Source organism: Uloborus diversus, chromosome 4 (assembly GCF_026930045.1).
Source record: "Uloborus diversus isolate 005 chromosome 4, Udiv.v.3.1, whole genome shotgun sequence".
NCBI classification, from domain to species: domain Eukaryota; kingdom Metazoa; phylum Arthropoda; class Arachnida; order Araneae; family Uloboridae; genus Uloborus; species Uloborus diversus.
Window position 1 is genome coordinate 125,709,682 of NC_072734.1, and position 144,179 is coordinate 125,853,860.

At 34.7% G+C, this 144,179-nt stretch overlaps 2 protein-coding genes across 2 annotated transcripts in view; one reads left to right on the forward strand and one right to left on the reverse strand.

Annotated features, from left to right (window-relative positions):
• Positions 1-200: 200 nt before the first annotated feature.
• LOC129219726 (putative sodium-dependent multivitamin transporter) lies at positions 201-68,774 on the reverse strand. The gene is made up of 15 exons (XM_054854014.1): positions 68,554-68,774; positions 62,948-62,972; positions 53,231-53,331; positions 51,674-52,060; positions 48,420-48,485; positions 47,931-48,050; positions 37,000-37,154; positions 36,760-36,900; positions 17,103-17,238; positions 15,410-15,617; positions 15,188-15,342; positions 14,246-14,475; positions 12,148-12,245; positions 7,714-7,826; positions 201-2,225 (listed from the first exon to the last, which is right to left on the reverse strand). The coding sequence occupies exons 4-15, from the start codon at positions 52,007-52,009 to the stop codon at positions 2,178-2,180; spliced, it is 1,806 nt and encodes a 601-aa protein (XP_054709989.1). The 5' UTR covers positions 52,010-52,060; positions 53,231-53,331; positions 62,948-62,972; positions 68,554-68,774; the 3' UTR covers positions 201-2,177.
• Positions 68,775-128,063: 59,289 nt separating this feature from the next.
• Positions 128,064-144,179, forward strand: part of LOC129220823 (GDP-mannose 4,6 dehydratase-like) — a 19,255-nt gene continuing 3,139 nt past the window's right edge. Inside the window, 9 exon segments of the mRNA XM_054855253.1 lie at positions 128,064-128,260; positions 135,103-135,235; positions 137,065-137,174; positions 140,708-140,803; positions 140,805-140,901; positions 141,837-141,898; positions 142,171-142,270; positions 142,352-142,479; positions 143,646-143,764. Of these exon segments, the coding sequence (XP_054711228.1) occupies positions 128,198-128,260; positions 135,103-135,235; positions 137,065-137,174; positions 140,708-140,803; positions 140,805-140,901; positions 141,837-141,898; positions 142,171-142,270; positions 142,352-142,479; positions 143,646-143,764 (908 nt within the window). The 5' untranslated portion in view covers positions 128,064-128,197.

The following is a 144,179-nucleotide window of genomic DNA, read 5'->3' on the forward strand; positions in this document are numbered from 1 at the left end:
GCATAAAATACTTTTTCATAACTTTTTAGATTTTGCTGAAATTTAAATCTATTTCAAGATTGTCACGGAGTGTTAAGTAAAAACATCATGCTATTTTAAATTATTAAAAAAAATTAAGAAATGTTTCTACCGCTTGCAAAAACAAGGTCTTTACGCATTTGTGTTCGAATCAATAATAAAAACTCTTTTTTAAACTTTGCTAAAAATATTTTATTTTTTTAACGAAATGAGTACAATTAAAAAAATACACTTATATAATATGATAATGCATGTCTTAGCGAATCATATATGATAATAAGATGGAAGAATAGAAATTATACAATTCGCATGACAACTTAGGTACTGTTCATGTACGCAAGGCTCATGTAAGGTGTCAATAACAAATCTATGTGCAACAAGCGTTGTACACTTGCTCCAAAAAATGTACGTACAAGCACAGGGAAATATTCAAGAATTGAAACTATCATGATACTTATGATGCTTTTTTTCCCCCCAACTTCTGAAACATTTTATTTACTTTTAAGAACTAATCCAGAAATTTAATACATTTTGTTTAAAAAAATTGGGAGAAATTCAAAATGATGTAAATAAACTACAAAAATAGCAGGCACAGACATTAGAACAAACTTCAGTTGAAACTTCGTGTTGCTTGCAAACTCATGTTTGGATTTGTTTAGAAAAATTAAAATGATAAAGAACAAAGTATTTAGCACATTTATTGCGGATTTTTCTTTTTAAAATTTTTCACAAGCGAAGTTTATTCAGTAATTAAAGAGATAAAATGACCTGGAGAAAAAAACATTACTTTTTTCTACACGATAAGACTTTTCCTGCTTTTCAATATAAACCTTATCAACGTTTATGCACTTATCTCAACTGGTTACTAGTTTTTTTTTTTTAGCGGCTGCAAAGAGAACTCTTTGTCTTGATGTAGAAGCCAAGTTCCCTCAAAAATTTTTGATTTCCCCGTTATCCTGGAACTTTTTCCCATTAATGCCTCCTTCAATGAAGAAAAAAAAAAGAGATCAGAGGGTGCTTAATCGGTCCATTTTAACAATGGTTCCACGGGTTAATTGAGCAAAGTAAGGACCTGCACTATCTTGCTGGAGCGTCACCCTTCTCTTCTGAGTATAAACTGCACCCAACACTAACTTTTTCTGCAATCATTTCCACTGTGACACGGCGGGCGGTCTACACGAATGGAATCATCAATATCATCAATTAGAGTTTCACGTGAGGAAGTTGAAATTTCAATAGGCCAGCCGGAACAGTGTTCGTCAGATACTGATTCTCGACTATTTTTGAACTGTTTAACCTCTTGAGAAACTTAACACAGTTCATACAACTTTTACCATGCGCTTTAATCATTCTAGGGTATATATTAGTTGGGTTTCACTTTCAGCGATTAAGAAAAAAGAATCACAGAACGTTTTTTCAACTAATGTGGAGTTTTTAAGAAGTTCCGACATCGTTTGACTTAATTTTGAGGTTATAAACGGATCAATGTTGATCATTCCGCAAATTCGAACTCATTGCAGTGAGACCAATTTAAGATTCCCAAATGTATCAAACTTGTACTACCAACAGTCTTTTCTCCACATCAATTATTCTCTTTAATTATTAAATGGCCCTCGTATTTTCAAATCAAGTTTGTGATTCTGTGACTAAAATATTTTCTTTTGTCATTACGAACAATCTACATAAAAAACAGGCATATTGCGTTGCTCAAGCACTCAAGTCACACTGATCAGCAAAGAAAGAAAGCTCCTACAGTGAAATGTGGTGAAATTTGACGTGATCTCAGAGCCACGGTGAGCAGTAGAGGGTTGGCGTGGATACTGAAGACAAGCGGACGTTATCGAGAACATTCATGTCTCTCCCTTTAATTTTTTGTGACTGAATTTAAGTTCTCCCAATATACAATGGGCTCTTATTCGCATTTTTTACTTTTAACAACACCAATTGTTCTATTGCATAAGTAGTCCATTAACATTTCCTTGGCCACATGACAGAACACCGTGAAGTTTTGGTTCTTACTTTTGGAGCCTTTTCGTCATATTCTAACCTCCATTTTTCTCTCCCAATGAAGAAGCACCGTAATGAACAGTTTAAAAAAGTTTTTTTTCTCTTCTAACGGTCGGGTTACTCGTAGTTTTTTTTTTTTTTTTTTTTTTTTTTCAACTTTTGAAAACTGTCACACAGTCATTCTGCATTTTCATTTCGACCTGAAAGATAAAGAATGTGTAAGTTTAAACTAAAATCAAACAGTTAAGAAGTACCGGTATAATAAATTAAGTTAACGTTATTAAGCAATCAAAGTTCACTTTGCCAGATTTATGTGTTTCATGTTTGATCGATAGCGAGTCTTGTGATCCATTGGACTAGGAAAACTAAATTATTGAAGAGAAAAAAATGCGTCTTTGAAAACAAATATTATCGCCTGCTTTTTTGACGGGTAAAAATACATTTTTTTTTTGGTACATTTCTTTCCTATCTTTCTTCTTCTACTTCTTTTTTTAAAAATAATTTTTAATAGATCCCTTCGACTATTTGTTTATCACGACTGTATATGTTTGGAGAAACACAAAATACAAATTATAAATAGTTATTCTTTGAACTCTATCAAACTTAAGAACTTGTTATACCTAAGGTTTTTAACGGATTCGTTCATATTTTAGAATACGTATTTCATTTTCCTTTTTATATGCCTCAAAATAAAAATATTTTTTTTAATAGTATATATTTGAAATAATATATTTTATTTAATAATACAAATGCGCTTATTTTTCAAAACAAAATTAATTTAGTTTTCGTTGGTTTTTCTGTATTATGGTATGGCTTTTTAAATTATATGATTTATTACTGTTTTTTTCTTACGATAATCATTGTGAATGAAACACCTGAAAAGATATCACATATGAAATATAAGATATCACATATCATATCACACTCCAGGATTCCCCGTACCGACCGGTTGGCATCGAACCTGGGACCCTTCGGCTAACTGCGATGGTATAACTGAATAGTCTAAATTAGACTTCTTACTGCTTCTCCATTCACCTCCAGTGGCGTCGAGAGAAAACCTTTTCGGGATAAGACATGAGTTTGGTCATTTTCTATGGTCAAAAAAGAGAAATAGATGAATGGAAGGGGGGGGGGGTAACCCTCCCCAAAAAAACTCTCCGATACGGGGGGGTAACCCTCCCCAAAAAAACTCTCCGATACGCCTCTCACCTTGTCTTTGAGATCTAGTTCTAGTTAAAGCCGTTGAGTATGACTTCAGTAGCGACACGTCCGCCATCTTAGGGGCTAAATGCCGCTTTCTTCCGATGTCTGCCATAATGAAGTAGCGCTTTTCTCTTCTTGATTTTGGATTAAGATGGAGTTAATAAGAAACCACAATTAAGCAGAAAAACAAGCTATTTCACCGTAGCATACATAAGAAGAAAACTTCGTTAACCCCAAAATAGCTGAACTGTCACTACTGAAGTTATGATTCACATAGGCGGATTTATGGGGGGGCGGAGGGGGGCAATGCCCTCCCAGTCTTGGGAGGACTTTATACATAGTAACAATACACCTTCCAAAATCTTAAAAGAAAAAATTATGATTTTTTTCTTTTTTGAATAGTTCAGAAGCAAAAATGAAGAAAAATAGCGGCTGTCCATTTCTAAATGGTGGGGGGGGGGGGGGAGAAACCATACAATGTATTACAAGTAGTAAATTGGTCACAGGGATGCTGAAATGTAATAAAAACAACTACTTCGAACTGAAAACCATTAGGGCAAGTATATAAGGGTCATTCTCCAGAAAAGGTAACTTTTTAATTCAAATATTTTTCAATTTCAAAGCCTTTTCTTTTCTTACTTTTTATTCTTACATGAAAGTGTTACCTACTAGAAGTAACGACAAACAATGGCCTAGCAAGGTTCCAATAATTTTACTCATAAATAAAAAAAATTAAAAAATGCTTTGTTCACGGAAAAAAAAGAAGAAAAAACTTTTTATGTTTAAAAATTGTGGCTAATTTAGTATCAAAGTAGTAATTTTGTTAATTGTGCAAACAATGAGCTACTTTAATGATTAGTGGGACTCTAATGTTAAGCTCTCTTAATTAAAGTACAGCTTAATTAGTAGGTTTCCTTTTAATTAAAATGTGTGTTAAAAAGTAGCATTTAGTAAATTTGAGAATATACTGGCAATTTAAAATTTTGGTAGAATACCTAAGATTGATGTATTTCCCCTCCATCATTTATTTTCACCTCAGAAATAATGACATTGATAAGGCCTGTCATAGAGGTGAGGAATTTTCCATTATTATTGGCCTAAATTGGATACATTTTTCAGGGAAATTTTTTTTTCTTCGTTGCTGCAATCTGTACGTGTAAAGCATATGAAAACATGTTCACTTATTTTTTTACATTAATTTACATCCCTGAAATTCAAGTTCACGGAGGTGAGAAGTCGCAGTAACCATACTTAGTTTTTAAAGCAAAATCTGTCTTCTTGTTTTTCGACAAAAATCTCACAACTTCTTTATGGCTGAAAGTAAACAAGGGGGCCCCCTTGTATCATGGAAAATAAAATTTGATGTCAAGACTGCCACATGTTAATGAGGAAAGGCATTTTGTGCAACGGAGGTGAGAATTTATTGTGTGACACAACTCCTTATCCTACTAAAACGAACTAAAACACAATATTAAAAATTAAATATACTTAAACAATTGGTATTTAAGTCACTTGTGAAAGGAATAATAAATAAATAAGTATATACTTTTAATTAAACAAGTTATAAAGCAACATAAACAGTCACACAAGGTGTGTAACATGCCACGGAGGTGAGAATTCACATGTTGTGAACCAAAAAAAAACAAAAAATACTAAAATAAAAATTATTATTAAGAAATTGTTGGCAGGTTTAAATAGATATATTTTTGATGAAATTAAAAAGCATTGTTATTGTTAGATGAATTGTTCCTTAAAATTTTTACTGTGAAAGGCGTGCGACTCAAAAGTTACACTTTTTAAAAAATGATCCATAAGTGAAAATATCGACTGAACGACCTATGTATTCAGCAGCAATACATGAAATAATCAACGACTATTTCAACAAATTAGAATCTCAAATAAAGATTAAAAAAAAGAAAAGAAAGTACTTGAAAAAATACATTTCATTTTAAAGTGCTTGAAAACTTTGGAAAAGTGTGGATACAAACCATAAATTTAAACATTTATAACAAATGGTAGGGGTTAGAGGGATAGATGCCGAAGTATGTTAAATTTTGTTCCTAGCCTCATTCTGCATCAAAAATGCAAAAATCATGGTTCTCACGTTTCTGTAACATATTAATTGAGATAAATTGTTGTGACTCAAATGTTTCATATCTTGCTGTTTATTTAATCCCAAATGCAATGCATTATTTTGGAAATTCTAATATACAAAAAAACACTCGTTTTCTGCACTGCTTGTAATTGAAGAAAAAAGTTGTTGAAATGAAAAATCAATATATTTTTTTTTCTTTTAAACTTAAAGTAATTGTATCTTACGAAGTTGGAACAATACTGTAAAATCTAGTACTAAATTTCAGAGACTGAAAAGGGCAAATGAAGCCCAGAATAGTTTTAATTGTTCTGGAGTCCTTGAAATGGATTAGACGAGTTTTTGAAATTCCGAAGCAAAGAGTGCTTCAAATTTATTTCTTATCAAGTGTATAAATTATGAATTATTCAAATGAGCAGCATGTTCCTCTCTTGTTACCTATTTTCCAAATCTGTACACCGTTTCTTTTAAAGCACTTTTTACTATTGATCATTTTGTATTTCATTCATTGTTGTATTTGCGGGTGGATTGAAGACGTGATCAAAAACTAATTGAATTGAACCGACAGCCGATGTTAGCAAATAACAATGAATAACCTTCTATTCTACCTTGCTTTTTCTCTCTGAGGACTGCTGTCACTCATTTGCCAACACGAAAACAATTTTTACTTTGTATTATCATAATTCGCATAAGATTATTTTGCTATTTTTTTCTGAGATTTTTGTGGTTCCAATTACCCCTTATAAGGCTTAAAAATGCATAATTTCATATCTATTTTACAAAAATTTCTCCGGGAGGGAAACCCCCTGACCCTTTAAATTGGGGATATTCTATACACTACTTAAAAGGGACACTATTTCCCAGCATATACCAAATGTATAATGCATAATGGGGGGGGGGGGGTTCCGGGCTTTAAAATATAGCCTTTTTTGCCACCGACAGAAAAGCTGTTTGGTCTTCAAAATAGACTCAAAACCTGAAATAGCTTAGGGTCACATGAAGTCTAAATCTAGCCTTGATTACAACTAATATTGCTCAGAAAAAAAAAAAAAAATCCTGCCCCCCCCAGGAACTCAGTCCTAAATCCGCCTATGATGATTCAGGGTTTTAACTTCAGTCACTGTCACGGGTTCGCAACTATTAAATGGTTGTTCCAGGAACTACTACTTTCGAGTCTCGACTTACGTGAGGGATGCGTTCCAAGACCCCTCGTATAAGTCGAAATTTCGCGTTGTGGAAAATTGTATGCATACGAACTTTTTGTAAACATACCTGGTTATTTAAGGCATTTGTAAAACTCTCTCAAACTGTTATACAAGTTTACCATTTCTAAGCTATGTATTACCATTTCTTAAATAAAGAAGTGAAGTTTTACTGTATTTTAAAAGAAACATTGTATTATTCAACATTAAATGTTGTTACGATGCACAAACCCAATGATCAGTGGGAGGAAAAGACAAGAAATAAAACTGTACGGCACGTCAAGTACGTAGTAATAATAAATGCAGCACTATACGTTACTGTAGATACAGTAATTAAATTTATAACTTAAAATATGAAGATGATGAGGATTTATGCTGCGCAATCAGATTGTTATCAGTCTCCCCCTGACACTGCGTGCACTTACGGAAACTCGTCAGAAAAAGAGAAAGAACAAGAAAAAGTGATGAATTAATCTTCTGCTTTCTGCCGAAATTATTTAGCCAAAAACTTTAGCTTTGGAGGGCGAGGTATTCACGTCAGCTCTAAAATTCGTTATTCCTGAAAAACTCGCGTTATAGCCATTTCGCGTAAGTCGGATCGCGTTGTAGCGGGAGTCGACTGTATGTCTTATAAAACCGTCATATGTGTAAAATGCACAGAAATGAGAGGAAAGCACTGGAATAAACAGGCCCGTCATTTCGCATCTTTCAAAGGGGGGGGGGGGGCGTTTTCGAGTTATGCGCTTATTTCTACAATCTAATTTTTTTGAAAGAAAAAAATTCCGCAGTTTAATCAATCACTTCAGATAAGGCGCAAGTCCAATGAGTTTCCGCTGAACTTACGCCCTTTCTGAAATAATCGATTCAGTAAGCCCTGAGACGCTTTGATGTTGTTGAGCTGCATTGAATATATGTAAGAAAGAAAATAAATTAAAAATGTTTCCCACAAGTGAATTGTGGTTTAAAAAAAAAGCAATCAAAGAAAAACGCGCTACTTCATTATGGCAGTCATTGGAAGAAAGCGGCATTTAGCCCCTAAGATCAAAATAACCGAATGGTTATATTTGAGCCAATTTTTTAGGCATCGTCGAATTATCTCATGAGGAAAAAGTTCGAACCATAATTTAAACTCACATGACAAAAATACTCGAATATTGCAATGTTTGAAAAATTCGAAATGAATAAACTTACATCAGGATAAAGTTTAACGTCATTTGCTGTCGCTTTTGCTGATTTAAAATACCATTTTCTGACAAGCGGACTGAAGTTCGCAGGATCAAGATTCTTGTTTTCAATCCAAAAACCTGGAAAGAAAGCATAAATTTTAATCAACTTTTCACTTTATCGGTTATGTTATTCAGAAAATTATTTTAAAACCTTCTTCTTGAGAGTATTGTCCCATTGCTGAGATTGAATTGATGCGCTAAAATAGAAAACTGCTTTTATTGCACATTTTGTTGCCCTAAAGTTTTTACTTCCTTTTACAAACTAGTATGTTGTGGCTATCACGAAACTTTCTTCTATATTTTTCTTTTTTTTTTCTGATCCCTCCCCATGCTTGACGAGGAAGCAATATTCCCAACAAAAAGAAAATTACACATGCAAAAACTTGACGACCATCCCAATGTCTGAATTATCACAAAAGCAAAGTAAAGAGCGAAAATTGAAAGTTATTTTAAAAGCCTTGCTTGAATTAATTACAAATATTTTATTTGTTAACAAACATAAGATGGCAACAGTTAAAAATTTTAAATCATTGAGATAATATTTCCGATCATTTCCATCCAATTAAAATCACGAGAAATACGCAGACGACAATCTATTACGATTTATCTTTCTTATTGTTGCATTGATAAAGCTATTTTTTTTCGCAAAAAAAAAAAAGAAAAAGAAAAAAAATCAACACCTTTTGGAGTGATTGGCGTCAAAATTGAACCAAAGCCCTTTTACATATGGATTCACATACATCCCAAATTTCAACCAGAACGTAGCATTACTTCTTGAGTTAGGGTACTCACAATGAAAAAAAAAGAACGGGAGATTGCGCTACCCTCTTTTTAGCTGCTGACACCAAAATAAAATCAGCTCTTATACCCACTAAGGGCTACTTGCCGATAAATTTTTCTTTCATTCTGTACATTATTTCTTGAGATACAGCAGTCACAATTGACGACAAAAAACGTTCTATAGCTCAACCCCCGTTTGAGTTATTGACACCAAAACTGAATCAGCACCTGTTCCTGTTAATGGCAACTTATGGACCAAATTTTGTTTGATTCCGCCAGTTACTTCCTGAGGAATAGCAAGCACGCGTAACTCAAAAAACGTCCCATTGCTCCACCCCCTTTGGAGGAATTCGCGCCAAAAAACCAATGCGCACTTGCTCACATAGGGGCACATACGTGTACAAAATTTCGTTCGATTTCATGCGGTAGTTTTTGCTGTAGAGCGGCCACAAAAAACTGGTCACACACACAGACGTGACACACACACGGACACACACACATACACACACACATACACACACACACACACAGACATTTTCCAAAACTAGTCGAAATGGACACAGCATACCTCAAAACGTTCGAATCCGTCAAAATTCGAAAATTTGCACGAATCCAATACTTTCTTCTATATATTAGATATAGAAGAAAGTAAAAAGGAAGTATTGTATTCGCGAAAAAATTTTCACTCGAAATTCGGCCTTAATTTCCATTTTGCTCACCCCCGAATTAATGTTGAGTTTTTTTTTTTTTTTTCAACCCGACCACACGTGGATTAAGTGTCTAAGAATGAATAGACACCCGAAATATCCATCTTGACATTCCTCGAGTTAACTACAACGACTTTTCTCGTGACGTCCGTATGTACGTATGTATGTGCGTATGTATGTCGCATAACTTAAGAACGGTATGTCCTAGAAAGTTGAAATTTAGTACGTAGACTCCTAGTGGGGTCTAGTTGTGCACCTCCCTTTTTGGTTGCATTCGTTTGCTCCAAAGGAGTTGTTTCACGCCTTTTTGGGGGGAAATCTTTATTAATTTCGATGCAAACTCAAGTGGTGCTATAATTGGCGGACACTTGGCGATATATGGCAAGTCTTTTGGTCGCCAAGTTTTGTCGCAAACTTGGCGATTTTTTTTATCTGGTTTCAAATTGGCCACTATTGGTGATATTTAGAAAGTTAACTATTGATTCACATTAAATTTTCCAATAATGGGGAAATAACATTAAATTGGTGTAAAAGAAAGTCATTTGATGCACACATCAGCTGGTTTTATGCACATTTAAAGGCATCAAAATCTCTCGGTGTGTATACATATTTTTTAAATATTTCTCGTATAGAGTACACTGCATCAAAACCTGCTACGCCAGCAGGATCGTCATCATATCGTATTGGTGAAAACAATATGTATCACAATATGTACATATGTGTACACCTCAGAGCCAGACTAATGTAAGTCACATAATCGTTACTTTGTAGGAGAGAGGGAAAACGTTTGTATGACGCATACAAAGGACGCGCGGAGAATCGGACGCGCACTGTTTTAACAGTGGTAAATAATTACAAAAGATTTTATTCTTTAGAATTACGTTCACATATCTCAATGCAGAATAGGATTCTGCATACAGTGCACAAATAAACGGAAAATCGCAATTTTTGGACTTACATCAGCCTGGATCTGAGATGTTAAAAATAGCTAAAAGAATAATTATTTCAAACAAAAATTTAATGGATAATGTAGAGTGTTTTATAACGCCTAACAACACAAATAATATGATCTGACGTCATTAAATCAGAGCACCAGCACAAAACCTTTTCTGACCTGAACTGCTGAGAATTTGTTACTGTATAGATTAATGTAGACTAGATCCAAGGATGCCATACATCAGCGTTTCTCAAATTGGGTTCCCCGAAACCCTTGGGTTCTACGGAGCTCTTTAAGTGATCCCTTGAGATTTGCATGTTTTCTTTTCACACTTTTGAAATTTTTCACTTAAAAAATCCGTAAATATAACGCCTTTTCAAAATTAAAAACCAATTTACTTTTACACATATTTCGGTACTTCCGTATACTAATCTGAGCATTATTACTTGTTAAGGTTAGCCACTATGGGAATAATTTTATTCGCCGCCTGAAGTAATGAAATTTTCAGGCTACCAAAGATATACTGAAGTTTCAGGCAATTTTTCTGGATAATATTGCGTTTAAGATTTCATTTTTAAAAATTTTCGGAGATAAATCTACGAGGGCAAATCAAAATCATTGCGCTTATTTTTTTTTCAGCCAAAATACGGCTGTAAATAAAAAGAGAACATATACATTCTCAGGAGTGACCGTTCCTTGAACCATACCAGTCATACCTGCCCTTTGCTCCGATGAGTGGAGCTGCTATCAGTCATTTAAGATGACAGCTGTTCTTTAGACGTCCACAGCTTATGAGCAGCGAAGTGTTATTCGTTTTGTATGGAGCAAGGGACAAAAACCCATAGCAATTATTCATGCAAAAATTTTAAGGTTATTTATCCATTTTAAGAATACTCAAATTCAGCTTGAGCGACGTTTTGTAGCCGTCACTTGACTTTCACAATAAGAGTCCCTCTCTCGTCACTGTGCTCTTCTGCCGTGCTACGCAAAAAAGTTGTATTTACAACTGAGCTCAAAATGAGATATTGCTTTTTGAAGTTTTACGACAGACAAGGTAAACACACCAGTAGTGGCCACTGCTTCAGTAATGGCCACTTCAAGGTTTATATTTGAAATAATAAGATTTCAGGTCTTCCAAAGGATTTAAAAATGCATCAAACGTTCAGAAGTTATTACCTCCTGCACGTTTGAAACCATTGGGAATCCAATTTTTTCAAATATAAACCTTGAAGTAGCCAGTTCTGAAGCACTATTAAGCACTGGCCACTACTGGTGTGTTTACCTTACTTGATTTACTTTCTACATTTCAGAATTTTTTCTTTTAATAATCTCATTCACTACCGTAAAACACTGTAAGGTAAAATATGTTACTCAATTTTAATTTAAAAAAAAAAGTGCTGACACTACTTCTGCTCGTAATACGGCAGTATTACGGTAAGCCTAAAGCCCTAAACCGTAGAATAAGTAGCTACACGGGCCGTGGTAGCCCGATCGGTAGAGTGTCGGATTCGGGGCCGGAGGGTCCTGAGTTCGAACCTCGATGGTCGAAGATCCATCGTCGTCATTAAAGGGGACTGTTCGACGTTAAATATGCTCGTGGTCTCAATGTCCTTCAAGTGAAATGATACCTCTGGGGGTGCTAGCACCAGGTAGCTATTAGCTCCTGGTCCAGTTCTAAATTTTCATTTACTGTAAGATCCGGTGATGGTGCTGCCATCTATCGGTATAAAAAATACTGAAGGCAAGGCACTTAGTATGCAGTCCTCGACATAAATACAGTTGTAGTCAGTTGTGACTCGGAATCGAAATCGAAATCGAAAAGTAGGAAGAAAACGGCATTTAGCCCCAAGACGGCAGACGTGTCGCTACTTAAATTACGATGTAGGGCTTTAGGTATGCCGACTTCTTTTTCGCTCACGAAAGTCAAGCGAAAAGTCTGACGTAACGAGTATGAGCTGAAGAAAATCACACTCACTTAGTATAAAGCTGGAGATGTAGCCAACCGCGATGACAGTCACGCTTCCGATGAGAGGAAACCACATGAAAGACATTTTGTATACGGGGAGGACGTACCTAAAAGAAAGGCAAGTATTTATCAGCAAAAAAATATTTTACCAACAAAGTCGATCATTTCATTTTTTTAATCCATCGTCTGATAGTCTGAAACATTTGTACATATTTGAAGATATAATTAATATTTTTCCCTCGACTCAAAAAGAGGATTTGTATATTTGACGTGTGTATCTCAGTGGGTGTATACCTGTGTGTCTGTCTGTGGCATAAGAATAAAGAATTACACATACATGCTAAACAGTAAACTCTCGATTATCCGCGGGGCAGATTCACCAAAAAAATAAAAATAAAAACAGTTTTTTTTTTTTTTGCGATGACTAACATAGTAATATACTCGTAGAAAAAGGCACATATTTTTCTTCTCATCTCCTTCTTAACATTTAAATAATTTTTAAAACAGTTCTTTAACATCAATTAAAGTTTTATTGCATGAATTTATAAATTAATTTATCATTGTTATTGTACTTTATAAAAAAGGAAGGAAAAAGCACTCAGTCGTTCGCTTTTCTTTTTTCAATGTGTCCTCGAGTCGAAAGCTGACTTTTTCTTTCTTGGAAAAAAAAGAAAACAAAAACCACTCGCTGCTTTATAAAAAAAAAACTACATGTTTTAAAAATTCGTGCAAGAGGGATTGTTTGGAAGAAAAAAAACATCACCGGTCCGCGAATTTATTTCAAAAGCTCCTGCCAGTCCGCGAGTCAAAAAAGGTTGAGAAACGCTGCTGCAGACTATCCGGTTCTAAATGTACTGATTTTCGCCAAGTTAAAAAGGAAACAAAACGCCAGGCGCCAATGCACATTTATTCTGCATTTTAATCATAGTCCATCGCACAGACGGAATCTGACAGTGTTATGCCACAACTTTTCTAATTAGCGACCAAAAGATGAATCCCTCATAAGGGGCTATGTATAAGTGATATCACTTTTTCGTCATATTTGGCCCTTTGTCCTAGCGCGTCACACTTCATCTTACCCCTCCCCTCTTCACACGTCACGTTAGAGTGCATAAACATATTGGAATAAAAAAGGAGCAATGTCATACTTCCTGTTAAGCCCCTCTCTCCCCTCGTCATGAACTGTCACACTCTCACGATCCCCTCTCCCCTCAAAGCGAGACATCATTTGTGGATGACCCCTAACCAGTTGCGTGCACAGAACTTTTGGGGCCCATCACAAATGACTTTTCTGCCCCCCTCCAATTTATTCACCTCTATATTTCAAGCCTAGTTTTAAAAATTTCGGGCCTCCCTCAGGCTTTGGTCAGGGCCAACAGGTGTCCCTTCTCCCCCATGTGCACGTCCCTGCCCCTAACTGAAGAACTTCAAATTACGACACATTATTATTTTTTAAATTTATTCAGAAACTACACAGCTTCACACACATAGAGGACTGCGTACTATGCACCTTGCCTCCGGACACACACAGGAAAGATTTACAGTACAAGTGAAGGAAAAAACACCCAGGGCACCGGCGAGAATCGAACTCACGACCTCCGGCTTTTGAAGACGAAACTTCCACCACACAGCCACGGAGGCCCCTTACGTCACATTAAGCTAAAAATGCACTTGGGCTGCGTTCGGAAACAGTGCACTGGTTACACCGCGGGGCTAGACAGATTGCGGTTATGACGTTAAGTATTTTTCTGCTTAGCTCGGTAGAACAGCTATGTTTTTGAACACTAGTGGTTACAGCGTGGTTAGTTCTAGTGCAGCAGCAAACTTCGCTCCAATCTAAGAGAAAAAAATTGAAGCACGGCCGGATGGGGCAAAAAGTACCACGTGGTCTCCCTAAGCATGTCAAGACTGTGATGAGAGATGGGTGAGAGCGGTTACAACCGGGTCGTCTGCCAAAGAGGGACCGCAAGACTTTCCGAACGCTGGTAGGTGACGTCAAAGTTTTCGTTACTAAACGCTTGCGTTACCATCAGTGCGTGCGACCGTTCCTTGTTTCCGAACGTATCCAAGCAGTACGAGTTGTTATTTTACTGACTCTTCTACTTACTCTTCTTCACTTTCATCTGTGAGGCTAAGCGCATCAATCACATTCTCCAGACCAGTGTCAAATAGAGTGGTCTCGTTGTTTTCCGCTGTGAGGAAATAAGTTGAGTTGTCTGAAAGATTGCAACCCAGAGTAGACTTCGCCAAAGTTGGGATTGGCACTTTGACTGCATAGGAACCGAAACCTAACCAGGCATTTATCACAAATCCAACTAGAAGACCAATCAGCGTACCCTGCGTAAATACCAAAAGAAAATTTTGTTTATGATCAAATATGAATAATTTGCACATAAAAACATTTATTGAGGGTTTTAAATATGTTGTAGTGAAACCAGAAGGAAAATATTAAGTGTCTCAACTTCAAGTCATTAGAATTTAAAATGGGACATCAGATCGTGCTGAAATGCATCAATATAAAGTAACGCTTATATAAATAGTGTGTTTTACATAAAAATAATTTTTGCAACTTAACATTGGAAAAACTGTTTCCCTTAAAAATTGTTTTTATTTCTTCCCAAAATTTTCCATGGTTGACATTTCCGTCACAGTTACAGCCATTTCGTAAATAAAAAACAATAATCACAGTGAATTTTGTAATATTTTAAAGAAATCAAAGAGCAGTATAATTTGTGTGCTCGGTTACCCACTTTGTGTCCTACAGTCAGCGAACAAGAAGTGAGTCCCCCCCCCCCCGATTGTTAATTTAAGTTATTTAATGTTCACTCTACCACATTTGTAACAATGATTTTTTTTTTAAATTTTCTCTTGAAATTGAAAAACTACATCAGTTTTAGAATTATTGTGAAAAAAAAATCAAAAAAGTCGAACATGATTGGTACTGTTTTCGTAGGAATAACCAGAATACTGTCTATATTCAATTTTCAAAGTGATTACTAATTAAAATTTTCGGACACTAAGTTAATCAGTACTTAGTAATTTTACTTACAGGTTCATTGGCAGTTGTAGAAAACATTCCGAGGGTATAAATGCCTAGCATTGGCCCTCCAATCATGCCAAACATAACGTTCGATGCTTCTAAAACGCCTCTGAAGTTAGCCACAATGAAAGTCAGAAGCAGACAGACTCCACCGTATCCAATAGCTAAAAAAAAGATAGTGAGAAAACAAACAAAAACTGAAATTGACAAGAAGCTACGTTTTTGTACTACCTATTATTTTGGCAAGAAAAGCAGCCCACGATTCAGTAAGCCTTTTGCAAAAGCAAAAGGGCCTGATGAAATCTTCCATGGTAACTGCAGTGAGTGAATTCACTGCAGATGAAACGGTGCTGAGAGAAGCGCTGAAGACGCCAGCGATGCATAAGCCAGGAAGGCCGGGAGTGTCACCAAACATCTTCAAGATGGAATAAGGCATCAACTAAAACAGTTAAAAATTAAATGTTTAACCATCATAGGTTAACTATAAGTTGACTAGTAACTAAACTAATTATAATAATTCAAATGAATATCGAAGATAATGAACCTCAAATCTTCAAATAAATACAGTCGGACCTCCATATATCGAAGTAGCAAATTGCCGGAAAAAAATTCGATATATAGAAATTTCGATATATAGAAACGATCTTATTTTGTCATAAAAATCTCCTAAAACATTAAAATTAAAGCTAATTTTCGTGCATGAAACCCAATTTCTAATTTATACGAGCATCGGATTAATAGCTGAAAAATTAACAGAAATTACATTTTTGTGCCTTCATACATCTTCATTCTTCGGCAGTTCAACTTGATTCGCAACAGGAGGGGATTTTCGTTTTGACAATGTAATCGAGAAACTAGTAAAAAATCAATGTACATAACTTGAATGATTTTTACTGAAGTTAAAAAGACTAGGAATGATAATCAACAGACAAAAAGGGTTACTTGAAAGTGATTTTACAGTGTTACTGGTTACAACTAAGATTTGAAATAAACTTGAGGGAATTTAAGAACTCCAGAACGGAACAACGACCTATCTACACACCCCTGAACCTCAGATTCTTTATGAGTTTTGTAGCAATTTTTAGTGAACATAATGTTCTCCCCTAACCTTCATTTTTCATCAGATAAACAGTCTAAAGCGGAAAAAATCTTCGAATATCTCGAAAAATAATTTCGATATATAGAGATTTTTTCGATATATAGAAACAGTTTTTCTATGTAATGAACATTGAAATTTGCTGGGATTTCGATATATAGAAAATTTCGATATGTGGAAGTTCGATATATGGAGGCTCGACTAGTTGTTGGTGAAGCTACTATAGTCTCATCGCCAAAACCTGTGGCACTCAGTTCACAGACATGATAACTATTTTCAACTTTTACAATATAGTCCCTCAAAATGAGTACAATATTAATGATGAAATCATGACACGCTTAACAAAAAAATGTGGAAATTGAAATAGTTTTAGAAAAATTGTGCGAAAGATTTCAAATATTGGATAAAAGAAGATTTAAAGTTTGGGATAATTATGCACAACATACATAGCAAACTAACGAATTTAGGGTCCCCCCCCCCCCCCCGCCCATGGGGATAAACCTTTTTGAGGTGGAGTTCATCAGAAAATCCGTGAAACGGAATGCTTACGTCTATTGATAACAATGATTGACCTTTTTGAATTTTAAAAAAATCCAAAAAGGTCGAAAGTTAAATTTAAAGTAATAAAATTGCTCTTTTCTACGTGTTGACAGAAAGTTTCACACCCTTTTTTTCTGTCATTTAAGTCCTGATTGTTAAACATGCGTTACATAACACAACTTCTATTTTTGAGTTAGAGGGTGCATCACCGGGTGACGCAGATAGTATTTTATAATTCTAAACCAGATACAAAAGCAGACTGAACAAAAGAATCTACGATTTGCTTACCTGATCGGCTGAATTCAAACTATGAGTGGGATGTTGGAGGGGATCACAGTCGTAGTTATTTGCGTAAATGACAACACCATCCCAGAAGCAAAAGATGTTAAAAATCAAGATCAGCGGCAGACTTAAAATAAGAGCGCTGCAATGAAAAACGTATCGTCGTCAAGTTTGAGATCATCTTATTGCATAAAAATTATAATCTGAAACATCTAGATTTGCTCAAATCGAAAACTTTCACAAACGAATTCTATAACTTATATTAAAAACACCCTACCACTGTGTTTAACCTTCTGACTGCTCTATTTTTTCAATGAAGTGGCTTCTAAAATTTAAAAAAATGAGAGTTACGTAACTTACGATAGAAATTGCGTATGGTACGATGAATCTCAAAACAAGGTTCAAATTCAAGACAAAATTCAATTTTGCATTCTTCGCACCAGGTTTAAGAGACATTGTATTTTTCCCCGTTTGCTTTTTTAAACCTCTGAAGGGCGAGTCTTTATATAAGGGGCTTTCTAATGAAAAGGTACCAAACGATACTTTGTGTCTAAATGAAGACACAAAGTAAGCAGCATAGACCTAAGCACCAAGATCCCAGTGATTAAACTAACCAAAGAATTCCTTGCTCCCCTAATTTCTGTGGCCGTGACGAGACCCTGTTCTTCACCGTGTCATCGAATTTGTCGTCCGAGTTGAAACGCTTTCCTTTCAAATGCTTTTTCAAAGGATCAAACACATATGGAAATCGCAGGACGACTTGTCTGGGGTGAAGGGCGGGTGGTCAAGCTACTGACACTTGAATTTGGCCAGTGCCGCCAGGATGATCCTGGAGACGTGTGGACGCGTGGCATCATGTAGCAGAACCACTCTTCGTCAGCAGCCCTGGTCTTTTGTTCCTAATGGACCTGCTTAGGCCTTGGAGTGTCTCACAGTACACATTGGAGTCAATGGTTCTCCTGTTCTCAAGGAATTCAACAATTAGCGTTGTCAACAAGGAAATTCGACAAGTGTCCTTTGACGCAGTGCCACCTCAATTGGACGGCGCTCTTTGTAAGAGCCTCTGATCTCTTCTGCGCATGCGAGCGACCGTGCGTGCTCCAATCTTCTCTGGATACTCCAATTCCATCCCTAGAGGTCTCGCTACGTTCTCCTATAATGACATACGCAAATATGTTAACGGTTACGTTTAGACCGGGACCCCTCGCCCTTTTTCGTTATTCATTACTAAAAAGCTAATTTTCCGTTATTAGCTTCATTTTGTCGAGACGCCCAACATTAGCCAGTACAAAAATTTTGTTAAGTGGTAGCTAACAGGAATAATAAGGACATAGTTTGTTGATTTGGCGGTTATCAAATATTTAAACCTAACTTTTTTTTAATATAATTCTCATAATAATTATCTAAATTAGCCGGAAAAAAATTGTCCTACAAATTGCACGATTTGATCAAAGATGTCCCACTTTTGCAACATATAATATTTACGAAGACATGAAATATAATTACGAACCAGCTGAATTATTTTTTGGTCAGTTAGTTAATATTTATATAATTTAAGACACACATTGTCCTACAAATTGAATTGCATGGTATTGTTACAAATCCTGTAAATAGTAATTATTGTAGTAACGTAACCTGTAAATAATTTCCCGTAATGAATATACAACCCCTTAACATATGGCTAAAGTATACAGCCCCCTATTCTTTTTTTCTTATTTCATTCACTGATTTTATCAATGAAAGTGTAGTTGTAGAACGTTGTAGCTTTTTCTGGAATATTTGAGATCTCTCTTTTCGATGTGTATATAAACGGTTACGCTGGAGAGGGGAGGGAGTTTCGATTCAGATTCCGAACTGAGAGTGTATTAGCTCTGTTTATAGCGAGGCATTTCGCTGTGTTGTTTTCGTATTTGGAAGTAAATACGTGTGTAAACGTTGAGTTTACGGTGTTGTGTGATAATTGCTTAATTGCTGATGAATAATTTAGCAGTTGTTGACGATTTTTCCTGTACATAGTGTAAATAAATTTCCTGTGTTTTTATCGAGAACTGTGTTTTCATTTCAAGAAAGTGGAAGTCGCACCGAATCCGTTACAATTTGGCGCCAAACGTGGGGCTTCTTCTGGACTTTCTTGGAGTAAGTGTGACTTTGGATATTTTTTTCATAAAGACTTTTTGAATTTGGACTTTATTTTTATGGTGTTTACTCGCGCAATGGATGAACAATTAAAACAACTTCTTGACGCAATCAACTCTGTAAAAAATGATATGACGACTAACCAAGAACAATTAAAAAATGAATTGGCGACTAACCAAGAACAGTTAAATAGTGATTTAACTGCTAAAATTACTACAAGTCAAAATGAAATAAAAAGTGACCTAACGTCGATGAAAACCATGATGGAGAATCAACTAACCGCCATGGGAGATAAAGTTGATGCTCTGGAAGAAAAATTTGATACTGTGGAAGAGCGTATCGCCAATGTGGAAAATAAGTTGGAAGAAGAAGACAAGAAATTGACTTCATTTAAGGAAGAAATAATTAAAGACATGGAACGGAGATTGGCGACCGCGGAAAGCAGTTCTGTACAGTTTGGCGCTCCCACATCTGTTGCTCGACCGTCCATTAAACTGGCCACATTTGATGGGAAAAGTTCGTGGCAGGTATACAAGACCCAATTCATGATAGTGGCGGAAGCGAACGGATGGGACTCTGCTACCAAGGCCTGCCATCTTGCAGCATCCCTGAGAGGTGACGCAGCGGACATTCTTCAGACCCTTCCGGACAGCCAGCGCCTGGATTTCGCCGCCCTCACATCCGCGTTGGAGCTTCGCTTCGGTGAGAAGTGCCAGAAAGATTTCAGCCGACTCCAGTTGAAGTCCCGTTTCCAGAAAACCGGGGAAACCCTGCAAGAGCTAGCGGCGGACGTCGAGAGACTGTCTCATCTTGCTTTTTGCGACTGTCCTGCGGATGTTCGAGACAACCTGGCACTCAACTACTACATCGACGGGGTTATCCGGGAATCCAGAAAGCTCTACGGATGGCGGATGTCAAAGACCTGAGTTCTGCTGTTGTGTATGCGATGAAGTTGGAGGCCGCCCAGCAAGCAACCCGCAAGGATCGCCATTCAATCCGCGGCGTGAAAACTGATGAGCCTGATCCGGTTTCGTCACGCTTTGCTGAACTGGAAAAGCAAATAAAAGAAATTGCAGGAATCCTCAAAAGGACTTCGGCTCCCAAGTACCAAAATAGACAATCACTTAAGTGCTGGAAATGTGGCGGCGAGGGTCACTTACGAAGAAACTGTGAAGCTCGCCAAGAAACCAGAGGGAAGAGCACCTCTCCCTCCCAGGTCCAGGAAAACTAAGCCATGGCAATCTCGCGGGGCGGAGGTCGCCAAATTGGAATGAGCCCCATCTTAAAGTTTTCCAGATTTCATCGACGAGTGGCGGCAGTAATGGACTGTTTGTTTACGCATACGTAAACGGGTTTCCCTGCGAACTGATTATTGACAATGGAGCCAATGTTACAATCATTAGAACAGATGTGGCTCGTCAATTTGGACTCAACATTCTATGGACGCCGCCCTGCGTTACCCTCCAAACTGTGACAGGTGATAAGATCGAGATTGAAGGTAAAGTAAACTTAGAAATTGTGTTTGGAAATGCCACTTACCATCATACGGCATTCGTTGCTGCTATCACAGACCCCTTCATTCTCGGATTGGACTTTTTAAAGAAGTATGACTTCAACCTCGACTTCAAGACAAATGAGCTGCACTCGATGAGAGAAGTCATAGCCGTTTTCCCCGCAGAAAGTGATGTAAAATCCGCTCATCAAATAATAGCCCAAACAGATTTATCGATTCCCTCAAGGTCAGAATCATTAATACCTGGCTCCATTGAAGAAAGCAATAGTTTTCGATTTGGACTCATTGAATACCCCAACTTAAGCAATAGCCCAAAAGGAGTGCTGGTAGCATCCACGCTGGTGGACCTTTCTAAAGACGTAATTCCTGTGCGAGTCGTCAACGTGAGTGAAAGGCCAAGGAATATCCGGAAAGGTGAAGTGCTGGCAACTTGTACTCCAGTAAACTGCATCATTAGAAGAATCAATTCCCACGAGACTGTGTCTTCTGAGTCCTTGACATCGAAGTTAATTGGGAGTGCACCCTTATCGAAAGATCAAAGAACTGCTGCGGAACAATTGGTGGATGACTTCAAGCATCTGGTTTCATCTACATCGGAGGATGTTGGCCGTACGAATTTAACGCAGCATAGGATCTACACTGGAGAACACTCCCCTATTAAACAGCATCCAAGACGACTACCGTTCGCCAAGAAGGAAGAGGTTGAGACCCTCCTGAAAGAGATGAAGGAGAATGATGTAATCGAAACTTCATCCAGTCCTTGGGCCTCTCCCATCGTCTTGGTCCGAAAGAAAGATGGCTCCACCAGATTTTGTGTCGATTACCGACGGCTGAATGAAATCACCAAGAAAGACAGCTACCCTCTTCCACGGATAGACGACACCTTGGACACTCTTTCCGGACACAAGTGGTTTTCGACCCTGGACTTGAAGAGCGGCTACTGGCAGGTTGAGATACACCCTGATGACCGAGAGAAGACAGCGTTTACAACTGGACAAGGCTTATGGCAGTTTAAAGTGATGCCCTTCGGCCTCTGCAATGCACCAGCTACGTTCGAGCGTCTTATGGAGACAGTGTTAAGAGGACTTTCCTACGAAACCTGTCTGGTCTATTTAGACGATATCATCATCGTGGGACGCAGTTTCGAAGAACATCTGGCAAATCTTAGGAAGGTGCTGCAAAAGCTTAAGGAAGCCAATCTGAAGTTAAGCCCGTCCAAATGTAATTTGTTCCGCCGGGAAGTGAACTACCTTGGTCACATCATCTCTTCTGAGGGTGTACAAACCGATCCGGAAAAGGTATCCACGGTCAAGAGTTGGAGTCGTCCCGAAAACATCCATCAGCTGCGAAGTTTCCTGGGGCTCTGCACGTACTACAGGAAGTTTGTGAAGGGTTTTTCCAACATTGCACGACCTTTGCATAAGCTGACGGAGAGCAAGCAAAAGTTTGAATGGTCCAAAGAATGCGAAGATGCATTTCTACGACTGAAGGAGGCTTTAACATCAACGCCTATCCTCGCCTATCCTCAGCCTGAAAAATCCTTCATCCTAGACACTGATGCGAGCCACGAGGGCATCGGAGCTGTTTTATCCCAAGAAATTGACGGAATTGAACATGTCATCGCTTACTGGAGCAAATGCTTATCAAAGTCGGAGCGAAATTACTGCGTCACCAGAAAGGAGTTACTGGCCATAGTGAAAGCTGTAGAACACTTCCATCATTACCTCTACGGCCGAAAATTTCTGCTTCGGACAGATCATGCCTCATTAACTTGGCTTTTGAACTTCAAAAATCCGGAAGGCCAGATAGCCAGATGGATACAGCGGCTCCAGGAATATGACATGGAGATCAAGCATCGAAAAGGGTTATCTCACGGTAATGCTGACGCTTTATCAAAAAGACCCTGTCCTGAGAACTGCCACTATTGTTCCCGAATCGAGAAACAGTATGGAACGACTAGCCCTACCGCCTATCAGGTGACAGTGACTCCAATATCATCAGAACCTGATCCATGGAGTGACGACCAAGTTCGAAAAGATCAACTTGAAGACCCCGACATAAAACCAATTTTGGAGTTCATGGAAAGCGACAGTCGGCGACCTAGCTGGCAGGACGTTTCCATCTTCAGTCCTGCAACAAAAAGATACTGGGCTTTATGGAACTCGCTCCATTTACGGAACGGCGTGCTACACCGGAAATGGGAATCTGACGACGGCAAAACATCTAGGTGGCAGTTACTACTTCCCCGATCAAGGATTTCAGATGTTCTGAAAGAAATACATAGTAGTGCGACTGGAGGACATTTTGGTGTCTTGAAAACCCTCAATAAAGTTCGGGAGCGCTTCTTCTGGAGTAAGGCGAAGGATGACGAGGAGAAGTGGTGCCATTCTTGTGACGCCTGTGCTGCTCGTAAAGGACCGAAGAAGAGAAGCAGAGGGAAGCTACATCTGTACAACGTTGGAGCTCTTTTCGAACGAATTGGGATTGACATCCTGGATCCTCTACCAAGAACTGCTGATGGGAACAAATCAGGGGCGCCGACTTGGAAAAATTATTGGGGGGGTCCGATGTCACCGGGGTCTAGGGAGTATGTTAACGAACGGAGCGCCCCCCCCCCCTAAAAAAATCAGATTTTTGTGCTTTGAAAATGCAACTTACATATTTTCTGGTGTGTATAATTTATACAAACAAACAATATGTGACATGGCGTTTTCAAAGTAAAACAATCTAAAAATTGGTACAAATTTTCTGCTTCAATTAGATCATGTCATTTGCCTTAAGTGAGGGACAATTTTACAGTTCCATTTTGTGGGGAGCCGTGAAGTGCCATAGCTAGGCTACGGCACATACAAGGTGTTGCACTTGACTTGCATGGAAAGGAAGTCCCAGTGGCACCGATTTATCACAACTATTGGGGGGAGGGGGCCTTGCCAGGGGAAATTTTCTAAATTTGAGATAAAAAATAGTGTGTTTGAAAGTTTTTTAAGCATTTTATAATCATATGATTAAAATTATAACCCCAAAAACTCGACTCTCGGTAAATCGACACTCTGAGAAACTCGACAAGCCGACACATTTTTTGACTTTGAAAAAAAAAAAAAAAACATTCATGGTTTTTTTGTAAAAAGCTAATTTAATTTACATTAATAATTATGCTTTTAGTCTATTACAGAGCAGTGAATATATAGCTCTGAAAAGAGTGAAATGATATTTAAATAAATCTAAACTATCATTAAAAGAATAAAGCATAAAAGATTGCTGTCGCACTTTGATTACTATAAGTGAAATAACTAATTTAAGCTTGCTTTGAATATGGCTCAGAGTTCATTTAAGGGTCATTCCATACAGATTTAACGGATGAGTACGCTCGACCATTTTCAATTTTTTTGAAACTCATATCCCAAAAAGATGCATATGAATGATGTTTAAAACCACTTTAATTTTTTCTCTAACCTTAACCCTTGATTTTTTAGAGGTCATCAAAAGTCATTATCGTAGTCAAAAATGGGACTTTTAGACCTTTGCATTTTGGTCAAAATCTATTTGAATTACATTTATGGCAGTTAATTTTACGCTTTGATGTTAAAGTGCATAAGATGATAGTCTTACATGCTGAGTTACGTGGCTGTAACTTAATAGTTAAAATAATGGCAACAGGTTAAAGTTCAAGGTCAAATGTAAAAATTTTACTCATTTCAAAGGGGAATAACTCGCGTAGGGGACGGAAACACAAAATGAAATACGGCAAAAACTAATAACTGGAACTATGCTAATAAGAATATGTAACTGTTTCTGTGTGATTTTTCACCCTTTACAGATTACAGCTTCTCAAAAATCGGAAAAATGACGTTTTTAGACCCCTGTAAACCAAAAGGGGATGGAATTAAAAATAAAATTTCTTGGTCAATTAAATATTCTATTCAAGTACTATACATGTTCTATGTATTGTTTTGTGTATTTGGTTTGTAAAAAAAGATACAGGTCTTTGAAATTGAGCACTTTAACTAGTTAATTCACACGCTAAAACAGAAATAAAAAGTGAAAACTTCATTGCACCTTCTTAAATTACGTAAATTGTGCTCTACAAAATGTATTATACTAAAAAAACATATTGTAAGTATTAAAAAAAATATTTAAATTTGATTAACATAGAAATATTTGAACATGAATGAGTAGTTCATACTTGATTTACAGCCTAAATAGTTAATTTATAGACTATACTGATAATCTACACACACACACACATTTTCAATGCATACAAACATACTCATTAACTTATGTAACTGTTCATTAACTTATGTAACTTGCCTAAACACATTCAAAAACATTATCTACATAGTGGAAAGGAAAAAATAGTGCATTTTTCATTTTTTGCATCAGTGCAGTTTCAAGAAAATGAACTCACACAGTAGTACTATAGTTCTGATGGTGACACAGTATGTGGCGTATACTTTACTCAAATATACAACAAAAATAGAAAGAACTTTGTTAATTTATGTAATCACGAAACGGATGTCAACTTGAGAGCTGAATGGCATTTCTATGCAATATCGCATGGTAATGGACAATGTAAGAGAATCAGAGGAACTGTAAAAAGAATTGATGCTACTAAGACTAGTTTGCAAGGAGAACTACTAGAAGTCACATTTTAATTCCTACAGAAATGTATATCCTCTACATTTTTGCTACTAAACATTGTATGTATTCTTGTGATCACTCCGTATATTAAACTAGCTGAAAAGATGCTGCAAGAAAGGTTTGACTATGCAAATAAACTTCCCTATACAACATCTAATCACTGCTTTATGCCACACTATTTAAATATTATCACAGTAATATTATTTTCCCCTAGCAATAGGTATGAAGAATAGTGTGTTACTAAAAAGGTTACTATAGGTCTACTAGATGAGTTCATTTTTTCAAAACTACACTCAAACAAAAAATAAAAAATGACTTTTTAAAATTTAAATTTTGCATATATAATGTTTTTGCATAGGTTTAAGGCAATTTGGACCTGCTTATGTACAGAGCATATGTTTGTGTGTATTGAAAATTTGTGTGTGTAAATAGTCTATAAATTAACTGCTTAAGCTGTCAATCAAGTATGAACTACTCATTCATGTCCAAATATTTCTAAGTTATCAAATTAAAATAATTATTTTTATACTTACAATATGTTTTTTCAATATAATATATTATATAGAGGACAATATATGTAATGTAAGAAGGTGCAATGAAGTTTTCACACTTTTTTTTTCTGTTTTAGTCTGCGAACTAACTAGTAAAAGTGCTCAATTTCAAAGACTTATATCTTTTTTACAAACCAAATACACAAAACAATATATAAATAAGATGTATAGTACTTGAATGGAATATTCAATTGGCCAAGGAATTTCATTTTTAATTCCATTCCCTTTTGGTTTTCAGGGGTCTAAAAATGTCCTTTTTCTTAATTTTCTGATCTTTGAGGGGCTGTAATTTGTAAAGGGTAAACAAACACACAATTACAGCTATATTTTCTCATTAGTGTGACTCCAGTGATTAGTTTTTGCCATTAAGTTACAGCTACATAACTCAGTGTGTGAGACTACCATCTTATGTACTTTGACATTAAAATAAAATGTTTGCCTTGATTGTTATTCAATTAGATTTGGGACAAAAGCAAGGTCTAAAAGTCCCATTTTTGACTACGAAAATGACTTTTGATGACCACTAAAAAATCAAGGGTTAAGGTTAGAGAAAAAATAAAAGTAGATTTAAAACATCATTCATATGCATCTTTTTGGGATATGAGTTTCAAAAAAATTAAAAATGGTCGAGCGCACTCATCCGTTGAATCTGTATGCAATAACCCTTAATAAAAATAATGTCTCAAAATTAATGGTATGACAGAGTTAAAAAAGATAATACAGAGATTACTTTATTAACTCTAATAATTGAAGAAAACTATCACGCCTTCCATTTAATGTACAAATCAAACATTAATATATTTTTTCCAGATCAGCAACACTTAGATGAGGGCGCCGCCGGCGACAGACTTACCCGGAGGTTCGCGCAGTGGGACAAATTCTATGAGTGCTCTCAGCACCATAACACTATCATTATTCACACCACTCGTTTTCAATTAACTTATTTACTACCGCAATAGTGTTTTGTTTTAATTCATTACTGAATGTATTTTACAATGTAACTATCTTCAAACAAGGAAAGTAAAAAATACCAATATAATTTTGTGATTTTAGAAACCATAATATGACAAATAATGTTCTTAAATTATTGAGGGGGCTCTGCCCCCTAAAACAAACTATTGAGGGGGCTCGGGCCCCCTCAAGCCCTATGGAGTCGGCGCCACTGGAACAAATACATTCTTGTTTCCATCGACTACTTCACCAAATGGCCGGAAGCATATCCCATTCCAGATCAAGAGGCTACCACCGTAGCAGAGACTCTAGTCCAACACTGGATCTCGAGATATGGAACACCTTTGCAGATTCATTCCGATCAAGGGAGGAATTTCATCTCTGCTGTGTTTAAGGGCCTATGTCAAATTCTTGGAATTGAGAAAACTAGGACAACACCACTACACCCACAATCGGACGGCATGGTGGAGAGATTTAACCGCACAATCCTGAATAATCTCTCACTTATGGTATCCAGAAATCAACAGGATTGGGACAAGAAGCTACCTTTGTTCCTGCTGGCCTACCGCAGTGCTGTCCACGAGGGTTTGGGGTCAAAATGTCGCCACCGAAATGTCGCGGGACAAAATGTCGCGGCCAAAATGTCGCCGTTCCAAAATGCCGCCGGGCCAAAATGTCGCCTGTCCAAAATGTCGCTGGTCCAAAATGTCGCCGGTCCAAAATGTCGCCGGTCCAAAATGTCGCCGGTCCAAAATGTCGCCGGTCCAAAATGTCGCCGGCCCAAAATGTCGCCGGCCCAAAATGTCGCCGGGCCGAAATGTCGCCGGTCCAAATTGTCGCCGGGACAAAATATTGCCGATCTAAAATGTCGCCGGTACAAAATGTCGCCTGTCCAAAATGTCGCCTGTCCAAAATGTCGCCGGTCCAAAATGTCGTCGGTCCAAAATGTCGTCGGCCCAAAATGTCGCCGGTCCAAAATGTCGCCGGGCTAAAACGTCGCCTGTCCAAAATGTCGTCGGGCCAAAATGTCGCCGGGCCAAAATGTCGCCTGTCCAAAATATCGTAGATCCAAAATTCGTTTATTCAGTTGGTAAGAAAAATTTAAATGTACAAAAATGATGTTTAACACCAAATTTGCAGAATAAATGGTTACTGCCTTGAATGAATGTCTTCGTTAAAAATGGGACTGGACTAACTGAGTTTCATGATAAATTCTAAAAAGATTATTCCGTTTTGATTCGCAACTCTCGGCTGTTTTTCAGCAAACAAATAGAATACAAGCGTTACGTTATCTTATTTCTTGTGACTCGCTATCTACCAACTGTAAAACGTTCTGACGGCGTTCAGTTCTGACGTTCGCTAAATTATTTTAAACTTTTCTTCAAGAATAGTGTGCGTTTGTATGTGACCGATTTTTTGGGGACATTCTACGTCAAAACCTGTAGTAAGAATTCGAACGATACCCGCAAGTACCCATATATGATTTAGGGCTGCGTGGTTTTTTGCGTCAATTCGTTCAAGATAGTGGAGTAACTGAACGTTTTCATCGATATGCGTGACTGTCATTGCTCAAAAAATGATGAATGGAATCAAATAAAATGTTAGGAAGCAGCACGGGGACAGATTTCGGGCTCAATAACACCAGAGGGTGGAGCAATCGAATGTTTTTCCTTTCTTTTTTATTATCTGTGATTGATATATCTCAAAAAGTAATACAGTAGACCCTCGTTTTCAGCGGGTTTATTTTACGCGGTTTCGATTATACGCGGTTGAAGATTTGACATCTTTTTTTTATTTACGCAGATGAGTTTCGGTTTTACGCAGATGCGGCAATGCAAACAGGTAACATTTTCCTCTCTTTCAAAACCCAAGCTCCTAAAGATTGCAGATTACACGTAACTAACTGCATTTTGGCGTGCTAATAATCGAACTTGGGTCCTTGGAGACATTTTATGCGATTGGTTCCAGAGCTTTTTCCATCAGAAGTAAAGTATTTAAACTCACACAGTTCAGAACTCACTGGAAGAAGAGCTTTTAGGAGTGACAAAGGAGGTCAAAACCAACGCGGATACCGACTCCGGTGACACACAACCAAAAACGCTCACATTGAAAATTTTCGAACCATCCGTAGACAATAGGAATGATCTTTCTGATTTGCTAGTGAAAGAAGATTCTATCATGGAAATGACGCAAGTGATCATGGATGAGTTAATGCTAAGCAAAGAATTGGAGGAAAAATTCTTAATGACTACCAAAAAACTATCATAGTCAGCTCTTCTTCATAAACAGAACACGAAATTAGTTTGTTTTCTTTATGCATATTGTGCATAAAAATTGATATAAGTACACATTAAACTTATTATACAATTAGTCATCACTAGAATGAAGTATTTTTTTTAATCTACGGAACCTAATTCCTATTTTGACACTAATATTAGGTCTCAATTTACGCGGTTTCGATTTACGCAGCATTTCCGTGGAACATAACCCCCGCGTAAAACGAGGGTCTACTGTACAAGGGTTAAGACAAAATTTGGTCTACAGGTATATCTTAAAGGGCGAGTTGCTCATTTATTTTTGGCATCAGTCATCCCAAAAGGATGGATCACAGAATAATTTTTATCGTTTTATGTGACTGCTATATCTCAAGAAGTAATGCGAGGATTCATACAAAAATGTAGTATACAAGTGAAATTAAACGAAAACAAGCCTTATTTTCGTTCTAAGTTGAGTTTCGTAATCGTTTACGTGAGTCAGTGTAATTAAATAAACAATGAAAAATATACTGAATTTATATATGAGAGGTTGAGCATGATATCAATAAAATCTAAATTAGCCGTGTATTCCTCTCATTTTTGTAGCACTTTAACTAGCGTGAGTGTTAAATAAAAACTGAGTTTGCATTCTTATATAATTTGCGTAGTAAAAATTCACTAATTAAAACAGCAATTTTTTCTGAGAGAGAAAAACTTATTTGTTTATTATTATTATTATCAATATTCTTTTCTTTCTGAATTGCCAAGCTATATTGAGCTGGAACTATTACTTTTTGAAACTCATTTTAAAAATAAGTCCAGGTCAAAATTGATCTGAATAATCTCATTGACATCAGTTATTTCACCCTACATTATGAAATTTTTTCTTTTCTATTTAAAATTGGAAAATGTGATTAGCTGACAAGCGCTACTTCGCATGTATGAAAGTATCCTCTTGAAAACCTTCAATAAAATAGCTGTTCTGAAATTGTCCCTTGATGTTCTATCGAATATATAAATTTCATGAATGTTGAGAATTGAAAATATTTGTCATCGCGTAGAGTCGTTTTTCAAAAATCTGAGTGAAAGACACCTGTTTTAGCAGTTACGGGTTTCATTGATTTCAAAAGATTTGACGGTGAACATTTTGACGTAATTTCAGAATTTTACTCATAAGAGATGGGAGTTCCCACTGCAGTTTTGATCTTACTTTAACCAACGTATATCTCACTGAAAACGTAGTTTTTTTTTTTTTTTTTTTTTTACAGTTCTTAGGGTAATGTTGATAAATCTATGAGAAAATTAAATTTCATTAAGATACTTTTCTACTTTATTTCCACCCTGGCCCGTGATTTCGAATTTTTCCAGTGAAAGGGGAGAGAGAGTATAACGGGCGTATGTATAACCAATGCAAATTTCATAGGATTGCTATAAAAACCACTCCCACTTGTATATAAAAAAAAATTCAAAGTCGAGGGCCATTCCGCCTGATTCCCTAAATGACTGACCTGTCGCTACCGTAATAATATGCTAGAGTGAAGGAGTTATTTGTTTTTACTTCATTACGCCAAAAAATACAAACCGCCTATTCTCTTGCCATATTCAAATTGCACCTCACTATTCTTTCATTCGCGTTTAGAACAGTTAAGTTTTACTTCTATACCAATTTTTTGTCTGAATCCTTGCGTTACATCTTGATCCTTTATGTTACATCTTGAGTATTATTATTAATCAGATTAAACGAGAAAAAGAATTCCGTTGCAGCAGCCTTTCACATGTTTACGTTTGAAATAGTATACAGAAAAACGTATGTTTTTCTGAAAACTATTAATTTTCTGGAATTAATCTGATGTTTACGAATTAAGACAGGAGAAAACGTTTCGAATTTTTGAAGGAACTTACTTTGAAAGGCAATTAATATTCTTTCGCAACTTTTATGCTGGAAAATATCGACGTACATTTAAATTTTTCGTACAAATTGAACTAGCGAATTTTAGGCCGGCAACATTTTGGACCGGCGACATTTTGGACCGGCGACATTTTGGGCCGGCGACATTTTGGACCGGCGACATTTTGGGACGGCGACATTTTGGACTGGCGACATTTTGGGCCGGCGACATTTTGGGCCGGCGACATTTTGGACCGGCGACATTTTGGACTGGCGACATTGTGGACCGGCGACATTTTGGATTGGCGACATTTTGGGCCGGCGACATTTTGGCCGCGACATTTTGTCCCGCGACATTTTGGCCGCGACATTTTGGGCGTATACCGTCCACGAGACTACCGGATATGCCCCATCTCAGATGCTCTTTGGACGAGAGCTTCGGCTACCTTGTGATCTCGTCTTCGGTCGTCCTCCGGATGCGCCTTCATCGCCTGAGGAGTACATCCAGGATCTCCAGGCCCGGTTGGAAGACGTTCATAACTTCGCACGTGAGCGAATCAACATCGCGGCAGAGAAGATGAAGACCCGATACGACACAAGGTCTACTGGACATGAATTCAACGAAGGCGACAAGGTTTGGTTATGGAATCCCATCCGACGGAAAGGTCTGTCACCCAAATTGCAGTCGCATTGGGATGGACCCTACAAAGTCCTTAAACGACTAAATGACGTCGTAGTGAGGATCCAAAAATCACCTAATGCAAAACCTAGGGTTGTACATTATGATCGGTTAGCCCCATACTATGGCCATAGTTCATGAGTATTACGTAAACAACCATGGTTGATAACATAAAAGTTGTAGATAATTAATTTTTGCTTTTAATGTTTAGTAATATTTCTTGTTATTATTGTGTTTCCTTTGCACTATTGGTTATTATTTAATGTGTGTAATTGTGAACTTGTGATAGAAGTTTGGCACCCTTTCTGGGGATTGTACTGCCCGGGACGTGCAGTCCTTAGGAAGGGGGCAATGTTACAAATCCTGTAAATAGTAATTATTGTAGTAACGTAACCTGTAAATAATTTCCCGTAATGAATATACAACCCCTTAACATATGGCTAAAGTATACAGCCCCCTATTCTTTTTTTCTTATTTCATTCACTGATTTTATCAATGAAAGTGTAGTTGTAGAACGTTGTAGCTTTTTCTGGAATATTTGAGATCTCTCTTTTCGGTGTGTATATAAACGGTTACGCTGGAGAGGGGAGGGAGTTTCGATTCAGATTCCGAACTGAGAGTGTGTATTAGCTCTGTTTATAGCGAGGCATTTCGCTGTGTTGTTTTCGTATTTGGAAGTAAATACGTGTGTAAACGTTGAGTTTACGGTGTTGTGTGATAATTGCTTAATTGCTGATGAATAATTTAGCAGTTGTTGACGATCTTTCCTGTACATAGTGTAAATAAATTTCCTGTGTTTTTATCAAGAACTGTGTTTTCATTTCAAGAAAGTGGAAGTCGCACCGAATCCGTTACAATATGCTTTTCTGGTTCGACACTCCAAAGTTGTAGCACAAATCTCAAATATAAAAATAATTACTATCAAGTTGAATCTTCGTGAGTAGTTTCGTTTCAATGAGACGCCCATCAGTTTCCTTTTCAAAAATGCTCGATTGTGGTGACTAAGAGGAGGAGCAGGTCCGTAATATGATGATAATAAAAAATTTATTACTGACTGGGGTTTTTTTTTTATTCTCAAAATAATTATTGATATTAGCCGAAAAAATATTTGTCCTACAAAATTCAAGATTTTATCAAAGTGGTCCCCCTTTTCTAACATGTATCATTAACGAGGTCATGAAATATAATTACTAACCAGCTGAATTTTATTTGATCAGTTAGTTAATATTTACATGATCTAACACCAACATTGTCCTACAAATTGCGTGGTACGTTTTGCCGATCCTCCAATGTAATTTGAAATTCATACAACTGAAAATAGATTCATTCACTACATTTTGCTATTGGGAGTTTTGTTATATAGTACGCATGCGCACACATTTGTTTACTGTGTATTAGGTATTTCACGTTGGAGCCGACCATAACCGTGCTAAATTATTTTATGTTGACCACGTGTTTATCGCTCTGAAATAATTTCAATTTGTGAATTGCTACAAAATAATGGAGTGTTTTTTATGCAATATATTGTGCGAGAACTTTCACTTTCGAGAGAAACGCGAAGAAATCTTGAAATTTTCTTAAGATATTTTGCTTTCTTGTCGAAATTTTCTATCAGCTCGAAAGCATCATAATCACAAATATTGTAATGTCGTACTACCGGAAAATTGGAATGACGACATAATCGGGTATCATTCCTCTTGCTATAAAGAATTTAGGGTGAAATCAAAATATTTATGTTATGAAAGGTAAGTCAATTGACTATTTTTTCATTTTATTTTTAAAATATATGAAAAATAATTTATTAAGAAGAAATTTTCACGCAATTATATTAAAAAATGGAGTATTTCCATGATAAAATTATTGCATTTTTTTTCAAACAATCATTTTAGTAAGTACATATTTACTTTACATATAATATAAGTACGTATAATATACTTTACATATTTTCTAAAAAAATTGGAGTATAATGCATATAGGACAAAATTAGGCCAAAAAATGACCAAACCCAAACATCCAAAAAAAAAAAGTTGAAACCTGTTGTAAATTACTTCTTGTCCTTCCAGCAAGAGGGGTATAGAAGTCCCAGCACTTTGCGCGTCGGGTTTTGGAGGAAAGGGGAGGGGGGAAATAATCCTCGTTTCGAATAAAAATAATTTCTATTACTTAAAAAAAATACTCAAAACTAGCAGAAACCACACTCTATAGTATTAAAATAATAAACTGTCACAGAAAAAAATTCTAATTAACTGGAGTTCACAGACGCAACAGGGGGGGGGGGGGGGGGGGGTCCATGGCGCAAATTTCGTCATTGGAATTTTTAAGGCAGTTTTTTCAATGGGTATTTCTTTCTTTTTTGAGGGTTTTTATTCTGGATGGGTATTCCGTCACACTAAAGGGGTGCGCCATCGCTTGGGGGGGGGGGTAATTTTTTCATGTTATTACAGATTTAGGTATCACAGAAGAACAAAATGAAGAAGATACTGATGAAGATGAGAGTGATACTAGCAGCGACGATGACGAATATTTGTCCGATGAGTCAGATGAAAATTAATTTATTTTTTGGGTAAAAGTTTTAAAAAATTTTGTTCATATAAGATAATAAAGTTGATTTATTTTAATAAATATATTTTCACTTTACGTTATGTTTCACATAGGAAAACGAAAATACCAATTATTGTAGGACAAGAGATATATATATACTTGTTTTCTCGTAGGACAATGTTTTATTTGAGCACAAAACACACTAATCTATCACATGATATTAGTGTTCTGCGGTTACTAAAAAAAAGGTCCTGTGGTATTGGCAACTTTGGAGTGTCGGACCAGAAAAGCATACCACGCAATTTGTAGAACAATGTGTGTCTTAAATTATATAAATATTAACTAACTGACCAAAAAAATTCAGCTGGTTAGTATTTATATTTCATGTCTTCGTAAATAGTACATGTTGCAAAAGTGTGACATCTTTGATCAAATCGTGCAATTTGTAGGACAATTCTTTTTTCGGCTAATTTAGATAATTATTTTATCAGAAGTATAAAAAAAACCTAGTTAGTTATAAATATTTGATAACCACCAAATCAACAAACTATGTCCTTATTACCCTTGTTAACTACCATTTACAAAATTTTTGTACTAACTAATGTTGAGCGTCTCGACAAAATGAAGCTACTAACGGAAAAATAGCTTGTTAGTAATGAATAACGAAAAAGGGCGAGGGATCCCGGTCTAGTTTTTGTGACGTTTGGTTCCTTTTCATTTGAACACCCCTAACGTAATGAAAAAATACTGGGGTTCGTTTACTTCATCATCTAGAGTCTAGACATAGATTTTTCTGTCAAATTTCTTTCGCAGGAGGTGGCGTTCCCGTTTATTCACACCGCCCCCTTAGATTAAGGAAAAACGTGTTAAGCGTCAAAAAATTAATCTGAACTGCTGTTGACTGTTTAAACGTGAATTAAACAATTTTAAATCTTAAAAAAAAACTATTTTTAAAGTTCTTCAAGAAATTGAGAACTCAAGGATTTGAAAAAGAAACTGATACACAGGTAGAAGATAGTTTTGTCGTACTGACATCTAATGTTGTTCATTAAAGTTAAAAGACACACTTGATTTTGATTCAAAAATTCAGAAAAATTTATAAATTCGGTGGTTTTGCAGCGGTCTGAGAGGCAGAAAAGAGGAATATTAGAATTCCAACCTGAACTAACAACAATGATGGTCAAGCAAATGAACGATACCAAAAGTTCCACAGTCATGTTCAGTGAAAAATTCACTGCAACTGCTGAAATTCCTGACCACGCTTAACGTTGTGCAAGTGACTCCGGTGGGGGGAACGACTGGTGTGGTGTTAATTTTGCAAAATGCTGCTTTTTCTCGGTGAAAATTTGTTGCGATTAATACTTAATAGTCTTAGAAGATATGATACATAGGCAGAGACAAATGATGTCACAGGCGATTACTTGAACTGCTCCCTCTCGAAGGATTTGCTTCTATTTTCCACTTTTCTGCCTGTCAAAATGAATTGTGATCCCATGATCCTGAGTAATTATTTGTCACCTGGATCGGTACTATCAACATGTTTAATTTTTAGAAACAATTTATAATCACCCTGCGTGGTTTTCAGCTGATCTACATTCAATTGGGGTGTGTATTTTAATGAAAATATATTTTTTCTTTGAGAGGGGAGGGGGAAGGCAGGACTTTTATTCGTTGTAACTGAAACACATATTTCAATTAAATTCCTTTTTCTTCAGGGGAAGCACGGATTTTCCTTTTGTTCCTATAGTACTATGTGTTTCAATTGAATTCTTTATTCCTTGTGCTGGGAGATTTTCACTTAGTTTTGATTCAGCAACTAAGATTGCTTACGTTACCACTTTGTCTTATGCCTGACGTTCATCAAGATGCATTATTCCCTTTGCGATTGGTATGTAGCTAGTCATGTGATCTAGTCATGTGTGGCTAGTGAAATTCATTCGCTCAAATTAATTACCGTCTGCTTTTATTTTCATGTATAAATGCAGTGTTTATTTTTATTTGGTTTTTTTTTTATTTGATTATTAATATTATTTTATAACATATAGACGATAAATCTCAACTTATAATGCTTTTTTTCATTGGAAATGTCTTTCGAATTTGGTAGTTGCAAGTTATTATCTTATTCTTTGACTTTACACATTTAGCTAGGCTGGTTTTTGCATCATTTAAAGCGCATTTAAATCAGATGCTTTTTTTCTTCGGAAGAGGGAGTTTGAAAGTTGTCGTCATTACACCAGAATTTTTTCTATTACTTAATGGATTATGCTTGAAGTAGTTGTAAAATTATGTGTGCAAATCTTAATTAACGAAACAAAACCTTTTTTTTTTTCAGAACGGAAAGGAACTTTGCGTGCATTCAAAGGGTCGTTTTTAAAATTAAAAAAAAAGAAGTAAAAAAAAAAAAACGTTTCATCACGAGCAAAGCCGTGTGAGTTCAGCTAGTAGTACTATAAGAATTAAGTTAAGACACAAACGTTAGGAAATGGAAGAAAGTAAAGCAACGCAACTTACATTTGTGCCTTTTTGAGATCTCCAACGCTCAGCATTCTTTGAATTTGTGCCTGATTCGTTGCAAAAGTGTGCGTGCCAAATAGGAATCCAGCAATAATCGAGTTCCATAAAGTATAGCGTTGCGTGAGACTGGTTGTTGTGCTAAAAAAGAAATATTGCTATATATCCGTAATAAACTCTATGAAATAAAAATTTTAAAAAAATCCAATGCTTTAGAGATATAAGATATAAAAATATTACTCGAAAAATATCAGTCTCCCTCCTTCGTTCGCTATCTCAAAGACACGATCGTTTCCACCAGTGTCTATAGTCCCCTTGATGACAACAGCCGAAATGGTTACATACATTAGTATGGATTGGAATACATCTGTCCAAAGTACCGCTTTTAAGCCTCCCTATAAAAATACATTTGTTGAAAAAAAGGGGGAAAAAACATTTGTTAGTAAAATATATGATAGATTGACTGAAAACACATTATTATATTGTAGAAAGTTTTTATTTACAAATAAAATAAGCTTGTAGTTGCTGTTTCTAATAGGTCTTCACACTTCACATCGCATCACATCACACTCCAAGGTCCAAAGTACCTACCACTATTTGTGGTTTAACCGGTTGAATGGGGCTCTGAGGACAGTTCTGATCAGTGGTTGGAAGTAGCGCGCTACAAGTAGCGACGCTACTGTAGTAGCTACATTTTTGAGTAGTTTGTAGTGTAGCGCACTACTTTTTAAAAAAGTCGTGTAGTGGTTAACTACAAAAAAATAGTAGTTTGTAGCGATTTCTGGAAACTACTTTAAAATAAACTGAAAAAAAAATCAATGTTCAAACGAATTTGACGCGCAAATTTTACACAAGTACATTAGCAGATGCAATGAGAAATAAGACTAATAAAAATACGAGCTAACCTCAGGTATTTCATTTTGACGCCATACCTGCTATCTGTTCGATGCCTTTAGTTTGTTTGCCGTCGTAATTTTTATATTTCACCAATATTTACATTGAAAAAAGCACTTACTTTCGTAAAAATGAAGATATCGGTGATTTCGCGAGTTGAAAATTTGGTGAATTTTATATGAACAGACCGAAGATTGAAAAACAAAAATATTTTAGCGAGGCTTAAATTTTTGACAGCATTCACCAAATAAAAAGAAGCTACTGAAACTGTTATAGAAAAGAATGAAATTGAACTGTTCTGGAGGACTTGCAATAAATGCAAGCATTACAGTGTATGAGAGTATGATAACGGACATTTTTCTTAGTGTCTTCTGATGAGCTAATTTATCAATCTTTTTTTGTTCGATCCTCTTACGGTGTGTTTGTGTATTAGGGTGTCCCACCCTCCAAAAAAAATCGAAAGTTGATTTTTCAAGTCGCACACTTATATTTTATCCTTTTACGTCAAAAAAAAAAAAATCATATAATTTGAACAACGTCAACAAGTGCCGATTATGTCTGAAAGTGTGAACCAGCACTTGTGTAGTACTAAGCCAAATTAAAATAAAATGTTTCTCTTAGAAACTCAAAATTTCTGTTGATAAAAGGTTGCTCCTATACCCCACATATGCACCACAAAAATATTTATTCAAAATAAAACCATTTAGATATCTCACACGTGACCTAACATTTATAAGTTTAAGTTTAAGTTTTTGATACATATTTTCAGATATGTAAGATTTTACGAAATTATTAAGCTGAAAAATATAAACAGTAAAGTAGAAAAGTAGGGAATTAGCGTTAAATAGAATTTTTTTTTTCCTGCAATTTTTAAGTCTCCCACATAGTACTCAAAGATATGGATTTTTTTCAGGTTGAGTTAAATTTTTCATTTAAAATATTTTTTTTAGATGTATTTTTTTGAAAGATAACTGAAAAAAAAATCAATTTTTTAAATAAAATTATAAATTTTAGGTCAAGTGTGGCATATCTAAATGTTTTTTTTTAATTTGAATAAATGTTCTTGTGGTACATGTGGGGTGTTGGGTATAGGGGCAACGTTTTATTAACATAAATTTCGAGTTTCTAAAAAAAAAGTTTTTTTTTTTCAATTTGGCCTAGCATACAAGTACTGTTTTACACGTTCAGGTGCAAGTCGACACGGGTTGCCGTTGTGCAAATTATATGAAACTTTTTAACCGACTTCAAAAAAGGAGGTTATGATTTCGTATTGCGGCTTTTTATGTATGTTTTCGAATTATTCCAACACTACTGGACCGATTTGAAAAAAAAAATTTTTTTGTTTGGAAGGGTATACTTCCCAGATGGTCCCATTGTAACTTGGTCTGGATCTGATAAGGGGTCTCGGAGAAATCCTAGAAACTTTAAATTTCATACGTCACGGTCACGTGGTTTTGCTGTGATCGGTGTATTTTCACACCTAAGGTTTTGGCTTTCTCTTGAACGATATTTAATTCTCGCGGCACATGGATAATTAATTTTCGCAACTATGCGCTGCCTGCTAATTTATTATTATAGGTGTTACTAATGTATTTATTACTGCGTAGCAAAGCAGTAAATTAAATATATTTTTTCTGCTTTAATAGTTGAATCAATTACCTTAATATTTTATTTACTAATAAATAACTTTATTTAGGCAATAAAATATAATGTTCTTTATTTAATATTCCAGTTTTTAAACATATTTAGTGTTCAATTGCGGAGGAATTGAATACAGATCACCCCTCCCCCACGATTTAATTTATATTCTTTAATAATATACATTATAACTGTGTATGATTTCTGAAGTTTGACCAATATTCTAGATTTACTATTTCACGATGCCGCCAGTTCAATTTGAAATTAGGGTTATATTAATTAGCAGGCTTCAAAAAAAAAAAAAAAAAAGGAGGAGGTTCTGAACTCGTCAGATTTATGATGCGCTCCAAAATTTCTATGCACGCCCCTGCCTGTACCGATAAGGAAAATTCTTTTTTTGTTTGAAACAGCCTAGTTCCTCGGCGGTCTAATGTTAATCAAGTTCAGGTTTGATGACATTGACGGAACTCTTCAAATATCATACTCACATTTAAATCGATTTGTACTTTATTAACTTTGTATATCGTCTCACTTAGTGAACCAGTTTTTATGCTTTTTTTTTTTTTTTTTGTTTAGTGGTGTTTTTGTCTAGTGGTGGGCTAACTTAGGTTCCAAATCTTTGATTTACCCTATTTGTTCTTTGGGGAAAAGTTAAGGGTAAAACAATAAATTTCATGCAATTTCCCTCACAAACGATTGAACATAAAACCCATTGATAAACAAAGACCATAAAACAAAGGTATATACTTTCTTTACCTACAGTTAAAGAAAGTACTAAAAAAATATATAATTAGGAGTAATGCTAATGAAAATTTTGAATTAAGGATTCTCTGAAGCAAACATAAAATTCATCCTAGTGGAATTTTTAAACTTCATTTATAGTGGGGCCATGTAAAGAAACATGGGACTTTTATCACGAGTTACATGACACGTATTGTGAAACATAAATTACAATTTACAATATTACAATTCTAAAATTTACAATTTTACAAATTTAAACTTAAAGTGATTTCGTTTATTTATTTATTTTTTTTTAATTTTTTTTTTTTTAGTGACTCGTGCATTTGCTTGCGGAAAGCAAATTTTGATAAAGTTGAACAACTAATGATGAAGACAATTTTTTTTGTAATTAGTTACGCATTTGCGAAAGCCTTTTCACACAGTCGTGGAGAGTCTCCGAGACGCTCGCCGTGTTATTTACACCACTAACAAGCAAAAAATAAATTACTTTTAAATAAAAAAAACCGCCTTAAAAAATACCCAGGAACTAAAAAGAAAAAAATAACTGATTACACTTACATTCTATTTGCTACCCAAACATAGAAATGAAATTTATTTTACAATTCCAGTACAAAAATCAACTGAACTAAACACCGAATTATAAAATAAACACTGATTTAAATTGCTATACGATGAATTATTTTAAATACCTAACTAGTAATATACGATCTCTTAATTTTTAATAACCTTTTGAAATCGGAGCCTCCTATAAACTACTACCTAACGTAACTGAGTAGGTTTAGTTTTAAAAACTAATTTCGCGTATAGTTAAATTAGTGTTTAATTCAGGATTCGGTGGGCTGTCAGTTGCGTTATGTAGTTGTTTATAGGCGGCCCCGACTTCAAAAGGTTATTAAAAATTAAGAGATCGTATATAACTAGTTAGGTATTCAAAATAATTCATCGTATAGCAGTTTAATTCACTGTTTATTTAATAATTCGGTGTTAGTTCAGTTGATTTTTGTACTGGAATTTCGTTTAATTAAAATAAATTTCTTTTCTATTTTTGGGCAGGAAATAGAATGTAAGTGTAATCAGTTATTTTTTGCTTTTTAGTTCCGGGGTATTTTTTGAAGGTGTTTCTTTTTTTTTTTAATTTAAAAGTAATTTATTTTCACGATTGTTTTTACACAAGAGAAAAAATACAAGAGTGTATGCAATTTGAAAAATTGACTTTCATTTTTTGAGGGACAACCTATTGTGTATGCTTTGTATTTACTTATTTTTTGGAAAGTAGAGAAGTAGCGACTACATTTCAGAAGTAGTTTGTAGTTGCTACATTTTGAAGAAAGTAATTGTAGTTGTAGTTAACTACATTTGTAACAAAGTAGTTGTAGTCGTAGTTCGCTACAAAAAAAAATGTAGTTTTTCCAACCACTGGTTCTAATCTTTTGATCGACACCAGAAGCCGAGCAATCCTTGGTTCGCCCCCCCCCCCCCACTCCCCAGAGGTATTGATTAACTTGGTGGACTTCGCGACCACGACATATTTAATGTACCCCAGTTACCTTTAACGAACTTAGTGGTTACTAACCATGCGTAGACCTAGTGCATTCCTCGAAACCGACAACAGTTCTTTCATGTGGCACCACTATCACTGTTATGCAATTACCGCGAGAATTTTAACTCCCAGTTTCCTCACCAGATGGAGGCACCCGAGCCGATGTGAGACTTCACTAGGATTTTAATTTTGCCATTAGTATTCAAAGTAATATGAATGCTCGAGGGATCATTTACATGCCGCATAATCATACAATATGGACGCTGTCTGTTTTTTTTGCATCTCGAAAATCCACTGAGTGGAATTAAGTTCGAACCTGTGCTTTTTGGCGTAAGAGGAAGAAATAACGGCGAAAATAATATGAAATTTTGAGTAGATGACTGAGCTTTCCCACTCCAGGAAGTTTTTTTGAGCATTTTTGTCTTTTCTGGAGATTGGTATTGTCTCCAAATTTCATCAAGTGTACGATTTAGCAACTAATTTTCTTGCAGTCCGCTGGAAATGTAATTAAAAAAAAAAAAAGTCAATTCTGTAAAAAGGGTTTTTTCTACTAGTATAGTGTCAACTCACAGAAATAAACCTGCCTTTATTTCAATATCTATCTCACTCGACAACTTTGTGCCTACGAAACAGAAGAACGAAATTGAATTTCTTTGGCAGCTCATATTTTGTGACTTGCTTCATTAGAGCTTTCAATGTGTACATGTGACTAACATTTGGTTAACCTCAAGAGTAATCTGGTATGAGTTCTTATGAGTAACAAACCTTGATGCCGCAGCACGAAAAAACTCATCGTATTTTACTTTTCGTTGAATAGAATTCAACGGCATATTTCAATGCCATCCACATACTGGGTCAGCTGCATAATGGGTGCTAAAATGGTGTAAACTTTGCTGTTGATTTGTTTGTGAGCAAATTTCAACTAACTGCATTTCCTTCGAAAAGAACTGTCCCTTATGTGCTTTTTGAGTGCAGAGCAAAGTAAGTTCATTTTTATCTCGACGACAACAACGATCTTTTTTTTCCCCCAGTGGGGCTGTATTATAAAAGACCCACCTCAAGAGGCGTCTGGGCCATAACCAGACCTAGTGCGCTCCCCAACAATGCATCAGTCTTTCGTGTGTCACCATTAAGGCGCTGATGCATGACACAATAGTGTTTTTGACGCCCAGTTTCCACCAGATGGAGGCACCTGGGCTCTTATTTGATGCGAAATTGCACTAGGAATTTAATTTAGCCGAGGGATATTCTAAGCCAAACGAATACCCAAGTGATCTTTTACATGCCGCATAATCATACGACATGGTCGCTGAAGTTTCTCCAGTTCGTATTATATTTTTGTATATCGTCGTCTCAGAGCAACAGTAAGATATCTTAGTATTATTTCTGGGATTAGATATCTTAGTATTATTTCTGGGATTAGATATCTTACTGTTGCTCTGAGGCGACGATATTGGGATTTCTTTGCTTACTTTATCTTCATCACGAGAAAAGCAACGACCTTTCTCCGGTAGTTATTCTATTTCTGTATGTGGATTTCTTTGTTTACTTGTTTGTGCGCAAATCCCTGTGTACAAATCTACAGTTTACTTCAAATCTTCGCCAAATTTAGAAAGAAAGTACTTTAATACCTAGAAATTCAGAAATGGGCTTGTCAAAATTTTTTAAAAGTTTCAAAGTGCTCTTAACTTAGATTAAGAGCCATAAAAGTTCACAAAATTGCTATTTTCTACACGAACTAATTTCCGTGCCTTTTCGAGATTTACGCCACGTTAAATCCCTTAAAACACTACAATAAATAAGCTTTTTAGAAGTCAGTGTTCTAATTGCAACACCCTTGGAAAAGTTGCTTCCAAATAACTAATTCTAAAAGACTTCGCTCAAGTTGCTTCAGACTATCAAAAAAAGCTGGTGCAAAAATAGTGATAATAAAAATGGATTATAATTTAGAAAATGTTTTATTATATTGTATGAATCTTTTAACTCTATGAAAACGCAATTGAGAGTTAGAACCTAGCAGTGGCGTAGCGAGAAAAAATCCTTGGGGGCGGGGGGGGGGGGGTAATTTTTTCTGAAGTTTAAAGTAAAGCTATGCCCTCGAGTTTATACGCACACAAACACACACACAGACACACAGACACACACACACACACACACATATATATATATATATATATATATATATATATATATAAATATATATATATATATATATATATATATATATATATATATATATATATATATATATATTAGGGTGGTCCTTATTTATATGGGAAATTTTTTTTTTCGGAATTCAACAAGTGACGCCCCCTAGTTTTGTGACACTATAATAAAAAGTAACGTGTGCAAAATTTGAACTCGATCGGTCAATAATAACACGTGCCCCTAGGCCGTTGAACTTGAACACTTTTGATAATTTTCCTTCAAATCTTCGAGTTTTTACTTCAGACCCAGTACATTGTTTCTCCTAGGTTTTCAAAATATTTTTACAGTGAGGTAGCACTAAAATTAGTCTTTTTAATTACTTTATATCATCTAAAGATTTTACGTTGAATAAGAATGAAATAATGCTTTAGAAACGTTCCTTAATCGTACGCTTTTCTCAAAGTATCTCGATAGTGTGTATTTCTTCCCGATAGTCTTGGACGGTCTGTAAAATCAATTGTTTTTGTGACTCATATTTGGTAAATTAGCTGTGAAGTTCTTCGATTAATTGTGCTCCTCTTTCAATTGTATCATTCACAATTTTCAGTATTTTAACAATCTCTCTTACCTTTAAATAGCTTCCTTCATCTTGCCCTGAATCAGGATCAAATAGGAAAAAATCTTTTAGTATTTGTAACTTATCAAACAGTTTAATTGACTCGTAATTGATTCTATAAAGAGGAAGATCTTTACTAAAAAAGTATTCCAAATCATCCACGGTTATCTGAAATTTGCTAACAGTCATCAGACACGTTTTCCTTATCACAAGCATTTTTTAGAATAGTCATTTTCTATCTTCAAAGCTAATTCCATCATCTATTACCGACAAAGCTACTAGTTTATCCCCTAAATACCATAAGTGATTTATGAATATTCCAGTCACCGCTTCTGCTGCATGTTTGTCATCATTTTGTACACTGCTAGTTTTTCAGACATATTATATTATTCAAAGGAGCGTCGATTGGGTTGCTGCGAAAAACCATATCTTCATACAGCATTTAATTGTAAAACAGCATTGAAGAGCTTTCTTTTCATGTAAGGTCAGTTTAAATTGTTTCCTAAATATAAAAATTTTCAAACAAAAATTCCTTTTGCCACCCATGTGGCTCAGGGATAAGCTCCAGGTTGCCGAAAACATAATATCCCTGTAGGAGGAAATTCACCAGGAAATATTATTACAAGTTACGAGAATTCTCTGTAATCTTTCTCAGTTCCGCTTTTTACGAACAATAATATGTCATCAACTTCGTCTTTCAGAATTTAAGTGGTATGTGTACTTGATTCAAATTTATAAGTTCTGAATGATGGAGATCTTTCCTCAAAGTTTTGAAGCGCTTAAATAATTGAATATCTAATCTAGAACTAAGAAAGGCAAGAACTTCTTTAAGGACACACTCTGCAGTACGATTTCAAGTGCATGATGATGGCAATCCAAATGTCAATATTAGGACCTGAAGCTATCACGGTAATCCTGTCGGCGCGGCGTTCTTTTTCCAGTTACATCTGGATGTAGCTTTGTATTCCAGTGAATAACTACAAAATCTAAATTTAAATTCATGAAATTTAATTTTACCTCTCGAAGATTTTCTCTTGATTTCTTAAGGAATGTACGATTGATCACTAGGTCACTTGGATTTAAATTTACTGCATCTACATAGGCTGTAAATAAATGAACAACATCTTTATCCCTAATATGGTATTTATCTAACAGTGATGAAAGGCGAGATGATATCAATAGTTGTCAAGCTTTTTTGCATTGTGGTAGACCAGCTGTAGAAAACAAAAGTTCAACAGGTTAGGATAGATACCCATTTCGGTTTCTAAATCTTGTGAATCGCTAGAATTTGATGATAATAAAGGACTATAAACTGAAATAGACAAAAATTAATTTATGAGTTTCTACATTGTTCCGATCTGGATTTTTTTTTTTTTAATTTATATTTTAGCTATGTACACAGTATATTTTTATGTTAGGAGTTATCGAGGATTTTTCGAAATTTATATTTTAAAAATTAAAAATTGCATAAGCATTTAGGTATGTTTATAACTAAAGAACAGCGAATTAAAATATAATTGCAATTACTTATATTTATAGCATTGAAACCTTGCGACTCTATTTGCAACACCTATTACATACACAGGGAATTTTGTAAATCAACACCTCCAAAGCCTGGAGGAGGCAATTTGTTGTTGCCAAAGATCATTCATTAATGGCCTAGGCCATTCATTAATGGCCTATAGAATCCCTTGTGTTCATCTTGGTGGGAGGAAATCCCCTGCCGCTTGGTTGGAACAAGCGCAGAAAAGCAGTACGCTTGACCCAAGGCCATTGGTATACATGTAACCTCTGTAACATGTTAAAATTTACATTATTGAAAGTGAGAGAATGGTCAGTCTGCGAAGTAGGAGCACCTATTGAGGTTCAAAATTACTTTAAATATAAAACGTTAGAATATTTTTACATAAAAATGAGAAAATCCGCAATTTTTTCTTCGAAACTCAAAGAAGGGGGCCCTAGGGGCACGTGTTAATATTCATGGATCAACTTAAAATTTTGCAAGGATCATTTATTTGTATAATGGAACAAATTGAGGGGGCGTCTCGTAAAATATCTGCAACTTCAAAAATAAAGACCACCCTAATATATATATATATATATATATATATATATATATATATATATATATATATATATATATATATATATATATATATGAAATTTTAAGGGGCTCATGGGGGGTTCTAACCCTTCTATCCCCCCCCCCCCATGGCTACGCCATTGGGACCTAGAATAGGGAGAGGTGATGTTTCTTTCCTAGTTGCATGTAGAAAGAATTCCATTGTCCACGAGGAATGTAGAGTTAACACACTTTCGGGCAACCTAGAGTTGGAGAAAACCTAACTTGCCAGCATTGTGAAGGTACGCAATTCATAAAAGGCAAAGTGAAATAGTTAAGATGATGAGTTTTTTCAAAATGAACAAATCGGAAATTTATTTTGAAAATTACTGTACACAAAGAAAGAACATTGTTTTTTTGTAATAAAACTTACGTTGAAACTGTATTTTTTATTTTTGGCACTAAATTTGAATTTTCAAAATAAAGTGGAAAATTTTCCCTTTTTACCATGGGACAAAGTGAAAAATAAAATATTTTTCTAACGAAGTATTTTCTATTCGACTGTAAAACATATTTTTGTTCAAAAGAATCAGTAAATAAAAGGTTGAATGAATAATTGAAAAGATAATGAAGCAATAAACGAATAATTAAAAGAATAAATCAATTAATATATGAAGAAAAATTAATGAGCTAGTAAAAGAATGAATGAATAAGATAATAACTGATTGAATGAATAAAAAAGTGAACTAATAAATGAAGGAGTGCAAATGAAATAGTTAATAAATGAAAACGTAAGTGATTTATATTAAATGATTGAGTGAGTAAATGAAACAAGCTATTTCACTTTGCCCCGTATGTATTTGACTAATTGTACAATTTATTTAAAATACAAATAAGTTCAATATTAACTTTTTTTTTTTGCTGCATTGAATATTAGAGGTCTCAATTAATATTTAAAATGTTAATAACAAGAACTTTATCATTGTATAGTAACAAAAGTAATTTTTGACTTAGTATCAATTTTTTAAAACTGCATGTATTATCAAATGCATGGCATTATTGCATGGCAAATCATCGGTATTTTTTTTCCTGACTGGAATAGACTACATATGGTACTACTTAGTTAAAATAATACCAGATAGGTGGAGCTAACAGCAGAGTAAATATTTCACCATTTCACTTTGCCCCATGTTTCCCTACATTATTAAAAGGATTAGAAATGTTTTATTCGAAGTCTTTGGTGAAATCTGAAGGTATAGTGAGTATTGAATTCCTTACAAATACAGTAAAACCTGTAAAGTTGACCACCTGTCTAAGTTTACCGCTATTTTCGGGCACAGAATTAGCTCTATAGCATATAATTCAACCTCTATAAGTTGACCACTAGAGCAGTGCACCGCAAGTGATCAACTTACACAGGTTTCACTGTATTACACAAAGAAACTATATTGCTGTTCCGAAATTAGTTATTGTCTTCTCGCCGAAATCTACTTCCTAAAAATACTAGAGTTCAGAAGTTTGTTTTTACTCACCAATGAACAATAGAAGGTGCAGACGACGGCGAGTGAAACGACAGATGCCCAGGTGGACAAACCAGTGACTGCATTCAAAGCTAGAGAGGGCGCGTAAAGCACGACAGCCATGTAGAAGATCTGTTGGAAAACAACAATATGTTTTGATAAGTAGGGGAATGTCGGACAAAGAGAAAGTTAAAATATCTTGCCTTTTTCAAAATGAAAAAATTTAAAATTTGTTTTGAAAACTACGATACATATAGAAAAAACTTATTTTCTGAACATTTTGATTTTCAGCAGAGAAAATTGTTAGTACCCGTGTAGATAAATGTACACTATACAGGCATATTTCTAATTGAGTTTATTAATAAAATTGAAAGAGATTTTCTGTTTTTCCCTCTGTTGTCTGATATGCAGTTTTACTATTGATAATGGAAAGATTCTAGTGTTCTAAAGCCTTCTAGTCAACTTTAAAACTTCAAACAAAAAGTTTGGCCATTCACTTACCATTTGAAGAGTAAAAAGCAAAGATGCAATCGTTCTCGTACTTTTTCCAAATCGTCTCTCTAAATACTGAAACGAAAAAAAAAATAGTAGTTATAAAACTACATGGGATGTATATTCATTATCTTAATATTTTTGAATACGAACTACAAACTAAAAATTATATACGACATTGCGATTCCCTTATTGTTTTGCTTTCGCAAACAAACACATTGAGAGAGAAAATTTTTAATTCAAACGAAAAATGATAGGTGTGAGTAAGTTGTAAAAAAAATCGTTGAAAAATTTCGGGCTGCAACAAAGTTGGTGGAAGTTATTCTCTCTCTCATCCCCCCACTCGCAGAACCATTATATTAAAGCGATGTTATCAGTTCTAGTGCGTTAATATACAAATATGTAAATTCTGCTTTTTGAACTATTCATCCCTTCAACCTCCTCCCCCTCCACACACACCAAGAGCAGGAGAAAAATCTTTTCTGTCTTTATTCGACAATGATACCAACCCTTTTCTATACTTGTTACAACTTATAACCGTACATTTATAATTAGTACTGTTACTGGAATGTAATACACTACTAGGATGTAATATACTACTAGGATGTAATACTTACTAGGATATTTAAAAAATAGTGTTTTTTTTTTTTTCAGTAAGATTTTTAAACGACTTTAGAAAAAGAATTAAAGGGCTTTTTCACGCCTACTTTTTAGTGTTTTGACTAGGGATTGCAATACCGAATACCGGTATTTGGAGCAATTTTGCAATATCGTAATACCGGTATTTGCTGAGATAAAATACGGAATTTTCCGTTTTAGCTGAAAATAATAAAAAAATTAGAGAATTTTCAATTTAACTTATTCAATATCTAATTCTAAATGTACATTTCTTTCCCCATGATACAGAACCAACATCAATCAATCGATGTAAAAATTTTGCTTCACAAAAGCACGAACTAATACAATATCATTAAATAAAAGTGGCAGAAAGATTGCAGAATAATATTTTCATTACTAGATGGTGAGATAAGTCGAAAATTTGTGCGTATTTGTGCATTACTTTAATTTTTTCTATTTCTCTGATCACCTTCTTTCCCCTGTGATAGTTAATTTTGAGTGTAATTTCAAATGTATCTGTTTTATGAATAATTTATGCCAATTGTCAATAGCAGTAATACTTTGTTATTTTCTTTAAATATTTTTCTCAACTGTACTGAATTACTGAATTTTGAAAAAAAAACTTTTTCTTGTTAGTAAAAAAAAGGGTAATATGTTGTCACCGGTATTCGTTTGTTGTCATGTCTCGCTTTATACTAGGCAAATTAATATTTAGAAATTAAATAGTGCCTTAAAAATTTGCATAGAAGTTATGCAAAGTCATTTTTCAGATATTTACATAATTATAATTGCAAAAAAATTTGAAAAGAACGTGAAAACGAATAAGAGAAACTAACAAGATCAAATTTAGTCAAATTTATCGTACATTTCAAACCAAAGGCTAATAATAAAAATCAAGCACAAACATTTCCTGCTCAGGAGAAAATGATGTTAATATCGTAAAAATATCATCTCTCGGAAAGAAATTACAACTAGCTATAATCTAAAATATGTATAATATTAGTACACACAATACAAAAGAAACACATACACAGGAAGATTTGATTTTTGCAAAAATAACACGCAAGAGACCGAATTATTTGAAGATTAAGGACTTCTAGACAATTAAAGAAGGTGTCTCGCACACTGTTAGCAGTACCCCCGACCTGCGTATGTTCAGAAAGAGTATTTTCAACTGTAGGAAAGTTGAGCACTAAATGAGTTCCAGGCTTAGAGACAAGACAATTCAATAGATGTATTATGTTTTTCATTATTATTGATTTTTTGTTATGACATTTGTTCCTTCATTTTATATTTGTTCTCAATAGTTTTCATGAATAATACAATTGTTGTACACAATTATGAAATGTGGCAACAAAACAATATGTTTTCAAGCATGTTTTGAGAAATTTCAAATACCGGTATTAATACCGGTATCACGTTTTAAAAATACCGAATACCGGTATTGAATTTTTGGTCCGGTATTGCAATCTCTAGTTGTGACTTAAGATTTCTTCTTTGTTTTCATTTATTAAAAAATGTCCTGAGTGCAGGGAAGTCAAAAAGTAGTGGCTAATTTAGAATTGTCCACAAGCCATTGACTAAAAATTTGACTTTTTAGGTTGATCAGTAAGGAGAGATAACTTGGATACAAAAATCTGGTCAAGTGAGGATAAACCCTCCGGAAAAAAATCCAACATAAGGAAGAAAAATTGTAAAAAAAGGGCAAAGCTAGTGAATTTTAGAATTTTCAAGAAAAATGTCAAGGCTTCACACATGTTAAAAAAAATACTAAAATCAGTGATTCTGAAAAAAAAATCGATGACTGATTTAAATATGTTTATTTAAAGCAGTAACACCATGGTTTTTAACAATAATAAATCATGTGTCATTTCATTCTACCACAAAATACACCGACCCAAAGTTAGAATGTAAAAAAGTTAATCGTAACGTTTCTGAGGAGACTTTGGAATGTGGCACAGCAGTTCTCGAACTACAACATCGGTGTATCAGAACTAGATTTTTTTTACATGTAACAAAAGTGTCTCGAGTACTAAACAAATCTCATTTCGTAGTCTGACGCTGATTTCCTTAGAATAGTTTTCTTTCGCTACCTCTCTCATTTTGTTAATCTTCCAAGTATTTCAAAATTATTTTTTTTACTGTTAAAACAATGATTTAACCAGTTAAACTTGTTTTTGCGACAGTTAAACCACGAAAAACAAGTAGTAATCATATTTTTTTGAATGTAATATAATATATAGCTGAGATGTATTACTACTGTTTCGCCGGCTAGTGGTATACTAAAAGACCGCATCCAGGGCTCGACATAATTTTGAGCTCATTGAGAACACAATGTTTTGGTATGCCTCTTCTCCTCTCCTGAGTCAAAATTTTAAGGAGGCATTTTTTTCAATATTTACTCCTTGCTTTAGTGCAATATGAAATTACTGCATTGTTTTGAAACTTAAGCTACACATTTGGTGCCCCCAAAATTTTGGGACTCTGGATCTCTGCCCCTTGTTCCCATGCCTTAATATGGCCCTGATCACATCCCAACTATGGAAAAAAAATGAAATGAAGGGCATGTCTTCGTGTAAAAAGAGGGGTAATTACTTACATAAATGTAGCAAACGTGAGATCGAAGACGTCTGTTTTTATCTTACCTCGTAGGCGGTGGAGACTTCCATATCAAAGAAGACCGGAAGGAATCCGTACGCAGCAATGAGGCCTCCGATGGGGGACCCAACCATCCACATGAGGAACTGTGTACCATAGAGGTAGGTCTCGGCAGGCAAACCCAGGACCGAAATGGCGGACATGTAGGTGGCCATGAGACTGAAGGCCACTGGCCAGATGCTCATGTTCTTACCAGCCATCAGAAACTCCTGCGTGGTCTTCTGGCGGCCGCCCGTGAAACGAAACCACAAGCCAACCGAAGCTGACACTGCCAGCATGGCTGCAATGACTACATAATCGGCAATTCCCAGCTGTCCATACATTATGACACCAGATGCAAGAGTGGTGACACCAGAATATGACAAAGATTAATTCTGAAATGTACAAGAAGAGTTATATGTTTATATTTTTGTGCAATATACTATCCTGTCAACTCTTAAATCCACGGTCTTAAGAAATAATTCCTTTTGAGAAATTTATATATTTTCATATTTCATTAATTAGCATTCTAATAACTTCATATGCATTTGGGTCATTTTCCCTAAACAGCGCAATTTGGACAGGGCAAGGAATGGCATTCACTGTGCCAGGGGAATGACACTTAGAGGAAATAATGCGTTTTACTGACGATATTATAATTTATGTGGGAAAAGGAAACACTACTTTTATGAAATTGAAAAAGATCCAATGTCGTGGTGTCCAAAAAGTAGTTATTGTGGTTATTTGTTTCCTCTACATTTTACAGGGGAAGGACGACAGGGGAATGACAAAAATTAAAGTTAACTTATATATTGTCATAACTGCAAACAACAAATATCAATGTCACTTAAAGTAAGGGGGGGAAACTCTATACAAACAAGAGTCAATCATTCATTGAGCGATTATTACAAAATTAAATGAATTATCAAAGACAGGGTAATGACAGTCATTAAAAATACTTATCAAGATTTAACTTGATATCACCCGAATATACTCGACACCGTATATTTATTCAAAAAGAACTAAGTAAGATTATTTCTATGATGAGACCAGAATTCAAAGATTAAATTATGAGTTAATACAACTATTACCAGGTGTGAGAAACATTCATTCCATTCCTCGACAGGGGAATGACAAAAAATCAAAGGACATTTTTTACTTTTTTTTTTTAAATAATGCAAACCTTGAAGAATTTTTTTTTTCTATTTTACAACATTGCATAACACTTCTTAAGGGGTTAAACAACATTTTCTGTACAAATATGCATGGCTTCCTGAATCTTTAGAGCTGATTTTGCTTTAAGGTGGAGGTAGGGACACACAGGGGAATGACATTTATCATCTCAAAAAATTGTTTGAATGTATAATAATAATAGAGTGTTTGTTTTAACTTATTTTACAAACATAAAAACATGTTGTTAAAGCATTCTAGCGTCAGTTTTATTTCTATACTAGTTAGTTTGTTATTTTTGGAGCAAGGACAAGAATTTAGCAGTTTAAGAGAAAATGCTCCATTTATCTCCTTATTAACAAAACAAAAAATGAAAAGATCTATCTTTTTCATACCTACAACTTTTCTCTACCTCAAGGGTGGCTAACCTTTATGGGAAGAGTGCCAATTTTTGGACAAGAAAGTTCTACGTTCCACTTCCAAATTTGACAATTGTCTGAAAAGAAATAAAACGTTGAAAAAGTGTTAGTTTTTCGGAATTTTCACTGAGAAAGCATTGTTTGTAAGTCTTCCACGCCTTAACTACTCAACCGATTATCATGAAATTTTGTATATACATTGTCGGGCATATGGAATTTACAGAATGGAACATAGGCTACCTTTCAACAAAAAAAGAAAAAATACAAGATTTGTAGTCCAATTTTATAGAAAAGCAAAAATTTGCTAGAAATTCATCAAGAAAAAAAGTATTATTTGTTTGATTTTTGCAGCATTCTAAATCCCTTAAAAAGCTGCACAATATGAAATTCATCCGAAAATTGAGAGATAATTAGAACATTCCCAAATTCTTCGTTTTTAGTTGATTTAATGTTCTGAAACGAGATTTATCTTCTTTTTTAAAGTATCGTCTGCTAAAGTATCGTCACGGAATTGAAATTAAATCAAGTTAAATTTCTTATTCATAACAGAAGATCTTTTTGTAAAGAAAAGTAACAAATAACCAAGCATGAAGAATTTTTTAAAAAGAAAGAGAACTTTCTTTACAAAATACCGTCGGTTTCGTAATCATAGTTTTAAGTGGAAAATGAGTGAAAACGTTTTTTTATACATTCAAAAAGAATAATGGATTTAGTTTTAACGTTTTTTTTTTTTTTTCTTTTTTTAAATATCGACGCCAGTTTTAATAGCTTTTATGAAACACAATGGGGTCGTTTCCAAAATTTTAAAAGTATTTTTTTCTGAAAGAGCATGCTTAAAAACATAGGATCTGACCATTTTTCAAATAATTTGCTTAAGTTTAATATTTTTAAAAAAATACTTAAATCGGCGCGCTTCCAATGTTTATGCTTCTGTCTGATGACATCACAAATGATGAAATGCCATTCTGTGTTGCCATTCACAGAGCAAAATATTTATTTCGCATCTTTACACATGTGTATTGGCAACGATATGGTTGATAGTAAGCGTAGAGCACAATTTTAATTCGCTTCTTGATTATCATAACGTGGAATCGCGGTAGAAAGATGCGGCAAAGTGCATCATTTGTGACGTCATCAAAACCACTCCTTGTTTCAAAAATCGGATATTTTAAAAAATTAATTAAAAAATAGCTATTGGGAAAATAGAAGTATTTTCTGGGTCCAGGTTTTTTTTTTTTTTTGAGCAATCACGATTGCTTATTGCTTTCATTTGACTGTTTTTGGCGTGCTATCATTTTATTTTCCCACCGCCACCCTCCGCACCATCACCGTCGACCGGTTCCTCACGATGCTGCTCCTCTAGCGAAAGCCGTCTCCAGGTTGCATCCGTGTCCTACACACACGCACATACATACACAAGTGCACAAACACGCACACATACATACACAACTGCACACACACGCACACATACATACACAACTGCACACACACGCACACATACATACACAACTGCTCACACACGCACACATACATACACAACTGCACACACACAAACACATACACCTACACACACATACACAAACACGTACACACACCCAAACACATACACACACGCTTACATACAGACACCTACACATACACACACACAAAAACATACACACACATACACACAACTACCCACACACTTATGCCAGCACACAGACACAAACACACATGCCTACACACACATACACATACCCCCTACGCACAAACACACATACCCCCGCACACACAAACACACACGCCTACATACACACACTCGTGATTGCGAAAAACATAATTTAAATTCAAGATGTCAAAATTCAAATTAATTTTTCTTTCTTTTTTTTTTTTTTTTTTTTGCTTATTTTATTAATTTTAGTGATAAAAATTACTACTTTTGACTGAAGGAAACAACCCCATTGATTGGCAAAATTCTGTTAAGTTGAATGTGCGTTAGTTTTAGTTACTTATAGTTTAAATATTTTTCTGAACATAAAGCATTAATACATGCGAATTCATCTAAGCAACAATCATCATTCTAACGGCCATGTCAACGTGGAAAGATCACACCTGATGCTGTATAACATATAGAGCTGACTGAAGCTTCTGGATTTAAAGAAAAAAAATAAAGTTTAAAATTTTGAGTCAGAAAATTGTTTTTTTTTCCTACACATCGACGGAAAATTCTACATTTTTTTTTTTTCGTGTCGCCTATTTTTCATAAATATAGTGCTACAAAAGAAATGAATAATATCTTCCCCTCCCTCCACCTTGTCCCTCAATTTCATCAGCCTTCCTTCTCCCTCAAAGTTGATTTTTAAGGAGGTCTGCAGACTATTTCTAAATTAGGAGGGTTTTTTCTTTTTTTGCTTTCTACACGAATTTTTATTCGATTTTGAGGGGTGTGCGCTCTTGAACTTAGGGGTTGGACACCCCTGGTTAATCCTAACCTGGCAGCATCGTAATGCTCTGATTAAGATCTGCGCAGCCTTCACAATGTACAAAGGTTAGGTTTGCTCCAACTATATACTCAAACGAATGACCAGACACAACAAAAAATCTAGATAAATGTCCAGACGTCTCAATATAACTTAACTGTCTCTTCCAAATTTACACACAAGGAACAGTGAAAATTATCCTCCTGAATAAAACAACCTGTTAAATTCCTTTTTGTGTGGTCATCAGTGGAACGAAACTCCCGAATGCATATCCTGCTTAGAATATTTAACCTTGGTTGGCAGTGCTTCGAGTTTAATAATGGCCTAGTTCCTTTTTCGCGAAAGGTTGTGATTGCGGCTCATTGCGGCGCTCAAATCAATCCTTACTCTTGAATTAGAGACACGAAATCAATGAATGATTAGAAACCTTGAGGAAAGTATTTTCTATTGATGTGTCTCAGGATATCCTCCGAAAATTCGAAAAGAATTTTCGGTTATGAATAGAATAAGCATTGGGCAATTCCACAAAACTTGGGAACTTGGTGTAAAAAAGAAATCATGAAAAAATGTCGCAGTTTTTATTTATTTTTTGAATTTTTTTAATCTTTTTTTTTTTAATGTTCTTTAAATAAAGTTTACAAACTAGAATATGGTAATCCCAGGTGAACCATTTTCTTTTCGTAAGACGACTTCTTTTACGAGCTCACATTTGAGTAAATTCTCTCTCCCTCTTCGCTAGAAATAATTTTAAACGAGTATAGTTTTACTGTTTTTACCTGTTTTTGCTAACTAATTACCTTTTCTTCTGACGGATTCATTCCATAAGAAGACAATTATTCTCGTTTGTTTTAAAATTTCTCCTTTAAATATTTGAAAGGCATTGATTGATAAATCATTGAATTCTTTGCAACGTGAGTTGTAACATTATAGCTTGTAAATAAAACATTCTTACTTTTTCCTCTATTCATTTATGTAACTAAAAAGCAATTATAGGACAATTTGATTTTTTTAAATATTCTATTTAGAAAAATAACTTACTAATCTTCTAGCGTAAGTCAGATGATGCGTCACAGCCAGGGTTACTAACCTTGAAGAAACAATTTGAGGAACATCTGGCGTGATTTTGAGGAGCATTTTGAAATTTTGCGGAGCAATTCGGTATTTTATATAAAAATCAATAAAAAAAATTAAACCACTTATTAACCCACCTTTACATTGTTTTTGAGCTCTGATAATCATTTTTAGCACTAGCATAAGAATAATAATTTTTAAATTAATAACACTTTATCCAATTTAAACACCATGACATGCACTTTAAACAATATGTCATGCTTTGAGTATAAGGGTTTAATTTTCATATTACCATGCCTAATAACCTAACAAAATATAATAAAAATAAATTTAATTTTATCAAAATCTTTGGTGAGCCTGGTCAGAATAAAGACCAAACGGGAAATGTGGAGCAAAATTAATTCTTTGCGGAGCTGCGGAGTTTCGCTACTTTTGCGGAGCAGTTGGCAACCCTGGCTCAGCCAATAAAAGATGACACTAAATTCTTAATTGTATATGATATACTAGCAAAAATACCCGGCGTTGCCTGGGTCAGTAATAATTATTAGAAAAAATCGTTACTTGCTTTTGTTTTCTGTTTTAAGTGAAAGAATTTAAAACACATTTTTTTGGCGTGATTAAAAATCTAGTTTCTTCCTTACCCATAAAACTAAAATAGCAATAAGTATAAAGAACAAAGTAGTACTGATTTAGAAACGAAAGCACTATATTTAAGCATATACAAATTTAAAAAACATGAAATTAATCTTCTCATGTTTAAAAAGATTAATCTGTTGATACTTTTTTTTTTAACATGGAGTCTAAAACCTTTTCTGTATGGCTAATGAAGTACGAAGTGATTAAAAAAAAGTAGCTGCGCTCGTAATCCCCTTATACTTGCTTTAGTTATTTCGGGAAATTTCAGTCATTGTGGCTCTTGGTGCGATTTTACCGAATTTGCGAAAGTCGTTTCGGGGTACCTTCGATGATGCTCCCCCATTCTTTCCTTACTTTGTAAAACGATATGATATTAATTTTCGTTACAGAGATATCGTCGTCAGATGCTGAGATATTTTTGGTCACCATAAAATGGCGCTAAACAGTTTCATCCGAAATGTTACCAAAATAAGTAATAAAATTTGGTGATTGTTTGAAATTGTGCAAAAAGGAAAATTAATGGAAGTTTTTGTGCTGTTTATGGATTTGCCTAATTTAGTTGCTGGATTATTTAACACAGTAAAAAAAGTCTTTTGAAAACTCTTTGGTTGGCGTTATTTTGTTTACATGGTGAAAGTTGAGAAACATTATGACGTAGTCTTCGGCTTCAAAAACAGCAACGTTGAAAAAACTGCCAAATGCATCAGCTACGGAAATCTTTCTGCAAAAATTTTGGCGATCTGCTGGTTGTTTGGATAATGAGTAAGTGTTCAATCAGCATAAATAATAATAAAAACCATTAATTACATTAAAGTTCCGTTTAAATGGAAAATCATCAGCCAAATCATGTATTATTTGCCAATCTTGTGCAAAAATCTTACTTCAAGATTTGACTTGAGAAAAGCCTTGAACAATCACGAAAAGCAAAGAAAGTCAACAATACAACAATTGTCGCTATCGACAGGAAGTTGAGATGATACACTAAATACTGTATTGAGTTGAGGAAAGCCTTCGAACATGGATCTAAAAAGCTCATAACTCGTTTTTTATTCTACTTAGAAATTTCGAACAGGTGCCATCTTCAGCAGAAAAATCAGAGCTTTCGATGGACATATAATGTAAATATGTGCAAGTATTTTTTCATCCCAATATTAGAGAATTTATATAAAAATTGTGTTTTATTGCCCCCCTAAGGGGGTTTTGCCCCCCATAACGGGACGAAAACTACCCTATGTGTTATTCTGATGCATAAGCTATATTATTGTAAAGTTTCATCAAAATCCGTTCAGTAGTTTTTGCGTGAAAGAGTAACAAAAATCCATCCATACATCCATACATCCATACATCCATACATCCATACAGACAAACTTTCGCATATATAATATTAGTAAGATAATAAAGTTATTTTCGGGGAAATGAAAGGTTAACATTTCTATACACGCCCACCTGATAGGATTAATACTACTGCTGACATTAATTAAAAAGCATAATTTATTTTAGTCTTTTGGTTTATAATGTTTTAATTATTGTAAGAGTCAACTTTTTAGCCCCAAAAAAATTCTAATATGTTTGTTCCACATGGACATTTTTGTCTTCTGTAGTAAAAGTAGTCTCTAGTTTTACCAATAAAAAAATAAGTTTTTAAACGAAATCATATATAACAGCAGAATGTCAGAAAAGAAGCAAAAAAATTGTAATACATATGAAAAGAAACCTTGTCTCCAGAAAAAGGAGTGCAGAAAGAGAAAAGTTGAAAATTTTCAGAAGTTGCCTCAAGCAAATCAAGATGAATTGAAAAATAAAGTAGAAAATTTTCAACGGAAAAAAGTAGCTAAAGTCAGACTTCTTAAAAACCACCTTACGCGAGGAAGTTATTCATCAGTAAATACAATATGGGTTTGAGAAGAAAGTGTCCAGAGAGCTCATTCAAAGAAAAAAATTTTATTCCAAGAAAATCTAAGCTAAATTTAAGAATTTTACGCAAAGGAGTAGATTAACCAGATTAGCTTGAGATAGAAAAGCTGTAGTTACAACCTTGGGAAATTTTAAAAATCAAGCTCGACATCTCATTTATTATTATTTGAACTACTTAAAATCCATTATTCATCAGCGGTAGTCGAGCAAAGTAAATTCTTTGAAGAGACAACTTGAAAAGCCAACTAATATTACAACCATTATGCAATATTGAACGTTATGATTATATCAGCTGGAATATGATGGTGTATTCTAACCTATGAAAGTTACCAGTTGTATCAACGTAGAATTTGAAATCATTATAATGTAATCAACAGGAAAATACGGGAAGTGGCATGAAAATAAGGGGAAACTATTTTATCTTCTAATCTAAACTGATTCATTCACTAAACACTCAAATAATTATTAGTTCAAGATAATATTTTAAACTTGTACCACCGTTCTTCTTGCAGACTAACTATTTTTTTTTTTCAAAAGTTATTTTTATTAGCCTTAATCTACTTATATAATTACTAAATAAATAATTATATAATTAACAATATAATTATATAAAAATATAATTAATAAGACAAAAACGCCAAAAAGTACTATCAAAGTAACACGAATTGAAAGAGTCTTTAATAGCAATAAATATATGTTAAACCACATTTGATTTTACCAAAAACATTACCAAAGATTTCATGTTTACTTCGGTGAATTCTACTTCACGATCGATGAAGTCACGATCTAACGAACTTTTATTATGCTACATCAAAAAAAGGGAGGGGGGTGGCCTTATTGGTCTGTTTGACCTTATTTGGCGAACTCACACGATATATATATTGGGCATTTCACGGTACCCCTCGCTTCTTCCTATGGCACCCCAGGATGCAGCGGCACCCAGTTTGAGAACCCCTGACTTATATGACTAACTTCATCACCGCTCCATATTTTATCATCTGTGCTCAAGTTTCTTATAGTTTTTTTTTTTTAATTTGCTAGAGTAAATTGTTAACTTTCAGAAAACAGGACAGTTCTTCGTCCCGACATCATGTGTGGCACTTGAAACCTGAACTGCTCCGTTCAAAACGGGCGGTATGGTCACTAGGGTGGGGCTTATTTTAAAAGTATGAAACTAGGACCGTCTCAGCCCCTAATTTGGTTCCTTTTTATGAAAAACAAAAAATTCAGGCAAAATTTCAGCAGGATCGAACAATATTCAGAGGTAGCTCAACGATGGGTAAGTTTTTAACGCACAAATGGATATACTTAACACATGGGAATTTAAATTAATGACAACCCCCCCATTATAAAAATACATTTATTATTACTTCAGTTACCCATTTTAAGTCATGTGTAAGGCATTATTAGACTATTTAAAAACATAAGTAATGCCAAAAAAAAAATCTGATGAGCCATTTTGTGTTGTAATCATAGAACGCATTAACCACTGTTCATAAAAGTTTGAACTCTCTTTTTTATTATTATTTATCAGAAATTATGGATATTTTTGACTATAATTGAAATTTTGCTTTTTAATTGTTAAGGCTAGAATTTGTTTTACCAGATTGTATAATTATTCAACAGTAGTAGTAAAGCTTACTTAATTGCTGCAAAAATTAATCAAATTTAGTGAATTGTAATTGTGACGAAAAATTAATCTATAATCTTACTGAAAAATGGGAACTTGACCATTTACCAAATTACTGGGAAAGGAATTTCTTAACTTAAGACAGTTCCTAATATTCCATATTTTTAACTGATAAAGCTCAGGATGCAGCTCTCATGACCTCAGAGCAGGAATATAAATGGAGGGAGCAACTCAAATAATTAGCTGAGCAAAAACTGAGGCTATGACTCCAAGTCACGTGACTTAACGACGAACGGTTGACACGTTTTCGTGAAACTAGCGAAGGAAACCTGATTTCTTCCATTGATTTGCTCTAAAATCTACCACATGACTTGGGGTCTTTGTTTCCAGTAAGAAAGTCTTCACTTCCTTTATTTTATCTCTTCTCAATGGAAATGACAGTATTTGTGCAATGTGCTTTCATAACACCAGTCCAAACACTGGTCTAAAAAGCTAAATAACAAAACTTCGACGAGGTGCTAGCAAAGATCAAATTATGGAGTAACTAATTAGTTTAATCTACTATTAGATTAAACTAATTCAAATTACATCAGCATTAAAACTAAAATAATTCTATATAAAACATGGATAAGACCTGTTGTCCTGTATGGGAGTGAATGTTGAGCTCTCAACAGGACAGAAGGAGAGAAAAGTTTTAAGAAAGATTTTTGGACCAACAAAACAAGATAACTATTAGAGAAGAGCTTATAACCATGAAATTTACAAAAAGTATAGTGAACCTAACATCTTAAATGTTATTAAGGCATATCGCATTAGGTGGTAGGCCACATATTTCAATATGCTGATGCGTTACCCACAAAAAAAGTCACCTTCTCCAACATTGAAGGAAAACGCCGAAGTGGGAGACCACCTGTTAGGTGGCTGGAAGGGATAGAGAAGGACTTAAAATTATTAGGAGTGAACTGATGGAGGGCCATTTTCACGGGACGGGGTTAGGTGGGAAAGACTTCAGGAGACCGTCTTGGCCTGCAACAGGCTGTTGCACCAGCGAAGAAGAAGAATTAGTTTAATCTTTGAAGCATGCATGGGAATTATATCCTCTCCTGAAGACTGTGCTGTTTAAACACTTTCAAGAATATTGGGATTTTATTGGTACAGGGAAGTATGAATCAAGAACTTCATTAAAGGCGTTGCAAAGCTATTAGAAGGTATAAAGACAATCGACAATGCAAGCAAATACCTAGAACAAAATAAACCAAAGATAAACGAAAATTAGAATAAATTTCTGAAATGTAATTATCTTCCTTTTTTTTTCTTTTGCTGGTCCAGTTAGGAGAGTACAGTTTTATTTTCACAGGGGACATACCATTCTCGTAGATGCCTTAAGGTGTATATTTTTTCAAGATATGGACATCCAAAGTTTAATTGAGATTAGTCACTCCTATGCCGGGCGGATGAGTGCTAATAAGAACGAAACTGCAGTTCTCGGCTGGAACTGACTGAGCTGGTGGTGTATTTCATGCAATTGAGATTGGTTTCAAAAGGAAAAGAACTATGTGATATGCACATTTTCATAGTTTGTATAGATTTGAGAGCTTAGATGTCTGCACTGCTAGCTTCCAGTGTTTCTTAGAATCATCTATTTCTGAAATTGCTGCTTGAATAGTCATTAATAATTTCTGCATTTCAGAATCAAAATCTATTAAATTTCTAATCACTCGTGTGTATCTAAATATTGCGTATTTATCAGGACTTGAGGTGCGATATCGAAGGCAAACATCGATGTTTCAAAACATCGATGTTAGAACTTAAAACATCGATGGTATTGATACATCGACCAAAAAAATCGATGTTTCCAAACATCGATGTTTTAAAACATCGATCATTATAACATATCAATGAATCGATCATAAAACATATCAATGTATAACATATATTTTTGAATATACTACACTAATTTAAGCAATACAAAAGAATACGTACCCGAAGAATATTGAAAATACTGAACCTGAAATCATGAATATAATTTAATAAGAATAATTTCGCAACATCTTGATATTGAAGTAAGGCAAAAATTGATAATAAGACAAGCACCGATTAATACAAACTAGTTATAGTAATAAGAAAACATTTTCAAACTGAATGAAACTAAAAGTAAATTTACACCAAAAAATAACTTAAGAAAAAATATATCATAGCACTTACAGTTATTTGAATGATGATAAAAAGTTGTGCTAATTATTTTAAAAATACAAAATTAATTCTAACAATTATTTTTAAGAGCAAGAAATATGTTTTGTGCTGTTAGTTAATAATTAAACACAAATTGTAAGTAATAGAGGGGCGACTTGTTGGGGGAAGTCGATAAGTAACCCAGAATATTGGTGTTGACAGTCTGGAGAAAAAGAAGTTTGTTTACTTTGTCCCCCAGAAGCGCATTTCTCTTTTCGCGGACTATCCTACCAGTCAGATAAACATCTCTTTCCGATGGAACAGAAGTTGCCATCACTATCAAATACTTTAAAGCAACTTTTACCAGCTCTGAATTTTTAAAGTTATAATTTTCACCTTAGTAACGTATAGGATTTTCCTTTAGTTTAGGAACTGGAGCCTTGAAATAGACTGCAAGTTCTGACACCAGACTACCAGTGTCAGGTTCTTCCAATAGCTTTGACCTCTTCCTCACTTCTAGTTAAACTACTATCTTGTAGTGATCTTCCCCAAAATCATCCTCTACACAGAAAAATTGATCTTATAAAATAGGTGCAAAAAAAAAGATTTTTTTTATCTCAACTCTATAAGTAAACTTAATTACCCAACGAGAAAATTGAAGGAAATTTTATGATAATTTTCTATGAAAATGCAAAAACATCAACATCGATAAAACATCGAAACATAAACATCAACGGTCCAAAAACTTCAAAAGTAAAACATCGATGTTAAAAACATCGATACAAAAACATCAATGTTTCCAGAACATCGACATCGATGTCGCAGCCTAATCAAGACTTGTTCTAAGAAAATCAGTGTTGAGTTGAATAGAATTAAAAAGGAAATCTTCGATTCCAATTGACTTAACAGATGGAGGGAGGATGGCTTTAAACAGACAAAGGATATAATTGAAGTTTTAAAAGTAGCAAACGATCGTACCAAACGTGAAATTGTTCTTATGGAAGACAGCGGGTCAACCTATGGTGAAAATTATCAATTATTGATACAAGATGTTGAAAGTCAAAGTACGCTGCTAGTAGAGACAGAATTCTTAGTTTTTGCAATGATGATACAATCTTAATTTCAAAAGTTGAAGTCAATATGTACCATTATTAAAACTTTGCAATTAATGCGATAATTTTAAATAATTTTGTTTTGAAGAAATCGTAGTTTTTGCTATATTTTCTAAACTTTGAGGCCTTTGAGCTACCTCTAATATTTTAGTACATTGTTCAAACTTATCATGTATCATTTTTATAGTAAATGGAACAAAATAAAAGGGACAGATTTAAGGCATGCAAAAATCAGAAAGAAAAAAAATTCACAGCTTATAAGCTCCACCCTAGTGGTCACCTTAGTGGTGGGTAGTGGGTGACTTTATTTCTCTTGATTTTTCGAAAAGGAAATGGTAATATTCGACAGAACGCTTTACATAAAGAGAGCTGTTTCATTTCTTCGTTAATTTAGAGAATAATTTTAAAAATACATAGTTATTTAAATGGATATTTTAACTATAATTAAACTACCCGTGTCTTCTTGGTGCCCTAAACACGTAGGGGAACATGGAGCAAAGTGAAATAGCAGGGCGTAGTGAAATGGTAAAATATTTACTCTGCTTTTAGCTCCACCTATCTGGTATTAGTTTAACTATGTAGTACCATATGTAGTCTATTCCAGTCAGGAAAAAAATACTGACGGTGAATAAAGCCTTTGGTTATACAGGCAATTTTAAAAAATTGATACTCATATTGTAATATTTTGTTGTAAGTCAAAAATTATTTTTGTTACTATAAAATGATAAAGTTCTTGTTAATAACATTTTAACTATTAATTGAGACCTTTTAGTATTCAATGCAGTATTAATTTAGTTAATATCAAGCTTATTTGTAATTTAAGGGGGTCCGGGACACAAAAATCCTCAAATTTTGCAATTTTTTTTTATAATTTGAAAAATTGCTTCGTTTTTTTCTGCTTAAGAGGACGTTTGAATCTTGTTTCTACCTTAAATAGAACGAAAGTTATAGTTATTTTTGTTGCATGCATCTAACGAATGTGTACATAACTTTGAAACTTTAAACGCGTTTTTCTCCATGATGCAATTTTTCCCGATTTCTTGCATTCAAACTCTTATAAGTCAGGAACCGATACAGATAAAGTAATGAAACTTGGAGCATATCTTTTTCAAGCAATTTACTTTAATTTTTATTCGGCGAATTTGAAAAAAACGTTTACAGCAAAAATTATGATTTTTTTAAAAAAAAGTATCTTCGAATTTTTCGAAATTTTTCTTCAAATATTTTTTATTTTTTATTGAATCAATATTTTTAAAATCGCCGAATAAAAATTAAAGCTTAGATATTTGTGCATACTTTTTTGAAAAAAAATTGAAAATTGACCAACAATATTTTGAGTTATAGCAATTTAAAGCAACCCCATTTTTTTGAAAAAAACTAATTAAATTTAAATAAAAAAATATTTTTTTTTCATATTTATGTTATGATTTTGCTTATTAAATAAATGATGAATCAGTTCAAAAAATTTCAAAACTCTAAAGTACATAATAAAAAAATTTTCAAAATGTGTCCCGGACCCCCTTAAATAAATTGTAAAATTAGTCAAGTACATACAGGGCAAAGTGGATGGGGCAAAGTGAAATAGTTAGGGTCATTTACTCACTCAATCATTTAATTTAAATCACTAACATTTTCGTTTATTAATTAATTCATTTACATACCTTCTTTTAATAATTCACCTATTTATTCATTCATTCACTTATTTTCTTATTCAGTTATTCTTTTACTCGTTCATTCATTTTTCTTCATATATTAATTGATTTATTCATTTAATTATTTGTTTATTGTTTCATTATCTTTTCATTTATTCATTCAACTTTTTATTTACTGATTAATTTGATCAAAAATGTGTTTCATAGTAGAATAGAAAACATTTCATTATAAAATTATTTTATTTTTCACTTTGCCCCATGAATTTTTTTTTTTTTTTTTTTTTTGAAGACTTAAATTTACTGCCAAAAATAATAAGCAGTCCCAGGAATACAACAAAAACAGACTTATTTCTCAACTTCTGATTTTTAACTCGACAGACAAAGGAAGAAGGTTATAAGTTTGACGTGTCTGTTTCTGTGTACCTATGTATCTCTGTACCTATTTATCTGTCTGTGGCACTCTAGAGCCAAAACGGATGGGCCGATTTTGAAAAACCTTTTTGTACGAAAGGAGAGTTGATCGAGAGTATTCTTAGCTAGGTTGCATCTTTGGATGACTTTAATTAACGAAGATATTAATTAAAAAACCTTTTCAAAGTTTTTTGCGACTTTTGCAGTGAAAACATCTTTAAAAGTTTAAAAGTTTAGAACAAAAACAAAAAGTACTTTTTTCTGCGTCTGATAGAATGAGTTTAGAACTTCCATGTTATATAGAATTCGAATTATAACGTTTTTTAAAGCAGATTTTAAATACTACTAATCCTTTATTCACGCGATTGGTAAACGAATTCATTGTTGGCCGACAAGGAAATTAAACGCAACGATTTGAAAATGTTTATCTGCTGCCAGTATCTATTTGCCAACAAATAAAATACTTGTAATTGATTTTTAGTAGTGTACAAGGCTTTTAAAAGGAATTTCAATTTTCCCTCTTGATTCTACATTTGCGATCCAATCGAAGGTTTTTAAATTTTTAATTTTAGTTATTTGTAACACATTTGAATAATTTAAGGGGAATACGAAGCAAAGAAAAATGGTTAAAAAAAAACTCATCTTTTCAAAACGAACAAATTGGAAATTGTTTTGAAAATTTCAGTACATAAAAATGAGCAATGTATTTTATAATAAAACTTGATTGGAATATTATTTTCTATTTTTGGCGGAAAAGGTGAGAAGTGTTCACTTTTTTCCATGAGGCAAAGTGAAAAATAAAATACTTTTCTAATGAAATATTTTTTTGCTAATTATTAAAAATATTTTTGATTTAATGAATGAGTAACTAAAATAATGATCGATAAATAAATAGAGAGTGAAACAATAAACGAGTGAAGGAGTTAAATAATTGCCGGAGGATGTCTGTAGGATGTCTGGATCTCTGTGACGCGCATAGCGCATAGACCGTTCGGTCGATTTTCATGAAATTTGGCACAAAGTTAGTTTAAAGCATGGGGGTGTGCACCTCGAAGCGATTTTTCGAAATTTCGATGTGGTTCTTTTTCGATTCCAATTTTAAGAACAAAATTATCATAAGATGGACGAGTAAATTACGAAATTATCATAACGTGGAACCGTAACATGAGCACAAGCCAATTGGCGAGAAAATTCACCATACATTATTTGTAAATATATAGGCGAACCAAAAGACCTTTTAATTTTTCTATTACAGACAAAGCCGTGCGGCACCACTAGTGTTAAATGAAGGAATACAAATGAATTAAGTACTAAATGAATACATGAGTGACTTTTTAAATAGTTGAACAAGTAAACGAAATGAACTATTTATTTTGCCCCATCCACTTTAGCCCGCATGCACTTTTGTACAAAACATTTAAAATGAAAACAGCTTAATATTAATTAAATTAAATTCTGCACCGAATATTAGAAGGTCTCTTTCAATATTAAAAAATATTGATGATAAGAAATTTATCATTTTATAACATAAAAATAATTTTTGACTTGCAACAAGATATTACAATATGAATTTCGAGTTTTGAAAATGGCTTCTATTATCATATGCTTTGATCTTCAGGCACAATATTTTCCAGACTGGAGTTGCATACATGTGTTACTACACAGTTAACATGTAACCAGATAGGTGGTGCTAAAAACAGGGTAAATATTTCACCATTTCACTTTGCCCCGCTATTTCACTTTGCCCCACATTTCCCTACCAAAAATTTATTGGCGGTTACCGCTACTTCTCGCCATTACAATGCCGGCTTCTCATATTTGGAATTGTAGAAACTAGCGGTGCTAACAGCTTGAGACACCTCTCTTCAGTGGCGAATGTAGCACCCCTGCCACCCCCGCTGCTCAGGGGGGCGTAAGAAGTGTGAGGGTGCATGCTCTGAAAAAATTACACGATGTTAAAATTACTTTTAAAAAAATCTTATGAGGGGCCGTACTTATACATCTGGCGGGGGGGTGCACCGAAATCTATGTACGCTACTTCGTCTCCCTCTTGCAAAAAAAATTTTTTTAAATGACCGAAAAAGAAAATCTTTTTTTTTTGAGTCCCCTGTTATGGCCCTCGCTCAAGGTGTACTCTTACATTGCAGATGTGCCTGTATCACCATTCGTGGACAAATATTTATGAATTTTTCTAACGGCATGACATTTAGCAAAAAACGCAATAATAACAAATTTTACATACCTTAAAACTGTCTTAACTGCGGAACACTACTCTGTACATACAGCACTTATTTTCTTAAACACTGCACTTTGCTAAACATCATTTTGCAATTTTAAATTGAAATATTCTTTTTAATCCCTATTTTTTAGAAAAATCATTCTTGTATGTTCTCAAGATATTGAATGCTTTCCGGAATTTTCGAATTAAAACAAAAACTGATAAAGCTCTTAAAATACGATAAAAGTCTCCTCGGTTGAAAGTGATCCTTTTCGGATAGAATATTCGCGCCCAATGATTTTTTCTCCCGGCGTTTGATGACGCAGTGAACCACGTGATCTTGGATCAAGCCGTGAACTTTCACTTGCATCTGGTCAGTCGGTGATCAAGGGATGACCATGAACACTTTGACGAAAGTTTTTCTTATCTGTAACGTTTTCGTTTTTTAAATTATGAAATACATCAGGAGCGGATACAGACAAGCCCGTCATTTAGAGGATCAGGAAAGGGAAATTGCACCCCCCCCCCCGGCTTTGAGAAATATATGTATTTACTATTTACATTAAAGTGGGCTCGGTCTTAATTTACATATTGATTACTATTAATATTTTGTAAAAAAAAAAAAAAAAGGAGAAAAAACCGCTCGCTAAATAATTTCTCAAGTTTTTTCAGTCCTAAAGTCAAAATTCTTTTTTTTTTTTGTAAAGAAAAAGAAAGAAAGAAAAAAGGGGAGAAATCTCATCGGTCCGTGAAAAAAATTCACCTTTTTTAACCTTTCACGAGTTTAAAGGTATTTTTTTCTGGAAAAACGAAAAGAAAAAGAAAGATCTAAATCATTCGAATTAAAACTTCGAAATCTTGATCGTGGAAAAGTAATAGTAATTCGATCATTCTTACAAAAATAGACAAAAATCAACTGCGTTTATTTTTCCTCCAAATAATCATATTTTGTTTCTTTCATTGTTCTCCATTTTCCATCTCTTCGTGCTATGCATGATAAAGAGTCAATGATTTATGAATGGTGTTTGAATGTTTTGACCACTTCGTGTTTACAAAGTGGACAATGAGGCAGTGAGAAGCAAAGGGGTATAAGTGGACATTTTCAAGTTTATAGTAAAACGTGTTTAAACATAAAATCCTACGTAGACTCTCATCGAAACATTTTTCTAAATCATGCAGCAATTACCAGGGCTACTAGGAAAAGCTCTTGCCCCAAAACAGAGGAGAGATTCACCTACCATTTGTATTGGTTATCTCCAAATTTTTAATTTTGCCACTTACATCCTTTTGCTTCTCCCCGCCGCAAATGAACGTTATTTTAATGAAACTTATTTGGTTTGCAAGTGAAAGAAAGAAAAACTTTTTTTAAAATCATTAATACAGTTGTGACAGAGGGAGCATTCAACTTCAACAGTTCCAGATAACTATCAGGAAAGAAGAATATGACTCACCGTGTTTGTTGACTTGTAGAATTCCAAGTGGAAAACGAAGCACAGAATTTATACTACTTAGATTTCTTTAAAATTATTATCATATTCAATATTATTATCTATTTTATTTTCAAAATCGCTGTAACATACTGAACAATATACGAAGCATAGAAAATGTTGAGACATGAATAAAAACCAATTTCTGTCGTTAATACACACGAAAGTAGTGAAACTTTTATCTTTTCTTTTTCTTTTACAATCTGAACTATCACGTCTCCTGCACGTTTTCTCTCGCGCCACGCTCTTGTTCTTTCTGCGCTCGACTTAAGTAAGTTCACGACAAAGCATATTTCAATGAAGAAAATAGATTATAAACAACGATAAGACTAAACAATGCTTGAAACCCACTTTTTAATTGTTGCCAAAAACAATGAAAATTAATAGTAATTTTAAAGTAAATTTTGTGTTTAAAAGTCAACAAGCTGATTTCATGCCTGAATGTAAGCAATCTGCAAAACTTGAAAAGTTTAAAATGCCCAAAATCCTGAAATATCTGACTGCTTATGTTTAGTCTTGAAATTAATTTGTTAAATTTATTAACAAAACTGTTTACTATTATTTTACATTGTTTTTGACAACAGTTAAAAAACAACTACGTCACTTCCATCTTGCAAATAGGTTGCCAAAACAGAGAATTTCAAAGCCCTTGCCTAAAACGTTCCACTTCAAAAATAACAAAAATTGTATTGCAACAATAATTTTTATGAAAGATGCATCTTAACTTGGCATTTCGTATCGTTTTTCAGCACAATTGTTTTCATCACATTTTAAACGAAACATTTTCAAGCCCTTAACAAATTGTGTATCAACAAACCATTCATACTTGACTACACACAATTGAATGAAGCATCAATTAAAAAATGTGATTAATTTGTGGCAAGTGCGCACAAATAGGGGGTTCAAGCCTCCCCCCCCCCCCACTTTAGAAATGAGAATTTCTTTGCTTTTAGTGTTTTTTCCTTTGCAAAAATGTATAAAAATTTGTTTTCCAGCCATTAATGAATAAGTTATTTAAAATGTCAAATTTTAATATTTCTAATATTTACTGAAATCGGTTTCCATGGGGAAAATATTCTACTAAGCCATGGGGAAAATTTTTGAGCCCCCCTTAAAATTTTGCATATGGGTGCCCTTAATTTGAGGTAATAATTGAAAATGATGAAAAAAATTCAAAAGTATGGGGCCTCATTAGTACAACATTTTCGTGTGAACCGAACTCAAACGAAAGGACGAGAAAAATAAATTGATAAAACCTGCGTTACAGCGATTTTGGAGAATAGCATCAAAATCAAATTTCTCCAACACAGTAAAGCATGCAAATGAATAAAACCGTGTTCGGAATAAGTCACCAAGTCATAACCCATTAAATCAAGTGCACATTACCAAACAAACGCTAACAAAACGAAATGACATTATTTGTGTAACAAAGCCATGAAAATGAAAGGGGAAAAAAATAGCTTCTTCGAAAATAAAGAAAAATTGCCTTATCATTTAACATCGTCATTGGTGAGCTGGAATACTCTTTATTGCAGGAGAAAGCTTATTTACCTTGTTTACCTATTTTATATTTATTTTATTGAGCAATAAAGGATTGTACATTGTTTTGTTTACATCGCGCGAGTAGCGTTCCGCTTTTTTCAAAATCAGATGGTTTTATTACACGAGGTGAATTATTTGTTATTTCTGTATACATAGGTTATCGCTTGGGTATGATAGTTATGAATGGTTTATTCTTTAAATCATATATAACTATATAATTCAAGAATTTTATACTAAAAAGATTTCACTAAATTCAATTGAAATACATTTTTCCTTTTCATTTTGTCTGTTTACAATGGCTAAAAATGTTTTTAAAGCTCTGCCAATGATTTTTTTTTTTAAACGTAAAAACAAAGAAACGAAGAAGAAGAAGAAAACAAAAAAAAAAAAACTTTTCCCGGCCCATGAATTTCTTTCAAAAGCTCTTGCCAGTCCTCGGTTCGAAAAAGATTGAGAAACTTCTGCTCCAAATTAAGCATTGTTACACTGGAATGAGCATCAAATTTTTACTTATACCTCTCATTCAGATACAGGTAGACCATTACCATCGAAATGCAGACCGTTACACACGTTAACGCATAGACTCGTCTTATCTTAACGGACGTTTACCAATTCCGTAAGAACCACGATTAGAAAGTACATGTATTAAATTTATAATATGGCTTCTTGTCACTTTGCTCACCTCCTTCTCCGTCGTGGCGCACGTGCGGTGGGCTGGGACCAGGCCTGGATCTGTGTACCCACAGTTCGCGCAGTGGGGGAGGGGGGCAGGTCTTTAAGGGCCCAAGAAAGGGAAAAATATTTGGAAAAAAAACAAAGAAATCTAGCACTAAGGCTTATTAACGCTACACTGCTGGCCTCTCTGTAGGGGCACTACAGATGTTGTTGCAAGGGGTGTGGGGGGTGGGGCCAAAATTTAAAAAACCGGGCCTGGGTGGGACTACAAAATAACCCGAGAGATTCCTCTCTGATCTATTGTTACTCTGTAATATTAGTTCAAGAACCCATGAGTGCCAGACCTACGTCATAGTATCGTTCCCAGATTAAGGCAAGGGCTCATGGGGCGCGGGCCCAGGACACCAACATTTAGGGGGGGCACCAAATCTACCTGCAAAGTTTTAATTGGCACTTGAAATTGGCAATTTTCGTATTGCACTATAGCAAGAAGTAAATATTAAGTTTGAAAAAAAAAAAACCTTTAAAATTTTAATCTCTTTCGCAAATTACAAAACCACTCGAAGTTTAGTCGATATTTACTAAGTTATATCATAGATAATTTTGATATTTACGGCTTACTGCAATGGGCAAAGTTTGACGATATCTTATATTATGTGTAATTATCGTTTACTACAGGGTGGAGCGTGGGAAAACTTCCTTTTTTGAAAAAGAAATAAAAATTTTACATACCTATATATAAAAATTCTTTATTATTATCTTTATCCTGTCACACATAATGGGAGATTATGCTTTACATTGTTTTGAAAACAACATCTTGTAAGTCAGGGATGCCCATACCCCCCAAGTTCAAAGGCGCAAACTCCCTCCCCCTCTCCCCCCCTAAAAGGAAGAATAATTCCCAAACCTCTTCCCCTTTTTTATTTTTTATTTTTAGCTCTCTTTTTTCATTTCATTTGTTTTTTAAAAATATTTTTATTTATAGTTTTCTTTATATAATTAATAAATTTATTTATTTTAAACTACTATTATTATTATTATTGCATTTCCCACGTTCTTTGTTACGCCAATGACATATACACACACACCAATGACGTAGCTTAGGAGAGCAGGGGAACACTTCTACCTGGGTGTAAAACTCCGGGAGCGCTAAATTGAAGCTACAAAATTTAAAAATACAATTTTACCAACTGAAAATGAAAAAAGAAAAAAAAGTACAATGTGTCGATTAAAATCTGCGACAGCAACCGTTCGGATACAAGAAATGTAACGCACCTCCTTTTCCAACATTAAGGATAGCCACAGTTTTCGTTTAAATGACTTCAATTCTGAAAATTTTTACGGACTAACCCTGAACGCTTCACTTCATTAAGAATCGTCTAAAATTTTATATTTTGGACTTGAATTTTGGAAATTTACCGGCGGAGCCCCCTCAACTTCAACCCGCCCCCAAAATTATAAGGAAAAAAGAAAAAAACGGAAAGTTTTCAGGTCAAGAACCGCCGAAAGCACTCTACATTATTAAAGATGGACTAAAATTTCGTTTTTAAAATCTCAATTTTAAAAATTGTTCAAGGGAGCAACGCTCCCGGCTGCAGCCAATAAACGTCTAAAACTTCGTTTCCAGGTCGTTAATTTTGAAAACTTTTCGGGAGAGCCTCATCTTCTCCCGCTCACAAGAACTCTCCCACAACTTTATAACAAATTGTCTAAAATTTCATTTTTAGAGCTTCGATTTCGAAAAATTGCTGTGGAAGAATACCTAATCTCCATCCTTCCCTTTCAATTTATCAAAAAAAGGCAAAAATTACCTTTTTCAAAATTTAATTTTAAAAAATTTCCGGGGAGAATCTCGAATTTTGGGATATCAACTTCGGAAATATTTACACGGGTATGCCCCCGATTCCATTCCTCCCCAACATCATTAAAAAATTAATCTTTTCTCTTTTTTTTTTTTTTCATTTTTAGGACTTCAATTTTTCAAACATTTTCGGAGGAGAACGTCCGATCTATATCCTTTCCTGTAAAATCATGAAGCACGTCTGCAGTTACGGTTTTAGGACTTAAATTAGGAAATTTCTGAAGGAAACTTGTGAACTATACATCTCCCACATCGTTGAAGCTTGTCTAAATTTCTTTTTTTAGTACCTTATTGTCAAGAACATTCCGGAAGTGCTCTTCCGACCTCAGCACTGCGCTAAAATTATTAAAAATTGTCCAAGTTTTCGTTTTTAATACTGTAATATCGAAAAACTTCCGGGAGAAAAGGTTCCGAGCCCCAACCTTTCTAATGTCATCTACGATGGCTTACTATTGCGTATGTAAGATTTCAATTTTGAAAAATTTCCGTGGAGAATCCCAAGTTCCATTCCACTACCGCTATCTAAGATTTTCCACACAATCGTGTTTTAACATTTGACTTCCAGATCGCAAATATTTCGTCTCTCAGTCATGAACAATAATGGGGTTCCGTGAAGTAAATGTAAAGCACCAAGGGTTCCGTGGCTTAAAAAGTTTGGGAACCGCTGCTCCATAGCAATAAAAACTTTAAAAAAAAAAAAAAATAATCCAAACTCGAATTATTCAAAAACCAGTCCTGCGTAGCTCTCGGCAAGGTATGGGAATCACGAGTTGCTTATAATGGCCAAAGTTGATGTTACTCTGATTTTTCAGATTAAAATGACAACGGTTGTTTTTAATATTTATTTAGGGAGCGAAATTTTCGTTGCCGTAGTTACAAATCGTCTGCAGTTTGATTTTATTTACATTATCATTCTTTTCAGGGCTTAACTTAAACAGACTTTACGTTAAAGGGTTTTTTGTGTAAAATTACGTTTTTTCAGGAAAAAAGAACCCTTGTATAGATGAACGTAAACAGCAAAACTTCATCTAAGTACAAAATATACAAATTACTAATTCCCATCGTTTAAGATTGATAAGAAATGAAATTCATAACGTTGTACGCTGTAAATAATCTTTATGAAAAATGTACTGGTAGATATCGGACATAAAATCTTGATCTTTATTACCGAAACCTAATCAATACTTTTTTAGGTACTTTTATTACACTTGGCCTGATTGTCACGGGAAAATCTGAAGCATGCTCTTGCTTATATCTCAGCAACTAGGCTACTTAGAGACTTCGGAATTTCACTAAATGATTTGCTGGGGCATTGGTAGCCCGATCGGTAGAGTGTCGGATTCGGGGCCGGAGGATCCTGGGTTCGAACCTCGATGGTCGAAGACCCACCGTCGTCATTAAAGGGGACTGGGCGACGTTAAATATGCTCGTGGTCTCAATGTCCTCCAAGTAAAACGATACCTCTGGGGGTGCTAGCACCAGGTAGCTATTAGCTCCTGAACTAGTTCTAAATTCTCATAAACTGTTCGATCCGGTGATGGTGCTGCCATCTATCGGTATATAAAATAATGGAGGCAAGGCACTTAGTATGCAGTTCTCGACATAAATACAGTTGTAGTCAGTTGTGACTTTGAATAGGAATAGGAATAGGAAATGATTTGCTTAATCTTAAGGTACAACTTAACGCTTAAAAATTAAAATTCTAAAATAAAATTATGATTTCAGTTAGGATGGAAAACAGCAAATTTCATTTAATTCCCCTATTAAATGTTTAAATATAAAACCCATTGTTACAAATTTTGTTCCCTTGCAACAGTAACGTTAATAATTATCACAATGAAAATTTTGAATCAAGGCTTCTCTGAAGCAAGCATAACGTATTCACTGCCATTTGCTCTCGTAGGATTTTTATCCTCATCTGTGCCAATAATCGATAACGCGACTAAGTAAAGAGATATATTAGGATCTTTATCACTACTAGCTTGTATGTTGTGAAACATAAATTAGTTTTGGAAGCCTTCAAATTATAATTTGAATGGTTCTAATTAAATTAGCACACAAATAAATCTTAGAGTGGAACAAACATTAATTTTTATAGCCAATTGCTTGAAGTTTTAGACACATATATAGTTTTTTTTTTTTTAGTATGGAGCATTTACATCAAAAAATGAGGTAAAGTTTCGTGATAGTAACATTATATTTCAGAAATACATTTGCACTAAAAAGAATAAAATAACAGTTTTTTTTTAATATAAAGCACTTTTCATAATGCACTCAAAATTACAAAATAACTTCTCGGGTCATAAAGGACAATTTCAGTGTAATCCTGAAATTTTCAATGATTTTAAGAAAATGACATCACAAACGTAGAACAAAAAACGTTATTAGAAAAGTGCGGCTCAAGTCATTTCAAACCGAACATTCCCATTAAGAAAAATATGCATGTTCCAACACTCAGAGTAATGATTGAAAGCTGGATAATGATAAGGAATTCTGTACATGACTTGAGCCGCACTTTTCTTCGTTTGTGGTGTAATTTTCTTGGAATAATTAAAAACTACTGGAATACTAAAATTGTCCTTTCTGGCCCAGAAAAGTTATTTTGTCCTTTTCAGTGCATTATGAAAATTGCTTTATATTTTCTTAAAAAATTCTATTATTTATGGATATGCCTGGATATGCCTCATGTTACCCATTCTAGAAAATCACCAGTCATAGACAACGGATACAGATTTCTTGGAGAGTTTCTAGAATCCAATCGCAATTCATGTAAAAAACATCATTCGAATTCAAGACGTCAAAATTCAAATGAATGCTGAATGCTAAATGGTTTTAAATAAGTTTTTCATTTTTATTAAGCACTTTTATTATACTTGGCTGATTGTCACGGAAAAATCTGAGGCCTGCTTTTGCTTACATCTCAGCAACTAGACTACTTAGAGACTTCAAGATTTCAGTAAATGATTTGTTTAATCTTAAGGTAACGCTAAAAAATTCAATTCTAAAATAAAATTATTATTTTGGTTAGGATGGAAAACAGCAAATTTCATGTAATTACTCCATTAAATGTTTAAATATAAAACCCATTGTTACAAATTTTGTTGCCTTTCAACAGCAATATCAAAAGTAATAATTTTGAATCAAGGCTTCTCTGGAACAAGCATAAAACTTAACCGCAATCACTGCTTTCTTAGGATTTGTATCCTCATCTACTGGGTTTCGCAAACCTTTAATATTTAAATAGTTCTAATTAAATTACACACAAACAAATCCTAGAGGGGAACAAGAATTAATCTGTAGTGCCAAATGCTTAAAGTTTTAGACAAGTATATAGTTTTTTTCCTTTCAGTATTTATATGAAAAAAAGAAGTGAAATTTTTTGTGATGGTAACATTATTCTATATCTGAAATACGTTTACGCTAAAAAGAATAAAATAACAAGATTTAAAAAAAAAACAATATTAAGTACTTTTCAAAATGTACTCAAAAAGATAAAATAACGTTTCTGGGTCAGAAATGACAATATTTAAGTATTCCTGTAGTTTTCAATTATTCCAAGAAAATTACTCCACAAACGAGGAAAAGTGCGGCTCAAGTCATTTCAAACCAAGCTTTCCCAGAAAAATATTACTACAAATTCTGTAAATAGTAATTATTTACATGATTAATTTGTTGTAATCTGGCTAAATTTGGCGTTTATGCCATTATCAATCATCTAAAATTATCTTATTAACCTAACCTGTAAAGAGTTTTCTGTAATTTACATACAACCCCCTAACATTCGACTGAAGCATACGGTGCCCCCATTTCTGAACGATAAGATTTGTGAATGGAATAAAAAGAAAATATGAGAAATTTGTAGAACATTGTAGGATTTTCTGGACATTTCTTTGTTCGGTATAAAACGCCGGGCGCCTTGTGAATGGAGGTGAGTCCGTTAGTTTTCTTTCTACTGTGGAGTCTCGTTTTCAGCGTTTCACTGGAAGTGTGTATTAGCCTTTGCGCTGTGTTCTTGCGTATTTTGATATAAATACGTGTGTGACCGTTGAGTTTATGATGTTAATTGATATTTGCCTAATTGCTATGGTTGATTTAGCAGTTGCTAACGATATTTCTTGTACATAGTTATAAATAAATCTCCTGTGTTTTCTCAAGAACTGTGCCGTCATTTAAAGAAAGTGTGAAGTTGAATCGGATCCGTAACAATATGCATGCTTCAATGCTCAAATTTATGACAGAAAGTTTGATAACGATAAGAATTTCTCTACTGGACTTGAGCCGCGTTCCTCGTTTTGGAGTCATTTTCTTGGAATAATTGAAAACTACATGAATATTTAAATACTGTCCTTTCTGACTCAGGAAAGTTATTTTGTCATTTTGAGTGCATTTTGAAAAGTGCTAGTATTGTTTTTCAAAATTCTGTTATTATTTCTTAAATAGATTTTAAAATGCTAACACATTAGATTCAATATACACTAATCTAATGTGTATTAAATGTGTGCGTGATTCTTTTTTGATACACAAAGATAACATGTCCAATTGAGTAATAATTAAAATCTGTTGAGGGTGATGTCAATCTTACTATGTACTAAAGTATTTAAGTACCAGCTTCACTTCTATACGTGTAGGGGGGAGGGGGAGGGGGCTAAAAGTATTCACCACGAGAAGGAGCACACAGAACTTAAATTTTTGGTTGGGCAAAAATTCTCAGTTTGTCGAATAGAACTCCAAAATTCGCTGAATGATGATAATTTTGCCGAATAGAACTCTAGGTTTTTTCTGATGATGATAATTTTGTCGAATCGTCCGATAAAATTTGCGGGTTTTTAGTACCCAGTTGAGCCACCTCTACCGTGACTGTCCGAGGCGATACGGTCAAGCATTGAGTCATTGCAGTAGTTATACATTTTTCGTGAAGACAATAGTTCCTATTCTTTACACAAAGAAGTAAAAGGTGCTCTTCCTTTTGTCGCACAGTGGGGCCAAATCCCGAAAAGCTGGCCAAAACCTCAAATAAACTTAGATTTGTTCCAAATTTGGTATAAAGGGGTTTTTGAGGTCGCCGATTATAAATCTCAAGTCAAACTTACTGTAAACAAAATGGCAGATCCAATATGGTGAACGTATATGAGAAAAAAATGTAAAGATTTTATAAAAATTAATATATGGTAGTTTTCAAAGTCGCCTATTATAATAACCAATATCTGATGCAAAATGAAAATACTTTATTTATTATATAAAAAAAATAATTTTAAATTAAGGAACTAAAAATATTTAAAAGTAAAAAAATAATAAAGGAAGAAAAAAAGAATGAGAACAAAAAAATAAGCAATCCACTATTATACTGGGAAATAAAATATATTTTATCAATCGATTAGTTAAATCTATTTCAGATTCGGAATTTAAGTTAAAATCAGACTGTTTCCGAATCAGTGTCCAATATAGAGCTACTGTCTGACCACGGATTGTATGGAAAGACAAACATCCGTTTCACAGCCGGAAATGGACGAATCTATTATTTTTTTACCGATGTCAGCATTTGCAGAAGCAGGGTCTCATTCAAATGAGCGGAATAAGCGCATCAAAATTTTACTTTTCCCCCTTATTCACATAGATTAGTCTTATCTGGATGTTTGAAAATTCCATGCAATCCGTGGTTGGACAGTACTTTCCGTTCGCGTTCTTGTTCTAATGGTTACTTGTAGGAGAAAGTAATAATTCTATACAACTTCCTGTGATAAGCTCCATAGTTTTTTTTTTTTTTTTTTTTTTTTTTTTTTATGTGGCAATTTTCTTCTACTGGAAATATACGGATCAGAAGATATCATGAGCCAATTGAAAATATCTTCCACAGTTTTAGCTCTCGAACATTTTCGAGAAAAATCTTTGCAATATCTTTTAATATCTTTGTTTCTGCTTTCTTGCGCATCATCTGATAATTGACCTGCTATTATTTGTGTACCGTGAATTAATAATTTGTGCACCGAAGTAGAAATGTAATACCACGGATATAATTCGACAAATTTCTTGCTGTTTCTGCTGCTGCCTTGCTATTTCTGATTGTGAAACTTTTCACAATCTATCTCATGGCAATTTGAAACAACTTGAAGAACCACGAAAAAGCGCTTAATTAACATAGCGCTTAATAACATATTAGACAGCTAACGGCAGTTAATATTTACGAATTTCGTAAGATAAGAGAGTGAACTAAAGCCCTAAAGTTCAATCTTACCGTTATATGGCGTCATATATAACTTTTCATCTAGTTGAAAATCGAAATCTCTACCATTATTTCGCTTTTGTCAGGGCACAGAATTTTAATTTATTTTAACAGGATGCAAATGAAATTTCTATCATATCAATGTAAAAACATTTTCTACATACCTACAGAGATCGTTTCCATGTTGTAGATTAAAATTTGGACACTTCACTTCAATTATAGACCTTATAATATAGCCTTATTTTCGTTACGTTCTAGCTACACGCGTGCGCTCTGCACGAAAGCAAATTTTCCACCGAAGGGCACAAGCGTAGTAATGAGGATAGACCCTTCCCTTTTTGAAATTTAACGCAGCAGTTATCCCTCTATCCATCCCACAAGTCAAAATTTCCCGTATCAAATTTTCATTTTTGAGGTTTTGGCCAGCTTTTCGGGACTTGGCCCCACTGTATGTCGTCCGAATAATGCAAACTTTTAATCTGAAAGAATTATCCGGATAGTCGTAGTTTTCAGCAATCCGAGGTGTGGTCAGGGGCGTGTTTGATCCGAAATTTCCGAAAATTTTGGGTTGCAGGTCCCGTAAAGTTTGGTCTGGTATCATTTTAAAACCGAAAAATTGCATTAATAAAGGAAAAAAAAGTTAATGTTTTTTTTTCAATGATTTTGTATATACATTGAAAGCGTTTATACGGAATAGAGGGGAGGGGGGATCAAGCTTCCGAAAATTTCACACTGCCTTAAGAAAATTTTACTTGAGTCCACTTGCACCCATGAGTGAGGTGAGCCCTAATAACCTCTGATTTTCGAGACTCTAATGTACTTCGAAAGAAAACCGCCCCAGATTCAATATTCGAGCGCAAAATTGCACTTTGAACCTTTCTTTCCGCTAATGACCCCCTCCAAAACCAGAAGCTTGATCCGTCTCTTTCCCTGGGAGGGAGGGGGTGCCCCGTGGAAAGAGTGCGTAACTGTTGGTTCAGCTTCATGCAATTAGAGTGAGCGCAGGATGAAGGAGGGAGCGTCCTTGGAGAAAGTCCAGCTGGGTCGAAGTACCGAGACATCTTCTTTCCTTCATTCTGATTCAACCGTTTGCCAGAGCTATCACGAGTTTTTTGTGCGGAAAAAGAATTAGATTTTCGGATTTAGGAGATCATTTTTGATAAGTTAGCATAAAAATTTGGAAAATTTAAGAGATGCTGTTGTTTTCCATTGTGCGCTACCAGACTGAAGTTTTCATGACAAAACCATGAGAATTTAGGTGTGCAATCAAAGCATGTCTCTTTGCAATGCATTATTTTGTTGTTCAATCAATGTGTTAAAAATTTACTGGAAGATTGCTCTTCAAAGGAGCGGAAGGGTTCTTTTTGTTCCGACGCATCATTATACTGTGTGCGCAGGTAAACGGCAGTATCTGCAAAAATGAGATCTCGAGATATTTGAAGAAATGTGCGTTGGATTCAATACTAACTATCGGCAAATGTTGGAGTTAGACGCGTTTTTCGCGCCTTTTGTTCAGCGAAAATCAAATAAGCAAGCTTGTACAATGAAGCTAACGGACAACAGATGACAAAACTGCAAAAAAAAATGATAAATTTGCATCTACTGCCCTCTAGCTGCCCACAGCAGCAGGGGTACCCATTCCCCCCCCCTCCCCCACGTTCAAAGACGCAAATTCCCCCCCCCCCCATTTTTCTCAACCTTCTTTCACTTTTTTATTTTTTAGCTTTCTCTTTTTATCTAATTTATTTTTAAAAAAGTATTTTCTATTTTTTTCATTTTTTAAATTTTTTAACTATTATCATTATTTTATTAGAAAAGTTCTGTGCTACGCCAATGACATACACACACACACACAAACTAAATACATAAATGAAATATAAACAGAATAAAATAAAATAAAATAAACTATTCAAATTAAAAATAAATCTTTACTAATATTATAAAGAGAGAGGGCGGATTTTTGTGTGTTTATATGTTCGAGATAATCACCGGAGCCACTGCCCCTATTTGAAAAATTCTTTCACTAAATGAAAGGTGCTTTCTTACTGAGTAACATAGGCTATAATTCGAAAAAAATCCGATGAATAGTTCTTTTTTTATTCACATTTAGGCCCAAATTTCAAGTAAATTGCCTATTATTGGCTATTAAAGGGGAGAAAAATTACTTGCACATATTAATATTATACAGTGGCTCCCAAAAGTGTTCGTACACCTTGAAATTTTGTAGTAAAACCAAAATAACGCAAAACTGAATTCGAATATGAAGTCCATTTTTTTTTTCACACCATTCTTATGCCATTCTGAATAAAACTCAGTAGTTTTTTTCAAAATATTGCCAGATTTTATTTTTGAAATTTGTCAAAAAATGAAGAGACGGAGAAATAATACGCCACAAAAGTCGTCGTACACTCAAATTTTTTCGAATAAATTCATGATTAAAACTATCATATGTCATTTTTTTATTATTTTTGCATTGTGTTGACCCTTAAAAGTCATTTGGCTTTAATTTTTTGTTTATTTATTCCTTAATATTGTGCTTATTACTTTAAAATGACTGGTATTTGAAAAACACCACAAACACCATTCGAAATTTGAATTGTTTACTCACAGTAGCGGTAAATTGGTTTTAAATGTCTCTAAATTAGGTAATTTATACCATTCTATAGTGAAGTGCTTGATAAAATGCTTTAAAGACAAGAATAGGATCGAAAACACGGTAAGAAAAAGTCAACTGGCAAAGTTAACAATGCGTGATCGGAGGTTTACAGTTAAAAAAATTATGAAAAATACACATTTGAGTGCTGAAAAAATTTCTGCAGAATTAAATGAAACATTTTACGTTTAATTTTCACCTAAAATTGTTCGCCAAATTCTCTGATTAACTGGATTAAATGAGACCTCTTCCTGCAGAAATTTTCTTGTTCGTGCGAATAACAGTAAGCTTACGCTTTCCGTCGCAAAATCAATGATAAATAAGCTCAAAACGTTTTGGAACAACATCTTACTTAAGATGAAAATAAATTTAACATTTTGGGTTAAATTGTTGTATAATTGTAAATAAAAGAAAAAATGAGGAATTTAATCTGAAGAACTTAGTTGGATCAGTTAATCAGGACGGTGAAAGTGTTTTAGTGTGAGGGTGCATTACAGCATCAGGACTTGGAAATTTGGAATTTTTTGATTAAATAATGAATCATGCTGTTCATTCAAATATTTTAAAAAGCAATTTTAAACTATTAGCCAAAAATTTGGTAATCGGAAACAACTTTGTTTTTTATCGAGATAACGATAAGAAGCACACGTTTGCGTTTGGTGCCTCAAAAATTGTCCTTAAGCTTAGAAATACCCCCTCAATCTCCAGATTTGAACTTAATGTAACATATTTAGAGATATCTGGGGGCTAGATTACGAAAATACAGCTTTGGCACGAAAATAGAGCTAGAAACAGTAAGACTCAAACTGGGGTTGAACACTTAATCAGAAATTACGCAAAAAAAGAAAGAAAAAACAATGAAATCTACTTCCAGACGTTTAAAAGCTCTTGTTGATACTGCATGATGTTGTACCAAATAATAACTTTGTAAAAAGTTAGATTATTTACTAATTTTTTGACATTTTTTCAAAGTGTACGAAGACTTTTGTGAGATAAAATTTCCGGCACTTTTTGGTTTTTGATTTTTTAAAAATTATGTTTTAATGTTTTATTAAAAATTTTCATGTAGTTTTGTTAAATATAGATCATAGATCTTATAATAAAATACCTATTCCAAAATATTAATTCTAACCAATGGATAATGGCCTATTTCATTGAAAATCGTAGGTGTACGAACACTTTTGGGAGCCACTGTATATCGTTAAAAAGAGTAGAATTTTCTGCGTTCTAAACAATTTATTTCAATGCTCTAACTTAATTACAGCGGGAGTAATTTGCGTTTTAACTCGAACTTTTTTAGGCTTAGCTGAAATTTAGGCACTACTTTCTTCATTAAATCTATCAATAAAAAGTGAAGGAATCGTCCCACAGTTTTCTTTTTGGCAGCATTGGAAAAAGCGACATTTTTTACTCCAGATCTCTCTCGACTTTTGGTCGAAAAAATTAACTTCTATCTTCAAAGGAAAAAAAGTTACAAGCGTTTTTAAATCAATTTCGAAATACGTCAACCATTTTATTTTCGTGTTTCCATAGTTACGCTTTTTGAATAAATTTTATTTTGCATCTGATATCTAAAAATTATTTTATTTCATGTTTCCATGGTGATGAATTAATCATGAAAAATTAACTTCTATCTTCAAAGGAAAAAAAGTTACAAGCGTTTTTAAATCAATTTCGAAATACGTCATTTTGATTCAGGTTTCAACCATTTTATTTTCGTGTTTCCATAGTTACGCTTTTTGAATGAATTTTATTTTGCATCTGATATCTAAAACTTATTTTATTTCATGTTTCCATGGTTACGCTTTTAAAATCCATCTTTTGCATTTTAATTTGGGCCGGGGTTCCTTTGTTCCTTATAATATCTGCCGTCATTGGAAGGGTAATTTTGCATGGTGTCTCTTTTTCTTTTATTAAAGTTATTCTTTAAGTTAATTATTGACTATATGTCACTTCACACAATATTTGTTCTCAAGGTAAACCGGCAAGAGCTCAACCGGGGCCGGCTCAACCGGAGCTGAGCCGGGCAACGCAGTTCTTAATATGTAAAGATTTGAAAGCTTCTGTTAATGTGATTTTATACCTTTTTGTTTGTTTGGCGAAACATTTATTATTGCCAAAGAAAAAATATCCACTTCACTCGCAAAAGGGCTGGGTTCCGGTAGCGTTGTCGCTTGGCAAGTTAGGCGCTGAGCAGTTCAATCTGGGATTATTGTTTTAAGGCAACCGTTAATGTAATTCATTGTTTTGGCGATTTGTTTTGAAAGAAAAGAAACTTTTGATTAGTTTTTACCCGAGTGAAATGTACGACATTTTCTTCTTTTTTCCTGACGATGATTTTAAAATGTTCCACGGGATGTTTTTTTTTTTTTTTAACTGATGGATTATGATAGCGTGGTTGCTGATTAAGTTTGGCGATAAGCAATAGAGCTGTGGAATTATTTTTACATTTGAAAGATATTATTTGATGTCCTTTTTTTTTTTTCTTTTTATTATGCGAAATATTTTAAGTTGCAGTAAAAAACGCTTCACTCGCTAAATAGAGTTTCAAAGCAACTTTATGATTTGATGAAAAGTTTTAAATTCCAAAGAAACTTAAATAGTGCTTTTTTTTTAAAGGTGTGTACTCATTTTATACAAAGAAAAACGATCATTTCACATCAGAGGGGGAGGGGGCGTCAGTTTTTTTTATTCAACGGACTTCCATTAAATTTTTAGCACGGGCATCGCTGTGCGGGTACTGCTATAAATAAATTTAAATAAATAAACAAATTACGAAATCCCTTCCCCCCTCCCCCCTCCCAAATATTTGGATGCGCCATGATCCCCCTCCTCCTGTGGGCACCCTTGCTGTAAGTGTTGCCCTCCATTGTCAATATAGTGATTCAGTCAAACTCGGAAGTTTTGTTCAATTCTTTGGAGCCTGTCGACCGGCATATTGGCAGTTTCGGCTCGGATACCGTTCTTCAGATTCTCCAGGGTTCGTGGAAGATCGTTATAAACCCGCGATTTTAGATAACCCCACAGGAAATAGTCACATGGGGCTAAGTCAGGCGAGCGTGCAGGCCAGTTCTTTTTATTATGAATATAATTGTAAAATAATGTATCACCAAATTTAGCATGGCTGTGTTAACACGCGAACATCAAAATATTTTGTTGCTTCGCTATATAGAATAAGTGGTGGGGGGGGGGGGGCACCAAATAAATTTCGCGCGCAGTGTCTTCCAAAATCATAGTCGGGCCCTGCACAGTATGAAGGCCCAATATTTTTTTGCGTAAGCATATGACAGCAGAAGTTCGCTGTTATTTAAGCTGAGTCGCGCAGGTTTTTGGCAGGAAACAGGTTGCAAATGGTACGTCAAAAAATAAACATCATTCAGTCCTTCCATGTCACGTGACCTGGTGGTCCCCCATCCAAAAATCTCCGATATGGACGTCGTTTCAGAGAGGTGCAAGCAAGAGGATCGAAGATATCTCGAAAAAAAATAAGTGAGCTCCAAAATGGCCTCCAATGGGGGATCAGCCTTCACATGGTTTCACAAAGCTCATGGCTGATCGGCCATTTTGAAACCTTTTTTTTTTTTTTTTTATTGATCCAAGATTCTCAGGATTTGGATTTTGTTAGCTGAAAATTTGCATAGATTAGAGTCAAAGGTATGTCAGCATCTCTATAAAATTGCGTTCAAATCGGAGTTGGTTGAGCGGACACGACAAGGTAATGTGACATGGTCAATGATGTTTATTTTTTGACGCACCTTTTGCTACCAGTTTCCTGCCATAACTAACAGCTGATAAACATCAGCTTTTACAGCAATCAATACATCAACAAAAACGTTGTAAGACTTTAGGCTATACCTTTCTGATAATGATTCAATGAATTGCTTCAGAAATAAAAGCATTTTTACTTGAAAAACTAACCTATTGTTAATACTAGAAAATGCTCCAGTAGTTGGCGATAGAAATCCAGTGCTTAGCCATGTATGAGCCCAGTAGTCGGCCGTTTCATTTTCATTACTCTTTTGAGGTACGAGTAGGGATCAAAATTTCCGGAAATTTTGAAGTGATGGAAAAAAACTGCTTTTTCACCGGGGTTTTTTTCGGGAAAAATTGATTTTTTAATGAATAAAAATAGATTTTTTTAATAGCTCTGTGTTTCTAGGAATATATAAAGAGTTAAGAATTAAAAAATATATGCAATCCACACATATTTTTCTGCTTGACAGAAAAATATGTGTGGTATCTTAGTAAATTTAATTAGAATTTTGTTTTTTTATATTTTTATTTATTTATTTATTTATTTTTTTATTTGTTTATTTTTTTTTAAATAACTAAGAGCTTTCTTGGTCAAACACCAGAAATAAGTCAAGTCGTCATTCAACCAATAATATTGGGTATGAAGTCTGAAGTGTCTAATCATAACAAAATTACGCTTTTAGATTGCCTTGAAACTTGAAATAATAATTGTAATTTTTGACTTTCAAGCATGAATAATATTGTTTGAAAGAAAAATAAGTATGATTTTCCTTCCTTACAATGTAATTTTACTGTCTGAAAGTGAAAGCTATTGAGTTTTGATTTTTTCTAATCCAGTCTAAGTCCAAAGCAAAACTAAATTGTTTTTTTTTTTCAACACAAACCCCAAACCAAAACTGCATAACGGTTTCTAAATGTGAACCGAAACTTAAACAGGAGTTTCAGTTTATTCACACGGCCGTGCTAAGCATAGTAGTAAAAGTAGTCATGCCTGCACTTTTGAACTAAACTGAGTTATTACACCAAGTTTTTCTCTGTTTGGTATTTCCTTGGTACTTAATAAATAAAATGATTAGGGTCATTTGATCAGGAACTTTTTTTTTTCTGAAAAAAAAAAATGACATCTGAATAAAATACATGGAAGATCCAAACTTTATAACACAATATCTCAGCCTGAGCTCATCTGCAGATTCCACTTTTGTGCTTAGCACGGCAGTAAACAGGGTGCGGCAAAAAAAAAAAAAAAATTAATAGAAAAAAAAACGGACAAAGATTGCATCATCGAATGGAAGTAAAGTAATTTCATTTTAATGAGGGTCTTATTTATTTTTGTCTCTCACTTTATTAGACAATAATTTACAAGATATCTCCTAGTTTATGTATTGTTTTCCTTTTTTTTAAACAATTTTAAGCAAAAGACTTGCTATTTTTAAAGTTGTTTAAGCAAGTAGCACGACAGTTCGTTTGCTTGTTGTGCCTCGGCAAACAGTATTTGATGTGGTATGCCACTTCAAGTGGTTCGGAAATAGTGATGTGCCGGATCGTCAAAAAAGTAGATCCGCGGTTACGGATCCGGATCATTAGTGTCAAGATCCACGGATACGGATACAGATCTCAATTTGTTTTACCCAATTCAACTATCCAAGTGTTTAATTTGTTACAGAAGGTATTCCCTTCAGAATAACACTGCTTCTTTAAAAAATGCCATTTATGGCGAAAATATAATCAAGACTATGATTTACTCTTTAAAGAAATATCCGTTAAAATTGAGGGATAGTTGAAAAGAACGGGTCAACGCTGCATTAATGCTTAAATAGAATGTGAAAAATTATTTCTAGCTTGCTCGGTAGATGTAGGATGCAGGAGCAAGCGTGTAAAGCTGCTACGGGATAGGCTAGAAATAATTTTTCGCATTTTATTTCAGCATAAATGCAGCGCTGACCCATTCCACGCAACTTACTCCGACCGACAGAATAACAGAGCCGAGAACACTTTTATAAGCCAGTTAATAGAGAATTTAGTCTCACTTTTTTTGAAGAATGCCGAGAAAAACCAAAATGAAGAATAACAGAAACCCCAAATCAATAACAGAAACTAATATTAAACTAAAAATTAAAAAAAAAAAAAAAAAACATGTCCCAGAGAGCCGACCTGATATTGAAATGGATTTCGCAGGTCAGAGCACATATTGTTAACAAATATGAACTGACAGCGGATGAAAATTTTTAATCATTGAACTTTTTCTCCTTATCCGACTATGAAATAGCTACCGATCACGCGTATAAAGGCTTTGAATTGCATTTAAAATTTCCTTAACAAGATTATAGCTTTTACTGTATGTAACTTGGAAGTTCCAAACTAATATCAAACGCAGAAAACTTAGTTCTTTCAATTTGGGGCCAATATTTTTAACGTACGGGTAAGTTTTTACTACCATAATTCAGAAAAACGTTATATATTATAACGTTATAAGTCGGTTTTTATTAATATCTCCGGTAATTAAAGTTCTGCAAAAATGAGGCCAAGCTAAGAACACTTTCTACCAAGTCACCTTTTGAGCGAAAAAAGAACTATCAAAATCAGTTCATCTGTTTAGGAGCTACGATGCCACAAATAGACACACAGATACTTTTAAAACTTATTACCCATTTTTTTGAGCAATCAGGAATGCTTATTGTTCTCACTTCATCGTCCTTGGTGTTTGGTTCCTTTTTCAGCTTGGACCAGAGGCCTTTGCTGCACCACCGCTCACCGGCCTCTGGTCTTGAGCACTGTCCCCCGGATTCCGCTGCTCCTGGTCGGTGGTGTCCATGTCCTACACACACGCACGCTTCACACTTACAAACTCACACATACACACGTACATACACACACAAGCATACACACACACGTACACGCGCCTTCACACACCACTATACACGCTTTGAACAGTTGAGTTAAATTTTTTGTGGGAAACTATCTAGATTTTTCCTTATTTACTAGTTTTCAACTATTCATATCAGCTCCAGTTTCCAATCAGATTGCTTGTATTAAGCACGTACGAGGGAGAGGGGAGGGGGTGACCTCATGTCAGTCTTCAAAGGGGTTGCAGAGCTTAAAAGTTTAAAAACCCCTGTTCTTCGTCATTAACTAAAATGACATCGTATGCTGCGAAAAAAGAAATTTGGTGAATGGAAATGACTCGGGTTAAGCCATTTTTTGGGGGGAGGGGGAGGCATTTTGACAACTTCCAAAACATGAAAATTTGGAATTCCCCCTCCCCCCACCCTGGCACAAAAAGGTTTCAGTGTTAACTGTTTATGTTAACATTAAAAATGAACGAGAGAGTTGATAGAATTCATTGACCGATAAAGAGCGAATTATTGATCGATATGATTGACATTTGACTACATTTTTATTACAACGGAACTTCAACATACAGAACACAAAATTAAAATTGTCGTTTTGGAAACAATTTCATTTAAAAACAATAAAAGTAAAAATCCTTTTACTTAAAAGATTAGCAATCAAGGTCACGCATAAAGGAAAATTTATCATAAAACACAATGGTACTTTGTTGTGAACGAACTGCAGTAAGATGAACTATGTAGGCTCGTCCGTGCTTTCAAAGTTTTTCGGCGGGGGGGGGGGGAGCAGGGGCAAAGGATATGAATTCAGTTCATTTGAATGGAAAAAAAACCATTAAAATACAAGCAAAAATGCATAACTGCATTATGTTGTGAAAATCCAGAGGGTTCAATTGCCTCCCCCCCCCCCCATTGATTGCCCAAGTGGCGAGATTTTATGTAGTTAAACTGAAAATTCAGACATTTGGGGTGTCATGAAGATAATCATATATCCTTCAACAAGAATATTAGTAAACGATGAATAAACTAAAATGGAATTAGTAGCTACGTAATGCAATATTGAAGCTAAGTCAGCATTATTTTAAACAAGAAATACATGTTGATATCCTAGAGAAGAAAACCCAAGGAAATAAATATTTGGTTATGGAAGCAGTAATAAAAAGTGTTACCAACATTTAAAATAATTAGCCTTAGTAAAATCAAACCATAAACGTAAGATGGTTTGATAAGAAAGACGATAAATCACCATTTGGTAATGATATGTTAAGTACTGAAATATTTATTCTAAACGCAACGACGGACTAAATTTACAACACCAGTTTTCAAGAATTCTAAGTTAAAATCAACATTAGATGCAATAAAATGACGAAATAACCCTCTTCGGTCAAAAAAAGTTTAGGCAGAGAGTTTAAACATTTTCTTTAGAAGAAATAATGTTAAAAAGGGAATTTTTTTCTCAAAACAGCTAAATTGCCGCAGTTTGATGAATATTAGAAAACCCATATTAGGTACGCAGTTGACTACTGGGTAGATCGACAAAACAATATAGAACCAGTGGTCAATCTGCGCACGATAGAACTTAGCATCAATAAAATACCAGTGTATATACCAATGATTCCCAACCTGGGGGCGATCGCCCCCAAAGGGGCGATCGAACTCTTCTAGGGGGCGATAAATTTCTGGGGGGCGATAGGGGGCGACCGGTATTCGGATACCTGGTAATGGAAAATTCTTGATCTTTCAAAAACTATATTTATTAAAACAAATCGGTGCACAATTCAGAAATATCTTTCAGAATACCTATGTTGTGTAATACCGAACCAAGCATATGGCACGTCAAATCAAAAAAAGTCGTTTCCCAAAAACAAGGCATGTATGATTTACAGCTCAATCAAATCTGTTTGGATTTAAAAAAAAAAAAAAAAAAATCTTTTATTTTATTGCCGTTTTCACGAGGAAGAAAAAGAAGGAAAAAAAAAATCTTGTAAGCACTGTCTGACCGTTGGCGCCAGCATATATTTAACGCCTGAAAAGTGGATGGATGTGTGTAGGAATGAATTTTTGCATTTACTTATCAGTTGTCATTCAAAATCTTGCAATCAGCGCATAAACCTCCATACGTAGTTTCTATTGTTTGAATTAATTTAGTGAATTTCTGTTTAATTGTGCATGTTTCGGCCGTAAAGAACTTATCCTGTTTCCGACTCTAAATAAAAGTTTAATCGTGGATGATGAACTTCCTGAAGAAAAAAAATTAATTTTTATTGATCACCTTGATCAGTTTAAGAATAATGAATCAAGGTTTGCAGATTTGATCAACTTACAAATTTCTGACTGGATTTTAGACCCATTTAGTTTTGAAGATGTGGAACGCTTTGCAGACAGAGTTTATGGATTTGAAATTTGATTGTGAATCAAAAATTACTTTCAAGCAATACGGTTACGAACTTGCCTGGGTGAAGCTTATGGGTACTTACCCACAACTTTGGAAAAAAGTTGAACAGCTCCTCATCTTATCCCCCTCAACATATTTCGTTGAAAGAAGATTTAGCTCTGTAGTGCAGCTTCTCACTTAAGCAAAGAAATAGATTGGACATCTGCCTCAAAGGGGACCTCAGATTAAATCTCACTAATATAAAGCCAGACATCAAAGCTTTAACGGAGTTCCATCAAGCACAAGGTAGCCATTAAAAAGGTAAAAAAGAACAAATCTTAACAGTTAAAATTTTCAATTATTTCCGGATTTCATTTTTTTTTAAAAAAGCATGTTACTGAAAAATGTAGTATTCTTATTTTTGCTAAGTATATAAATGACGTTGGTTAATTAAAGCACTTCAAATTACGTTTTTTCTTTTTTTCGGGAGGGGGGGGGAAAGGGTTAAGAATAAAAAATTCAATTTTATAGCAAATTATTGGTTTATTATGCACTTTTTGGAGCTTTAAACTAAAATTAGGCGTTCAATAACACTAAAATCAGCGCCATCTAATTTGTGTTTTTAAGGGAAGAACGTAGGGGGGGGGGGGCGATAGGTGTAATTTAACTTTCGAAAGGGGCGATGGGTCAAAAAAGGTTGGGAACTACTGGTATATACGATAAAGGAAGCACAAAAAATAAATTTGAAAAAAAAAAAAAAAGCAAAAACAACTGAGCTTGAATTTACAAATTTTACAAAAAAAAAAAAAAAAAAAAATTCCATAACTGAAAGCTTTTATATTTTGGAGCTATTCTACAGATTTAATACAATCAAACATACAGATATCTGTACATATTTATGTTACAACTAGCAAAAATACCCGGCGTTGCCTGGGTCAGTAATAATGGGGTCGTTTCCAAAATTTTGAAAGTATTTTTTTCTGAGAGAGCATGCTTAAAAACATAACATCTGACCATTTTTTAAAAAATTTGTTTAAGTTTAATGTTTTAAAAAAATTACTTAAATTTGTGCGCTTTCATTGTTTATACTTCTGCCGGATGACATCACAAATGATGAAATGTCATTTAGTGTTGCCCCTCACAGAGCTAAATATTTAATTCGCATCTTTACTCACGTGTATTGGCAACGATATGGTTGATCGCAAGCTTAGAGCGCAATTTTAATTCGCTTCTTGATTATCATAACGTGGAAACGTAGTGAAAGATGCAGCAAAGTGCATCATTTGTGACGTCATTAAGAATACGCCTTGTTTAAAAAATGTGACATTTGAAAAAATTAATAAAAAAAAATTACCGCTGGGAAAATGAAGTTATTTCTGGGTCCAAGTTATTATTATTATTTTTTTTTTTTTGCTTATTCTATCAATTTCAGTGACTAAAAGTACCACTTTTGACTGAAGGAAACCACCCCATTGTAAAAAAAAAAAAAAAAAAAAAAAAATCGCTACTTTCTTCCGTTTTCTGTTTTAACTGAAAGAACTCAAAACACACCGCTTTGACATGATTAAAAATCGAGCTTCTTCCTTACCCATAAAAGTGAAATAGCAATTCGGAACTCCAGCGCTCGAATACGCTACCTTGCGGTGATTTACAAAACTGCCGATGGAACTAAAACATTGCCACGTTTTAGTTCCATGTGTGTCTGTTGACGTAAACACAGGCAGTTTGTTCTGAGTATTTATTAACGCAATCGATGTGTCTTAGTTTGCTTTCAGCTACAGAAATTAATTCGTCCCCTAAGAGTATTCTCGAGCTTCTCAAAATAATGTTAGTTTTCCTTATTTCTTTCAAAAAAGTATTAAATGGTGGACGCGTAAACAAGAAAACTCTGGATTAACAAAATTGGATAACGTTATACCAGGTAAAATTTTTTATTGTATGAATTTGTAAGAATATGAGTTTTTTTAAATCTTAAATTAATTTAACTAATCATATTTTACAGCAGCATTTAGTTGGAATGGACAGTATGCAAAATATTTTCTTGGATTTATTATCGTAGAACAAAATGAAAAATGTTTAACCTAGAATGAATTTACTTTATTCCTTTTATTCTCAGCTGAAAGGTTTCGCCAAATTTGTTTAGGGTTATAATTTTGGTATTGTGCGAGCAAAGTAGCCTTGGCGAGATTTCGCGTTTTTAGTTAAACCATTTTTAATTTTTATCATGAGTGGAATAAAATGGTAGTAAGATTACAGAATTCGATAAGTGAAAAGAAATAATGGTCAATCAACTGAAAAGAAAACTACCACCATATATCCGTGAGAATTTTGTTGATGATTTGCATAACATGACACAATTAAATCGTAACTCAGAAATTAGAAAAATCGAAACAGAAAATTTTTAAATGAACCGATTCGGGAATTCGAGAGAAATAACTCAGCTACAAATGGAAAAAAAATAAGCGCTAGCCAAGCAAGGCAAAGAAGTATCATCTTCTTTCGATAATAATTTGTAATGTCATATTGAATTTTCTAGCATTAATTGTTGTTCTTGTCAGGCCACAATTATTATTTAGTTTTATCAAGAATTGATAAATATCGAATTCAACATCATGGAAATAGCTGCTTAGAACTACGAACTACGTAGTTTGCATTAATCTTTGACGTTTAGTAATGCTTCTTGAATTCTCATTTCTTTCTACGTGGGCCAGAATATCCACAAGACTTTGAAAATTAATTTAAAAAGAATAAAGCGAAAAAAATCATACGTACGAACAAAAATCACTACACTTTTAGCATTTTCTTCGTTACCATGTGCGTTTGTTTTAGTTTTCAATTCCGCCATTAGACAGTGACTTCAGTGCCCCTACAGTTCGTTGGAGTTGCGAATAAGTATAAAGAACGAACGAATATTCATTTAGAAACGAAAGCACGAATTTAAGCACATAAAAATTTGAGGAATTTTCAAAATATGAACTAACAAAAACAAAGATCACTAAAAAAACCGTGCTCTTTATTTAATTATATAGTACACACACACAAAAGAAGAAAAGCTCTCTGCTATGTTTCTTTAAGGGTGCAAAAAGTAGTGTTTCCAAATGTTTAAGTTACTTTAAACTCATGTTTGCTCCGGAGAAGCCTTGATTCAAAATTTTCATTATGATTACTTTTAATATTGCTGTTGTTAGTCAACAAATTTTTGTAACAATGGGTATTATATTCGCAACTCCAGAGCTCGAATACGCTACCTTGCGGTGGTTACCAATACTAAAGAAAAAGATAAAACATTCCATTCCACGTGTTTTATTTGGGGTAAATTACAGGCTTCAAGCAGTTTGCGATATTGTAATGTAATTTCAGAAGAATAGAAAAGAAAGCTCCTCACAAATACGATGAAAAATTACTGTTGTTACTGTGTAAAAATTTGTTTTACCTTTTTCATTCGCCATTAGACAGTGGCTGCTGCGCCCCCAATAGTTTATTAAAGTTGCGAATTTACTCATTTGATGGGGAAATTGCATGAAATTTACTGTTTTCCATCACGACATTTTTAAAACTAAGTTCTTTAACAATAAATTATAGCCTAAGTTGACTCTGATAATGTAGTTATCAATGATGAAAAAAAGGTTAAAATCCGTCCAGTAGTTTTGAAGTTTACCCCGGACATCCGGACAGAAGAAGCCCTTTATGTATAAAGATGAGGATACAACTCCTAAGAAAGCAATAAATGTCATGCTTGTCCAGAGAAACCTTGATTAACAATATTAATAGTGATTACTTTTAATATTGCTGTTGTTAGGTAACGAATTTTCCTAACAATGGTTTTTATATTTAATCATTGAATAGGGAAATTACATGAAATTAACTGCTTTCCACCATAACTTTTTGAAACTAAGTTCTTTAGCAATAAATTATAACCTAAGTTGTTCCCCGATTATTTAGCTATCTATGGTGAAAAAATGGTTGAAATTCGTCCAGTAGTTTTAAAGTTTACCCCGAACATCCGGACAGAGATTAGCCCTTTATGTATAAAGATTAAGTGACTACTTTTCTTAAAGGGAAAAACTTCAATTGTGATTTTCATTGAAAAATTTTACGTATCAAAAGTCATAACTCAATATATGAGCTGAAAGGGGAGGGGTGAAATGTGGAACATAGTCTAAGATTTGTTTTTTACTACAGATTGTATGAGTGCTATTGTGTTTTCGATGCCTGTGAATGTTGAACGCCCTGATAGACTGAAATTTTGGAAAAGTACTAAGGCATTAATTTTCATTGCATCTGATATGGAATCCTCTGTTATTTTTATGAACAACTAAACAATGTGAAAATAAAAGTTCCTAAGTGACAATTTTTGCGCCGCAAAATTCACAAGAATATATAACAAAACAAATAGACAAAAAGAACATAGAACAACGTATAAAGGCACAAATTAGCAGGAAAACAGCATACACGTGTTTTGGGGTTACAAATAATTTATTTTTGAATGCAAAAGAAGAGAGATAATGGAAAAGCTCCAGGCTAGCTGTCGCTAGTCACCATCTAGCGACCATTTCATTGAAAATGGCTACCGAAAAATCAAGTCTTAGTCGTGTTTGATGTCTTTTGATTTTAATTTCGGACCGGCTTCCTTTGCTGCAATACTGAACAAATTACCATAACATAGACGAGCAAATTAACATAACATATTGGCTAGAAATTCATCATCTATTATCTTTCATTGAGTTAAGCTTAACGTCAAATATTCTTGAAATACACACGCCTGCACACACACAAACATGCCTGCACACACACACATACATACATACATGCCTGCACACACACACATACATACATACATGCCTGCACACACATACACACATGCCAGCACACACACACACATGCCTGCACACACACACACATGCCTGCACACAAACAGGACTATATACAAACACAAGCAAACATGCCTACATACACACACAGGTGCCTACAAAGACACATTCGTGATTGCGAAAAAATAGTTTGATTTCAAGATGTCAAAATACAAATTTTTTTTTGTAATGCACTTATTATATTTTTTCAAAAAAAGAAAAAAAAAATGGCTTCCAAAACTCAAAAATAGCAACCGTTTTTCGTGACTGGTAGCCAGGGGATACTATTCAGAATTCCTAGTCTAGACTCTAGAGTTTTAGCTTATGGAAGAAAAAATGTATTTTTATCCATTACAGTTGGTTTATTCTCAAGTACTTAAGTACATGCAAAAAATTTACAGTGTTATACAGGGTTAATATAATAAAAGCTAGTAACGAATGATTAAGTGTTAAAGCAATGGAATGGTTTTTTCGAAAAAGTAACATCTCTCAAAAGGAAAAAAACTTACTAATAAAAGTTAGGAATAACGTTGCCGACCTTTACTGAATTGTTTTGGTAAGTAATAGTAATAATAATGCATTGAATCCAAACGACTTTTTATTGATTATTCCATTAAAAAATTAGGAATGCTCAGAGTTGTTCCCTTTTCAAAGGAAACGGATGAGATGTTACCTTTTCAAAATTTGCGATTTGATTAGATTCGATAAAATACGAATGGCATACCTGCGAAAAGTAACTGTATTACTGCATCTGCATTCAACTACAAAAAATAAAATAGAAATCGTGCAATATTCACTTGACAGTTGTAACCCATTTTCACGAAAATAGAACTTTGTTTGCACAGTTTTGTTCAGCTACTCTAAAATTCCATCCATTATTTTATTACAGCAGCAGATCACTAATCAAATAATGTTCAAGCAGTTACATTTTGTTCCTTTCCCCCATTCAATAAGCCGATGGTTTGACTGTCATTTCGTGTGTGTGAGCGTGTTTTTTAAATTGCCTCCACTAATATTATAAATTGTGGGTTTGACGGGATATTGATTAATTCTGGGGTTCTCAAACTAGGGGGGAGGGCAAGCACGTAGCTAGAACTGAGTTTAGGGGGTGGGGGCTCCAGGTCCAACGTTGCACAAATTTCAAAAATAGAAGACTAAAGCAGAAGTTTTTACTGATAATTATTCGCAACTCCAATAAACTATAGGGGGGGGGGGGTTGCAGCCACTGTCTAATGGCGGATGAAAAAGGTAAAACAAACAAATTGCCGCAACTTATAACTGTTTTGACGGTTAGTGAATGACAGTAATTTTTCATCGTGTTTGTGGGAAGCTTTCTTTTCTATTCTTCTGAACGTACAATACATCACAAACTGTCTGAAGCCTGTAATTTACCTCAAAGAAAGCACGTGGAATGGAATATTTTACCTTTTTCTTTAGTGTTGTTAATCACCGCAAGGTAGCGTATTCGAGCTCTGGAGTTGCGAATATTTGATAGTACTGATCCAATCAAAACTACAATTAATCAAATATGATAGTTAACTTAAAATTACTTAATTAAAATTTATAGAGCAATCAACTGTAATCATTTTAATAAAAATCTTATTCAAAAACTTTTAAAATAATTATTAGTTTTTTACTCTAATGTGAAATTAATAACAGTTAATCTTTAATTCTTAATATGGTGGGGAAACATTCATCACACTATAGCATCCTCTCAAGCATTATGTACTGATAATAAATAACTTCAATATTGCTTCACTCATATAAGTAAAAAAAAATCACAATAAAAGTTAAATTTAAATTCTCAACTGTACTAGGAATTATACTTGGAAAATGTAGATTACGTTTAACAAAAAAGTGCTCACAATTTATTTTTGATTATCTGTAGCTGTAGAATCGAATGTCTATCGAATAAATTTTGTTTGCTAATTTTCTTTTCATGTACGATTTTTGTGAGAACCGATATTTCCCAATTTCGGCCGAAGTAAAGAAGTCGCCTTGCACCAAAATCCTTGATAATAGAAAATCTCCAGACGTTGTTAACATTTTCCTCGCAAAATATATTCGCAGGAAAAAAAATGCATCTGTGGACTTCGATCATGTAGCAGTTCCGTATTTCTGCAATAAAATTCTGAAAACATACTCAAGTTCAATAATGTGATCCTGTTTAAAACTGCGTTGAAAGATTGGTAAAGATTGATAAAGACCTTGATTGAGTTAAAGTCTCTGAGTTGAAGTCCGCATTACTCAATCACTTGCTACTGATAGTGCATAATTTGAGGAAATCTGAAATATATCACTGCCTAATGACGAGATAAGGGTTTTGACATTTCTCCTTAAAAATATCACAATCATCATGACTCAACCTCTAAATAAAAGCATCGAAAAAATGTAAAACAATATAACTTCCTTTTTTTTATATAATCAGAAACTGCAGTTGGGAATCAGTAGAGATCGCCACTCACCACAAATGTAATCACGTTTAGACGGGACAGACGGTTCATGAAATTGTTAGTTTGTGACAAGGGGTTGGGAAGGGGCAATAAGAAATGTGATATCACACATTTTGGTTGGAACAGAGATATTTTTTATCTACAATCACACAATTAATTATCTACAATAGGGGTTCCCCCCCCCCTAAGGGCAAGGGCGCACCCCCTTTAATACTGTGGAGACCCCTCCCAAAATCAAGAGCCCTCCCCCCAAAAAGGAAAAAATACCCCTCAAAAGACCCTCCCCCCTAAAAATTTCAATGGCGCAGTCTGCGCCATAACCTCCCCCCCCCCCAGGTGGTCTCCCCTGACAATCAGGGGCGCCCCGAACTTAAATTTTTGGGAGGGCGGAAATTCTCACTTTGCACAAAAGAAATCCAAATTTCACCGAATAGTGATAACTAGCTGCATTGCTCGGCTTTGCCCGGTCTACTCTGAAAATAAAAGTTGTGTCAAGTGACGTATATTCAACAATCAGGATTAATAAAAGGGAAAGAAAAAAAAACATCATGCAAAATTTCCCTTCTAATTAATGGCGACAAGTATTAAAATAATTTTAAGAAATTAGGATGCGAAAGATAGAGTTTAAAAGCGTAACCATATGGACAAACGAAATAAAATAAGTTTAAGAAATTGAATGCAAAATAAGGAAAGAAACGAGCTGATGTGTGAATCACATGACTTCCTTTTACTCCAATTTAATGTCATTTCCCCATTACTGGCAATTTCAATGTGATTCAATATCTTACGCTCTAAATATCACCAACAGTGACCAAATTAATACAGATTTTTAAAAAACTCGCCAAATTTATCGCCAAGTTGGCGACAAAACTTGGCGACCAAAAGTCTGGCGATATATCGCCGTGTCCGCCAAATTATAACACCACTTGATTTCACATCAAAATTAACAATGATTACCCCCCCCCCCCCAAAAGGGGCGGAAGATCCCTTTAGAAACACCCGAATGCAACAAAAGGGAGAGGTGCACAACTAGACCCCACTAGGAGTGTACGTACTTTCTAGGACATACCGTTCTTCAGTTATGCGACATACATACGCACATCCGCACATATATACGTACATACAGACGTCACGAGGAAACTCGTTGTAACTAACTCGGGAATCGTCAAAATGGTTATTTCTCGTGTTTATACATTCTTAGGCACTTATCTACGTGTGGTCGAGTCGAAAAAAAAAACTCAATATTCAATCGGGGGTAAGTAAAATGGAAGTTAAGGTCGATTTTTGAGTGAAAATTTTTTCGTAATACAATTTGCGCCACAAAAGAGGAATTGAAAAAAAAAAAAATCGTCGCCAAGTTGGCGAAAAAACTTGGCGACCAAAAGCTTGGCGATACGTCACCAAGTGTTTACCAAATTATAACACCACTTAAGTTTGCATTGATATTAACAATGATTTCCCCCCAAAAAGGTGCAAAAGACCCCCTTAGGAACATCCGAAAGCAACCAAAAGGGGAGGTGCACAACTAGACCCCACTACGAGTCTATGTACCAAATTTCAACTTTCTAGGACATACCATTTTTGAGTTATGCGAGATACATACGCACATACGCACATACGCACATACACTGTCAAAAATGAAACGCTCAATTTTGACGATTCGGCAATCCTCGAGCACTATTTCGTTATTTTCGACGATCTTTTTGTCACTGAATCACGTGATATTTGACGAAACCAGAAATCTCAAATTTTTCACGAAATTATTTCGTCACATTGCAGTGCATTCTGGGAGTTTTCGTTTCAATCTTGTACTTGCTCTTTAAGTTATCTTACTTCAATTATTCTAAAGAATTCATAAAAAAGGTTAGTATTTATTGAAATTTGTATGTGCAATGTGCCTTCTTTTATGTATTGTTACATTTTTGTTTAGTGTTGTGTTTATAGTTGTATTTAAAACACATTAAAATTGAAAACGAACGATTCGATTAGGTTTAGAATTCTGTGTGTGTTAACCATAGACTAATAATAAGAGTAGACCGAGCTTTCTCATTCTTGCTGATGAAGAAAATTGGTTCATAGATGTATCATGTGACTAGTGGAAGGGCTTGGCGAAGACTTTGGCAGCATGGTTGCTAGATGGCAGCATTATCTATAGTTTGGCACTCGACATGTATTTTAAGACAATGTGTTTTCATTAAAAAAACTTCCAGGTGCAGAGATTGAACTGTTTTTCTTTTAGTTATGTATTATTTTGACATTAGTAATAGTTTTTGATCAGTTTTCGGTAACTTTTATTTCATTTGGAGCTGTCAGCGTTGGCGTGAACGAAATGGCGTAAACGTTTTGCGTTAACGCAAAAATGTACTAATCGGTATCTTAAATTGAAACTGTAGGTAAAAATCTTACCGTTTGCTGATTCTTCTTGGTCGCTTGCATCTTTTATTGCTTAGAGAGTTATTGAAATTGACTAAAGAAAATGCACAATACTATCTAAACGAAAAACTCACTATATTAACAAAATATTTACTACTTAGAATAACAAATTTACAAATCCAACTCCATAAAAGATCATTCTTCCGTGTTCCATCAATTCTATTTATTTTATTTCGCGCTGGCATTGATCGTCTGCTACGATCAACGCCCGCTGTTGCTAGGATATCCACCAGTCACATGGTTTGGTTTATGAGCAGCAAAAGGGTTGCCATAGCTCGGTCTACTCTTATTATTAGTCTATGGTGTTAACTTTGAGTCACCTCCACGTTAGGCTTAGCTAGTGTTGTTTCTTTTTTTATTTGTAAAAGAAAATGTTGGTTCGTTGACATTTGTTTCCAAAAGCGTACTTCCTTTATTTCGTTAAAAAAAATTACAAACATGACTAAAGAGTTTGTACGAATTTGAACTTACAGGAAAAAAAAAAAAAAGAAAAAAAAAACCTCCACCGTAGCTTAACTAACACTGATGATAAATACAGCGCTTTTATAAAAGGTATAGAACTTTGAAGTTTTTAATTTCAACATGGAATATATTACATGGTTATGAGTTATCATTCTTCTCCATGAATTTTACAAAAATAATTCTGTTAAACGAAGTGTATTTTTTAGTTTAATAGTTCAAATTTGTTTCATTCTGCATTTTTATTTTCTTAAACAAATACTATATACCAATCCCCCAATATGCTTACCAGCTTACCCCACGTTGTTTATATAATCTCTTTCCCTTTGGCAGATGTTTCTAGCAATAAGTGCTTATGTTCATTATTTGTGCAGCCTTTTTTTTTTTTACTTGCATAAAATATGAAGTAATATCAATTTGATAAAATCATTTTAAGATAGAAAAAATATTAATTTCCATAAAGAACTCTATCTTTGTGCTTGATATTTCAGCAGAATATTTTCAATATTTTTTCAATTTTTCCGCAAATTAAAATAAATTATTGAAGTGAAGTTTTAATGTTTAACCTCGATTTAAAAAGAAAAGATAGTATAGCATGTTTGAAAATTGTAATAACAATAATAAGCATTTTTTGTTGTTTATTCTCCCACTTCATGCACTAAATTTATAAGTTTTTCTATGTCAATATGTGTTACATGATTTGTCATAATTATGAATTTTTCCATTATACATAGTTTCTACAGCTAAAATAAATGCAGCATTAATTTTATTGCCATATTTGCCGCCTCAAGATATTGACAACAAAAAGTGAGAAATCCCGGTCTACATTAAATCAGGCTAAGAAGCATTTTATAGATGAACTTCCAATAAATCTAAATCTTTTAGTTGGAGTTGTGATTTTGCTGGATATAAAGTAAAATGTCTGAAAATTTAACCGAACTTCAATTTAAAAATTGAAAGGATAATGAAAATATATGAAAAATTAAAAGGATAATGAAAATATATGAAAAATTAAAAGGATAATGAAAATATATGAAAAATTAAAAGGATAATGAAAATATATGATAAGCCTTATATATGTAACAAGCTTTGCTCACCACACTAGTACCTATTTTCATTATATACCTTTGAAAAAAAATCCATCGATATCAGTCAATTAGTTCTCAAGACACAAACAAACAAGAAAATGCACTTTTTTTTATTGCGTTCCCCTATCTTTGGCAGCTCTTCTCCCTTGGCATTTTTTTATTTACTGCGTGAAAATTGCATATTTTAAAAATCAAATATGCTTAGTTGAAAGGTGATACTCCCTTCGTCTCCGTCCCAAACTAGTAAGTAGAGCTACGTTTGAATATTTTTGTACTAGTGATTGGTTCTGATGATTTTATGATTTTGTTCGAATATTTTTTAAAAATTTCAAGATACTATACTATCAATTAACAACTTTACTTGGCAAGCATTCCCTCTTACAATCATTACCAGCTGAGTTAAAAAAATCCTAAGTACACACACCCTTAAGCTACGCCCCATTTTGTAAGTACTCTACCCCCAGTATTGCAGAAAAATCAGTTTTTTTTCTACTAAATCCCTATCCATCAGCTAGAAGGTAGCTTTATGTAATTACTAGTTAGTTTATGAAATGGAGCGTGGCTTCGAGTGTTGGAGCCCTGGGTTTTTTGACTTTAATTTGGTAGTGGTTTAAGGAGGTAAAGCTCGGTAGGTAAATGTTGTTTATTGATAACATAGCACAATAAAATCTCTGAAAAAAAGTGCAAATAAAATCCTAATCACCAGTTTCAGTACTACTTAATTCATAACTACTTTATTGGAATTAATTTGGGTAGGGGGGGGAGTACTTCAGAAAACATTCGTGAAGAAAACGAAACATAAAAATCTAAAAAAAAGGTGTATTTTGGCTATCGATTAAAATAAAAAATAAATTAAAAAAAAAAAACTCTAATTTGAATTCCGAAACTTTGAATTAAAATTCGCAATTAATTTTTTTCGCAATCACGAGTTGCGACAAGACTCTACTGGTTAGAGTTATTGTTTCTAGAAATGGCTCCCCCGCCCAAGCATGTCCCTCCTCCTGGGTGCTTACGTGTATATAGTTGTGTGCGTGTGTGTGTAGGCTTACGTGTGTGCACGTAGGCGTGTGTATGTGTGTAAAGGCGTGCGCGCGTAGGCGACTGTGTATGAGCATGCGTGTGTAGGACATGGACGCCACCGCCCAGCAAAAGTGGATTCCGGGGGACAGTGCTCAGGACCAGCCGCGCCGCCGCCGGTGGACGGTGGTGCTGCAGGCCTGGTCCAAGCTGAAAAAGGAACCGGAACATCAAGGACTGTCAAGTGAGAACAATAAGCAATCGTGATTGCTCAAAAAAAAAAATCACAGATCAACAATTTTCGCACTTTTGATTTTTTTATAGCTCAAAAAAATGAAAATTTACGACTTGATGTGCAAAAGAATTAACTCGTTTAATGACCAAATAATGCTGATTCTCGATAAATTGAAGAAACTCTAATTCTAGAATATTATTAAGAAATTAATTTCAGAAACTAACTGAGAGTCTAGCTGCCTAAATAAAAATTATGTTCATCCGCTGTAAAAATAACTCATTCTTGCAATCTGCTTAATAAAAAGCTGTCAGCAGCGAAATAATCATATATTTTGAAAAATATGAAAATTAAATCAGATGCTTTTCAAAGTCACAAGCGAATCGTAGCTTTTTAACTTAAGAAAAAAAAAAAAAAAACTCAGATTTTGAAAGAAATCGTGAAAACATGTTTTATTTCAGAAATAAATTGCTGAATTTAATCGTAAAACTTTCCTCGGAATAGAAAAAAGATCCATGTGCATGAGGGCATACACCCATGGACTTAACCTTTTCTGATGTATATATTCTCTTTTTAAAACTTTTTTAGGATGGATCCAACATCACGGAGATAATCGGAACAAGGACAGACGAAGACTTTTTCATAATTATAACAATATTCTAAATGTTCGTATATTATACATTGATTTCATGTTACACATGTTTGGAAATAAAAATAGAAACTTAGGGGTAAAAAGCAAAGGTATGTTTTTATAATTATTTAACAAACATTACACTAAATTAATTTTACCAAAAGATTTATTTCACATCTGCATTTTTTAAAGATTTATATATTCAAATACCTTTTGCAATTTTGGCAGAGAATTGTTTTCAAAGTATGAAGTATGAAATGCATGCAATAATAAAGTTCCTGTATTAAACATAAATTTGGCCAAATAAACATTCTACATACAAGCAAAATTAGTAAAACAAATAATTAATTGGAAAAAGAAAAAGGTAAGCTTTTTCTTAAGATTATCTAATTTTATTTTCTGTATCTAATTTTAGAACAAATATATACTAACTTAAAGTTGTCCATTTTATTGTACTTTTTTTTTGAAATTTGGTATAAATTGGATAAAAATCTTTTTTTTTTTCTGGAATTTTTTCATGCGATGCAATGAAGAAGAAACTTCTCAGCAATTTTCTCCCGAGCATATATAAATCTAACTGTGCATAAAAGTGGCACATGATTTATTTTTCCAGTACCCAATGTCTGCTGAGGAAGTAGCACTTTTATATTCCCAGTAGGGGCAGAGCGATGTAGGAATTTCTACATCGTGATGCATCGCCATCCTTACATCGCGATGTAATTCAAACAGTTTGAAATATTCTTTTCGCTTTAGGGGCATCCCCCTCCGCAATTAGGGGAGTTTTCCTTACAAAAATCCAGGCTTTTGTCAGATCTTTTTCTAATTTGGCACATAGGTTCTTTAATCATATGGAATATACCCCATGATGGACCCCATGGGATATATGCCCTATATTAATACTACCCCATGGGAAACTATCCTATGTGGATTTCCAGCATCAAAGGATATCTGAGCCGAATCTGGAAAAGATCCGACGAAAAATGAATTTTTTTCAAGGAAAACCCCCATCGGGGTTGCCCCCCCCCCACCCATACATTGACGAAAGCTAACCTCCGTGAATTCCTGAGCATCAAAGAACCTCTATGGCAAATTTAGAAAAGATCAGACAAAAACTCTTTTTATATATAAGGAGAACTTCCAATACGGGGTTGCTCCCCCCCCCCCCATCATGGAGGGTTGAAAACTACCATGTGTGAATTCCCGAGCATCAGAGGACCTCTGTTCCAAATTTGGAAAAGATATGATAAAAACTGTTTTTTTTATAAGAACCCCTCCCGTATGGGGATTGCCCCCCATAGTGAAAAGAAAACCACCTGAGAATTCCTGAGCATCAAATAACAAACCTCTAGCAAATTCGGAAAGATCCAACAAAAACTGGATTTCTTGTAGGAAAACTACCATAGGGGTTAACCCCCCCCCCCCCCCCATAGAAGGCCGAAAACTACCCTGCGTGAATCTCCGTGCATCAAAGAGCCTATGTGTCAAATTTTGGAAAGATCGGACAAAAACTTTTTTTAATACGGAGAACCCCCAATGCGGGGTTGTCTGTCCCCCCCCCCCCGCCCTTCACATAGAGGGACATAAACGACCTTGTGTGAATTCCCGAGCCTCCAATAACGAACCTCTGTGCCAAATTCGGAAAATATCCGACAAAAATTAGATTTTTTGAAGGAAAACCCCCATTATGGGGGGTTTAATTAGATACCATGGGGAGTTTAATCTGCAATGATTTGTTTTACCTTTTGAAAGAAATTGTTTGTTTGCAATTTTACATAAATAAAAATTTGCTTGACATATTTTATGTGCCTCATTTTTTAACAATGTCTTTAACGTTGTCTTTTTTTATGGGGGGGGGGGGGGCTGCAGGCCCGCTGTTTCAATTTTTTCCCAAATATGACAAAGAGTCTGTACTCAATAAAAATTTTACAGAAAACGAACTAAAACAACGGCCAGTCATGTGTAAAAACATGAATGTTCAAAAATAAAGACGGGAGGGGGGGGGGGTCAATTGACCCCCTCACCCTGTAAATGACGGGCCTGTGAAAGTGACTATACGCAATAAAGTGGGAAACTACGGTGGTAAGATACTGAAGTTAGAATTTGATCACACGCACACAAATCTTATAAAATACAGTCAAACCTCGTTATAACGAACTTAAAGGGACCATTAAAATCGATTATTATAAAACGTGGTTCGCTTTATCCAAAAAACAATAAACAATAAGACAAGGATTGCAAAAAAGTTCATTTCAGCAGTTATTTGTTTTAAGCGTGTTCGAATTAACGAGGTTCGACTGTATTCGCAAATATAAAAAAAAAAAAAAACTAATGTGCTCAAAGAAAAAAAAAAGGAAATAAATTTTCTTGAAAATTTACGAAATTAACGTCCTCATATATGACGAAATTAATTTGACGAAACTAATGCTCTCAAAACTACGAAAATGATTGTTAATTTGACGAAACTAGAATGAAGAAATATTTCATTACATTTGACGAAATTCGCATCCTCAAACCATCAACAAAAGCAGTTTCTTCAATTTGACGAAATGTTCGCTCGGAGCATATCCCTGGAAGTGGTTTCGTCAAAAACGAAGAAAATTTCGTCAAATTTGAAAGTCCATTATTGAGAGTGTACGCACATACACACATACGCACATACATACAGACGTCACGAGAAAAGTCGTTGTAATTACCTCGGTGATGGTCAAAATGGATATTTCGCGTGTCTATACATTCTTAGGCACTTTTCCGCATGTGGTCGAATCGAAAAAAAAACTCAACATTCATTTGGGGGTGAGCAAAATGGAAATTAAGGGCGATTTTTGAGTGAAAATTTTTTCGCGAATACAATACTTCCTTTTTTGTAAAAGGAAGTAAAAATGGAATCAAAAAGCGTTACCGTGGACACGCGAAAATACAATGGCTAACAACTTGAACGAAGATGACATTTTTCTAACTTGATTTAAAAACACTTGTAACTTTTTTTCCTTTGGAGATAGAAGCTTCGTTTTTCGACCACAGGCCGAGATAAATCTGGAGTAAGAAACGACGCTTTTTCCAATGGTATCAAAAAGAAAACAGCGGGACAACTCCTTCACTTTTTATTCACAGATTTAATGAAGAAAGTAGTGCCTAAATTTCAGTAAGCCTAAACAAATTCGAGCTAAAAACGTAAATAACTCCCGCCGTAATTAAGGTAGAGCATTGAAACAGATTGCGTAGAAAGCGGAAAATTCTACTCTTTCCAACGATATATAACATTAATATTTGCAAGTAATTTTTCAACCCCATGTTCAGGAATTTATGTGAAAATTGGGCCTAAATTTGAATAAAAAAAGAACTATTCATCAAATTTCTTTCGAACTGTGAAAATTTCAGCGAAATCGTCCCGGTAGTTCTCGAGTTTTGCGAGTTTAAACACACAGACGCCTTTTGGAGACTTCATTTTATACTATGTAGAGCTTTTGCCGAGTAGTTAGTTTAAATTTGCCAAATAAGGAAATTTTTGGGAAGTCACGGTGACCTCTTATCGGGGTACTCTTCATAACAATATATTTGTGTAATATAGAGTGACATGAATGGCAAGGTGAGGGGGGGGGGCAAATATGTTGAGGAATAGTGGGACATCAATTTGTCGACAGCCACTAATTTAAAACCCTTTGCAGTTATTTAGTACGTAATATTGGTCAATTCTTAAACAATAATAACTGTTTTTATCGTTTTTTAATTGGAAGATTTTAGTTCTAATGATCTTATTGATAAATTCCAAAGCTTATGGACTATTAAATCAGGAAACAGTCATATTTTTCTAATGTGCTTTTATTTACGGATATTTGTACCAGGGTTGTGTATTCGGAATCGAAGCGTTGGAGTCCGACTGATTTTGAGGCAAAGGAATCGGAGTCAGAGTCGGTCATTTTCCTCCTTAGTCCGCAACTCTGCTAATGCTTGCGGAGTCAGAGTCAGAGTCGGACCGATTTTGGGAAAAAGGAGCTAGAAAAAGGGAGTTTTAAATTGCAAGTAAATCATCAACGCCATTAATGCAAAATTTAGCATTTTTTTTTTCTTCCAATTTTGTTCTTTACCTGGAAAAATGACCAGAAACATTTCTTATGGCATACAGTGGAGATTCTCTAATTGAATTTGCATCTAATAGATCAATGCGCTTAGTAGATTAATGCGCTTCAAAACCAAATTTGTGTATTTTGGCCCCAAGCACGCCATTAGGGGGTCAAGCGATGGTAATTTGCCACTTGGGCTTTAAAAAATTTTTTTCTTTACTTATAGTAATTCGATTCCGAGGCACAAAGTCGCCTACATTATCAGCGAAGAAAAACCAAAATCCAAGGAGCTCGACGTCGATCAACGGTCAAGTGAAAACAATAAGCAATTCGTGTTATTACTCTAAAAAAACTTTATTCCATAATAGGTATTGAAAAAAAAATGCATTAATATGTCAAAATTCATTACATTATCAGGGCTACCCATCTGGGGGGGGGGGGGTCTCGGTGCAGACTGCGCCATTGAAATTTTTAGGAAGGGGTGTTTTTAGGGGTATTTTTCTCACTTTAGCGGGTCTTGCTTCTGGGGGGGAGCCCTTGTTCTATTGGGGGTGACCCCTGACATTCTAGCATTAATTTGTCAAAGCACACATTCCCACATTCTAGCATTAATTTTTCAAATTTCAAAATAATGCCCCTGACAATAATGTCCCCTTGTGAAAATATTCGAACTATATATTTCAAGCTAATTATCATACTCTACCTCTGTCACAGTTATGTAGAAAGTTTCATTATTTCACGAAACGTCTAGACTAGAGAAATTGTCGAATAATTTAATGAAACTTGATCAGTGTGAGTTGGCGTTTTACTATTGGTAACTACGTTTTCGCCATTTTACATTGCTTCCTAAAAATACTTTTTTCGACTCAACCAGACAAACGATTTTAAATTTTTCCGTGGGGAAGGCGCAAAGGATGCATATTCAGTGCACATAGGCGGCATTGTAAAAGTGGAGGGTCAAAGGAGAAGCGGGGGAGCTGCAGATTGATTTGGTGGGCGGCTCGCCTAAAGCTGACTTTTTTGGAGGGAAAGGGAGGGAATTTTGTTATGTGATTGCATTTTGGTTACATTAAATTTCTTTCTCTACAAATGCTAGTGACACGGTCCCGAAAATCGAGACGCATGGCCTCAGTAAACTATCCTTCTTTCCTATTCTAAGCTTTATTTCACTTTTTATGAAATAATAACATGAGAAACAAAAAACACACATTTCTTAACTATTCCTTCTTTGGACACGAAAACCGTTCAATACTATCAATTTGAACGAACATTTTGAGCTTAAAAAAGGGGAGAGGCGGGACCCCTTTACTTTATAAAATGAGAGGACAGTTGCTCCCCTTCTTCCCCCTCCCCCCCACGAGCTCCTTATGTCAATGCATATCGTTTCGAATAACAGCAGAAACATATATATACATATTTATAAACGACCTTCTCGACTTTACACCATCCTTTTTACGCGAAAACAGTATCCAACATCCAGTCCCTGGCATTCGTTTAATTTTTGACGTCTTAATTCAAATTTTGGTTGCGATAAAAGCTATTAGTAGAAACAAGAAACCCAACGAGTAGGGTCCTGTAGCAATTCGTGATTGCGATTGTTTTCAAGATCTCAAGTTCAAGCTTTTTTTGGGGGAAGGGATGGCTTTATAGCATTTTTTTCCGTGCTTCTTTGTAGAAAAAGATCTTAAAAGATTTTTAAAAAAAACTCCTGGTAAAAAGCCAAATAGCCAGAAATCGAAATCAGCTAAAAATAGCGAACCTACAGTAACTCCGCTCTCTGTTCAACGTAAATTCGCAACTCCAATAAACTATAGGGGGGGGGGGCTGCAGCCACTGTCTAATAGTGGATGAAAAAGGTAAAACAAACAAATTGCCGCAACTTATAAGTGCTTTGACGCTTAGTGAATGATAGTAATTTTTCATCGTGTTTGTGGGTAGCTTCCTTTTTCATTCTTCTGAAACTACATTACACCACAAACTGTCTGAAGCCTGTAATTTACCCCAAAGAAAATACGTGGAATGGAATGTTTTACCTTTTTCTTTAGTATTGTTAATCGCCGCAAGGTGGCGTATTCGAGCTCTGAAGTTGCGAATAGAAAATTTTCAATTGCAACCATACTAAAACATTTTTTTAGGCATTTCCTGCATTTTTATGTGCAAATTTTATCGATGTTATGTTTAAATAACTTATATTTTTTTAAACCTATTGTTTGAATTATTTCTTTTATATTCTTTTTAGTTCTTCTGATCAATTAATTTTACATTTCGTAGTATTTCGTAGTATGTGCAAATTTTATCGATGTTATGTTTAAATAACTTATATTTTTTTAAACCTATTGTTTGAATTATTTCTTTTATATTCTTTTTAGTTCTTCTGATCAATTAATTTTACATTTCGTAGTATTATTCGTGTTATGAATGATTAAAACATAAGGAAAATATAGATTGGAGTGGCTAATGCTTTCGAGTTTTTTCAAACTAAATATAATCAGAAATTGCCAAAATGGCTAATTTTAGCCAAACCTGGCAACCTTAGTTATGAATACGTCGCATGAAGCGAAATCGAAATTGATAGAGTAAGAAAGGTAATGTGTCAGCTATGATCTAGCATTTCATCCTCAAATTACCGTGCTTCTAACGATCTTGGATTATTTTCCTGTTTATTTTCTTGAACTTTCAGATAAAATGGAGCAAGAAAAATTTATGCCTGTGAACCCCAAGCCATTTCTAAATAATCTGACTGGTAAACGTATCATAGTTCGAATGAAATGGGGATTGATGTACACAGGATATCTAATTGCAGTGGATGAATACATGAATTTGCAGTTGGCTGACTGTGAAGAAATTGTTAACGACAAGTCAACTGGCAATCTAGGAGAAGTTATGATTCGATGCAACAATGTTTTGTTCCTAGGACCCCTGGAAGCAACCGAAAAGTTGTGCGACTCCGATTGATGGACAAACAATAACATTTTCTTCCATATTGACTTCTACCGTTTTTGAACAAAATTGAAATTGTTAAGAATAAGCATCAGTGCGGAAGGAATTGTTCATTTGCCGTTGTTTGATTTTACATGTCTGATATTTATGTTGAGGTAATTTTTTTCTTCATTACTGTGCTTTTATTACAAAGAATATTTATATATATATTTCTCATCCAATTTAAAAAATTATTAAAGTGGTGTTTTGTTTGTAAGCAATGCGTAAAAAATAAAAAGTTGTTTGATTTTACATTTGTGATATATAGGGTAATTATTTTTCTACTTTCGGTTTTTGTTTAAAAAAAATCCCTTTTAGTTTGAAATGATTAAAGAATGGAATTTCATTTGTAAGCAATGCATAAAAAATAGTATTTTCTAATGATAAAATGATGAAATACTTAACAGAAATGATTTTGCTATTTGATTTCTTTTCTCGAACATTCTCCAAATCCAGAATTATGAAACTCTAAATTCTAATTGACGTTGCTACCTAATTTTCTGCTATGCATTTACGTACTATGTTTAGCTGATTTCTTTTCATGGGTGACCATAAAGGGGCTTCGAGTCTACCAATTTTTAAGATTGTATGTATAAATATCGAAACACTTTAACGAAAGCCATTAATGAATAAAGATTATTAAAAATACGTTTACTTGAAAATTTCAACAACTTTGTTGTGCCCTAAAATTACTTTCTGAATAGAAACGATGTATGTTTTAGATAACTGATTTATCTTGTAAGGAAAATGCAAATATGAATCCCTTTTATAGTGATGTGGATATATGTAAGGGGGAGGAAATTTTGAATGTCGAAACTGCGAGTAAACCGTATTCAAATTGTTAGGAGGGCAAACCCAAATGTTCTAATTTGAAATGTTTATTTTGTAAAATAACCTGCTGCATTTGACAAACATTATATTTGCATCACATTTAACACTTAATTTTAACATGTATAAGCATGTAGTTTTAACCTTTAAAAGTCAAGAGCAAAAGGTCTCTTTTTGTTTACTTTTCTGAGAATTTACGTCTTTTTTCCCCAAGAGACTAAAAATTTGTTTGAAGCTCCGTAAATATGATTGAATATGTTGACATTGATATGTTAACAGTTCTAGGGGGCTATCCCTTAATGATGTCACGTTTTTTTTCAGCATTTATGACCCCCCCCCCCCCCCCACCTTGCCCATGAGTCAGAAAGTGTCACATTTCACCTTACCCCCCTTTCCCCCCCCCCTCCACTTCACATGTCAAGTTACTTTTTGAAAACATAGTTTTTTTTTTTTTTTTTTTAATGCGTGTAATCTCCCACTTCTTGCTACCCCTCCCTCCCCTTCATCATAAATTGTCTCAGTTTCACGAACCTCCCTCTCCCTCAAAGCATAAACGTCATTTGTAGAGAGCCACTAGTTAAATTAGCTCACAAACAAATCCCAGATAGGAACACCTCCAATTAGTTTTAAGTCCAACAACCGCTGGAAATTGCAAGCACTTTCAATACATTTTTCTCTCTCTTTTTTATTGTAGAATATTTATATTATATTTAAAAATACATATGAGATAACGTTTCAGAAATGCAACACGCCGGTTCTAAACTACAGAGTGGTCTGAAAATGGACGTATCCCCCATTTGTTTTGAACATCATGTTAGTTATGAATGGAAGCAGGGGGGGGGGGAGGGACACCTGTGGGCCCGAGCCTCCAGGGGCCCCAATATCTTTGAAACTATTCGTGAAATATAAGGGTAAACATTATGGAGGAGGGCCCGGAAATTTCTGCGCACGCTCTTGGATGGAAGAATGTTTGTTATACACAGTTTCCTTGAAGTCCTAAGTGTCAAAAACATGCAGAACATCACCCATGTCGTAATACAGCTGAATTCTGCACCATGTTCTCGCAGATGATTTGCAGTAAAACATCTCCGAAACTCCGCAAAACATCTAGGATAGTGTGATGCATAATTCACCTGTGTTTCAACATGGATGGTGCTCTACCGACGTTGCCAACTCTTAGGCAGCTCTGTATAAGGAGAGTTCGCCGATTTTTGAACCCCTTCTATATATAGTTATACTGAAAAGAATAAACTAAAGGCAAGTTTAAACAAAAAATAGAACCGGCTTCAAAACTGTATTCAAGAAAAAAACCAAACTACTATTCATATAACTGAAAATTATTGCTCCAAAAAGTGAAAAATAATATATTTCTTAAAAGACCATCGATACTACTTTAACCTTTTTTTTTTTTTTTTTTTGAGGTCGGCGAAAATCAATAACCACATTTCGCAAAGACGAGATAAAATCATACTGTTACAAATCCTGTAAATAGTAATTATTGTAGTAACGTAACCTGTAAATAGTTTCCCGTAATGAATATACAACCCCTTTTCATATGGCTAAAGTATACGATCCCTTATTTTCTTTTCTTTTCATTGATAAAATTTGATAACGGTCTACGCATTTCGAGAAGAGGTAAGAATGTTGTGGAAAATTCCTTGATGTTTATAAAAGCCGTTAGCGATGGATAAACAGGGGAGTTTCGATTCAGATTTCGAACTGTGAGTGTGTATTAGCTCTGTTTATAGCGAGGCATTTCGCTGTGTTGTTTTCGTATTTGGAAGTAAATACGTGTGTAAACGTTGAGTTTACGGTGTTGTGTGATAATTGCTTAATTGCTGAAGAATAATTTAGCAAGTGTTGACGATCTTTCCTGTACATAGTGTAAATAAATTTCCTGTGATTTTATCAAGAACTGTGTTTTCATTTCAAGAAAGTGGAAGTCGCACCGAATCCGTTACAATTTGGCGCCCAACGTGGGGCTTCTTCTGGACTTTCTTGGAGTAAGTGACTTTGGACATTTTTTCATAAAGACTTTTTTTTGAATTAGGACTTTATTTTTATGGTGATTACTCGCGCAATGGATGAACAATTAAAACAACTTCTTGACGCAATCACCTCTGTGAAGAGTGATATGGCGGCTAATCAAGAACAATTAAAAAGTGACTTGACTGCAAGTTTTACAGCTAATCAAGAACAATTAAAAAATGAATTGGCGACTAACCAAGAACAGTTAAATAGTGATTTAACTGCTAAAATTACTACAAGTCAAGATGAAATAAAAAGTGACCTAACGTCGATGAAAACCATGATGGAAAATCAACTAACCGCCATGGGAGATAAAGTTGATGCTCTGGAAGAAAAATTTGATACTGTGGAAGAGCGTATCGCCAATGTGGAAAATAAGTTGAAAGAAGAAGACAAGAAATTTACTTCATTTAAGGAAGAAATAATTAAAGACATGGAAAGGAGATTGGCGACCGCGGAAAGCAGCTCTGTACCGTTTTGCGCTCCCACATCTGTTGCTCGACCGTCCATTAAACTGGCCACATTTGATGGGAAAAGTTCGTGGCAGGTGTACAAGACCCAATTCATGATAGTGGCGGAAGCGAACGGATGGGACTCTGCTACCAAGGCCTGCCATCTTGCAGCATCCCTGAGAGGTCACGCAGCGGACATTCTTCAGACCCTTCCGGTCAGCCAGCGCCTGGATTTTGCCGCCCTCACATCTGCGTTGGAGCTTCGCTTCGGTGAGAAGTGCCAGAAAGATTTCAGCCGACTCCAGTTGAAGTCCCGTTTCCAGAAAACCGGGGAAACCCTGCAAGAGCTAGCGGCGGACATCGAGAGACTGTCTCATCTTGCTTTTTGCGACTGTCCTGCGGATGTTCGAGACAACCTGGCACTCAACTATTACATCGACGGGGTTCGAGATCCGGAAATCCAGAAAGCTCTACGGATGGCGGATGTCAAAGACCTGAATTCTGCTGTTGTGTATGCGATGAAGTTGGAGGCCGCCCAGCAAGCAACCCGTGTGGATCGCCATCCCATCCGAACTCTGGAATCTGATTCCAGGTCGTCCCACCTCGCTGAACTCGAGAGACAACTCGGTGATTTGGCAAGACAGCCCAAAAGAAACAAGAGCAGAAGTGCTGGAAATGCGGTAGTGAAGGACACCTGCGAAGGAGTTGTCCGGCTCGCCAAGCTACGCGAGGGAAGGAAATCACCACCACCAGAGCTCTGCAGATTTCCTCTTCTAGTAGTGGCAGTGATGGACTTTTCATTTACGCCCATGTAAATGGGAATCCTTGCAAACTGATTGTCGACACTGGAGCCAATGTGACAATCGTTAGGACAGATGTGGCTCGTGAATTTGGATTGAAACTGCTGTGGACATCGCCACGCGTAAGTCTCCAGACTGTGACAGGTGACAAAATCGAGATTGACGGTAAAGTGGACTTGGAAATAGTGTTTGGGAATGCCACCTACCATCATACGGCATTCGTCGCTAATATCACGGACCCCTTCATTCTCGGATTGGACTTTTTGAAGAAATATGACTTCACTCTCGACTTCAAGACTAATGAGCTGCACTCGATGAGAGAAGACATAGCCGTTTTCCCTGCAGAAAGTGATGTAAAATCCGCTCATCAAATAATAGCCCAAACAGATTTATCGATTCCCTCAAGGTCAGAACCATTAATACCTGGCTCCCTTGAAGAAAGCAATAGTTTTTGATTTGGACTCATTGAATACCCTAACCTAAGCAATAGCCTAAAAGGAGTGCTGGTAGCATCTACGCTTGTGGACCTTTCTAAGGATGTAATTCCTGTGAGAGTCGCCAACGTGAGTGAAAGGCCAAGGAATATCCGAAAAGGTGAAGTGTTGGCAACTTGTACTCCAGTAAACTGCATCATTAGAAGAATCAATTCCCCCGAGACTGTGTCTTCTGAGTCCTTGACATCGAAGTTAATTGGGAGTGCGCCATTATCGAAAGATCAAAGAACTGCTGCGGAACAATTGGTGGAGGACTTCAAGCATCTGTTTTCATCTACATCGGAGGATGTGGGCAGGACGAATTTAACGCAGCATAGGATCTGCACTGGAGAACACCTCCCTATTAAACAGCATCCAAGACGACTACCGTTCGCCAAGAAGGAAGAGGTTGAGACCCTCCTGAAAGAGATGAAGGAGAACGATGTAATCGAACCGTCATCCAGTCCTTGGGCGTCTCCCATCGTCTTGGTCCGAAAGAAAGATGGCTCCACCAGATTTTGTGTCGATTACCGACGGCTGAATGAAATCACCAAGAAAGACAGTTACCCTCTTCCACGGATAGACGACACCTTGGACACTCTTTCCGGACACAAGTGGTTTTCGACCCTGGACTTGAAGAGCAGCTACTGGCAGGTTGAGATACACCCTGATGACCGAGAGAAGACAGCGTTTACAACTGGACAAGGCTTATGGCAGTTTAAAGTGATGCCCTTCGGCCTCTGCAATGCACCAGCTACGTTCGAGCGTCTTATGGAGACAGTGTTAAGAGGACTTTCCTACGAATCCTGTCTGGTCTACTTAGACGATATCATCATCGTGGGACGCAGTTTCGAAGAACATCTGGCAAATCTTAGGAAGGTGCTGCAGAGGCTTAAGGAAGCCAATCTGAAGTTAAGCCCGTCCAAATGTAATTTGTTCCGCCGGGAAGTGAACTACCTTGGTCACATCATCTCTTCTGAAGGTGTACAAACCGATCCAGAAAAGGTAGCTGCGGTCAAGAGTTGGAGTCGTCCCGAAAACATCCATCAGCTGCGAAGTTTCCTGGGGCTCTGCACGTACTACAGGAAGTTTGTAAAGGGTTTTTCCAACATTGCACGACATTTGCATAAGCTGACGGAGAGCAAGCAAAAGTTTGAATGGTCCAAAGAATGCGAAGATGCATTTCTACGACTGAAGGAGGCTTTAACATCAACGCCTATCCTCGCCTATCCTCAGCCTGAAAAATCCTTCATCCTGGACACTGATGCGAGCAACGAGGGCATCAGAGCTGTTTTATCCCAAGAAATTGACGGAAATGAACATGTCATCGCTTACTGGAGCAAATGCTTATCAAAGTCGGAGCGAAATTACTGCGTCACCAGAAAGGAGTTACTGGCCATAGTGAAAGCTGTAGAACACTTCCATCATTACCTCTACGGCCGAAAATTTCTGCTTCGGACAGATCATGCCTCGTTAACTTGGCTTTTGAACTTCAAAAATCCGGAAGGCCAGATAGCCAGATGGATACAGCGGCTCCAGGAATATGACATGGAAATCAAGCATCGAAAAGGGTTATCTCACGGTAATGCTGACGCTTTATCAAGGAGACCCTGTCCTGAGAACTGCCACTATTGTTCCCGAATCGAGAAACAGTATGGAACGACTAGCCCTACCGCCTATCAGGTGACAGTGACTCCAATATCATCAGAACATGATCCATGGAGTGACGACCAAGTTCGAAAAGATCAACTTGAAGACCCCGACCTAAAACCAATTTTGGAGTTCATGGAAAGTGACAGTCGGCGACCTAGCTGGCAGGACGTTTCCATCTTCAGTCCTGCAACAAAAAGATACTGGGCTTTATGGAACTCGCTCCATTTACGGAACGGCGTGCTACACCGAAAATGGGAATCTGATGGCGGCAAAACGTCTAGGTGGCAGTTACTACTTCCCCGATCAAGGATTTCAGATGTTCTGAAAGAAATACATAGTAGTGCGACTGGAGGACATTTTGGTGTGTTGAAAACCCTCAATAAAGTTCGGGAGCGCTTTTTCTAGAGCAAGGCGAAGGATGACGTGGAGAAGTGGTGCCATTCTTGTGACGCCTGTGCTGCTCGTAAAGGACCGAAGAAAAGAAGCAGAGGGAAGCTTCATCTGTACAACGTTGGAGCTCCTTTCGAACGAATTGGGATCGACATCCTGGGTCCTCTACCAAGAACTACTGATGGGAACAAATACATTCTTGTTTCCATCGACTATTTCACCAAATGGCCCGAAGCGTATCCCATTCCAGATCACGAAGCTACCACCGTAGCAGAGACTCTAGTTCAACATTGGATCTCGAGATATGGAACACCTTTGCAGATTCATTCCGATCAAGGGAGGAATTTCATCTCTGCTGTGTTTAAGGGCCTATGTCAAATTCTCGGAATTGAGAAAACTAGGACAACACCACTACACCCACAATCGGACGGCATGGTGGAGAGATTTAACCGCACAATCCTGAATAATCTCTCACTTATGGTCTCCAGAAATCAACAGGATTGGGACAAGAAGCTACCTTTGTTCCTGCTGGCCTACCGCAGTGCTGTCCACGAGACTACCGGATATGCCCCATCTCAGATGCTCTTCGGACGAGAGCTTCGGCTACCTTGTGATCTCGTCTTCGGTCGTCCTCCGGATGCGCCTGCATCGCCTGAGGAGTACATCCAGGATCTCCAGGCCCGGTGGGAAGACGTTCATAACTTCGCACGAGAGCGAATCAACATCGCGGCGGAGAAGATGAAGACCCGATACGACACAAGGTCTACTGGACATGAATTCAACGAAGGCGACAAGGTTTGGTTATGGAATCCCATCCGACGGAAAGGTCTTTCACCCAAATTGCAGTCACATTGGGAGGGACCCTACAAAGTCCTTAACCGACTGAATGACGTCGTAGTGAGGATCCAAAAATCACCTAATGCAAAACCTAGGGTTGTACATTATGATCGGTTAGCCCCATACTATGGCCATAGTTCATGAGTATTACGTAAACAACCATGGTTGATAACATAAAAGTTGTAGATAATTTTTGCTTTTAATGTTTAGTAATATTTCTTGTTATTATTGTGTTTTCTGTATCTGTTAATTAATGTGTATATTTGTAAACTTGTGATAGAAGTTTGGCACCCTTTCTGGGGATTGTACTGCCCGGGACGTGCAGTCCTTAGGAAGAGGGCAATGTTACAAATCCTGTAAATAGTAATTATTGTAGTAACGTAACCTGTAAATAGTTTCCCGTAATGAATATACAACCCCTTTTCATATGGCTAAAGTATACGACCCCTTATTTTCTTTTCTTTTCATTGATAAAATTTGATAACGGTCTACGCATTTCGAGAAGAGGTAAGAATGTTGTGGAAAATTCCTCGATGTTTATAAAAGCCGTTAGCGATGGATAAACAGGGGAGTTTCGATTCAGATTTCGAACTGTGAGTGTGTATTAGCTCTGTTTATAGCGAGGCATTTCGCTGTGTTGTTTTCGTATTTGGACGTAAATACGTGTGTAAACGTTGAGTTTACGGTGTTGTGTGATAATTGCTTAATTGCTGATGAATAATTTAGCAAGTGTTGACGATCTTTCCTGTACATAGTGTAAATAAATTTCCTGTGATTTTATCAAGAACTGTGTTTTCATTTCAAGAAAGTGGAAGTCGCACCGAATCCGTTACAATACGAAACTAGGCCTCTGTGGTAGAAGCGTCATCTTCTAAGTCGGAGGTCGTGGGTTCGGTCCCTGATATTATTTCCTTTTTGGGTTAAATTGTTGTATAATTGTAAATGGAAGAAAAAAAAATGAGGAATTTATTCTTAAGAACTTAGTTGGATCAGTTAATCAGGACGGTGAAGGTGTTTTCGTGTGAGGGTGCATCTCAGCATCAGGACTTGGACATTTGGAATTTTTTGATGAAGTAATGAATTATGCTGTTCATTTAAATCAGCGTTTCTTAATTTCTTTGATCTGTGGAACCCTTTTAAAATTTTTTTTTCGTGGAACCCCTAGTTTATCTTCAGTAGCACAATAGTTTGAATGCAGCATTAAAAAATAGCTTACTTGCAATAAGAACAAAAATATTCCAAATAATGCTTATTGTAACATTTTAACTCACATTTTAAGTTTTTTTTTAATTAAATGTCATTTTGCTAAAAATTTCGCATTCTCGCACTTATACTAACATAGTCTCTGGACAGGACAGTCACATCGACAATGCAATTGAGTTTGCAATGTAAAATTCATTTTGATAATGTTCTCTCTGCGGAAAATACCGATTTGATATTTCACTCAAAGCTGATTAAATTTCTAAGTGAGCGTTTTTTTTTTTTTTTTTTTTAAAAGAACGCGAAACCCTAGAGTGTTCGTTGTGGAACCCTCGGGTTCCGCGGAACACAATTTAAGAAACATTGATTTAAATATTTAAAAAAAAAATAACTATTAGCCCGAAATTTGGTAATGGGAAACAACTTTGTTTTTTTTATCAAGATAACGATACGCGTTTGGTGCCTCAAAATTTCTGTTTAAGCTTAGAAATATCTCCTCAATCGCCAGATTTAGACTTAATGGAACATATTTGGAGATATCTGGTGGCTAGACTACGAAAATACACCACTGAAACGAAAAGCGAACTGGAAACAGTAAGACTCGTAGTGCGGATGAACACTTACTCAGAAATTGCACAAAAAAAGAAAAAAAAAACAATGAAATCTCTTCTCAGACGTTTTAAAGCTGTTGTTACTGCATGATATTCTACTAAATAATAACTTAGTAAAAAATTAGATTATTTACTAATTTTTTGACATTTTTTCAGTGTACGAAGACTTTTGTGAGATAAAATTTCCGGCACTTTTTGCTTTTTAAAAATTTAAGTTTTAATGTTTTATTAAAAATTTTCATGTAGTTTTGTTAAAAAAAGATCATAGATCTTGGATAAAGGTCTATTTCATTGAAAGTCTGTAGGTGTACGAACACTTTTGGGAGCCACTGTATATGCGTGCTTTGTAAATTTCGAAAGTTCTGAATTAGCAAATTTGTGGGAAATTCTAATCATTAAATGTGAGATGTATTGTTTTCGAAGCTTACGTTCGACGAGCGCGACCGGTTAGTTAACCATGTGACGGCTAATGATCACGTTCTCCAATCAACCAATCAACAGTTTAAAGTGGTAACCGATGATGATAGAACCTTAGCAGGAATAAATGGAGGGTGCAAGTCCAATGATTGGCTTAGCAAAAGCTGACCGAAAGACCCCAAGTCCCGTGACTCATCAACGACGAACGGTTGGCACGTTCTGTGTGAAACAAGGGGAAAAAAAACCTGATTTCCTCCAATGCTTTACTTTAAAATCTGTCACGTGACTTGGGGTTTGAGCAGTGGCGGATCACCGCATAGGCGCATGAGGCGCTAACTGGGGCCTCCAGAAAAGCAGGGGGCCTCGGAGCTGCGAACTGGCCTATCCTCAAAACCAAAATTTTTGTTTTGAGAGTTTGTCGTGGAAAGCTATAATTTTGAGTTGAAAATGTTCAAAACTCATGAAAATTGATATTTAATCATGAATTTTAGGCGCAGGCTGATTGCTTCCAATAGGGCCCCCCGAGTCTTAGGGGGCCCCTGGCTTCAGGTGCCTTTGTTTGGATTTTCCCTAGAGTTTGGATTTTCCTTTTTCTTCCCACAATTTCAGCATAAAATTGTCTTTGTAAAATACTCGACAAAATTATTCTGATAAAATGCACAGTTAGTCTTGCTAGCAGGTCCTGCGTACCTGCAAACCACGCAGTTCGGGGGGGGGGGACACGACCTGAAAGGGCCCAATGTCCCAAGAAATTAAAAAATAATAATAAATAAAAATAAAAAAACCAGCACTAAGTTCTTATTAACGGTACGAATGTACACACTGCTGGCCTCTGGGAAGTGACCCTACAGAGTTTTTGCAGGGGGCACCAATATACATCCGGGCCTGCTTACCAGAAGAACTTTTCCCTTTACATTGAGTTCTTTGACCACTTACAAGTCGCCTTCGTCTGAGTAAGGAGTATGCATCTTAAAAAGTACTATTGATATACACATGAAGATACTTGCTTTAATTGGAATAGCCATATAGCTAGGAAGTGTCGAGAGGGGGTAGAGTGGGGTGAGACCCCACCCCCTCCCTCTTCTCAAAGAAATGATAACCAATCGTCATTTGTGCGATTATGCCCGAATCGGTGTTTTTCTAAATAAGGGGAGCAGGCAGCAGGATTTACAACATGGGTTGTAAAACTCGACCTCTTGGAATGGTCGCGCACAGCTGTGTTTTCCTCTGTTTTCTTTCTTTACTTTTTGCTAAATTTCCCACTTTCCCATCAGTGACCAACCCGTAACAAGATAATTTTATGACGTATTTAACTAAATAAGCAGTTTGGAAATGGCGGGAATTTTTTTCTTTTTTTTTTTTTTTTCTTTTTTTTGAGGAAGAACGAAGAATGTCATTTGCTGTTTTGATTCACTCGTGCTCGTGCTCTGTGTCTTCAATCAACGACAAGGCCATCATTCCTTTTGAGATAGGTTAAATATGTTTTAATAACTATTTTATTTTTAGAATTATGCTGCAATCTTGGTGTTAAATGATAAATTTTGAAATATAATGGGCTACAATTAAAGTTGTACAAAGGTATTGCTTTTGAAAAAAAGAATATACTGTTAATTCTTCTTTAAATTATATTTCCATTACAGAGAAAAGAACCATTTGTACATTCATTACAAATACGCTTTATAAAATTACTATAAAAATTTTAAATGCCTCTGCTGCGAAAGTAGTTGATTTTGAGTGTTCTCCTTCTTTCACTGGTGCCATTTGTTGTAATATATTTTACAATTTCGACTTCATTAAGATTGATTTACTTATTAAAGACAACCCCTTTATATAAAAACTGTAGCTGCGGCAAACCTAACCTGACAGCGTCGTAATGCTATAATTAAGATCTGCGTAGCTTTCTTAATGCTTCCAGGTTAGTTTCTCCCCAACTATTGAAGTGTTTCAGTTTTATTTTCAGGAGTGTACATCAACATTTGCCATGTACTAAAAAGCATGTTTTACTGCTTCAAAAAAAAAAAAAAAATGATGGTAATGATTATATAAAAAAAACATAGGCTTTAAGATTTGCTTGAAAACTTCTGAAGAATCAGAATTTGCAAACATTAAAGGAAATTAAATTACGAATTTTGAATTTCAGAAGTATTTAAATAATTTCAGGAAAAGTAAAATATGAGAGTAAGAATTTCACTTGGATTTGTTCATAGTTGCGCGCGCGCGCGAACTCATTATACTTTTCTCCTCATCACCCCACTTCTTAGCGTACGCCTTAGGATTACCACCCAGGACTCCGAAAGCCGATGAACTCTTTGAATTTCAGAAAATACTCGAGCAAAGGTCCCCGAACAGACTTTCTTTAATATCATTAAAAAATTAAATTTTTTAAACTACACTTAGAAAAAATTAAAATGGTATAGCCCCTGAACATAAAATGTTGCTGAAGTTTTTAGGACCATAATTTTGAAAAAAAAAAAAAAAAAATATGGAAGAGCCCCAGCACCTCTTTCCCGTAAAAATTGTTTATCATGTAAATTTTGTCTGCAATAGTGTTTTTGAAAGTTCAATTTCGAAATTGGGAAGGGGGGGGAGCAGAGAATTGATTTCGATCTATTTTTTAAAAAAAAATATTGGGGGCACTCCCTGGGCTCCATCCCTTACCCTAACGTTAATAAAATGGCCTATAATTGCGTTTTTAAGGTTTCAATTTCTACCACTTTCCGCTGAGACAACTTCACCTTTTTGTCCATAAACATCGGCAAAGAAAGTCTAAAATGGCGTTTTTAAACCTTCCAAGTTTCAAAAATTTTCCGGGGAGAACCCCCGGACCCCCCTTTCCTTATCAGATTACAAGTTCTCTCTCTCTTCTTTTTGCTAAGTGCATCGCCCTCCTTGGACTTTTTTCTGATTGCACAACTGAATTATACTTGCATTGGCAAACTGAGGAAAGCTGGGATTTTGCTAAATGCCCAGGGTTAGGAATTGTGCTAAAATTCTTAAAATTTCTATAATGTTCAAACTATATTCCCTACTTGTGCAGAAAAATGAAACTTTTCATGCTGATATGCCTGTATTTTAAGACAAGATAAACTTCGTAGACCTTAAGAATTTTTTTTTAAGAAAGAGAAAAACCTATGCTGATGCTACTTTTTTTCTAGAGAAGGGGAGGGGGGATGCAGTTAACAAAAACAAATGCTCAATATAAAACTGTTTTATCTATACTTTCTAAATCTTGCAGTCATTCCTCTTCTACAAAAAAGCTATACAACAAAATAAGAACCCAAATGTAAGCACTTGGTTCAAAAAGCTTATTTAGAACAAAAGTTAAATGGTTTGTCCCCAGGTGGGAAGTAATATTTATTTTTATAATGCTTATCTTGCGTTGTAGTCTGAGCATTAGCTTGTTCTTCCAATACAAAGACTCAGTTTGCTTTTATTTGTGTTTCTGTTCAGTGAAGTTGGATTATTTCTTTCACATATAGTTTTTAAATTTAGTCACTAACTTTTTGTTTTAAAAATGTGAATAACAGTTTGTTTTATTTAAATGCCATGGGAAACGAAATTCTCTTCCCTGTGGTTGAAAAGGCAGAGAGAAATAGATGCAAAATTAGCACATGGTGCCATAGGGATGAATTTAAAGCATTTTATTTTCACAGGTATTGTCTCATGCTGATGCGGCGATACATAAGAGGTTGACAAGTAGTTTGAAAAATCAAGCCGTATTTTAAATTCCATGTTCTTTGTCTTTTACTGAAAACATATTGGTTATAATGAAGCAATCCAAAGCTTTTGTTTCAATTTCACTCCAAGATAAAATTTCGTAAGCGGAGGTTTTCTTATAGTTTTAGTTGCCACAAAAAACAATTATTCATTTGCGTCTTTAAATGATTTATCTGGAATTTACAGGGGAATTTTTGATGATTTTGAGGTACCAAAAAGTATCAGATTATCTGATAAAAAGAAAAATGCAATAAGTTTTGGACTTGCACCTTGCACTCTGCTTTTAAACCCTCCTTATTAAGGACATTTTTTCAACAACAACAAAGCAAGTAAAGAAGCAATTGGACATATGTACATTTATTTTTATTTCATACTGGTCACTGTGTTAAAGAATAAAAGATTGAATGCATTGTATTGTAATTTTCAAGATTGAATTTGAAACGTTTTATCATCCACTGCGAAAATCAAGCTTATACATTACGTTTAAGTTAAAAAATAAACTTGATATCTGTTGTCCTAAAATTTTATCAAAATTGTATCCTAAAATTTTTGAAATCACCACACCGACCCTTGTAAATGCCAGAAAGCGGGGCTCGGAGGATCTCTCCCCCTGTACTGACTAAATTACGTACAAATATAGGAGGCAAAATTTTTCACTGTAATTTTTTTTTTTTTTTTTTGGATCAGAAATGTTGTTTCTTCCTTTTTAAATAAGAATGTAACTGTCCCCCCCCCCCCCCCCAAAGCTTGTTCGTTTATTCAAAAAATAAAAAAAGTTATGATTTCCAGCATTGTTAATATTAGTAAGACTCTGTCGTTTTTGTTGTGAGGGCCTCAGGATCAGGCTGCGCCTGGGGCCTCACAATCACATGATCCGCCACTGGGTTTGAGCTTCATCGAATAAAAGTTTTCACTCTCTTCATTATATCTCTTCTCAATGAATAGAACCAGGGCTGCGGAGTCGGAAGGAAAATGGCCGACTCCGACTCCTGGATTTTGAAACGCCCGACTCCGACTCCAACTCCGACTCCGACTCCGGATTTTTTTTAAATTTTTTTAATTGTATTTTTTAAACTCCCTCTCTCCATTCAAGGGAAGGGGGAAACCTCTTAACAGGGGTTGAAATATTAATTCCTTTTTATGAAAATTTAGCATTTTGTTTTTTATTGTAAACCCAAGACGTCATACAACGTTAGAAATTCATTTTAAAAATCAAACTTTCCAATAGTTACGAGTTAAAAAGTGAGATGACTTAAAAATCCCTTTTAAAAATTTTGAAAATGATTATCTGTAATTTGCCCCCCTTTAATGTTTAACAAATATATATTGATCAAATCGTGTGCTTTCAATTTTTGAAAGCTGTAACTTGAGAGAAAAAAAACTTTTTTTCTAAATCCAAGTTCTTGAGAGGGAGTGGTTTGCCCCTGGTGACATCCATCTAGTAGATGACACCCAAAGTTAATTTCAGAGTTTATAAAAAATATAAATACTTTAATTCTGAAAATTTTCACGAATATATTTTAAATTATATTTCATCAATAAAATTTCAACGAAAATAGGGCACATATGCGTCAGGAGCTAATTTTACACAAAACGCGGCGGTATACAAATTTGTACGAATAGCTTTTACTATACCTATATTTCTTCTTCGCTAAATTTTTAATTTAAATTTTATTGGCTGCTTTAGAACTAACCTAAATATGAAGATTTTAAGATTAACTGCAATTCTTGAGTGTTGTAATCAAGAAATTTTTTACACTTATTTTGTTCCATACTTTTTAGTGAGAACCAAGCTTACAGAAATAGTCTTAATAAAGAAAAAAACATTAGATTATTTCATCGAATCTTTTGGATTCGTGCTTTCGAGCCAGAACTTCTTTGAATTTGCCGATCACACTTAAACGTTTCAACCTTAGCTACAGGCGTCGACTTACTAATTTGTTACGTTTCTTTTACTATTTTAAACTGAGATAGAACAAAACACTATATTTCTATTTTTATTTGAAAGTGATTACTTGAAAATGTTATTCAACAAAACCGTTTGCTGGCAGTTGCTATTAGTTAAGTTAAAAAGCAAGCAAACTAGGGGACGGCTACAGAAAGTTCGGTAAGCATTCAAGCTAGCTGATTGCCATAATGGCAGTTATTTTCTCATTAGTATCTTTTTATACATGTAATCGAACCAATTGGTAATCAATTTTTAAAAAATGCAAGGAGAGTCAGTGAAAAGGAAAGAAAAAAAGAAGCCCGGAGTCGGAGTCGGAGTCGGCATGTTTTCCAACGACTCCGACTCCGACTCCTTTATTCCAAAATCAGTCCGACTCCGACTCTTCGACTCCGACTCCGACTCCACAGCCCTGAATAGAACGCTGCGGTTTGTCACCGGTTACTCACCGGTAGACCGGTGAGGTTCGCCGAACGCATGCGAAGTACGTGAATTATAATTTTCTTCAGTTTATTTTTTTAACTGCAACTGTTGTGAACTCACCGGCAACGTAAACAAATAGATATCGTTCGTCCTTTCTGGTATCTTTTGACAAAGTATAAAAAAGTTAATTCATGAGAAAAGAATAATTATTTATTTTCATATTTTCTATAAAGTAGCATCCATTTATTAAATTTAATACTTTCTACAAATTTTGTCTTTAATGGCTGAATCGGAAAACAAAAATACTCGTAAAGTTGCATTTATAACTGGAATCACGGGACAAGTAAGATGAATTTTTATTTTTGGTGTTCGAAAAAGAATTGTGATCAAATTCAATTTTTCATCAGTGATTTTGGGTTTTGTAAAAATTTTCAGCTTTATTGCAAAATCTGCAATAAAATGCTTATTTACTTCTGAGTAGTATTTTAAATAAGATCCTGTTTTACTGTCCAAAAATTTCTAAGGAGAGAAAAATGGTACTTTTTTTCAATGACATAAGAGGAGATATATTTGTAGGTCAAAATATTTGTAGAAAGTTGTTTAGTTCTGGTTTTATTTAGGTAGTTGGCTTTATAATGAGTTTTAGAGACTAGTTTTCTTTTTGTTTCAACAAAAACTGACTTATGAACTTCAAAAGGATGTAAACAGAATTGGGTAGTAGTTGTCCTATTTTTTCTTTTGAATATTTTTGTATGTGGGGGGGGGGGGGTAATATGCTCTTTACTATTTGAGCCAAAAAAGTATTGAATTATAAAATGAAGGTAAAAAGCCATGACTGCACCTGGTATGTGCAGTGTGACACTTGGCAAAACCTGTATACGGCACCACTACCAGGGGCGGATCCAGATTATAGAATTGGGATGGGACCTTTTTTAGCAGTTTACATTAAAAACATAACCATAAAAATTGAGTTTTACAACTAATCCTCTGCATCTTAATGCTTCTTATAAAAAATTTTTTGCTTTACAAATTTTGCAAGTATAATTTTCAGAAAATAATTTTTAAAAATGTTTATTTTTCATTGTAATATTTGTATTTTAATCCTCAAATTTTCATTAACTGATAAGGGGGGGTCCAGGATTCTCCCTGGAAAATTTTTGAAATTACAGCCATAAGAATGCGGCTTTAGAGGGCCTCTGATGATGTTACAGGAAGGAAAGGTTCGAGGGACTTTCTGCAGAAATTTTTAGAAATTGAAGTTTTCAAAACGCTATTACAGGTGATATTTGTTGAGAGTAAAGTAAGACGAGACTTTTGGGGGGCTGCCCCAGCTTGTTTTTTTTTTTTTTTGTTTTTTTTTTTGTAGAATAGATCTAAATTGATCACCCTTCCGCCCAGTCTTTCAAAATTGAAGCTCCTAAATTGCGGGTACGGACTAACTTTGATGATGTTACGAGCAGTGGAGTTCTGGGACTCTTACCAAAAAATGTTTTGAAATTCAAGTCCTAGGACACGAAGTTTTTAAGTGATATTCAGTGACGAAGGATTACAATGCTCTCCCCCTTAAAATTTTTTAAAATTGTAACTTTTTCATTTTTAGATTTCCTACGAGAGCATTCGGGTCCTTGTCTGGAAATTTTTCGTAATTGACCTCTTAAAAGCGTGACTGTAGACCATATTTGGTAACGTTAGGGTTTCAGCAATTATTCTAATTCGACTATGTATAAAACTATCGACTATGTATAAAAGGTAAGCCAAGAGTATTACTGCTGCATAGATCCGGCAGTGCGATTCCTGTATTCACACAAGTAGGCACGAATTCATTTATTAAGCAATTCCTGCTTCTCTGTATCCAAGCATGTATCAATTACTGAAAACAAAGTGTGTCAACAATTAGATGTTCCCCTTTGAGTTTAGTGTCAACTTCAACCAAGTCTTTTTTTATTAAAAAACTGTGCATTCATTTTATTAATCTAATTTTGTTGCATTATAATAGGGAACTAGTTGGTAGTTATCACTTATTAAAAGTTTCTCCTAGGATGAATTCCCTCCAAGCTATGTTAACAAACAGAAAAAAATAATCTTTAAAGTGTCAACTACTGTTGGTTTTACCTTACCCTGTTTTCTGAACAGTTTTTTGGTTTACTTGGAATTTTGTGTTTTCGAAAAGGACATTTCCCAGTTTCTCCTTTGGATCCGCTTTTGCAATTCTCTCCTCTTTTTTCACTGCGCCTTTCTCCAAGTTCAATTTCTATAACACAGAAGAATTTTCCTGCACTCTGTTCTAAACGTTTTTAGGTACACATGAGATTTTGGGGGGAGGAGAACATTCCTCCAGTTCCCCTTCGTGGAGCCGTTTCTGCTGTTATCTAATCTTCCTGTATACATTGTTTTCTGAACAGTTTTAGAATCACTTGTTTTTTTTTTTTTTTTTTTTTTTTTTTTGAGGGCAGAAGAGAACATTTTCTAGTTCTTTTCCTTTGATCCGCTTTTGCAATTCTCTCTTTGCGTTTCCTTGCGCCTTTCTTGAAGATCAAGTACTATAAAACAGAATTTTCCTGCTCTCTGTTCTAAAACTTTTTAGAAAGGTACACATAAGATTTTGAGGGGAGGGGAACATTTCTCCAGTCCTTAGCAATAGTATGGTGGAAAAGTTTTAGCAAAGCCAATATAGCCCATGTAATTCAACATCAAAGGATCTTCAGTTTTGGATTGATTCACTAACTTGAATACCAAAATAATAGAGGTGCAGGGTATTTATCATTTGCAAGTTAAACTAATTATATTTTCATTTTATATTAATCATCTGCGAGTAAAAAATATTTATCATTTGCTAATAAAAAATGTTTACTTTAACTGAATATTTATCGTCTGCTATCAGTAATCAAGAATGACAAGAAAAAAAAATGGGACAAGAGAAAAAGCTCTGATTTATTGCACATGGCATATTAAAAAAAAATGTATTGGGAGAAAAAAACACTGTGCTGAAGTCTGAAGTTCCAATGGAAATGCTACAGCATTTCTGAGGACAAACTAGCAACTTTGGACACTCTTTGAAGCCAAATTAGGACCTATGCAGTCAAACCGCTTTACCTGGGCTCATATCTAGTGGGAAGAGACCTATATTTAAAATTTCGTCCAAATCTGTGAGCAGGGCCGGATTTAGCTTTTGAACCACTCCGTGCAAAAGGGAAAAATTGCGCCCCTTTTGAACTGCATGTATAAAGGGCCCCCCCCCCCCCAACAAATGAAAAAAACACATGATCTTTTTTACATTTTTTGGCAAACACATAAAATGTGTCAAAGTAACTTGGCAATTAATGTGAATTGTAAATAACAATTTTCAAATCGGTTGACAGATTTGATTCTGGTGATTTCAAATTCTCCATTCATAAGACAGCGATCTGAGAGAGAGAGAGTAGATCTAACGTCTGTGGTTTAAATGGGAGTAAAAAAGCCAAACCCTGCGGCACGACAGTCCATGAGGGCCGAGGCCTACTGTGCCCAACTCAGTTTTCCTGAACAGGGGCTCTGGGTTGCAAGGCATTCGACCCGGTTAGGTGGTCAGCCTAACACGGAACCCCCAGTGTTTGGTTCCCAAGTGCACTGGTACTCATTTTATCGACCCACTGAAGGGATGAACGGCTGAGTTCAGCCATGCTCCACCCGGGAATAGAAATCCGGGCCTGTGGCGTGGGGGCGCGAAGCGCTATGAGCTCACAAATCAGGGGACTTGTGTTATCTATGTGGAATCTAGAATTAGTAGAATTATGCTTATGTGTTACATGCATATTACTAATCCTTTTTCTATGTGCAAATAAATAAATAAAACAGTTTGAATTTTGAGGTTTTGAAATCAGATTATGTTTTCTGCGATCACGAATTGCGATAGGACTCTACTCCGTGGGTTCTACTAATGGCTCTTATCGCAACAAAAATTAGAATTTAAGACTTTAAAATTCAAATGAATGCCAGGAGCTGGTTGTTATGTGCTGAATGTTGTGTGCTGAATACTTTTTTCGCGAAAAAAAGATTGTGTACAATAGACGGTCGTTTCTAAATAATTCGATTCCGAGGCACGTGGACGCCTGCATTATAATAGAAAAATAAAATCAAGGGACGGGACATCGTTCAACGGTCAAGTGAAAACAATAAGCAATTCGTGATTGCTCAAAAAAAAGCAATGTGAACATTGCGTCATGGGTAAATTTTGCGCCTAAATAGGGGGTCTAGGGGTTACACCCTGGAAAGTTTTCTGAATAGTAGCTCTGAAAACGCTATTTTAGACAATCTTTGATGATTTGATGATGGAAGAGAAGGAATGTTAAGGGGACCTTAGTTTGGAATTTTTCGAACTTGAGGCTCAAAACAAAATTTTAAACGATTCAAAATTTTAATTCTGTACACAAAATTTGAAAAAGAGAATGGAAGAAGAGGTTGTCAAAGCGTCTAGAGAGGAAAATTTTCCAAAAAAAAAAAATGCAGTTGTTAGCAATCTTTGTCTTTTTTTATTTATTTCTAATGGGACTGTGTTAGAGGCTTTGACTTTTGTAGACCTAGTGCGATCTCCCGATGTAGCATCCGTATCAGATGGAGGTACCTGGGCTCTTACAATGCGAAACTGAGCTGGGAATTTAATTTTCCCGAGAGTACTTCAAGCCAAACGAATAATCGAAGGATCTTTCACATGCCGCAAAATCATACGACCCGGGCGCTGTCTATTTTATTCATCTTGAAAATCCATCGATTAAAGCCAGGTTTGAACCTTTGTCTTCAGGCGTAAGATGCCAACGCCTAACCATTACACCACTCGGTCGGCAGGCAACACTTGTTAAAGTAAGGGAACGGAATGGGATCTGGGATCATCCCCCATACATTTTTCGTCCAAAATACGTAATTGTAAGTAATTGTAAGAGAAGGAATGGGAGAAATCTTCATTAGTAAATTGTCAGAAGTTTTAATTTCCAAAATCGCAGTTTTAGACGATCTTCGGGATGTTAGGATGAGGAGAATTTAATGCCTCTCCCCTCGGAATTTTTCGAAATTGAAATCGTTTAAACAAAAGTCGACCTTTAAAGGTGGAAAGGGAAGGTTGCAAAAACTTCCGCGAAAACTTTTCAAAATTGAAATTATAATTACGCAAATTGTAAGTAATCTTTGATGACGTTAGGGTAAAGGGTAAGATTTGCGGAGACTTCCTAGGAAATTTTTCAAAATTAAAGTTTCGAAAACAACTTTAGACAATCTTTGATGATGTTATAGGGATCAGGTTTTAGGGTTCTAGGGTTTCACCTAACCCTGGGAACTCTTTCAGAATACAGTCCTAAAACCGGAAATATTAAAACTTTTAATTTTCACCCTTACCTTACATTTTAACATGTTTGAATTCAAACGCTTACAGCCCCAGAAGTATATTTTATTGATTTGGACGGAGGTGTTTTTATTTATTTATTATTTTATTTTATACTTTTGTGTGATAACTGGTCATTTTTCTACTATGTTTCATTTTAAATATCGTGTCTCATTAATCTCCTGCAGAGTTCTTGTTTTAACCTTCGTTTTTTCCCTTCAACCATTTAACAACTTCTAGTGCGACTTTTCATATCAATCGTTTAAATCTCACTTCTCTCTATCTCTCTCTACTTTGATTTATCTGTTTGAACCATATTTTAACGGCATATTAATTTTTCAGCATTCAGCTTTGAGATTTTCATGGTAAGAAAAAAATGAAAGTAAGAAAAACACAAACAGAAAAACATCAGCACCCCAGATGCTATCTTGTTTATTTATAAATTTATACATTTTTTAGTCTAAAGCGTGCTATGAGTTTCCAAATTGCACTGAATACTGTAAGAGCATTTTTTTTCGCGAGGCTTTAATTTTCGCAACCCCGTCATAATAAAAAATTTTAAACCTTGTAAAAAATGTTTTTACGTCGGATTTTTCAATTTTCGCTTCTGTTTGCAAAAAAAAAAAACCGCGAAATTTTGTTTTTCGATGGGAAGTCACTGTAATCTTCCAAAAATTTCATAATTCGGGACATTTTGCCTGATGATTCTGGAAATTTGGAGACATAATCTTTACTAATAATAAAGATGAAAGTCTCTCTGTCTGGATATCCGGAGGATGTCTGGATGTCTGGATCTCAGTGACGCGCAAAGCGCCTAGACCATGAAATTTGGCACAAAGTTAGTTTGTAGCATGGAGGTGTGCACTTCAATGCGATTTTTCGAAAATTCGATGTGGTCTTTTTCTATTCCGATTTTAAGAACAAAAATATCATAAGATAGACGAGTAAATTTCGAAATTATCATAACGTGGAACCGTAACATGGACACAAGCCAATTGGCGAGATACTAAATCATAACGTGGAACCGTAACATGGGTGCAAGCCAAGTGGCGAGAAAATTCACCATACATTATTTGTAAATATACAGGCGAACCAAAATACCTTTTAATTTTTCTATTACAGGCAAAGCCGTGCGGGTACCACTAGTTGAAATAATAAAATGCCTAAATGTAATTATTTACTGAAGATGTAAGCACATGTGTGAATATCCGTAATTTATCATTCTGCAAAGTTTAGAGCTCCGTTCGGCAGAAAAGTTCTCTCCTCTTAAAAATTTAAGTTCGAGGCGCCCCTGCTGGTGTTGATCCTACTTATGACAAAATGATTTTAAAGCCTCTGTAATTAGTATAAAAGAACTAACACCTTTTACTTCAAACTTGTGCAGACTACGGTTATAGAATAGATAAAGGGATAACGCGATGCGCCCTCTTCATTTGTAAATGGTGCCAGTATTTTTTCCAGAGAACTTAGTTTTTTTTTTTTTTTTTTCAGCAGCTCAGTTGCAAATATTTTTCATATTTTGATTTGGCAATTTTGCGCCCCTTAAAAATCTTTACTCCGTGCCGGGGCACGGACTGACGGAGTATTAGTCCGGCCCTGCTGTGAGCCTCAAGGTTGTGCCGTTTGGTCGTAAATGTAATTTTGCAAATTAAGCCAACAAATGTATGCTTTGAAAAATAAAAGGAATAAACAATCATTATTAATATTTACCGCTATTTATCATTTGCAACTCTTGTATGAATAGTATTCAAGTGAGATTTGCCAGTTCTAAAAAGTTATTCATCCCTTTCTAGTATAATGATTTAATAATTAAATGTAATTTTTTTATTAATTAGGATGGGTCTTACCTTGCTGAATTTTTGATTGAGCGTGGATATGAAGTTCATGGTGTCATTCGTAGATCAAGTTCTTTCAATACGGGAAGAATTCAACATCTGTATGATGATCCACGTGCTCATCGAGAAGGCTGTGAGTTATATGTTTTTTGTGCTTTGGTGAAACTTGTTCTTGAAAGGTTTCTGGACCACTGATAGACATTTTCTTCATTGCAGTACAAAATATTAATTTTCTGGGTAGAGGCAAAAGATACCCTACTCTTGCTCTAAGGTGACAATATGTATTTAATGTGAAAGTCTGAAATCCACATTAGCCCGTAAATATCCACATTTACCTACCAAAGACATTGGTGGAAATTTGAATATTTCCAGTGAATGACTACTAAAAGTCAACATTCTTCAATTTCAGTCTTTCATGGTAACATGTTTTAATTTATGAACACGGTCAACGAATTTCGCGATTTACAGGATTTTTCTTTTTCCAACTAAAATGAAAGTAAAAACCCCTATTTACTGAATAATAAACCCTAAAATAACGAATTTTTTTGACAGCCTTTTTTTTGTTAATTTTAGTCAGGAAATATTGGACTGTTTTCCAAATGCTACATCCATATTGTTCGAAGCAGAAAAATACTTTTCTTGGAATCAGCAATTTTTGACGGCGAGGGTGAAGGAGCAATTAATGAATAGTGATTCTGATGCTGAAAGCAATATTGAAACTCCCATTAAACATGGTTGCCACACTTCCGTCCAAGGGACGGAATTCCGTCTTTTCCAAAATTTCGACCAACGGATTTTTTTTTTCCATGTTCAAAATGATTTTTATAGATGAAACAAATCTTTACTTTTGAATCTCTCACTCTCAAGAAGGTCTTAATCTTCTGAGGACAAAAAACTGGCCCATCTGCTAAAGTTAAAAAGATAAGCTTTTTTTTCTTTTTTTTTTCCCAAAAAATAATTAAATAAGTCACTCAATCTGTTGATTTCACCCATTCTTGTCTTTAATCTGGAAAATTTTATTAAAGTTTTTATCACAATGTGTCTTATAGCCAAGAATCTCATACCTGAATTTTTTTTAATTACTAATTTTTTGTATGAAATATGAACTATTTATGTAACATGAACTATAAAATCTGAAGCTTTTTTTCTGCAGTAGCAAATAGTAAGTTTTTTTATTGTATTTTATTATTAAGTTCTTTTTCTGCTTTTACCTCCTAAAAATTTTGAACAATGATGTTATTTTTTTATTTAGGTTTTAATTTTTACTTAATCTTCCAATTTGGTTTTACTATATAGTTACAGCATCAAAAATTAGCATTATATATGTCTAAAACATCAAACAAACTGAGCGCTAACATTTTGGTGTCGCGAAATGGAGCCACGCGCTTTTCAGTCTTCTCCAATTTTTAGAGTGCACCCATGCCATTAAAACTTACTTTTTCAAATGCTTTACATGGCCTGGAAACTAAAAACATATCTTGTGCAGCAGGCTGCAAAAGACACAGTATTTTCTTCTCTCCATAAAGCCGAAAGAGAATTTTTTGAGTCAAGTATCAAGGAAATTGTTGAAACATCTATTACTCAGTAGTTTAAAATTTCAAATAAACTAGCGTGTAATAAGTCTTGAAATGCTGAACAAATAGTGCAAACTTTCTAATTATGGATATTTTTGTGCAGTTGCTTATTAGGGGTTTTCAATAAGGTAAGTGTTTTTTTTTAAAAAAACATTTCACACCCTGATATTACGAATAACCTCGATTTAACATAAAGTTTCAATCCGGTGAATTCGTTAAAACGGGGTTCGACTGTAGTATAATATTACTGAAAAGATTTAATTGGCTGTTTTTGAAAATTTTTCCAGGTTTAAGACATTTTATTTATTTATTTAAACTATCATTTGAAAGTTTCTGACTCATGTAATTTTAGTTTTCTGATTTAAAAACCTTTGGTTTGTTTTTGCAGCTATGCATTTACATTATGGAGATTTGACTGATAGTTCATGCCTTGTCAAGTTGATTAGTCAGATCCGTCCTACAGAAATTTATAATTTAGGAGCTCAAAGTCATGTTAAGGTAAGATGCTTCAAATTATATCCATAACTTTTATTTCACTCCCATAAAAAGTTCTTCTTTGTGTGAGAATAGAAGTACAGTAAACTGATTTATCGGCAGTCAGATTAACATTTTTTTCCCTTATTGCATTTTTTGTAAAAACATTATTTGTTTAACAGTCATTAAATGTTTTTTAAACTTATGATTGTGTTATTGTTCATTTTTAGCTTTTACATATGTATATTTTTTACATTTAATGTTAGTAGATGAATTGTTGCAATGTTTTTAGCTATAATTTAAATGTACTTGAGTGTTATTCATATTTTATAGCTATTGTATGCAGTAGTATCGTTTTATACCTATTATTCGAAGTATGCGTAGTTTTCACTTATCTGCGGTTACCATGTCACCCTATTCCATGGATAGTCGGGAGTTTTCTGTACTCTTCTTAATTTTCATATTTAACCTCTTCAAGATTTGATAAATATTATTAATGATAAAGAACAACATTATCAATGAAAAATTTACAGGAACATTACACACACTTACGTGAAATACACCACCAGCTCAGTCATTTCCAGCCGAGGACTGCAGTTTCGTGCTTATTAGCACTCAGTGCTTATTAGCTAATAAGCACGAAACTGCAGTCCTCGGCTGGAAATGACTGAGCTGGCGGTGTATTTCACGTATTTCTGCCTTAGCCATGGCTATAGGGCGGTAACTTACTGAATATTACATACAGTTGTTTAAGGGTTAAAAGGAACATATTTTTCAATGCAGAAAAAGGTTTTTGCATTCTGATGCTGTCACTGGAGTTTCTTGTAACTCCGTAACTCATACTATGTTCTTTAAAAGCATTGCTTTTGTCATTTATTTATTTTGCAAAAGTAGTTTTTTTTTTTTTTTGTCAAAATAGTTTGACAAACATATATTAATTTCATTAGTGTTCATTGGAAATCTAAAGCAGCGGATTGGAACATTAAAAAAAGTCTAGAGGAAACCTTGATCTATTCATCAGTGGATTGAAAACAATTGAATTGAAAATATTCATTGATGACAAATATTGCTTTGATTTATTCTTTGTTAGATCTGATGGTTAAACCTTTCAGAATTTTTTTCTTAAGTGTCAAACTTTTCTGTCTAGCTCATAGAATCAATGAGTTCAAAATAAGTGAAAGTTTTTAACCTACCAAAATAAATAAATCAATCAAAGTTGAACAAAGAATGGAGAAGGAGGGGGAAAGAAAAGGAACAAAAACATAGAAAAATATTACTAATTGATAATATTTGCCTTTTTCAAAAGTAATCAAACAATTTTATTTTCTGATTTTTCTTTTCACAATGTGAAGTAAAATAATATTAGGAAACAAATAATATATTACAGTCAATTAGCATAGTGTTCTTTGATAAAATTTTATTGAAAATTGTTGTTTGATTATTTGCATTTAAATTTTTAAAAGTTTGAAAACTAAAAATTGGTTTAAAAAAAAGAAAGAAAATCAAACAGTTAAAAAGTTAGAAAAAAAATGCAGTAACTAATGGAAACTTATTTTTATACTAAAAATTTTACTTAACCTCCAAGAACTCCCTCCTGTATTTGAACACAAGTGTTCAGGCCAATTTGAAAACAATTTTCTATATTATGAGCTCAATTGAAAAATGATCAAATAAGATTTGTGCTACAGTATGATTAAAGCAAAAAACCAAGGTAAATAAAGCACAAATTCTGAAAAAAAACATTTCTTCAGAATTTGTGCTTTATTTATGTTGGTTTTTCACTGCAATCATATAAGCTCTAATGCTTACGAGATTATTTTCTTAAAGTTTATTTCTATGTATTAGAAAAAATTATACTTTATGAATTTAGTTGTTCAATACATGTTTAAAGTCATGTTCAAAAATTGTTTTATACATTCATGCTTGTTGTTCGCCAATTTCCTCCGACGGTTTCAAATGCCCTTTATCACAATTAGTTTGTCTGGTTTCCCTGCATTTCTTGTATGTCTACTGTATATCTACAAAGAGTAAATATCTGATCACAAAATCTTATATATTTAAATGAGCAATTCTTGTGGGTATGTATATATTTCGTATCTCGAAAACGGCTCTAACGATTTGGATGAAATTTTGGATTTAATTGTAAATTAGCATTCTAAGTTGATCTACATCAGTGTTTTTTCTGTAAAAAGCGATTTTTTACAAAAAAAGGTTTTTTAATATAAAGTCTAATTGAGTTAAGCCTCGTCCAGGTACTTAAACTAATTATATGACATCACACAACAAAATATTTCTATGTAAGTAAATATTTCAAATTGAATTGTAAAAATTTTTGGAGAACAATTATTGACTGTTAAATACAGGGCCATTTCACAGTATTTTATCCAAATGTAGAGTCTGCAATATGACACTTTTTTAGCCATAACTATTTAATTTGCTGTTTAATCAGCGCATTGTTTTACTTTGAGTTTGAGTATTGGTAGGACTAACTCAAAATAAAATGATATGCAAATTAAACAGTAAATTAAGTAGTTATGGCAGAAATAGTGTCATGTTGTGGGCTCTGAATTATCCAACTGAAGCCTATCCTATTCTGCTGAATTTGTTCATTTTGCATCCTTCAATTATGCATATTTTTTAAAAATATCAAGAATAAAAATTTTTCTTTATTTGATTATTTGTTGGACAATTTTTTTACACCAAAGATCACTTTCCAGCTTTCAAAAAGATTCGTAGTAATGAACCATTCCAAACAAAACTCCTATATCTTTAAAATTGTGACTTAAATGGGGATTGAGGGAAGCCACATGATTTTTTTCTCGAAGAGTTCTACTATAGCACATATACATGCACATTTTGAAACTAATCCCAAACCCTTGTTCCATTATGAGAATTTCACTGACATCAGGGTTTGTATGGCATCACAAATGACCCCATTCTCAGAAAAATCAACCTTGTTGAGAAGAATCTGAAGAAAATAAGAAAATTCCCGGAAACAGCCATACATTAAATGCACACACAAAAAGTCTCATTTAAAAAGAGACTTTTGTACCTTGCATTTCCTCGCTCCAACTTTAAAAAAAACCCGGTTGGAAAATAAGCCGTTCACATGCAAAAAGAGCTTGTACCATGTATCCCAGAAAGTGGTTTTACCCAGCATTCTTTGCACCTATACCCAGCTATTAAACAAAATCGTTTCGTGAAGTGCACTCTGGGTAAAAACCGTGCTTTTACTCCAGTAATAGCAGTAGGGAGAAAGATCCACATTTATCCGGTAAGTAACCGGAATGTGATTAAAAGCAGTTTTTTTCCGGAGTAGAAAAGGTCCATGTAAATGCGGCTAAGTCAACTCCTAAACAGCTGGAATCTCCATTTAGCCCATGAAATTAAAAATTATTAAAAGGCCAGGTTCATTTTCCACCCTTCATGATCCCGCAAGACTTGATCTTAAAAGTAATGTGCAGTTGAGGAAACATCATTTTGTGAATTGATAATGTGTTATGTTAAAAAATTTCGTTTTTTTCTTTCGACATACAATTGATTACAATTAATTGCAGGTTTCTTTTGATTTAAGCGAGTACACTGCCAATGTTGATGCTCTGGGCACATTGCGAATGCTTGATGCGATTCGCACATGTAAATTAGAAAAAAGAAGTCAAATTCTATCAAGCTTCTACCAGTGAGATGTTTGGAAAAGTTCAAGAGGTGCCTCAGAAGGAAACAACTCCATTTTATCCAAGATCACCATATGGTAAATAAAACGGTTCCTCCTACTGAAACAGTCATAATGGAAAATGATCCTTACTAAAAGCATATGTTTTATTGTTTCATTCATTATTCAATTAGTATTTGATTATAAGGATATCGATATTTAATTTTTATGGAAACAACACAGTCAAGTGTAGATCAGATAACCTGTAAGTTACATAATAGTACAATACATACATGTTTCCTTACACTTTTATTAGCTCAACCAATATGTATGTATATAATTCAATCTTTCAATTCAATTTTTATTCAGTTCCAGCATTCGGATTCATTTGGAATTCCGTATATGATCTTATACCCTGGTGACAATCTAATATTCTATAATCAGAGTAATTAAATAACCCCTAATACAACCATCTGACAAGCTAAAGCAGAATTTAGTTAGAGCCATTAAGAGGGCCATTGACATTCATTAGGGACATATAAGGGCTGACATTCATTGGGAACATATAAATTGACTAGGACCAGTCTAGCTACCTGAGAACCTGTTGCTAGTCGTCACATTTGTATTTAAAGCAAATGCATTAATAAATTTCAATTTTAAATCAAAATTGTTTCAAAATTATGTTTATATTACTATATCCCTTGGGGATTAATAAATAAATTGACTAGCACCAGGAGCGTGCACGGGGGGGGGGGGGGGGGAGAAGTAACACCTGTTGGCCCAAGCCCAAGCCTGAAGGGGGCCCAATATATTTAAAACTAGACTTGAAGTATAGGGGTAAATAATATGGAGGGGAACCCGAGAAAGTCATTTTGTGTGACAGGCCCGAAAATTTCTGTGCATGCCCCTTACTAGGACTACCCTAGCTTAGGCCCAGAGCCTGTTGCTAATTTTCACTAATATATTTCTATTTACATTACTACTGAATCAAAAATATCATCTGTTTTAAAGATTAATTAGTTTGCTAACCCTAGTTAGCATTTTGTATGAATTTTTCCAGTATTTGGCTCATAGCTTTTCAACTTTGGTCATCAAAGTGGGTGTTTTGAAGCTTACAGACAGTTTTTTCTCCAGATTTTTGTTCATTTTTACATTTCTTTTCTCTTATTCTAATTCTTCTTTTTGGCTATGAAGTTCAAATCTTCATTTCCTAAATCTTTATTTTTTGGGATAGTTTTGTAAGCATTGATCAGTACCACGTGTGTAGAATTTTGCCTTTCATTCAAAATTTCATAATTGTTTTGCGGATATTTTTTTTTTAAATTTTTAAAACTATTTATGCATTTTTAATTTTATTTCTAGGTGTAGCTAAAACTGTATGCATACTGGATTGTTGTTAACTACAGAGAAGCTTATGATATGTTTGCAGTGAATGGAATTTTGTTCAATCATGAAAGTCCAAGACGAGGTATAGTTTTTATCTCTTAAGGTAGGGGAAATTAAAATTTTTAAATCATTTTAATTTATTAAATTTATTTATTTTTTCCAGGGGAGACATTTGTCACCCGTAAAATTACAAGAAGTGTAGCTAAAATATTTCTTAATCAACTGGAATACTTTGAGCTTGGAAATTTAGATTCTCAAAGAGATTGGGGACATGCCAAGGACTATGTTGAGGTAGTTTGTTCAATCTAGACTTTTCAGAACTTATAAAATGTATAATATTTCATAAAAATGCCAAGTATATTATTTAAAATGTAAATTTATTTATAATACATCTGATGTTTTACTATGATGCAAAATTTATTGTCCATACTTAACTGTGACCATATTATATATTTTCGAACAAAGATTACCTAGTTTTTTACTGTAAATTTCCTAGTACTATAAGCAGTGCTCGAGTTGAAAAACATATTTTCGAGAACACACTTTTTTTAGGGTAGTTGATGAATGTTTGTTAGGCCTTTTCGATGACTTACACAAGCTTTATGCTAACTGTATTCAGATGCAAGCCACATTTAGAGTAGGCTCTTAAGCTGAAAATTCATTTATCAGTAAAAAGGTCGATCATGAGTCCACAGGGGTTATTTTCAGTTTGGATACTCTTTGCAGCAGTCAAAGCTGTACCTCTTTTGTTATGAAGACTGTTAGACACAACATACTTTAAGATAAATAAATACCTTTGTGCTGAATAGTAAAGTCAGACCAAACAACGTAAGTAGAAGCACAAATTTGTAAATTACAGCAGACACGTGTTTCGGCGTTACAGGGAACGCCTTTTTCAATGCAAAAAATAATGTAAAAATAATGGATAAATTTTTGCATTGAAAAAGGCGTTCCCTGTAACGCCGAAACACGTGTCTGCTGTAATTTACAAATTTGTGCTTCTACTTACGTTGTTTGGTCTGACTTTACAACATACTTTGTTTGAGGGTATGAAAGAATTTTTTGCTATATCTGCTGTACACAGGGTTAGTGATAATTATAAGCATTGTAGAATTCACACTACAATTGTCTTAGATAGATTTTGTGCAGTAGTTGCTATGCATTTAATAACCCTGTTCAGGCCTCTTTATAGCAGTTCTTGAGTCTCAAAATTGTTTTTCTACTGTTGAGATTGTCTTGGAATATTTGGATATTCTTGCTTCCATTGTTGTCTGCCTGGCTTTTAAATAGCCTCTCAATAACTTTTCGTAACATAATTAATGCATGTTATACACACGTTTCCTGGAGAAAGAAAAAGGATTGCTTTGGTTGATTATTTTAAGGAATGTCATCATTTTTAGTGTGAAAATAAGTTTCGGATATGCACTGCATATTAATATATATATTTTTGTTTTTAGGCAATGTGGATGATGTTGCAACAAGATAAACCTGAAGATTTTGTTATTGCAACTGGTACCTCTCATAGTGTTCGGGATTTCGTCGAAGCTGCCTTTAGCAATGTGGGGATAAATATTGTGTAAGTAAAGATTTAACCACTTTGATGGTACATAAGATGCCGTCGACAGTATGCAAGACAAAATTAATGTAAAATCTCCTTGCACAAGAAATATAAATATTAAAATGCTTAGCTTTGCCGAATTGATTCAACCAGTCTTTCATCATTGAATTTTGCCAGCTTAATTTTATTTAGCTGCAAAGGGATAAAATATGATGCAAAAACATGCATAGTAGAGTAAATCCCATTACAAAGAATACCAATACAACAGAATAAATTTTCAGTCCCTATTTAAGTTCCATCACATTGATTGAATTCCGTACAGTGTCGAAAATCCGAGGTAATTGGGACTCACACCACCTCAGATTATCTAGAAAATCCTTACATATTAAATTTTTAACACTTTTTGGATGACAGAAGGAGGAATCTGTTACTC

Excerpts from the sequence above, each read along its gene's own strand:
- LOC129219726 (XM_054854014.1), bottom strand. The coding sequence starts at position 52,009 with ATGTATGGACAGCTGGGAATTGCCGATTATGTAGTCATTGCAGCCATG. Across the intron at positions 17,239-36,759 it reads GATCTCAAAAAGGCACAAAT|CGCTCTTATTTTAAGTCTGC; the intron begins GTAAGTTGCGTT and ends TTTTCATTGCAG. Across the intron at positions 15,618-17,102 it reads GTTTGAATTCAGCCGATCAG|TTGATGCCTTATTCCATCTT; the intron begins GTAAGCAAATCG and ends TAACTGTTTTAG.